General features: G+C 36.1%; 7 protein-coding genes and 3 pseudogenes across 18 annotated transcripts; all 10 read right to left on the reverse strand.

The window, feature by feature from the left end:
• LOC127162749 (tripartite motif-containing protein 16-like) overlaps nucleotides 1-853 on the reverse strand; it is an 11,913-nt pseudogene extending 11,060 nt beyond the window's left edge.
• LOC127160364 (tripartite motif-containing protein 16-like) overlaps nucleotides 1-40,533 on the reverse strand; it is a 45,599-nt pseudogene extending 5,066 nt beyond the window's left edge.
• Nucleotides 3,627-26,709, reverse strand: LOC127160330 (E3 ubiquitin/ISG15 ligase TRIM25-like). 6 transcript variants are annotated; one of them, XM_051102995.1, is made up of 7 exons: nucleotides 18,060-18,110; nucleotides 6,328-6,943; nucleotides 6,099-6,194; nucleotides 5,755-5,988; nucleotides 5,521-5,671; nucleotides 5,342-5,401; nucleotides 3,627-5,013 (listed from the first exon to the last, which is right to left on the reverse strand). In XM_051102995.1, exons 2-7 carry the CDS (start codon nucleotides 6,937-6,939, stop codon nucleotides 4,469-4,471), a joined length of 1,698 nt encoding a protein of 565 aa, XP_050958952.1. In that variant the 5' UTR covers nucleotides 6,940-6,943; nucleotides 18,060-18,110; the 3' UTR covers nucleotides 3,627-4,468. The 6 variants fall into 6 exon arrangements, with proteins under 6 accessions (XP_050958952.1, XP_050958948.1, XP_050958943.1 ...); XM_051102991.1 differs by lacking the exon at nucleotides 18,060-18,110 and adding an exon at nucleotides 8,938-9,289; XM_051102986.1 differs by lacking the exon at nucleotides 18,060-18,110 and adding an exon at nucleotides 8,938-9,289 and having other exon boundaries at nucleotides 6,328-7,065.
• LOC127160374 (tripartite motif-containing protein 16-like) lies at nucleotides 27,470-31,310 on the reverse strand. Its single transcript, XM_051103022.1, has 7 exons — nucleotides 31,142-31,310; nucleotides 29,815-30,409; nucleotides 29,562-29,657; nucleotides 29,229-29,462; nucleotides 28,997-29,147; nucleotides 28,819-28,878; nucleotides 27,470-28,474 (listed from the first exon to the last, which is right to left on the reverse strand). Exons 2-7 carry the CDS (start codon nucleotides 30,403-30,405, stop codon nucleotides 27,933-27,935), a joined length of 1,674 nt encoding a protein of 557 aa, XP_050958979.1. The 5' UTR covers nucleotides 30,406-30,409; nucleotides 31,142-31,310; the 3' UTR covers nucleotides 27,470-27,932.
• Nucleotides 33,448-40,791, reverse strand: LOC127160303 (tripartite motif-containing protein 16-like). 4 transcript variants are annotated; one of them, XM_051102969.1, is made up of 8 exons: nucleotides 40,603-40,791; nucleotides 37,961-38,044; nucleotides 36,188-36,782; nucleotides 35,755-35,850; nucleotides 35,404-35,643; nucleotides 35,171-35,318; nucleotides 34,990-35,049; nucleotides 33,448-34,311 (listed from the first exon to the last, which is right to left on the reverse strand). In XM_051102969.1, exons 2-8 carry the CDS (start codon nucleotides 37,996-37,998, stop codon nucleotides 33,764-33,766), a joined length of 1,725 nt encoding a protein of 574 aa, XP_050958926.1. In that variant the 5' UTR covers nucleotides 37,999-38,044; nucleotides 40,603-40,791; the 3' UTR covers nucleotides 33,448-33,763. The 4 variants fall into 4 exon arrangements, with proteins under 4 accessions (XP_050958926.1, XP_050958928.1, XP_050958929.1 ...); XM_051102971.1 differs by having other exon boundaries at nucleotides 37,961-38,062; XM_051102972.1 differs by lacking the exon at nucleotides 37,961-38,044 and having other exon boundaries at nucleotides 40,603-40,790.
• Nucleotides 40,792-41,829: 1,038 nt separating this feature from the next.
• Nucleotides 41,830-44,817, reverse strand: LOC127162750 (tripartite motif-containing protein 16-like; annotated as a pseudogene).
• A 1,142-nt stretch (nucleotides 44,818-45,959) lies between these two features.
• On the reverse strand, nucleotides 45,960-52,240 carry slc25a38a (solute carrier family 25 member 38a). The gene is made up of 8 exons (XM_051106386.1): nucleotides 52,018-52,240; nucleotides 51,692-51,753; nucleotides 50,018-50,142; nucleotides 49,863-49,947; nucleotides 49,595-49,774; nucleotides 48,931-49,099; nucleotides 47,569-47,735; nucleotides 45,960-47,098 (listed from the first exon to the last, which is right to left on the reverse strand). The coding sequence occupies exons 2-8, from the start codon at nucleotides 51,704-51,706 to the stop codon at nucleotides 46,976-46,978; spliced, it is 864 nt and encodes a 287-aa protein (XP_050962343.1). The 5' UTR covers nucleotides 51,707-51,753; nucleotides 52,018-52,240; the 3' UTR covers nucleotides 45,960-46,975.
• Nucleotides 52,241-54,044: 1,804 nt separating this feature from the next.
• Nucleotides 54,045-103,193, reverse strand: LOC127163351 (myosin-9). 3 transcript variants are annotated; one of them, XM_051106543.1, is made up of 40 exons: nucleotides 102,993-103,193; nucleotides 87,763-88,094; nucleotides 85,138-85,294; nucleotides 82,718-82,745; nucleotides 82,534-82,627; nucleotides 81,733-81,753; nucleotides 79,176-79,268; nucleotides 79,025-79,088; nucleotides 78,671-78,769; nucleotides 78,399-78,542; nucleotides 78,218-78,313; nucleotides 76,948-77,219; nucleotides 76,686-76,859; nucleotides 75,299-75,472; nucleotides 75,098-75,212; nucleotides 73,068-73,255; nucleotides 69,515-69,636; nucleotides 69,291-69,360; nucleotides 69,048-69,208; nucleotides 67,774-67,882; nucleotides 67,560-67,691; nucleotides 67,115-67,459; nucleotides 66,907-67,030; nucleotides 65,578-65,749; nucleotides 65,266-65,478; nucleotides 64,075-64,219; nucleotides 63,774-63,980; nucleotides 63,194-63,298; nucleotides 62,955-63,107; nucleotides 61,701-61,949; nucleotides 61,236-61,448; nucleotides 60,940-61,152; nucleotides 59,671-59,832; nucleotides 59,425-59,553; nucleotides 59,255-59,343; nucleotides 57,984-58,107; nucleotides 57,689-57,897; nucleotides 57,127-57,235; nucleotides 56,864-57,036; nucleotides 54,045-55,419 (listed from the first exon to the last, which is right to left on the reverse strand). In XM_051106543.1, exons 2-40 carry the CDS (start codon nucleotides 88,087-88,089, stop codon nucleotides 55,311-55,313), a joined length of 5,883 nt encoding a protein of 1,960 aa, XP_050962500.1. In that variant the 5' UTR covers nucleotides 88,090-88,094; nucleotides 102,993-103,193; the 3' UTR covers nucleotides 54,045-55,310. The 3 variants fall into 3 exon arrangements, with proteins under 3 accessions (XP_050962500.1, XP_050962502.1, XP_050962503.1); XM_051106545.1 differs by lacking the exon at nucleotides 102,993-103,193 and adding an exon at nucleotides 102,757-102,895; XM_051106546.1 differs by lacking the exon at nucleotides 81,733-81,753.
• A 9,239-nt stretch (nucleotides 103,194-112,432) lies between these two features.
• On the reverse strand, nucleotides 112,433-118,425 carry txn2 (thioredoxin 2). Its single transcript, XM_051106702.1, has 4 exons — nucleotides 118,319-118,425; nucleotides 117,262-117,521; nucleotides 116,604-116,727; nucleotides 112,433-113,083 (listed from the first exon to the last, which is right to left on the reverse strand). The coding sequence occupies exons 1-4, from the start codon at nucleotides 118,358-118,360 to the stop codon at nucleotides 112,970-112,972; spliced, it is 540 nt and encodes a 179-aa protein (XP_050962659.1). The 5' UTR covers nucleotides 118,361-118,425; the 3' UTR covers nucleotides 112,433-112,969.
• Nucleotides 118,426-127,674: 9,249 nt separating this feature from the next.
• Nucleotides 127,675-132,865, reverse strand: LOC127157131 (nuclear factor 7, brain). Of its 2 annotated transcripts, XM_051100386.1 has the most exons (6): nucleotides 132,243-132,865; nucleotides 130,396-130,491; nucleotides 129,810-130,040; nucleotides 129,711-129,733; nucleotides 129,512-129,630; nucleotides 127,675-128,230 (listed from the first exon to the last, which is right to left on the reverse strand). In XM_051100386.1, the coding sequence occupies exons 1-6, from the start codon at nucleotides 132,633-132,635 to the stop codon at nucleotides 127,716-127,718; spliced, it is 1,377 nt and encodes a 458-aa protein (XP_050956343.1). In that variant the 5' UTR covers nucleotides 132,636-132,865; the 3' UTR covers nucleotides 127,675-127,715. The 2 variants fall into 2 exon arrangements, with proteins under 2 accessions (XP_050956343.1, XP_050956351.1); XM_051100394.1 differs by lacking the exon at nucleotides 129,810-130,040.
• Between the last annotated feature and the right edge of the window lie 11,314 nt (nucleotides 132,866-144,179).

A 144,179-nucleotide genomic window follows, 5' to 3' on the forward strand; every position in this document is an offset into this window, starting at 1 on the left:
GAAATTATCAATTTCTAATATTTTTAAGTATAATCACATTAAATACAAGTTCAGTTCCATTAAAAAATATTTTATTAGCCTACATGACACCCATGTCTGGTTCTTTTCTAAAAAGATGAGTTTATGATGTTTGTCGTTAATAGATTTTGCTGCTTTTAGCCTTACCCTGGAGTTGGTTTACTCTCTGCCTGTACTTACACGTGTAGTGCATTAGTTTGCATTAATGTTTTCGAAGCAGCCTGATTTTCCCATTTGATCAGTTGTTTGTTCATGATAATAGCATCTGCCTCATTTTCTGTAATGTTAACTTTCGTGTCATCTGCAGTGTCTCCCGAAGCAGCTTCAGTGGCAAGCTTACGAAAACACTGAAAAAGTGTAGTTTTCCTTCGTTTCGTATCTCCTGGTGAGTCATAATAGTTAATTTCAAGCTTGCACAAACTCAGTGCTGCGCAAGAGTTCGGCAATAGCACTGGTCGTCAACAAAAAAGGTTTTTTTTGTTTTGTTTTGGGTTTTTTTTTTTTTCGTTTTTTTTAAAGTTAGAGCTTCGCAACACAGTTTTATTAGTGACGAAATACGAAATATAGCTTAAACTACTGAAGACAAGCTGACAAAACAAGCATCCATAGTTAAGGGTACTTATGTTCTGTTCTAAGATCTTTAGCTTGTATTCTGTGTTTACTTTCGCTTTGTTGGATTCAGCAAATGATTTTAGTAATCTGATCTCACCTGTCCGAAGAAATCACCACAATCAGCGCCTTCTGTGACTTTTGTTTCTGTGAGTGCTTATTTTGTTTGACTCTTACTGGTTGACCGTCGATCGATCTGAAGGTAGGCTACTTGCGGCGTTTCCTAGCACTGCTGATTGTTAAATAGAGAAGTGGTATCAGACACGTTCTGCTTTCCGTAGTTGTGTGTGATTTCCACATACATTTCTTAATATAAGGTGCGTTCACGTCATAACGGAATTCCCGCAATTACGAGATTCCAACTTGTAAAAAGCGTTCACGTCCTCGAACTCGTACAACTTGTGAACTGGGAGTTTTCTGAGAGCTACGACTTGTACCAAATGACCGCTATACCACCTGACCAACGTAGGCTCTTCATATATATGAAGAGTTCAGATGCAAAACCAGCTAAATCCTTCTGACGTCTTTCTTTAAAAAATGCATTTTTATCAGGCTCAGTTGTATAGGTTTCTATGTACGTACGGGTACTTCTGATTGGGCTGAGGCTGGTATTTTAGGGAGTTTGAAGAAAAATTATGTGATGGACGTATGTGTGTCAGGAGCATTAACTCAGTATCATTATCTCATTTTTGACCGAGATGGCTTTTAGCTGGTTTTGCATCTGAATTATTCATATATATATATATATATATATATACAAAAATGGGCAAAAAATATATTTGCTATTTGGCCATTTTTTGTATATTTTTAAAAATATATCTTTAAAAATATATTTTAAAATCATTTAACAAAATATACCACAAAATATATTTTTGCCCTCAATATATTTCAGTCTAAGAAAATATATTCAGATGTAACATTTTAAGAAAATCTTTATTTGATGTTTAAAACATGTACATATAATTGATATCAATCAACCAGGGGACATATTTTAAATTACATATATGTTCCCCCAGCTTAGAATTCACTGCAATCCCCAAAGCTCCTCTGGACACATTGGGGAACCTCTTCTTCACTGCCACTGTAAAAGACAAAAAAAAAAAAAAAAAAAATATATATATATATATATATATATATATATATATCATTATCATATATATATATCATTTTTTTTTTTTAAGGGGTGGTTCACCTCACCACATATCCATATTTACACATAACACACACATCAGTAATCACAAATAGAAGCTCAATCATGCTTGCTTGGTGTATGAGGACCAATGGGGTTCATTCTTCATTATTACACATAATGTTTTAGCTTCTATAAAAACATGAAGTTTGTTCTTTCACATTAAGCAAGTATGGTTGAGCTTCTGTTTATGTTTGCTGATCAAAGTTTGTGTGTAGATAAAAGACTAAATTAAATCTGCTCATCATATAAAGTGTTTGAGTCTCTTCTGAATATTGGGACTAAACAGCTTGATGAATATTACTTGGTTTTATGATCTCTTTATGAACTTTTTGAAGCATCATTGTGGTAGCTGTGTAGACTGTCAATGGAGAGACAGAAATCTGTCAGATTTCATTAAAATACCTTCATTTGTGTTTCTAAGACAAATTAAATTCCTGCAGGTTTGGAATGAAATGAGGTTGAGTAAATGACATTTTTTTTTGAATTTCTGGCTGAACTGTCCCGTTCCATATCCCTAACTGAATTTTAGTGTTGTAAATGTTCCTTTCAACAACTCTACATCTGAATCCAATTACTTATCTCATATGTAGGGATGAACCAATACCACTTTTCCAGAACGAGTGTGATATTATTGTTTTTTGTACTTGCCGGTACTGCTACCTCAATTTTCACAGCATTTGTAATAAAAAAAATACTGGGAACAGAAACAAATAATAATAATAATTAATAATAATAATAATAATAACAATAATAATAATAATTATTATTATTATTATTATTATTATCATTATTATAAAAATATGAATCATGTTAGCTGGCTTCATTTAGCAAACAGATATTTCCTTCAGTTATTTATACACTTAATTATACCCATTAAAAAATACTCCACTCAGTGTGCTTTGCTTCTCAGCTTGTGCACATCAGCACATTGTGCACATACAGGCAGTTACATTAGTTACATAACATTAACATACATTAATCAGCTGTTGGCCTGCTATTGTATAAAAATGTGTCCATTAACATGAATGTCTGTCATTCTTATTATTGGAGTCATGATAAAAGATGGAGCAATACATGGTTGGTTTACAAACTGCAGTGATTTATAGGTACTGCAGTGATTTAGAAATAAGGTTCACTTAAAAGCATATAAGAAAACGAAAGTGTTCACACGGCTACATTTTCACATAAATTTTATATCAAATTTAGTTTGTCCTAAATGTACTTTATTTTTTTATTACATACAGTGGCAGCTTTAACAGACTGCATTCATACTAATGCACAGATCTATTTCGATATATCAGATGTTTTGTCCTGCTCTGAAAACATAACTGACTGTGTGAACATCAGTTTCTTAAAAAAAGTATTCGAAAATGCATTTAACCGCAGCCGCAATCGATCTTCAGGACAACAAACACAACGCGCACGTGAAAGTCTGTCGCGGCTTTCCTGTAGTACTGCATTAAAAACGGCATCGTTGAAAAATCGTTGAAGAGAGAATCGCGATGTATCGGAGAATCGATTTTTCCCCCCTATTTTGCTGATGCCCCAGTATATTTTCTTGGCAATTTAAAACTAACTGTATTTTTAAGCTGAATGTGTGCATGCCAATAACAAACTATGATAGACTATGAGATGAAGAACTTGATATTTGATCATGCAATTGTATGCATGTAAATGATACTACATTAGATGTAATATGAAACACATACATTTTCCATGTAATAAAAGTGTATAGCAAGTCAGCAAACTGAAGGTATTACAAATGATACACATTTAATGTTTGTTGTTTTTGAAGCATCAGGAAAAAAAAAAAAAAAAAAAAAAACCTCTGTTAACATCAAGTACAATTTCTTTTGAACAAAACAAATTACATTGAAAACTGTGTATATGAACATGCACAAGACAACGCTTTGTAAGAATAAGTTGTGAACCCTTCTACTAACCCTTACTAAATTCAAGGTTCACTTATTTTCTCTGGCCTGCACAGTGAATGATTATATACAGGGTTGCCAGGTTTTCACAGCAAAACCCACCTAATTGCTACTCAAAATTTGCCCAATCGTGTTTGGCGGGGTAAAATACACATTTTTTTGGAGGAGTTCCCCTTATAAAATTCACATTTCAGGGGATAAATATTAGGTTTTCGTGTCGCTTAAACCCCTGAACATGAAAAACAACCCACGGCAACAGTGTTAAAGTAGCCCAATTCTGTGGACTTTACAACGCTGATTATATATTTAATAACAATGTTTTGTTAGTTTCAATTACATTGCATTTGTTCACAATTGTAAGTTAAATTCAGATCAAACCAAGTTTGCTCAAGTAAACAATACAGAAATCCAGAGTTGATAAAATTATTCATTACAATGTAATTATTTTAAAAAAGTTTGACAGTCAAACAGGAGTTATATCATATTTCAATAAACTTCACACATTTTTTTATATTTTCATGATTAAAAGTTCACTGGCATTCCTATGAAATCTTAGTCGTACTGATTCATAATGTTGTATAACAAAAAATATTTTTAGACCCTGTTTGATATAATTGGTTATGCAACACAGTCTCACTGTCTGTCTATCTAGTCAAACAGTGCATTGTAGTTGTGTTTCCGATTTTTTTTTTTTTAATAAGCCTATCTGATTTATCATTTAATTGGTCAGGCGACACAGTTTTACTGTTGAGTTACTATCAAATCCAAACATGGCATAGAGAGGCTGAGTGAATGTGGTCTGGACTTTGTGGATGAGACTTATTGTGTCAGAGATGCTATAGAAGGACAAAATGCCTGCGCTGTGATCCACATACACTCCTATTCTACTGGACACACAGGTTACAGGAAGGACGGTCTTGATGTTATTGTGCCAGAATGAGAAACAGAAAGGAGTGCAGTACAATCTCCAGGACTGATCATTACGTCCAGCTTCAATCTCAGCTGTCCGTCCCTTCCTCCTGATGCTTTTATATGCCACTGATATATCTACTCCTATTCTCCCTTCTCTGCTGCTCCACTCCACCTCCCAGTAACAGCGTCCAGTCACACTCTCTTTACACAACGCCTGCCACCAGTAATCAAATCTGTCTGGATGATCAGGATACTGCTGGAGTATGTTAGTGGCAGTGATTACTGTGTTTCCCTCAGACAGATGGAGCAAATTATTCACCGAGTTCAGATCCAGAGTCAACAGAAGGGAATCTAATGGAGAAAAATACACAATGTTTTATAATGAACGATAATGATAAATTTTGACTTTTTTTAGTGTGTCTCTCCAAAAAGTAAAATTATCAACAAAACCTCAATCAATTTCAACTTATGAAGCAGAATTCCATTTAAGGCTGCAGTAAATCTATGCTAAATACTGGGTTCAAAACTGGTATAAACTAATTCATCATGTAATTCATGAGTGTTTTCACTTATTTGTTGCAGCCTGTGTATTAAATACACAATAAAAGTCTTGAACTGAATTACACCATATCCTTAACCACTAGAATGGATTTTAGACTTGTGTGTTATAATAACTCACATTGTAGGAACTCCTTTCTGGTCTGACATTCAGGAGCCAGGATGACCTGGACAGTTTTCACTATGAACACACACACACAAAAAAACAAAAAAAAAAAAAAAAAAACAGAAGATTTTAACCTGCTGTTCATGTTTTTAATCAATGGTGCTTAACTCCTTTCTGATGATAAATTAATTTACCTCTTCCATTTAGGTTTTCTATAGTCTCTCTGGAGAGCTTCTGCAGATTATCTCTGAGTTGAGAGACTGATTTCACTACATCATCAAAAGACAAATGAGAACTGACAGTGAAGTCATCTGTAGATCCAGAGAAAGAAACAGACGACAAACTCTACAGACACAAAGACAAAAATAAACTCCCTGTAATCACAGAAGCTTGTTACAATTCTCAGTGATTGAGAAGATCTCTGTTACCTGGAGGAAATAAACATGATCCAGTCTTTTTGAAAGCTGCTCCAGTTCAATGTCTTTCCTCTTCAGCTCATTGATCTCCTTCTTCAGTTTCTCCAGTTGTTCTTCAGCTCGACTCACTGCAGCTCTTTCCTGATCTCTGATCAGCTGCTTCACCTCAGAGCGACGTTTCTCAAAGGAGTGGATGAGTTCAGTGAAGATCCTCTCACTGTCCTCCACTGCTGTCTGTGCAGAGCGCTGATAGACACACATCACAATCAGACAGACTTCAGTGAGACTGCAGGAAGGAAAATCAAAATTTAAACTTTTCTTCTTCCTAAACAAACTTTTCTTCTTCTTAAACTCACCTTATGAGTTTTCACAGCCTCTCTCAGCTTCTGAAGATCTTTCTCTTTCTGATTGATTATCTTCTGTAATTTTCTCTGTTTCTCCTCCAAATGTCTCTGCAGAAAGCACAACTATGATTAACTCAGCACTACCGTTCAAAAGTCTGGGATCAATAAGAATTTTTTTTTTTTTTTTTGCAGTTTTGAGTCTCTTCTTCTGTTGCTTATTAGATCTAATATGAAGCAGTACCTGTTTCTCTTTCCTTTCTGCTGCAGTTGATACAGTGTCATGATTTTTGTGTTTATCCACCAAACACAGCACACAGATACATTGCTGGTCAGTACGGCAGTAAATTTCCAGCTTTTTGTCATGTTGAGGGCAGATCATCTCCTGGAGTTGTTCAGTGGCATCCATCAGATTGTGTTTTTTAGCTCTGAAGAGATTCTCATGCTGTTCAAGGTGATTTTGGCAGTAAGAAATTCGACACTCCAGACACGATTTCACTGCTTTCTGTTTAATTTCAGTACAGGAGTCGCACTGAACATCTCCAGATCCAGTGTGAAGAGAAACAGGAGCATCAGTGGAAGTAGCAGGAGGAGAAGCTTGGAGTCTCATCTTCTTCAGTTTCTCCACCATTTCAGCAAATACCACATTTTTACCTAAAACTGGCCTTGGACTAAAGGTCTGTCTGCACTGAGGACAGCTGTAGATTCCCTTACAATCCTCCTGATCCCAGCAACCTGAGATGCAGCTCATACAGTAACTGTGTCCACAGGGAATCGTCACTGGATCCTTCAGGAGATCCAAACACACTGGACAGCTGAACTGATCCTCAGCCCATGAAATACTGGATTCTGCCATTTCACTGTATACAGTGTATACACAGACAGAGAGATGATATGCACTGCAGCTCAACAGAGTTGAGTTCCTTCAGTGCCGGCCTGTAGGTTTGTGGGGCCCTAGGCAAGATAACGAAAATGGGCCCCACTACTGAAAAAAAAAAAAAAAAAAAAAAAAAACGGTCACAGAAATTTGAAGATAAAGCAAATGAAATTATATATATATATATATATATATATATATCATTTGCTTTATCTTAAAATATACATAGGCCTTAATATTCATAAATGATAAAAAAAAAATGCAGGCTATTAAGCTTGTTTTTAAATATTGACTGATGATCACATGGAAAAAAAAAAAAACTTTATTGCATTACACTGCCCGGGAATTCCAAAATCTAAACCGTAAAGGAGTAAAGAAAGGTTTTCAGACTTTATTTACCAAAAATGATAAAGAACACTGAGTTTGTTGTGCCTGTGTGTAGGGCTGCAAAATTTGGCCAAAATGTTTTTTTATCAATATGACTAATTCTGATTATTGTTATTACTAACTAAAAACATTAAACAAAACAATAATTACTGTTAATCATCATCAATACATTTTACAGAAAACTGCAGCATGACTTGTTAACATACAGGAGGCTGAACTATAAATGTTTAGAAAGGTATAAGAATTTATTATAAAATTATGATTTAAAATCTTTGACAATAAAAAAAAAAAAAAAAAAAAAAAAAAAAAAAAAAAAAAAACAGAAAGAGAGGAAAAACACTCCTACACTGGAGAAAAAAATTAGAAGTATTATTATTCATATTGTTACCCAAAATAAGGTGTTAATATGTGTAATTCATGTAATAGAATGTTTAATTCATACAGGAAATTTATAATATGGACCCCTAATCTGCATATAGACGGATCAGCGGACACATGCGGCTTTCAAATGCTCCCGTTCTGCTTATGTGTGAGCGCTCGGTACCTCGAACCCGGTACCTTTTGACAACCCTACCCTTTCGCGTAGCTGAATAAAACTCAGATAGAAACATTTTAACTCATGAAACACGGAGACATATTTGTACAATTGTGAGTAAATGGATTATCTCTGTTCTTCGAGAGCCATATCGGGCATTTTATATGAATATGCAATGCAATGCAATCACTTTATAGAATACTGTATAAAATAAGGATTTTGCCTCATTCTGTGATGTGAAACGTCAGATCAAAAAAAAAGGAAGTTATACACTCGACTTTTTGTTTAAATGAATTTGGAGCAAAATCATGTCATTAAAATGTTCTCAATAGACAACAGGTTTGTAAACAGACCCAAACAACATGCAAAATCCATGCACGCGTTCTACGGAGGTAAATTTGAACGCACAGACTAATTTTTTTTTTTTTTTTTTTTCATACGTTCGACACATATGCCACACTGTACAGCACTGGTTCGCGTTACCTTAGTTATGTAAGGTGGCTGCAGCTTTAAGTTGCGCTGCACACACCGATCGGTGGATGACATTAAAGTACCGCAAGAGCAATTTGAAAGCATGCAGAGCCGTCTGCACTCTATAGTTGTTGCGGAACTTTGATTTTAAAAACGGATCTTTCTGCGCAGCGCCGCTTCACATCAAACACACCTAAAAATCCAGTTGACAACCTGTATCGCCTATTGGATGGGCCGGCACTGCTGTACAGTGCAACAATGACAAAAAACAACAACAACAAAAAAAAAAAAAAAAAAAAAAAACAAAGGAAAAAAAAAACAAAGTCCATTTAACTTGATGCTTACACTTGTAGTGCATTAGTTTGTTTCGTCGAAAGCAGGATGATTTGTGATGGAAAAGGGCACTTTAGACAAGTTTAGAAAACAAACTAACAAATTATATTTCCTATATTATAAATCAAGCAGGTATATGTTTAGGCCTACTTTCGTTTTGTCGGGTTCAGAACGCGATAACAAAACACACAAAACAGCGATGAAACTCCTAAAAACCTAAAGAACAAAATACCATCACATTAAAAACTTACCTGTGAATTTACACGCGACCCCAGTCAGACTCTGAACTCGTCAGAAATAACCACAATAAGCGCCTGCTGTGTCTTTTATAGAGAAAATCTCCACAATCAGTGTGTTCGACTTTTGTTTCTATTGGTGTTTACAGTGTTTTTATTGTCACTCTTTAGTTGAAGGATCGACAAATGATCTGCCGATCGATCTTAAGGTATTTACGGCATTTTCAAGCGTTGCTGGAAAGCAAATAGAGGCGTGGAGTCTGACACGTTTCACTTTCCGGAGAGTCACCTGATCTATGAAAGTCACATGTCTTGTCCAGATACCCAGGCCCTGTCCAAAATGAAATGCATCTTCATGCGCGCTTGCGGTCTTATGGACTTACAATGGCCGCTGCTTGCGCGTGTCTGTTAATTTCACGAGAACTTAGGGAAGGGGTTAGCAAGTTTGGCATCGGGCCAAAAAATTTTGTCCACTAGATGGCGGGCCAGAACATAGTAAAAGGATACTTTAAGAAATTAATTGAAGAAAGATGCCACTAGAATTGCCGGTGACAGACTGTTACGGTGTCTTTTGTAACTGGTAGTGAGACTCCATGGAATATCATGTAGTTAAATGTAATACCTTTTTAAGACCTTTTTAAGACTCTTTCCATACATTTTAAGACCTCATGGCCACTTCAAGTTTTAACTGGTTACATAGGCAACACTTCTAAACAGTCAGTTTGTGATAACTCCTTTAGTGCAACATTGGTAAAATCTAAATATTGAGTGACTGACTATCTTTGTCATGCAAAACACTGTTGGTTTGCAATTTTAACATATGTTTGCTAAAATGTATTTTCAAGATCTGAGGTAAACTATCTCTTGTTGCTTTCAGTATGGCTATAAATGACATGCAAAATATTCAAACTCACATTAGACAATCACATTAGCATTGAATTAAGCACATAATCAGTACCGGAGATTATAACTGTCATAGTTATAGTTGTTGTAGTATGTTGTTGTTCCAGCCGAGACTTTGCACAAATAGAAACCGTTTGTGTCGCCGTCGTGGCTAGTTAGGACAAAACTGTAGTTTTCCACCAAAATAAAATATTTTTTTTTCGTTCCAAAAAGTACAAGGGTTTCTCTTGCAAGTGCAGTGCAAAATATACATGTTATTGTACAAAAACTTTGAGTCTTTAAATATTGTATTTGGATTGTTCATACATCCAAGCACAAACACTGCAAGCTAAAGGTTGAGATTATTTTCATCTGTTTTATACAGCATGTTTCCAAAATAAAACTGCTGTTTTACCGTTTTTAGCATGTGTTAGTCTATCTGTTGATTGTAAAGCCATTGCTGCCAGTTCTACAGGTTTTTATCAATACACCCAAGCACAAATACTGCAAACTAAAGTTTAAGATTATTTTCATGTGTTTTATACCGGTGTTTTGACGTTGAAATCGCAGCTGGGGAGTGACGTAAAGGTCACATGAATTCCGATTATGACCATTTAGACTGCGGTCGCATTCCAAAACATCTGACCTGTAGCAGATTTAGTACCACTTATGTTACCTTGGATCACAAAACCAGTCTTTAATGGGTCATCGGATGCCCATTTTCCACAAGCTGATATGATTCTTTAGGGTCTTAATGAAAAGTCTATAATATACTTTGGTTTACTTTAGCCGCGTTTAGCTGCTAAACTTGCTAACTAGCACATTATTAGGAAAGGCGATCGCAAAGATTAAAAAAAAAAACCTTATACTCATGTCTGCTGTAAGTGAAGCTGGATCACGAATGATTCGCGCGAACATAGACGGATATATGTAGGTGCATTCCATCCAAGGTAATCCACTGCATCTTCAGTCGCTCACATGTCAGGAGCAGTAATGGGAATAACGGCGTTATAAATAAACGGTGTTACTAACGGCGTTATTTTTTCAGTAATGAGTAATCAAACGAATTACTGTTTCCTACGTTACAACGCCGGTACCATTGCTGCCAATAAAATACGGCGTTACTATCATTTATTATAACATTATTATAATTTTATTTTTCAGTTCATCTGAATGGATGCGCAGCGTACCTGTATTTGACGAGCTGTAAACTCTAGTGTGAAGGCACACGACTAACCGTCACTTTGTCTCACACACCCAAAGAAAGATACAGAGCGACAGAGTCTTATACCATGCAGAACTGACGCGCTACGTGTAAACAATATTCTTTGTTGTATTTTCCTCTCAAAACAACGGAGCTGCTTTGGAATATTTCAGCTTTTAAGAACTGCTGGTTTCTCCGGTAGAAGGCGGAACTAATGTGCAAACAGCAATCTCATTGGCTGGCGCTCACCTATTATCGTCCCTGTTTTGATTACAGCAAATCAGTTAGAGCGAACGCAGACAACATGATTAATATTCATGAACCCAGCAGCTCATTAAACCTTAGTGTGTTTAATATTGTTATTAATAGTAGAATTCGTGGTAGTAACAAGACGTTCATAGAAACACTAAATTACAAACAATATCACCACCAGTCCTAAGTTCAGTCAACATGACAAACATGCATTCATACATGGTTATTCTAATTACTAAAGTTCTAATGGCTAAAGTTGAATGCTAATTATCATTATAATATTATATCAGATATTTAATATTAGTCTGGTGAGTAAACTAAAAATGTAATTAATTTCATTAAAATTTCATTCATTTAACATATTTAATATTGGGGTCATCCAAGTTATTTAATAAGCAACACAATAGTTACTTTCCCTGGTAATTGGTTACTTTTATAATGATGTAACTCTGTTACTAACTCAGTTACTGTTTGTGAGAAGTAACTAGTAACTATAACTAATTACTTTTCAAAGTAACATTCCCAACACTGTTCACTACACCATTAAAATAGTGTAGATTAGTGTACAATGTTTTATATTTATTTTATAGTTATATTAAATTTGATTTTTTTTTTTTTTTTAAGCAACGCAATAGTTACTTTGCCTGGTAATTAGTTACTTTTATATTGATGTAACTCAGTTACTAACTCAGTTACTATTTGTGAGAAGTAACTAGTAACTATAACTAATTACTTTATTAAAAGGTACGTGCTCACCACTGGTCAGGAGTAAATGGCGACCACTATTGTACAAAATTCCCTGCCTCACGCATGCGCAAGTCGAACTTGTTCGGACTTGGCTGGTGCATGCGCAGAAAGTTTTCAGTGTTCGTCAGCATCCAGCATAGAAGAGCAACACGAAGCTTCCCTGGCTTGTGTATTCCTTTAAAGTGTTTTTCCCTTGTGTGGTATTGTTGTGCGTTAATAACTCCGTAAGTAACAATATTTCTTATCATTGTAGATGTGTTTCAGAGCGTGTCATAGCGTAATTCAGTTTATTTTACCTCAGGAAAATTATTACGTCAGTAACAATACAGTAGCCGTAATGCTCACGTATTTGACGAATAATTCAGTTGTTTGTAAATTAAGATGCTAATTCATTTGAATAAGAGCGTTGTTTGTCATGTGTGTTCATGTAAATACTTATTCGGGCTTTTATCGGCATATTAATGACTATTATAACGAGCACACGGGAGCGCTAAAACAGCGCACACACATAGTGTAATTTGACACCGCTAGCATGCGGCAGCAGCCCCGGTCTGTTTATTACAGCTGTATTCTGTGCTTATAGGTGAAAAAGCTCTTGTTTAGATTTGTTTCCTATTGCCTCAGACAATTATATAGTTTATATAGATTGTATTGTTCTATCTTTTTGCCTTTGTCATTGCATAATATTACATGTATATTTATCACGTTTATTTGTTCTCTGACAGAAACCACATTTTGTACACTTCCGCACAACTTAATAAACATAGAGATTGGACATGTTCACTCTGGAGTAGCTGCAGTTCTTTCTAACCAAAGAATTAGGCCAGCTGAGTTCCAACCACCCAACTGCGCACAGAATATCCCACAACTATGTTCATTATTACATCCAGCAACACAACACCCCAATCGCTCAATCTGAGATATTCTTGTCTAATTTACATCCCTGCTCTGGCATTGAAACAATGGAGGTCGGACTGTGACAGCTGATCTGAGGTAAGACGTTCATGTCAATCAACTATCGTGGGAGCGGCCTCTGACAGCGCACCGACAGGCATCTGAGAACGGCTCGATTTGAAAAAAAGGGGATTTTTTTTACAGATTAATTCAAAACCACTGCATGGATGTTTTATCATTATAGGGTAGATTTGTACATACACTGCCAACACACATTAATGTTCAAACAACATGTAAAAGTGAACTTTGCATCCGATGACCCCTTTAAGCAGCACGGGTAGCAATAGCCAAAAATACACTGTATAGGTCAAAATGATCGATTTTTTTTTATGCCAAAATCATTAGGATATTAAGTAAAGATCATGCTTGATGAAGACATTTTGTAAATTTACTACCGTAAATATATAAAAACTTAATTTGTGATTAGTAATATGCATTGCTAAGAACTTAATATGAACAACTTTAAAGAAGATTTTCTCAATATTTAGATTTTTTTGCAACCTCAGATTCCAGATTTTCAAATAGTTGTATCACAACCACATAAATGGAAATCTTTTTTATTCAGCTTTCGGATGATATATAAGTCTCAGTTTAAAAAAAAATGACACTTATGATTGGCTTTGTGGTCCAGGGTCACATATGGAAGTGGCACAAATCGGAATTGAAAAAATCAGATTTCATGTGGTTTGTTCTGTTTACACTGTCATGAGAAAAACAGATCTGTCACAAATGCATTATGTTATATTTTTAATAAATTTTTGATGTTTCTAAATGTTTGATGTTCTAGAATGTTTCTGAGATAAATCTGTGGATCTTAGTAAGTAATCACATAAAGAGCAAGACCAGAGGATGAACACAACCAAATAAATGTTATATTAAATATATGGTGATCGCGCTGTATGCATGTGAAATCGTTACATATGCAAAACATGGCAATTGCTTGTGTGTTATTAGTTTAGTTTAGTTTAGTTTAGTCACTTTATTGTCCACAAGAAATTTTTCTTTGGCAAATTAGTGTAGTCAGATTGTGTTTGTATACAACTGTAAGTTACATTAAGATCAAACCACATTTGATGAGTAATCCATGCAGAAATCATGCAGAGATTTTTTCAAAAGGTTCACAAATTTAATTTTGACACTGTATTTATTACAATTATTTTATCGGGAGATCTGAAAACTACACCAGAGTTGCAACCAATTTCAACATATTTTTTGACATTCATTATCAGCTTTCTTATAAGAAAATCTTATCTTATCTTATACACTACAGCTATTATTATATTCATTGATTAGAAGTTTTATTATTAGAATAATTATTAATAATCTATTATTAACAGCATTATTTCTGGTTAGAAATGTCCTATGATATCTTACTTGTACTGATTCGTCATTTGATGTGACAAAATAATCTATAAATTTAATTGGCCAGATGACACAGTTTCACCTTTGAGTTACTATCTAGTCCAAACACGGCATAGAGCGGCTGAGTGAATGTGGTCTGGACTCTGTGGAGGAGACTCATTTTGTCTGTGACACTGTAGAAGGACAAAATGCCTGCTCTGTGATCCACATACACTCCTATTCTACTGGAGATACGACTTACAGGAAGGACGTACTCTATGTTACTGTGCCAGAATGAGCAACAGAAAGGAGTGCAGTACAATCTCCAGGACTGATCATTACACCCAGCTACACTCTCAGGATTTTTGCCCTTTCTCCTGATGCTCTTATATGTCACTCCTATATCCACTCCTGATGGCTGTTTGATGCTCCACCCCACCTCCCAGTAACAGCGTCCAGTTACACTCTCTCTACACAACGCTTGCCACCAATGATTAAATCTGTCTGGATGGTAAGGATAATGTTGTTTTGTGTCAGCGACAGTAATCAATGTGTTTCCCTCAGACAGATGAAGGAAATAATTCACTGAGTTCAGATCCAGAGTCAACTGACGGGAATCTAATGGACATAAAAACAAAGTCAGGCATGAACTTTCATATTAATATGATACTTTAAATGGATTTATTGTCACTATATAATGATAATGCGGGGAAAGTTTAATGTATCTCTGACTGTTAAAATCAATGAAATGTCAGTCCATTTCAACCAATCAATTCTGATTATGGATGATTCAGATAAAAAAGCCTGATAATTGCCTCATCTTGCAAAATAAAAGCTATCAAAAACAAATGTAAATGTATGAATCTGAATGTTGATGTGCAAAGAGATATGAAAAGTTCAGATGCAAAACCAGCTAAATCCATTTGACATCTTTCTTAAAAAAATGCATTTTTATCAGGCTCAGATGTATAGGTTTGTATGTAAATACCGGTGCTTCTGATTGGGCTGAGGCTGGTATTTTAGCGAGTTTGAAGAAAAAGTATCTGATGGACATATGTGTTGAGAGCATTCACTCAATATCATTATCTCATTTTTGACCAAGATGGCTTTTAGCTGGTTTTGCATCTGAACTCTTCATATAAACTAAGCATTTGCCAGAAAATGTTGTATTGGTACCTTCTATGAACATAGTACTGTGTTTCTGCAATTTAGTTTTCCCATAAGCTAAAGGCTAAACCCTTTACAGTTACTTATGATTAAATAACATTACTTGTGTTAAGGGTCAAATATGGTTAACGTATATTTCACATCCATCAACAAATATTTTAATTGAAAATAAACAGATTTGTTCAAAATGATTGCAGTCCCTTTTTTAGGTGCACACATTTGCTCACTAATGTTAAATGTCTGTACTCACAAAACACTCTGGTTACTAATGTAAACTCAGTTTCCTGAGATAATAGGAATGAGCATTGTGTTTGCTAACGCTTACGAAGGAAACTCTCCAAGGCTTTGGTATTTCTCCAAAAACACATTGCTTGCTATTTCAGGGAACCAAGGTTATGTTAGTAACTGGAGTGTTCCCTTTTTGATACAGTTCACTTGCATTGTGTTCACTAATGCTTATGGAAACAAAATTCAATAGCTCAGAACAAAAAGCCATCCTGCAAGCACAGTCCTATGATGTCCATGGTGGGGGAGCCAAGAATAGTATGTGCTTTTATAAGGGCCGAATCAGTGATGCCCAGGCAATGAGGCTGGGGTCTATGGATAAAAACAGCCTGACCATCGTCAGGGGCACATGTTGGTTAGACAGATAAAAGACGTGCCTAAAGGGCAGGGATGTCCAAGTTATAAAACCTAACAAAGTTACCAATGGACACTTCACTGGATCATGCCCAGGAGGAGGCCATACCCCTGGTAGAGTGGGCCCTCACTCCAATGGGAGACTATAAGCCCACTGAGGCATAAGCCAGTGCTATAGCATCTACTTTCCACTGGGATCATCTCCTCTGAACCTCAAAAAGATCTGCTCTGATAGCAAAAACTGGCTATAGTGCTCTTCCTATATTCTAAAAGTCTGGAATGGGTAGAATGAGAGCACATCCTTCTCATCCTCTCAAGCAGGAAGACGTTTCGCATAGCCAGACCTACAGACTGACGACTGAAGCTCTGGGTACTTTGTCTGTTTTGAATGGCCAAAACCCGCCCAAGAGGCCATTTGACTGACAGGTAAAGCAACAAATCATGTTTCATTTTGTGGCATCATGTTTAGGGGCATGGAAATGTGAGCACAATAACAGGCCGGTGTGTAAAACTCTTGCACATATTTTAAGATTCTATGCCATGAAGTTTAAAATATTTCACATACTTTTAAAAATCCAGAGTTTAGTTGATACTGACAAGCTCTCACTGTCACAGTTGTAAACACAGCAGCTTTCTTCTTCACTAAGGGAGTTTGGCATCAAGGCATCTTTGTTTCCAGGCGGAACATTAAAGAACACGACACTTACGTCTCCCAGAAATCCTTATAATTTTCCAATCCAACTGTGCGTTTCCAGATAAGTGTGCCATATGCATCAGACGTTTAGACAACGTTCTGTGGGTGTGACGTCTGAGGCTGAGACTAAACAGGAAGAGCTAAAAACATAATAACTTGTGCTTTGAAAGAAGTAGAGAGAACCTTAAGATCATAGTCATGTCTTGGCTTGAGGATGACTTTGCAGTCATTAAGCCCAAACTCAAAGCATGCTCAATTAGAGTGCCTGCAAGACGTCCACTCACCAGCCAGCAGGATAATGGTCTTAAGCAACAGGGTCCGTAACCTCAGTCAACCGACTGTAATGGCTCAAATAGAGAACCTAGCAGGGCCTTGAGGGCCGTGGATAGATCCCAGGTTGGAAACAGTCTGCTGTTTCCCCTCAAGAGCTTCTTGACCAAGTCATTCTTCCCTATTCTTCCTGCCATGTATACTATGGACTGCTTGTCCAGCAGCACCTGTGAAAAGGAAATGGGAGCTGGAGAACTTGGTCAAGAAGTGGCACATAGCATTGACAAGCTTCCGATTCCCTGTTTCCTCAGTGCCGTCAATGAAGGTGAAGGTGACGGAAGCAGAACAGTGGATGCTGACTGAGTAGGAGGTAAGCCATGACTTTAGTGGAGTGGTGGAGGTCTCCTGGGCAAAAGTGAGTTGGGATCCTCCATGGGCCATGACCAATCCATGACATGAGACGCTGCTAATGAAATGGATTCATTCGCTTACCTGCAAGAAAGCTTTCTGCTACTGTAGCAAGGCAAGACTTATGCTTTCACAGTGAGAGCAGTCCGTCTCTGTGAGCACGGCTTCAGTGTGCACTCATTGTGAGGCAACAAAACACCACAGAAGTATGCTCAATTAGGGTGAAATTTGCTTTTAAGTCTGGCCACAGGGGACAAGCACTCTAGCGCCTTTTCACTGCAGAGGCTTTCCCAGTAACAGGGTTCTTTTTCACGGGCTGAAGGCCCTGCCCATTTTAGTGGACTGAAATGCCATTTATTCATGCAGCTACACAAAAGTGCAATGTGAGTGAACTGTATCAAAAGGGCACTTTGAATTTCTCAATAGTAATATGTATTTTTCAAATACTGTCAAGTGGAGTCACTGATGGAGGTTTTCAGCACACACATGCAACTAATTCATGATGAACGTACAAATAGTATAGAACAAAATCATGCCATTAATTCAGTGTAAAACAGACGTGTGTTTTCAGTTACTCACATCGTAGAAACTCCTTTCTGGTCTCATATTCAGGAGTGCCGATGACCTGGGCGGTTTTCACTACAGTACAAAAACACATCTGCAGTTTAATTCTCATCAAGAAACTAAATGCATCATTAATGACAATAAATTAGCATTTACCTCTTCTAGATATGTTTTCTATAGTCTCTCTGGAGAACTGCTCCAGTTCATCTCTTAGTTGAAACACAGATTTCCCTACAACATCCAAAGAGAGATCAGAACTGACAGTGAAGTCATCTGTAGATCCAGGGAGAGAGACAGACGCCAAACTCTACATACACAAAGAAAAAAGAAAAAAAATACACACACACAAACTCCCTATAATTATGAAAGCTTATTTAAGTCCTAAGAGTTTGAGAAATCATTGTTACCTGAAGGAAATGAACATGATCCTGTGTTTCTGTAAGATGCTTTAGCTCAGCACCTCTACACCTCACTTCATCGAGCTCCAGCTCTAGTTGCTTTAGTCGTCTTTCAACTCGATTCATTACAACTCTTTCCTGATCTTTAATCAGCTGCGTCACCTCAGAGCGTTGTTTTTCAATGGAGAGGATGAGTTCAGTAGAGATCCTCTCACTGTCCTCTATTGCTGTCTGTGCAAAGCTCTGTTATAGAACAGACATTAAAATCAGTTTATTAACAAGTATTGGTCCCTCATAGTGGGCTTCAGTGGGACAATAAATGGAAGCTCCAGCACTGGAAGAGTTTCTCAAACTTCTCCAAACTCACCTTATGAGATGCCACAACTTTTCTCAGATTTAGCTGCCTCTCCTGGATTATCTTCTGTCTTTTTATCAGTTTTTCCTCAAAATTTCTCTGCAAAAATATATATTTGAATAAGTTAAGGCAACCTATTATGCCAAAATATTGGTAAAATGCCCTATACGTTTAGGGATCAATACCAATGCTTTGTGCACAAATTCCAGCTCCAGACAAAGTAAGTATCACACATTTTTTTTTTCCAAATTGCCTTTCTGAAAATACTTCTTGCCACTTTGTAAAGCTACCATTGTCTCTGCCTGCTTTCACTGATGCTGCCTTCACATGCTACCAGAATGATTGTAAAAATGAATGTGGTAGTAAAAATTGCACATAAAAGCAAGGTAAAGTCGACCACTTGAAATTGACGAAGTGGGACTTATAAAGTTCGTGATTGCACGCAATGGCACCATAAGACCAGTTATTACTTTTTTTCGTGCCATGCTCCTTAATTGTGCAATTCATAAATGTGCATAGTACAACCAGATGACTGACTTTTAAATCGATTCCGGTTCAAACATATAAGGTTTTTGACATTTTCAGTGTTTGTCTTTTTTTGTTTTTACATGGTGTTGTGCCCATTTTTGCCCCCCTGCCAAATTATTACCCACCTCGCTACCTGATGGCCTAATCCTAACCCCCTCCCCCAAACGTAACCTTAAACTTCTACTACAAGTACTAAGGGGAGTAATGATGTGGAATTTGGCACAACAAATTGGCTCTTGAAGCTCTGCCTTCTTTTAAAGAGGGGGCCAGGAGAATTAACGTTGTGTCAATCACGTTTATACACAGCCTCCGAAACTTTTGTCCGTCATAAATAAAGTTCGGATCAGGTTTCGGATCATTTTCACATCCGTAGCAAGCATTTTGATAGGAAAGGATGACGAATACAAAAAAAAAAAAAAAAAACGCAACTCCCTCCACCTTACATCTCCAAACACAACATCTCCAAACACAACATTTTGGCTCATACCCTAATAAGCTAAAAAAAAAGGCTGTAAAAATTATCTGTGGAGTATTTTGAGCTAAAACACCACATACAGAGACATCAGAGACTTAGTTTATATCTTGTAAAGTGGGACATAATATGTCACTTGTACTAAATATTTCTAACACATTTCTGAAATAGTTGTGCTGCTTCATATTTTACTGTAAACTGCGATACATTTTATTTTTCAGAATTCTTTCCTAAAGATAAAATTCAAAGAACAGCATGTATTTGAAATATAAATATTTAGAGACATAAATGTGTTTACTGTCACTTCTGATCAATTTATTGCATCCATGCTGAATAAAACTATATTCCTATAAAAAAAACTGTTATTGTAATACATTATTAAAGTCCTTTATATTGTATTTTAGAGCAAATAATCAAGTACTGCACCTCAAAACACAAACAATTACATCTAGTTCCTTGATTAAGAAAAAATGAGGAGAGAAACAACAGTTCTCTTAAAGTCCAGTTGGGAAAAGTACCTGTTTCTCTGTCCTCGCTGCTGCAGCTGATACAGTGTCATGATTTTTGTGTTCATCCACCAAACACTGCATACAGATACAACACTCGTCGGTACGGCAGTAGATTTCCAGCAGTTTATCATGTTGAGGGCAGATCATCTCCCACAGTCGTCCAGTGGCATCCATCAGAGTGTGTTTTTGACCACTTAAAAGATTACCATGGTGTTCAAGGTGATTTTGACAATAAGAGATTCGACACTCCAGACACGATTTCACTGCTTTCTGTTTAATCCCAGTGCAGGAGTCGCACTGAACATCTCCAGATCCAGTGTGAAGAACTGCAGGAAAAGCAGCTTGAAGCCTCGCCTTATTCAGTTTCTCCACCATTTCAGCAAACACCACATTCTTATATAAAACTGGTCTTGGCATGAAGATTTTCCTGCACTGAGGGCAGCTGTAGAGTCCCCTCCAATCCTCCTGATCCCAGCAACCTGAGATGCATTCCTTACAATAACTGTGTCCACAGGGAATCGTCACTGGATCCTTCAGCAGATCCAAACACACTGGACATCTGAACTGATCCTCAGTCCAGGAAATACTGGCTTCTGCCATTTCACTGCATCAATGCACAGACAGAGACAATACCTAAGAAACGGGGTTTTCTGTAGGGAGTGACTTACTGTAACTATTATTCATTATTTGCATTATTGCATTTCTGTGAAGATGAATCTTTTCCAACACAAAGGAACACTGTTGAAAAATAATCAGCTTTGAAACAGCCAGATGCATTTTTACTAAGTTTTGTTTTGTTTTGTTTTGATTTTGTACAAGCAATAAATTAAAGTTTGTTTTGGAATGTGGTTGACATCTGAAAAGAAAGTAGAGTAGCTCACATGTTCCAGTAGTCTTATAAATGGTTTCATTGGATGCATGAGCATGGCCTGATGTTAATGTCCGGTCTGTTTGTTTATTGGTCTGGCTAGTGGCAAGTGGCTAGTAATATGGTGCCGACTAGAAACATTAAGTTAGGGTGATGAGTAGTTGTGAGATACAACCTGACCTCTGGAAAAAATGCCTTCTCAAAAATAAAAATGTTTTGGTTTTCTAAAGAAGAGGGGAGATGTTAAGCATGGATCACTGTTGTGCAAAGAGGGGCTTAGCAGCCAGGCAAGACATAGTTTTAACTAGCTAACTAATTTACACAAGAGGGACTGTTGTTATTCGTTCTTTGCAGAAGTCTACCGGGAGTTACGTTTGGGCCACAAAACCATGTATGCACAGTGATGTTTTTCATGTTGTTGTTGTTAAAACCATCTATAAAAATGCCAATGTGTTGTAATGCAGCTGTAACAGTGTTGCTGTAGATAAAGCACACAGTGTAGAGGAATTCTAACAAACAGTCTTTAACAACAAAGCGAACATAAATACACAAGTGATGGAAAGAGCAAATCCAATACAACAAAAGCACAGTACCAGACAAAGAACTGCAACATGAGAAACTTAAATACACTGTGATAAACTTGATGGCAAACAGTTGTGAGATAATTAATGAATCCTCATAGCAACTAAAGATAAAACAGGGACAGAGAACAAAGGAATCAGGAAACAAAAGTTAGGACATTAAAAGTCACTGAAAACAAGAACAAAACAGAGCATAACTTTTACAGCAGCACAGTGCGAGCCAATGCTTTCAACAGGCCAGGTGGGCCTAATAGTGGCAATTCATTTACAGTATTTTCTTTATTACATTGCATCAAATCTGTTTTTGAGCATGGTCTGCAGTGTTGAGCCTTATAACCAATCACCCACATTTCTGTTGAGCTTATGAATGCAATATCCAATCAGAGACGCTTACTGTAGAGAACTCTGGAGTTGTTCAGTGTGCACGCTCATTGACTGAGGTCTGATAAATATGCATTAGCAAATTCCCTCATTAGAATAAATAACAAATTGCCACTGCATGACATTGCAGCTTCAACCTTTAATGAGTTATATGATGTAAGGCCGTTAAAATTCCCCCAAAGTAAGAAATGAAAAATGCAAAGTAACTAGTAACTCGCTACTTGAGTAGATTTTTAATTGGATACTTTTTTTTTTTTACTCTTACTCAAGTAACTTAGGATTATTACTTTTACTCTCACTTGAACAAGTACTTATATAAGTACTTGCACTTTCACTTGACAACAGTTTTTGTACTTTACCCACCTCTGATAACATTTTATCATGATCAGGTGAGGAAAAGGGACAGTTGACTGATCTGTCCAACACACTGCTGGACACACTCCGTCCTCGTTTATCATTTGCAGGTTTTTTAAGCCTTGCCTATTTCAATATGCAAGCAATTTAACACAATTTAAGCACAAAATGCAGTGTCACCCAAAGCAGCAGAAGCTTCAGGGCAGGCATACGAAAGCACTGTAAAAGTGTAGTTTGAGTTTTCCTTTCGTTTCACACCTTCTTTGTGATTCCAGTGATTTAAATTCAATGTGCAAGGATGGCGCAATAGCACTGGTCATGAACAGAAACACAGGGTCAGTGCTTTGTAACACAGACTGTGTGAATTTATGAATAAACGTAAAGTTATGTTGTTACGTATACTTGCGATCTTTATAAGTGAGTATACGGAAATCCTTGCTCTTTCCTAGTGGGTATACGGCGTATACCTGCGTATCGCGTAGACTACACCACTGCGAAAAACCAAAACCAAAATTAAAGATTGTATTAGCCGTCAAGAAAAGAAAAGAAAAGAAAAGAAAAGAAAAGAAAAGAAAAGAAAAGAAAAGAAAAGAAAAGAAAAGAAAAGAAAAGAAACAAGAGAGAGACTGTGGGGAAGAAGTATTAAACAGATGAAAACATTTAACGAGGAGTTAATCTCTGACCTCTTTAAAATATACTTAATGATAAATAATGTTTATATTATTCTTTTTATGTGAATATTTTAATTCATACAAGGATGTTTAAGTTCTAATTATTGAAGCTTCTATAAAAATGCTTGATTGACTGACGTTTATTGAATGTTCAGCTTAATCCTTAATATCTGATGAGATGTAAATATAGGAAAATTAAACGAACTTCTGTTCTACAAATCTTTACACAAACAGCGAAAGCAACGTGAGATCTCAGCAGAAGTGCAGTTCATTATTTAAAATTAATAAGTAGCCTATTAATACTTAATAGCCTGTCAAACGAAACATTTTTGTGTTTAGTGTACAATATTCTAATAAATAATCAAACAAATTATAAAATGTGAATGTGAATTCATCTGTACCTGGAGAAAATCACCACAAACAGCGCGTTCCGCCACTTTGATTCCTGCGACCGGGTTTTTTATAAAAAAAATAGATCCGTCGATCCGAAGGTATTTGCGGCGTTGCCAATCGTTGAGAATAGCTCTCTGGAGAGGTTGTGAAGTCGGACACTTTCTGCTTCAATAACACTTTCTGCTTTCTGAGTCACTTGATCTACACTAAAATGAAAGTCACACAGTTCATATTCAAGCAAAACCAAAAGCCTGCCCTTCCAAATGTTGATCTAGAGTGACGTAAATATCATATGAATTCCGATATGACTTGACTGCGGTTAAAACGTCTGATTTAATACCACATATGGAAGTGGCACAAATCGGAATTAAAAAGATCAGATTCCACGTGGTTTGTGTTGTTCACACTATCGTGAAAAAAAGGTCTGACATCTGCATTGCTTTAGTATGCAGATATTTTTGGCGTGATCTACACGGTTTCTCCTTCCGCTATAATAATCCGCAATAATATGTCATATTGGTTAAAACGTGTTTTGTTTAACTGTTCAGTTGTATGTGGATGTTCCGTGGATTTCCAAGATCGGTCACTTTTTGCTTCCAATATGAGACCCCTGATCTACATTAAATTAAATTTGCACGATTCATTTTCACACAAGAAAACAAAAAGCCTGTACAGAGACTAGAGGATGAACACAAGCAAAGACATATTACATTAATGATGATCATGCTGTATCATTCTGTATGTGTAATCGTTACATATGCAAAACCTTTTTTTTTTTTTTTAAATCATATCTCGATGAGCTCAATAGTACATGGAACAACTGAAGCAAATATCAATTTAAAAATGCTTCAAGCATTTAAAATGCCAGGTGATCCAACTTGATTCATCTTCACTTTCTTGTGCGTAGTTTAGTCAGATTGTGTTTGTGTACAACTGTAAGTTAAAATAAGATCGGACCCTTTGATGAGTGCAGAAATCCATTTTCAAAGGGTCGACAAATGTATTCTTGCCACTGTATTTATTGCAATTATTTTATTGGGAGATCTGAACTACATCAGAGTTGCATCAAATTTCATCATATTTTTCAACGTTCATTATCAGCTCTCTTACACTACAGCCATTATTGTATTCATTTGATAATACATTTTATTATTAGAACAATTATCATTAAACTATTATAAAAAGCGGTGTTTCCGACTAGAAACGTCCCATGATATTTCACAAAATTTTCTCCTTCATTGTGTCTGTGACACTGTAGAAGGACAAAATCCCTGCACTGTGATCCACATACACTCCTATTCTACTGGAGACACTGACTACAGGAAGGATGGACTTTATGTCATTGTGCCAGAATAAGCAACAGAAAGGAGTGCAGTACAATTTCCAGGGCTGATCATTACACACTCTCATTATTATTGCCCTTCCTGCTGATGCTCTTATATGTCACTCCTATTTGCTGCTCCACTGCACCTCCCAATAACAGCATCCAATCACACTTTTTCTACACATATTTTTAATGAATGGTGCAGAACTCATTTATTATATATTTTCTATAGTCTCTCTGGAGAACCCTACACTACAGCATCCAAAGAGAGATCAGAACTGACAGTGAAGTCATCTGTAGATCCAGGGAGAGAGACCGACGACAAATTCTACAGACACAGACAAACCCCTGCCTTTAATTATGAAAGCTTGTTAAAATCTTCAGTGTTTGAGGAGATCTCTGTAACCTGAAAGAAATGTACATGAACCTTTGTTTCTGAAAGCTGCTTCAGCTCAGTGTCTCTACACCTCACTTCATTGAGCTCCAGCTCCAGTTGATTCAGTCGTCTTTGCATTACAGCTTTTTACTGATCTCTGATAAGCTGTCACCTCAGAGCGACGCATTTCTCAATGAAGCAGATGAGTTCTTAGAGTTTATGAATATTAGTAGGCCTATGTTTATTTTGTTTATGTTCTGTTTATTCTATTTAGTTTTAGTGTATACTTCATTTATATTTTATTTGTGTTTCATGTGTATCTATTAATTCAAGCTTACTTTTTTCTCCTATTTTTTTATAATTTGTTTAAATATTTTTACATGTTTGTTGAATGTGTTAATGCACATTCACACTTAAATACTGAAATTTTATGTGCTTTATCTAAATGCTCTAAATGCTTTCATTCATTTAGTGATGAAAAATATTGCATTTTAACATAATAATGTTAAACAGAACATTTATAAAGTTTTGTGTACTTCCGTTAGATATTCTAATAAACAGACACATTTTCTGCTTACCTTTGTTGGAGTCCGCAGTCAGAGTGAAAAACTAAAAACTTAAAGTGCCCCTATTATGGATTATAAAAGGTTCATATTTTGGTTTGGGGAGTCCCCAACAACAAGTCTGCATGCATGCAATGTCAAAAAAACACTTTTGCTGTCTTATAATATGCATTTCTTTTTACCTTATTTGCTCAACGACTCCCAAATGGTTCGTTAAAACGAATCATTTGTCCAAACCACTTTGCCTGACACTAATCTGCGGTGATTGGTCCGATGACCCAGTCTTTTGTGATTGGTTTAACTTTACTGCGTGCAGCGAATTCCAAACACGGAACGCCCATCAACTTTACTCTAGCCCACAACTCGGTGGTAAACAACAACACCCAAACAGCCATAGTGTATGCGTCAACCCAACGCAGAAACGTATTGATAAAGCACTGCAGCTTGTACACCAACGTATTGTTCTGTTCTTTATCAAAACTTAAAGTAATAACAACGACAAACATTAACTATTCATCAACACATTTCTAGACAACAGCAAGTGAACAGATACAGCTGTCAGCCGTGTAGTCAGAGACCTACGAGCTGCGCGGAGCGAACACAACACACACAACTAAATAAGTATTTTGCATGATACAGAGTAACATTACGTGAGAGCAACACGTTTTAAAGGATTACTCCACTTTCAGAATAAAAAAATCCTGATAATTTACTCACCCCCATGTCATCCAAGATGTTGCACGACATAACACAACTACATATGTTGAAGGATCGCTAAATACAACCATCAATTATTAATCACACTCACAGGTAGAGATTCAGAGGAGCAAGCCAGTCCAATTAAACTGGCCACTGATCCATCTTTTAAGAGCCAGTCTTTGGTGAATCCCGCATTGTACTTAGGATACAGCGTCTTCTCGACATGACGTAAACCACATGGAAATTTGACTGTGTTTGTGGGCGGGCAAGTTGTTCGCGACGTAGAACGTGGGCGGATATTATGCAAATGTGTTACTTCGTGACGTACAGCCGTAACAGAAAAAGATTCTAATTCCTGAGGACTCGTTCAAGCAATTGTGAACCGACTCTTTTTTTATATATATATATAGACAATAACTTTATGTATCGTGCACTGTTGGCTTCACAACCTTGTAGTTCATGTTCACATATAGCTACATGACACACTGCATGAAAGGTCATATTTGAAAAGGCATAATAGGAGCACTTTAAAATTAAAACATCATAAAAACTTGAATAACCTCTAAATAAAGAGCAATTTTTTGTTTGAGCCTTTGGTTGAATGAAGAACAAATGATCTATTGATCGATCTGAATCTGTGAATATCAATAAGAATGTTTAGAGAAAACAGACTATAAGATGAGGAACGTGATATACAGTAGTCAACATTTGAAGCGGATCAAAACTTTTCATCAAAGTTGGCCTAACATTAAAACAATACCTGTTCTTGTCTTAGGACAACTTTGATGAACTTTTTTGATCCACTTCAAATCTTGACTACTGTATGATCATGCCCTGTATGCAAATTATACTACATTAGATGTAATATGAATCACATATGCATACATTTGCTTTTCCATGTAATAAAAGTGTGTACTAAGTCAGCAGAACTGAAGGTGTTAAAAGTGGAACACATTTAATGTTTGTTGTTTTTGAACCATCAAAAAAAAAAAAAAAAAAAAAAAAAAAACACCTGTTAACATCAAGTACAATTTCTTTTGAACAAAACACCAAAAGTTAGAAAAAGGAAAATTACATTGAAACCCATGTGTATTACGAGCATGCAAAAGACAACCCTTTGTAAGAATACGTTTGCTGAACCCTTTGAAAATGTTTAGCTTTTGTTACTAAATTCAAAAGTTCAGTTATTTTCTCCACCCTTCACTGTGAATGATTATATATTTCATAAAAATATTTTGTTAGTTTCATTACATTGCGTTTACATTATTTAAAAAAACAAAAAACAAAAATGACAGTAAAACAGGAGTTAAGTCATATTTGTTCATTAGTGGCATTTCTGATTAGACAATAAAGCCCATGACATCTTACTGATTCATCATGTCGTATAACAAAAATAATTTTTAGACCCTGTTTGATTTAATTGGTTATGGGACACAGTTTTACCACTGTCTGTCTATCTAGTCCAAACATGACATAGAGCGGCTGACTGAATGTGGTCTGGACTCTGTGGATGAGACTCATTGTGTCTGAGACACTGTAGAAGGACAAAATCCCTGCGTTGTGATTCACATACACTCCTATTCTACTGGACACACGGGTTACAGGAAGGACTGTCTCAATGTTATTGTGCCAGAATGAGCAACAGTCTGGAGAGCAGAACAAACTCCAGGACTGATCATTACGTCCAGCTGCGCTGTCAGGACCATTTCCCTTCCGGCTGATGCTCTTATACGTCACTGCTACATCAACTCCTAACCTCCCATCACCACTCCACTCCACCTCCCAGTAACAGCATCCAGTCACACTCTCTCTACACAACACCTCGGCCCAAGAATCAAATCTGTCTGGATGATCAGGATAACACTGAAGTGTGCCAGGAACAGTCACCACTGTGTTTTCTTCAGACAGATGGAGCCAGTTAGACACTGTGTTTGCATTCACAGTCAACAGACAAGAATCTGATGGAGATAAATGCATTTTAACATGTATTATAACTTTTTAACAGGGTCTAAATGTTTCTCTAAATAGTAAAATCAGCAATAAAACCTCAAATCATTTTAACCTATGAAGTAAATTTTCATTGTAATGTGTGTCACTGATGTCACTGCACAGATGCAAATAATTACAGTAATAATTACATTTATGATTATTTTCATTATTGATTGTATTATTTATTTGTTGCAGCCCATGTATTTTAAACATGCAAAGTAAAAAGTTCATTCTCAAAATCATACCATTGATTTAGTGTATGAATTTTGTGAAATTTAGTGTAAATCTCTTGTGTGTTTTCATAGTAACTCACATTGTAGAAACTCTTCTCTGGTCTGATATTCAGAAGCACCAATGATCTGGATGGTTTTCACTATGGACATCAAAACACATGCATTTTCATTCTTGTGTCTAGAGAAATTAAATCTTCCACTGTTTATATATTTAACAAATGGCACTGAACTAATTTCTGAGAATAAATCAATATTTACCTGTTCCAGATATGTTGTCTATAGTCTCTCTGCAGAACTGCTGCAGTTTGTCTCTGAGTTGAGAGACTGACTTCACTACATTGTCAAAAGAGAGATGAGAACTGGCAGTGAAGCCGTCTGTAGATTCAGAGAAAGAGACAGGAGGCCAACTCTACAGACACAAACACAAACTCTCTGTTATTACAAAAGCTTGCTCTCTTCCCCATCCAGCATTTGAAAAGATCTCTGTTACCTGAAGGAAATTAACATGATCCTGTGTTTCTGAAAACTGCTTCAGCTCAATGTCTCTCCTCTTCAGCTCATCAATCTCCTGCTTCAGTTCCTCTAGTTGTGCTTCAGCTCGACTTACTGCAGCTCTTTCCTGATCTCTGATCAGCTGCTTCACCTCAGAGCGATGTTTCTCAATGGAGCGGATGAGTTCAGTGAAGATCCTCTCACTGTCCTCCACTGCTGTCTGTGCAGAGCGCTGGTAAACACACATCACAATCACAATGACTTCAGTGAGACTGTAAGAGCTCCAGCACTGGAGGAAAGTCAAAACTGAGATTTTTCTTCTTAAACTCACCTTATGAGTTTTCACAGCCTCTCTCAGCTGCTGAAGATCTTTCTCTTTCTGACTAATTATCTTTTGGAATTTTCTCTGTTTTTCCTCCAAATGTCTCTGCAAAAAAAAACAAAAAACAAAAAAAACACAATTATGATTAAATCAACACTACCACTCAAAAGTCTGGGATCAGTAAGATTTCATGTTTATTTATTTATTTTGCTGTTTTGAGTCTCTTCTTCTGCTGCTTATGAGATCCAGCATGAAGCAGTACCTGTTTCTCATTCCTTTCTGCTGCAGTTGATACAGTGTCATGATTTTTGTGTTCATCCACCAAACACAGCATACAGATACACTGCTGGTCAGTACGGCAGAAAATTTCCAGCATTTTATGATGTTGAGGGCAGATCATCTCCTGGAGTTGTTCAGTGGCATCCATCAGATTGTGGTTTTTACTGCTGAAGAGATTCTCATGCTGTTCAAGATGATTTTGACAGTACAAGCTTCGACACTCCAGACACGATTTCACTGCTTTCTGTTTGACTCCAGTGCAGGAGTCGCACTGAACATCTCCAGATCCAGTGTGCTGAACTACAGGAGCAGCAGACTGGAGTCTCGTCTTCTTCAGCTTCTCCACCATTTCAGCAAACACCACATTTTTACCTAAAACAGGTCTTGGTGTGAAGGTCTGTCTGCACTGAGGACAGCTGTAGATTTGCTTACAATCCTCCTCATCCCAGCAACATGAGATGCAGCTCATACAGTAACTGTGTCCACAGGGAATCGTCACTGGATCCTTCAGGAGATCCAAACACACTGGACAGCTGAACTGATCCTTAGCCAATGAGATGCTGGATTCTGCCATTTCACTGTATATGAACACAGACAGAGAGATGATATGCACTGCAGCTCGACAGTCGAGTACCTTCTAATATGAACATGCATGATGATTGCATCGAGCTCGATTTTCTGCACCGCGTGGATAGATAGATAGCATCCACCTCAGATAATGTTAACGTCCGTGTCATCTGCAGTGTCACCCGAAGCAGCTTCTGGTGCCGGCTTACGAAAACACTAAAAATGTGTAGTTTTTGTTTTCTTTGGTTTCATAATCTCCTGGTGATTCATATTAGTTCGTTTAAAGCTTGCACACACTCAGTGTTGCGCAAGCGTTGCGCAATAGCACTGGTCGTCAAAAAAAGCACGGCGTGATTTTCAAAAAGTTAGTGCTTCGCAACACTGACGGGGTGAATTTATGTATGAACGTATTAAAGCTCTGCCACAAAACGATGCTGTTACATATCCTCACGTTTTTTTTAAGTGCGCAGCTATACGAAAATCATTGATTTTTCCTAGTGGGTATACGGCCTGCGTATCACGTAAACTACACGTTGTTTCCTTCAACTTCTAATAATAAGCTCTAAGCAGAGCCTTGAATAGTTTTATTAGTGACGAAATAGCTTAAACTACTGAAGACAAGCTGACAAAGAAACATCCATAGTTCGGGGTACTTATTTTCTGTTCTAATATATTTAGCTTGGATTCAGTGATTGCTTTCGCTTTGTTGGATTCAGCAATTAATTGAAGTAATCTGATCTCACCTGTCTGAAGAAATCACCACAATCAGCGCCTTCTATGACTTTTTTTTCTTTGAGTGTTTATAGTGTATTTTGTTTGGCTCTTTAGTTGAATTACGGACAAATGATCTGTCGACCGATCTGAAGGTAGGCTTCTTGCTACATGCGATTATTAAATCGAGGCTGGAATCAGACACGTTTTGCTTTCGTAGAGTCACCAGATGGCCATGCCCTTTTTGGCGAGCTGAAATGTAATTTATCCATGCTCAACAGTTATCAAATCAGGTTTCAGTATTTCATGGAAACAGAGTTTCCCCCATAAGCATTGACAAATGCAATGTGAGTGAAATGTAAAAAAAAGGGAACTTTGATGTTACTGATGGAGTTTTTCAGCCAGTGTCACAGTGCACATATGCAACTACTTTAGTTTTGTAGCCCATGTATTTAACACACAAAGAGTTTGGAATAGAACCGTGCCATTAACTTCGTGTAAAACAGTCAAGCGCTCTCTAGACTGAACTTTAGAAGTGTATTTTCATAGTAACTCATGTCGTAGAAACTCCTTTCTAGTCTGATATTCAGGAGCACCAATGACTTGGATGGTTTTCACTACAGTACAAAAACACATTTGCACTTTAATTCACATCAAGAAACTCTCTCTCTCCTTCGGCTTGCTCTCTTTATCAGGGCGGAGTGATCCACACAGCCGATTTGGAACATGTTTTACGCCGGATGCCCTTCCTGCACATCAAGAAACTAAATTAAATTATTTATATCTTTAATAAATGGTGCAGAACTCATTTTTGAAAACAAATTAGTATTTATCTCTTTCAGATATATTTTCTATAGTCTCTCTGGAGAATTCCTGCAATTTATCTTTGAGTTGAGACACAGTTTTCACTACAGCATCTAAAGAGAGATCTCAACTGACAGTGAAGTCATCTGAAGACCCAGGGAGAGAGACAGACGCCAAACTCTACAGACACAGAGACCAAAAAAAAACCTCCCTTTAATTATGAAAGCTTGTTTAAGTCTTCAGTGTTTGAGAAGATCTCTGTTACCTGAAGGAAATATACATGATCCTGTGTTTCTGAAAGCTGCTTCAGCTCAGTGTCTCTACACCTCACTTCATCAAGTTCCAGATCCAGTCGTTTTTCAGCTCGATTCATTACAGCTTTTTCCTGATCTCTGATCAGCTGCGTCACCTCAGAGCGACGTTTCTCAATGGAGCGGATGAGTTCAGTGAAGATCCTCTCACTTTCCTCCACTGCTGTCTGTGCAGAGCGCTGATAAACACGTTACAATCAGCTCATTCACAAGTATTGTGTAAATGCATCTTTAAAGCGCTATAAATGATTCCAGCTGAAGAATAAGGGTCTTATAGCTAAACAATCAGTCATTTTCTAAGAAAAATTCTAAAATAAATTAATATTTATACACATTTTAACCACAAATGCTCATCTTGTCTAGGTCTGCGTTGCGCATGCATACTCTGTGCAGTCCGGTTCAATACAGTTTAGGGTATGTTGAAAAACTCCCAGCTCATTTTCTCCTCCATGTTCAAAATCATCCTACATCGCTGCAGAAGTAACTACCAAGTGTTTACAAAGTGAACGTGCAAAGAAGATCAAACACCCTTTACAAAAAAAGGTAAAACGGCGATGTAGGCTAATTTTGAAGTTAGAGGAGAAAATGAGATAAGAGTTTTTCGACATACCCTGTCTTGGACCGGAGTGCACCCAGAGTACATATGCACATCACAGAGCTAGATAAGACGAGCATTTGTGGTTAAAAAGTGTATAAATATTAATTTATTTAAGAAAATAACTAATTCTGCATGCGCTACAACAGCATGGTTTCATAGACACATGTGGATGTGCCAGCAGATCTGTGTTCTGTTGAAAACGTATGACCAGTTATAAAAAAGGGCAGTCGGACAGCTGAAATCTTGTATCAAGAGAGCCAAAGCAAAAATTTTGCTTGCAAAACTTGAACATTTAGCATCTTCAATTCCCACATGATTAAAATGTGTAATTAAAAGTAAAGTTGATGTGACACAGTGTTAAACATGCCTCTGGAGTGTACTGTTGCCATTAAAAACAAAATTTGTTTGCATTTACAAAATATACTTAAATTAGCCAATGAAAACATCAGATTTTTTCTTTGTACTTTAGTCAGTTAATCAAAAGTTGAAGAGAATGAACAAATAAAGCATCACAACTTTTCTGCAATTGGGGTTGTAGTTTAGTCCAATTGTGTCTCTACATTTGTACATTAAAAGCAGACCATATTTTAAAAGTATTCAGTGCAGAAATCTTTTTAACACTGTATATTTAAACATATATTTTATTGGGAGATTTAAAAGCTACTTATCTTCAAACAAGAATTACATCAAATTAACAAAAAAATCAAGTTCATACATTTTTCAACATCTATATTACAGCCATTATTATACTCATCAGATAAGAAGTTTTACTCTTAATATATTCATGATTTGTAAAAGTTAAGTAGTGGATATGACAAAATAATCAATAGAATCTCTGTATGTTTTATTCAGTCAAACAGCACAGTTTAATCATGTTGAGTCATTATAGTCCAATAATTACAAAAACAAAAAAATCCCCATGCCGTCTTATTGACACTGATTCAACTGCAACTGTTTAGGCGACACAGTTTCACCACTGAGTTCTCATATAGTCCAAACAATGCATAAAGAGGCTGAGTGAATGTGGTCTGGACTCTGTGGATGAGACTCATTCTGTCTGTGACACTGTAGAAGGACAAAATCCCTGCACTGTGATCCACATACACTCCTATTCTACTGGACACACGGGTTACAGGAAGGACGGTCTCGATGTTTTTATGCCAGAATGAGCAACAAAAAGGAGTGCAGTACAATCTCCAGGACTGATCGTTTCGTCCAGCGTCAATCTCAACTCCCCCTCCCTTCCTACTAATGCTCTTATATGCCACTGCTATGTCTACTCCCGATGTTCCTCTGCCAGCCCACTCCACCTCCCAGTAACAGCGTCCAGTCATACCCTCCCTACACAACGCCAGTGACCAACGGTCAAATCTGTCTGGATGATCAGGATAATACTGATATGTGCCATCGAGTGTGATCGCAGTGTTTTCCTCAGACAGATGGAGTAAGTAATTCACTGTGTTCAGATCCAAAGTCAGCAGGCAAGAATCTAATGGAGAAAAATGCAGAATAGTTTGTGACCTTATTACTACCATATTAGTTTGATCTGTTGTCTTTTTATGATAACGTACTGGATCACAAAGTTTAGGGTTAAAAGTTTAAGGTTCATTTAAAGAGAACCTTCAGAATCTGAAATCGGATTGGATTAATTAAGACCAGGGGTGCCCAACCCTGTTCCCGGAGATTTACCTTCCTGCAGAGTTTAGTTCCAACCCTAATCAAACACACCTGTCTGTAATTATCAAGTGCTCCTTCAAATCCTAATTAGTTGGTTCGGGTGTGTTTGATCAGGGTTGGAGCTGAACTCTGCAGGAAAGTAGAACTCCAGGAACAGGGTTGAGCACCCCTGATTAAGACTATTCATATTAATTCAAATTAGTTTAATGTATGATGTAAAATCTAAATTTCACATCCACCTACAAATATTGCATCAAACTAAATAGTTTTAGTCTAAATTACTGCACAATTTTTGCACCTTCATAAAAGTACTTTTTTTTTTTTAATTTTGAATTACATGAAATAATTGTGAATTTTACTATATGGACAAAAATAATGACACATCTCTAAAAGTATCTTCTTCTGCGTTCCACAGAAGAAAGTCTCGCACTAGACTGGATTTTAGACTTGTTTTAGACGTGTGTGTGTGTGTGTTTTTATAGTAACTTACATCGTAGGAACTCCTGTCTGGTCTGATATTCAGGAATGCCAATGACCTGGATGGTTTTCACTGTGGACATGAAACACATCTGCAGTTAATTCTCATCTAAAGAAAAATGTAAATAAACTACACCTATTTTTTATTATTAAATGAATGGTGTTGAACTCATGTCTGAAAAGAAATCATTTACCTCTTTCAGACAACTTTTCTATAGTCTCTCTGGAATACTGCTGCAGTTCATCTCTGAGTTGAGAGACTGATTTCACTACAGCATCAAAAGAATGATTACTGACAGTGTAGTTGTCTGTAGATCCAGAGGAAGAGACAGACTGCAAACTCTACAGACAAAGACAAAACACAAACTTCCTGTAAGTTGACAAGCTTGTTGAAATCCAAAGTCCTGTGTTTGAGAAGATCTGTTACCTGGAAAAAATGAACAATGTCATGATCATCTGTGTGTGAAAGCTGATTCAGCTCAGCATTTCTCCTCTTCAGTTCATCAATCTCCTTCTTTAGTTGCTCCAGTTGTTCTTCAGCTCGACTCACTGCAGCTCTTTCCTGATCTCTGATCAGCTGCGTCACCTCAGAGCGACATTTCTCAATGAAGCAGATGAGTTCAGTGAAGATCCTCTCACTCTCCTCCACTGCTGTCTGTGCAGAGTGCTGATAGACACACATCACAATCACACTGTGCCTTCAGTGAGACTATAAGAGCACCAGCACTAAAGAAAAGTCCAAACTAAGACTGAAACCTTTCTTCTTTTCCAAACTCACCTTATGAGACTCCACAGCCTCTCTCAACTCCTTAAGATCTTTCTCTTTCTGCTGGATTCTCTTTTGGATTTTTATCTGTGTCTTCTCCAAACATCTCTGCAGTTAAACATAAATGAGATTAAATAAATATTTTTGAACAAAGTCTCTGCTCAGCATTTATTTTTTATTTTTAAAATACACTAAAACCAGTAATATTTTTCGATAAAATACTACAATTTAAAATAACAGTTTTTTTTTATTTGAATATATTTCAAAACAAATTTCTTTGATGAACAAAAGTTTTAGTAGAACAGCATTTGAATTTTAAATCTTATAACAAGCATTCTGAATGTCTATACTGTTACTGTTGAGCCTTTGTTGAATAAAAATATTTATTTCTTTAAAAAAAAAAATTAATCATCAAAGTATCATGAGTTCCAGTATGGAGTAGTACCTGTTTCTCTTTTCTTGCTGCTGCAGTTGATACAGTGTCATGATTTTTGTGTTCGTCCACCAAACACAGCATACAGATACACTTCTGGTCGGTACGGCAGTAAATTTCCAGCAGTTTATTATGTCGTGGGCAAATCATCTCTTGCAGTCGTCCAGTAGTGTCCATCAGATTGTGTCCTTTACCTCTGAAGAGACTCTCATGCTGTTCAAGATGATTTTGGCAGTAAGAGATTCGACACTCCAGACACAATTTCACTGCTTTCTGTTTAATTCCAGTGCAGGAGTCGCACTGAACATCTCCAGATCCAGTGTGATGAACTGCAGGAGCAGCAGCTTGGAGTCTCATCATCTTCAGTTTCTCCACCATTTCAGCAAACACCACATTCTTACCCAAAACTGGCCTTGGTGTGAAGGTCTGTCTGCACTGAGGACAGCTGTAGATTCCCTTCTGATCATCCTGATCCCAGTAGTCTGAGATGCAGCTCATACAGTAACTGTGTCCACAGGGAATCGTCACTGGAGTCTTCAGCAGATCCAAACACACTGGACAGCTGAACTGATCCTCAGCCCATGAGATACTGGCTTCTGCCATTTCACTGTATGAACACACAGAGAGCCGTTAGTTTATGCATCGTTTTGGAATCTTTTAGTTTGGCTATTATGGTGAGATTATAGTGGGTCTTCAATTTTACAAACGAGTAGAAGATATAAATTTTATTTGTTAATGTCATGCTTTCAGTTATAGTAAATTGGTAGGGGAGCGCAGGGCACAACCTAACACTTTTTGAAATTCTCAGTTTGTGTATGTTTGTCATGTTTTGTTTTTTTTTTCATTTGTTTAGATAACATTTTAAGCTGTAACATGGTCATGTTACAATGTGCCCCTCACATGTTACATAGTTCAAACAATGTGCGCAAATAGATGAATCCCCTCCCTCCAAACACAGCTCTCATAGAACACGAGACACATAAACGAGCCAAAATGCTTTACATTTCTTGAAATAATAATTTCTCAACATTAAACATCAATTGTCAGATTGTAACGCAGTGTTACAACGTTCTCCATCAGTTCAACTGGAATATAAAACTGGTTCGTGTCTTCTGCTGACTTGCCAAGCATTAATAAACTATTTAAAAGTGATAAATAACAGATTGGCAATTAATAAGTAGCATATTTGTCTCATTTTAAATGAACACTGAAAACTGAGAGGAAAAATTTACTTCAGACAGAAATGAACTTTTACTATGGTAAAATAAAATATATTTAGTGATGTCTTCAAAAGGCTTTTGAATTTTGGCGCACTTTTGTCTCTGTATAGTGTTGCTATGGCAACCAGTAAATACCATAAATTTGGTTATGCTGCTGTGTGTGGAAATATTTAAACCACGTGTGTTACAATTAACCTCGTGTTAGTTTGTGCCCCCCACACCCCTATTACTTAAGTAAATTGGTATTATTGGTATTATTATGTATTGTATTATTGTATTAACTTTAAGCATTCCTAGATATAGCCACTTTATTTTCAGAAATGACTACATTCGTTAACCACACACCCCTTTTTAACAATTATATTTTGCAACGATTATCTTGCTTATTCAAAGTGAAAGGCGGAAATTTGCCCAAGTACTGCTCACTGCAGAGCCGAATGGCCTCCAGCTCCTCCTCTCTGGAGGTCCAGCTCCACCTCTGTGTGAACTAATGGTTGGAGTTAGGGTTAAGATAGGGTAAGGGGTAGGGTTAGGGTGTGGTTAGGTGTCTATCTCCACCCATTACCTCCAGCGAGGGAGAGCTGGAGCTCCAGCTCCTCCCATCTGGCTCTGCAGCGAGCACCCTCTCGAAATTTGGCCTCTGGCAGTTCTGGCCAACACAAAACAACTACAATATTCATGAGTCCAACAGCCTTGATAAGATCGATTTTGCGCCGAATCGCACAACAGAAATACAATTGACAAGACGTGAGCAAAAAAAAGAGAAGAGTTCCTATATTTTTGCAGATTACAATGTTGTTAAAGTGCTCCTATTATGCCTTTTCAAATATGACCTTTCATGCAGTGTGTCATGTAGCTGTATGTGAACTAGTGATGGGTAGTTCATGAATGAATCTTTAATGTGACTCAAAAAGAACGTGTCATCTTGGGGAGTGATTCGTTCAGTCGTGCATGTGCAACATGGTTCTGTACTGGAATTAGTTCACCTGTTTCGAGTACACGATAGACCAATCATAAAGGACTGCGCTATCTGACCAATCACAGCAGTGAGGGCTCACGGAAAGGAGGGGTTTAGAGCAGTGGTTCCCAAACTTTTTCTGCCGGGCCCCTCTTTTGCAGAATAAAAAAAAATTCAAGCCCCCCCAGCCCCTTCATTTACACATTAACATAAACACAATTTCAGAAGGAATTATTTGAAATGTAATAATTATTACAATTATTATAATTCAGTGTGTGAAAATTTACTGAAAAAAAAAAAAAAAACTAAACAAGGAACTAGTCACTTTTAGAGTAGACACATTAAAAGTAAAGCATGCAGCTTTACTATGTACTGGTTTTGTTTGTTTATTTGTTTTTTACTATGTAACAGCATTGATTGTTTTTTAAACAGATTTTCTCAATTTTCTCATATTTTTATCTGTTTGTTGTAGTCTGAAGTAGATTCATCATCTACCTCATCTACCATCTATCTACGTTTACCTGGCACTTGATGTCTTTTCAAAAACTTGTCCATGCTTAGATCAGAACTACTATGCGTCATTCATTCATAATTTTACTCGGCAAACTGCAGTTCTCATTTCTGATATCAATTGCACTGTCTAGTGGTCTGTTATTTTACGACAAAAACCGCTACAACTGACAACAGACAGCTGCAGCAGGTACTGCGAGTCGTCTTGAGGTAATAAAATATGATGAAATTCATATTTTGTGTTAAATTATTTACATGTGGCAAGTAGCCATATAATAAGCAAGATAATTTCACAGTGGGGTCTTGTATCACCCTAAAAACGTTTCTTTTTACATAAAAATCTAGAGATGTACCGAAATGAAAATTCTTGGCCGAAACTGAAACTGCTTTGTAATAATTATTTATTGTTTTATTAAATAATATAGTCATTTTGTAAGACTTTTTAATTTAACTCAGTAGTTCTAATGATAGTGAATAAAAAAATAATCACAAGCCAATAAAATAACCACGTTTACTGAAAGTAACAATAAAATTGGACAGAAAATATACGAATATTAAATCTCAATATATTATTTTTTATTCAGTTCTATGAAACGGAATTAGATATTAGATTAGAACTTTTTTGGACTAATTATCAAAATAATGTATATTCCTAAAAAGCTATTATTATCAGAGCATGTGAGCAGAGAATACCGTCACGAGAGGGTAGCGTCATTTTACCGGCGTTGTGCAGTACAGCAGTACTACAGCATGTTACAGCACAGTATGCGACGCTATTGCAGAAAGGAACACGACACATTGACATTTTCTGTCGTCGCGTTATTTGAGCGGACTTTGCTTTTCCGTTGAGCATAAGCGGTACACGAGTGGAGCATTCATATGGGCCGTGAGCAACTCGGAACGGAACGCACATTCATAGAGCGGAATATTGAGCGGTGCGCGCTGAATACTGCCGGGCGGTGCGGCAGATATTTTCGGCCGTTGTTTCTAAACAGAAACAATAAAGATCGGCCGACTGTACACTAGCATTGCCGCGCCCCCCCTTATCATAACTCCGCGCCCCCCCAGTTTGGAAACCACTGGTTTAGAGAGACTGATTCTTCGAACTGCTTCGCACGAGTCGTTTATGAATCATTTAGAAATGAGGTAAAATTCAATCTATTTTTGGAGAAAACTAAAGTGTTTTGATCTTGCATACATGTAAACTTGTTTCAGGAGACTCAACAATATTAGCAACCGTTAAAATGGCATATTAGGAGCACTTTAAACAGATGAAAACATTAAACGAGTATTTAATTTCAAACGTTCAGCTTCATAACTATATATGATATTGTTAAAACTAATTAATCATTCCTACGGCAAATAAATCTAGAGATAGTAAACGAATTTTCATTCTACATATCTTTACACAAACAGTACATGCGCGTGACGTCTCAGCATAAAATCAGCTCTTAATGCTACAATTAGTGAAAAATAACATGCATTATAACATAATACAGTCAAAGGAAACATCCAGAGTTTAGAATACTTACATTCTGGCCTATTCTAATAAACAAATTAGAATCTGTTTTTACTTTCGCTTTGTTCATTCAGAAAAATCGAAACTAATACGATTAAACAACCCTGGGCTACGCTAAAAACCAATAAAACAGCGCTAAGACTTAAATAAAACCTCAGTAAAGAACAAAATACAGTCAGCTGTGACCTCACAAGTGATTCCAGTCGGACTCTGAACTCACCTTTACTTGGAGAAAATCACCACATACAGTGTGTTCCCCGACTTTTTTTTTTTTTTTTTTTTTTTTTTTTTTTTTTTACTCTTTAGGCAAATGAAAAACACATGATCAGTCGATCTATATTTTTAGTCGCTGCTGATCTGAGAAAGGCCACGTCCTTTGAAGGTTATGACGTCGGACAAGTTCTGCTTCCCGTTGATTCAACTAATAAAAGTCACACTGGTCATATGTTTAAGCAAAACTAAAAGCTTGTGACTAGTTTTTTTTACTCAGCGATACCTCATGTTTTATATTATTATACCTGATATTTTCTAGCTGGCGATACTAAACAGCAGAATGTTGTTTTTCAGCTGAATGTGTGCACAAACAATAAAGAAAATGTAAATATATGGAGACGAGAAGCCAGATGCTGTATGCATGAAAATGATAAAATAAAAGATGTTATTTGAATCACATATAGACATTTGATTTTGCAATAAAGGTGTCAGCTAAAGGTATGAGAAAAAAAAAATTAAACGTTTAAATGGTTGTTAGAGCATCCAAAACCTTAACATGAAGTAGCCTATACAATAATACAATAAATACAATCAGAAGAAAACATTTTAAATGTGTACATATGTAACAAGCTTTCTTTTTCAACCACATATAGAGGAAACAGTAAACTAAAAACAATTTGGAAAAAAAAAAAAAAAATGCTGATGACCTGGAAGTAGCTGAAGCAGTAAGCTTTTCGAAACACATGAATCCTGTTGGTTGAGAAATGTCTTTATCTGAAGTCAGAGAAAACTATGCACACAATGTTCCAGAAACAGATATGAAACACAACGATTTCTTTTAACAAACAACTGATTTAGCCAAAGAGCAATGCTTGTGTGAATTGTCTGTATTATGAACAGGCAGGACATAGGCAGGAATAAGTTTGAAACCCTTATAATATTATAACATCTAGTTGTGATTTTTAATTGTTCTGTAGTGGTATTTTTGATTATAAAATAAGCATCATCATTATAACATCACCATCCTTTGATATAACAAAACAATCTGTTGAATGTCTGAATTGGTTTAACACTTTTACAGCTGTCTGTTTATCTAGTCCAAACACAGCATAGAGCGAATGTGGTCTGGACTCTGTGGATGAGACTCATTGTGTCTGAGACACCATAGAAGGACAAAATCCCTGCATTGTGATCCACATACACTCCTATTTTGTTGCTGGACACTGCAGAGAGTTCAGTCTGTGTTATTGTGCAAGAAAGAGCAATAGTCTGAAGTACAGTACAATCTCCAGGACTGATTGTTACATCCAGCTACACTCTCATTAGTATTTCCCTTCCTCTGGATACTCGTAAATGCCAGTAATATAAACGCCCCTGATTTCCCATCACTGTTGCTCCACTCCACTTCCCAACAGTGTCTAGTCACACTCTCTCTACACAACGCCTGCCACCAATAATTAAATCTGTCTGGACGTTCAGGATGTGGCTGATGTGTGTCAGCAGATGTGATCACTGTGTTTTCCTCAGACAGACGGAGCCAATAATTCACAGGGTTTGGATCCACAGTCAACCAAAAAGAATCTGATGGAGATAAACACAATTATTCATGACCTTCCATCATTAATACAACACCTATGGAGACACTTTTCAAAATAAAGAAAGTCCCTTTAAGAATTTGAAGTTCACTGTCAACTTGGCCCCTAAAAAATAAAAAAAAAACTTTTATTTTCTTAGTGGCCCAATGTGCTTTTTAATATTATACAGTGTCATCACCGATGCAGTGTTTAATTGTCACAGATGCAACTATAATGAAAATGATTATTTTCATTTATGTGTTGCAGCCCATGTATTTTACAATGTATTTGTCACTCAATGTAACTCACATTGTAGGAACTCCTCTCTGTTCCAAAATTCAGGAGCACGAATGACCTGGATGGCTTTTACTACAGACACAAAAAACTGCAGTTTAATTCTTAAAGTGAAAGAAATTTAAATAAAACTACAGCTTTAAACTACTTTAGATTTAAAGAATGAAACTGAACTCATTTTTCAGATGTATTTACTATTTACCTCTTCCAGATATCTTTTCTGTCTCCTCTTTGCAGAACTGCTGCAGTTTGTCTCTGAGTTGAGAAACAGATGTCACTACATCATCAAAAGAGAGATCAGAACTGACAGTGAAGCCTACTGAAGAGCCAGAAAGACACTGAGAGACCAACAGCAAACTTTACAAACACAAAGAAAAAACGCAAACTTTCTTCATAACAGAGGCTTGTTAAAGTCCTCAGTGTTTGGGGAGATCTCTGTTACCTGGAGGAAAACATGATCCTATGTTTCTGAAAGCTGCTTCAGCTCAGCATCTTTCCCTTTCAGTTCATCGATCTCCTTTATTAGTCTCTCCAGTTGTTCTTCAGCTAGACTCACTGCAGCTCTTTCCTGATCTCTGATCAGCTGCTTCACCTCAGAGCGACGTTTCTGAATTTAGCGAATGACTTCAGTGAAGATCCTCTCACTGTCCTCCACTGCTGTCTGTGCAGAGCGCTGTTACAGGACACATATTACAATCAGATCATTCTTCAGTTGGACCTTAAGAGCTCCAGCACTGAAGGAAAGTCCAAACTGCAACTCAAACATTTCTTACTCTCTACACTCACCTTATGAGACTCCACAGCCTCTCTCAACTGCTGAAGAACTTTCTCTCTGTGCTGGATTATCTTTTGTAATTTTGTTTGTTTTTCCTCCAAATGTCTCTGCAGAAAACAAAAAAATAGAATTATATGAATACTACCATTCAAAAGTCTGGGTTCAGAAAGCTTTTCTAATGTTTTTGAAAGTTTTCAGCACTGCCTTTATATTTTATTTTTGATTAAAAAAATAAATAAATAAATAAATTTAAAAAAGCATAACATTGTGAAATATAGCCTATACTGTCACTCATACTACCTGTAGGGAGCAGTATCTGTTTCTCTTTCCGTTCTGTTGCAGTTGATGCAGTGTCATGATTTTTGTGTTTGTCCACCAAACACAGCATACAACACTGTTGATCAGTAACGACAGTAAATCTCCAGCATTTTATCATGTTGAGGGCAGATCATCTCCTGCAGTTGTCCAGTGGCGTCCATCAGATTGTGTTTTAGACTGCACCCCATAAACACAATCAAGCCTAGAAAAAAAAACAAAAAAACAGTCAACCATCCCTTTAATGCACTTTGCGGGGGCAACCAGGGTTCTTGAACTCCACGTTGTACATTAAAATTGTTTAATGCACACCTAGCTATGCATTATCCCTTACAGCCTGCTAAATCACATGGGAGACTGACTGTTATACAATGCATTGACTCATCATATACAGTGAATTCACTGACTATATCAATATATGGAATCTCAAAGTGAAGGTTACAAAATGGTAAAAAAAAAAAAACACAAACAAGTACTGTGTGGAAGAATAATACACCCTGAATCAGCCAAATGCATTTTATTTTATTTTATTTTTTTATTAATTTATTTTTAATACTAGTGCAAGCACTGAACTTTTAGGACAATTCTCATAGTGATTCAGGAGAACAGAACTATGCATGTAATGCTCTATAAACATATAAACATTATTGTGTTTCTGTACAGTCAACTAGTTTTTTTATTTTGTTTTGTTTTGTTTTAACTCTTTAGTTCAGTGGTTCTCAATCCTGGTTCTGGGGGCTCGTTGCTCTGCACATTTTGCATGTCTCCCTTATTTAACGCACCTGATTGAGATCATCAGCTCGTTGGTTCAGTTCATGGATCTCTCTCCTAATGAGCTGATGATCTCAATCAGGTGTGTTAAATAAGGGAGACATGCAAAATGTGCAGAGCAACGAGCCCCCAGAACCAGGATTGAGAACCACTGCTTTAGTTGAATGGTCGATCTGAGAGTATTTGCAGTAAATGAATCATACAAGCAAAACCATTATCTTCTGTTATATATTTTTGGCAATACAATATAGATCATAATTCTATCAGATGATAATGGATACTATATGAGCTCAAAGGAAATAGTGAAAAAAATAAAATAAATAAACATATTCATACTAATAATCTGTAAGGTATAGTGTTAGAAAAGGCTCTTGTACTGTGTTTTCTCGCCGCTGGATGGCGCATGTGTTCAGTGTTGTGGTTTATGAGTCGCTGTACTGTGTTTTCTGTCCTCTACGCCAGATGGCGCTGCTGTGACGGACGGGTGGACCATATTAAGACACACGGGATGGATTGTCCATATTAAGACAAAGACCATATTAAGACAATGGCGAGACGCGGAGTGACTCCTCGGTTAAACGCTGTGTACATTCTGTCGCAACTTCTGTTTGCTGAGAGACATAATGTCCTAAATGACAGTGACATGAGCGTTTACACAGTGCACAAACATGTTTAAATGTTTTTAATTTATCTTTTAGGAAACGTTTATGTTATAGGGATTTATGCATAAACTCCAAAAACCTAAGTGAATGTGAAAATGAACTGGGAAATGAACTGTGTGTGTATGTGTATACTGTGTGTGCAACGTGTATGTGTGGGTTTGGTTTATATATTCTTGTATGTTTGCGCGCGCGCGTGTGTGTGTGTACTTGTTTTTGCTACATTAAAACCTGAAATTTTTGGCATTGTTAAAAAACTGTCAAATTTTAAAAATTGTCACAATGTTAAAAAATTATTAAAAATAGTAAATGATGTTTATCTGAAAATGTAACGATGCAAACATGTTTTCTCTAAGGGGTAGGTTTAGGGTTAGGGTTGGGTTAGGGGATAGACCTATCGTTTAGTCAGTATAAAAAATATAAAAGTCTATGGAAAGTCCCCACAATTCACAAAAACAAACGTGTGTGTGTGTGTGTGTGTGTTATCAATGAGGTTGCTACAGGTTAAAGTATAAATCAGTGATTTGATGTTCACAGGTAAATAAGGATGAAACTAGAGCACGATCATCACGTCTGAAATGTTCTGTTCCCTCTGAAAAAAAAAAAAAAACTAAACTAAAAATAATTAGCTGATAAAGAGTCGAGGCTTTCATAGACAACGGGACGTTCACTTATAAAACTATATACTGTTTCCGCAAAAGTGACTTCGTCACTGCAGTACTGTGATGAAAATAATAATAATAATTTAAAAATAAAATAGAATTAAAATAACAAAGAAATAACAGAAAGATCCTGAATTTTATAATAAAATGACATTAAAGATTCAGAACTTTGGAGGACACTCGATGACACAATTATGTTGGTAAAACCGTTTGAAGCTTACAAATAAAATTAAGTGAAAAAGGTCTTAAAACGTTCCGTCAGTTCATAAACAAAATATTCAAATAATATGAACACGAATGATTAAGAAACAACAGCAGTTTTTACATTATTTATTGTTTTGTCTATGTCGAAATATTGAACATGTCAAACACAGAAGCACATGTAAAGCATTACACATTTTCAGCACATCAAACGTAATCGCTGTTGTCTTGTAATGGTTTGTGTACTTTCCTTTGACTTGTTTGAAGGGTTTTGCGTAAGTGGCTGGAGGTCATCGCCCTTATGCTCCCGTCATTCAGAAAGTTCTCATTTCTGCGGATGACCCTCAAACAGGTCAGAACATACTGACAGACTGTAAAAACGTCTGTTTCTCGGATTTAGCGTAAAAAAAAGAAAAGAAAAGAAAAGAAAAGAAAAGAAAAGAAAAGAAAAGAAAAGAAAAAACAGATATAAAAATGGCGCGGCCATTTGTCTGGCTTCTGGTATCATCCGCTCCGTTTTTAGCTGTACAAAACAGCTCGTTTTGCTGCTTAATATTGCAAACTGGTGTGTCTTACCATATTATTTTAATGTATTATCTTAATTATGAACACAGTGGTTTGTAGTGCAAACGGTTTTACCATTAACTGCAGCACATTACCAGAAAACAGTTTACTTCCTCATTGAAAAACAAGGTGGATATTTTGCCCACAAAATTTTGCTAATGTGACTGCTTTGAATAAAATCTTATGCTTAAAAGTATGTAAATAACAAAAAGATTGTAAATGACTATCACCTCATAAAGCTCACACAGTATAAAAACTTTATTCTAACACAACAAAAGCATTGTTATTTACTCATAAGCAGACAAGAGAAGCCAAGAGGCCATATTAAAGTGCATTTTGAAGTTCGCATCTGTGTTTACAGCACGTTCATTGAGACTCAGAACAGTTTGTTGAACCGCCGATCATGGTCATTTAAACAAACAGCATTTACTCAGATTTTCTGCCCCACATGAACCTCATCACCAAGGATCTCGGGGTCAAACACTAAAACATCAGACAGGCCCGTAAGCCACTGGACGTCCCGTGTGAAGATCTCCTTCAGTACGTGATGCAGTTTTGATCGGTCTCAGGATTTGAGGCCCATCCGAGCCATCAGCTGCTCGTACACTGTCCACGCCATCGCCGCCATCATGGTTCTCCTGAGAGAGCGAGGAACAGCACCACGGAAAAAACCCACCAATCCGTGCTCCTGACATGAACAGACAGACAGGTCAACAGTGTTATCTTATTATTCATAAAAATAAATTAGTTTTATAAAACACATTGTAGAGGCCCAAACATAATTTTCAGACTTTTTGGAATCTGAAGAAATTACAGAATGTTTTAAACGTGAAATGTGTCATTTTTTCCCCAAAATTCGAATGGAACGGCCAACTGATTTTTGAATGTTCCAAAGGATGGTGGAAGAGTTTGTGAAAACCTGTTTGAAAACAGTCATCAGTTTCGTCTTTCTGTTTGGTGACGCTGCTGTTGCAGAAATTACATACTTCACTTTTAAATATGCTTTTACCCTTTTTCACTTAATATGGCAACATTATAAAACAAATAGTTTTGGGTCTGATCTGATTAGATGAGCTGCATTGCTTCTTGCTTTATTTAAATGTCAATCTGAAGCAGCAGAAAGGTGCAGCATGTTGGGAGAATCAGCGCATCTGTTACCTTATAAATGAATCGCACCACATCTGATGTCCTGCTGAAGATGTCTGGACTCACTTGAACGTGAGTTTTCACTACATCTGCTGGCTGAGTTACAAGGGAGGCCAGAACACCAGCCAGAACCCCGCAGCTGAAGTTTGCCAGTGGAGCGTAAGGCGACTGACTGATCTCTGAAAGAGAGAGAGTATATCAGTACAGTCTGTGGAAATGATCCATACGGCTGTTACACAATCCAGCGTCACTCCTACCTTCCCCTTATCTCTTATGAAGAAACATTTGTAGTTCAAGAGCTATATGCCTGCAGCCTCTTACCTCACTTAATATGGTGATGGAAAAAGATTTGGAGGAAAAGCTTTTTTTGTTTGCTTTTACAAACCTTTTGCATTCCTCAGAGAAACTGTGCGTTCAAGATTTTTGCATTTTTCCAAGAAATTTTATTTAAAAAAAAAAATGAAGTGTTCATCCAAATAACACAGTGTTTGATCATGAAACATTTGTGTTCCACTGAGAAACATTACATTCACTTGCAAGATTTTTGTGATCAACTGAGATATTTTGTTTTTGCTTGTAAAATTGTTGCTTTTCTCCAAAAAATATTTGTATTTCCTCAAAATATGTTTTGTTCGCAAAACTCCTGTGTTCCTTAGAGACACTTTGCATTCACTCTTACAGTTTTTGCGTTTCTCAGAGAAACGCAAAAATGTTCCCCCCAAAAATGTTGTGTGTGTGCTTACAAAACTCTTGTATTCTTCCAAGAAACTTAGCAAACTCTTATAAAACGTTTGCATTCCCCAAGATATGAAGTAAAGGGCTTTAAAAAAAAAAATCTCCCATGTCACTTTAGTATTGAAGCCCATAAAAATGTAAAAAATGTTATTGCAACTTTTTTATCTTGCAGTTCTTACTTTTTTCTCAGAATTGGATGATATAAACTCACAATTGCAAGAAATAAAAAGTAATTGCTTTATTTCTCGAAATTGCGAAAAATAAAGTCAGAACTGCAGGATACAAACTCGCAAAAAAGTCAGAATTTTGAGATAAAAACAATTCACAATTCTGACTTTTTTTTCTTGTAAATGCGAGTTTGTATCCTGCAATTCTGACTTCATTTCTCAGAATTGTGAGATATAAACACAAGTCCAGTGTTGAGGGGAAAAATCTCTGCAAGTTTATATCTCACAATTCAGACTTAATAACTTGCAATTGAAAATAATTAATATAAACTACCAATTCTGAAAAAAAAAGTCAGAATTGTAAGTTTATATCTCGCAATTCTGAGAACAAATGTTAGAATTATGAGATGTAAACTTGCAATTGCAAGAAACAAGTCAGAATTATGAGATTACAGCATATTCTTTCACAAACCTTGTGGCAGCGTGTATTTGGCCTGGCTGTAGATCATGACGTATATCCCAGAGAAAGGTGCGTCTCTAAGCAGTGTGGCTGTCAAACCTGAGAACAAAGCCTTCGGTCCCTCTGTCCGACACACACTCTGCAGCGCTCCTAACACACTGCTGTACTTATAACGGCCACTCTGAAACACACACACACGCCACGTTATAGGTCATACGGTGTGTACAGATATACACTACCATTAAAAAGTTCAGGTTTAGTAAAATGCTTTTGAAAGACGTCTCCTGTGCTCACCAAGGCAGCATTTCTTTGATGAAAAATTCAGTATAAATTGTAAAAAATTATTACATTTACATTTAAAAGTACTGTTTTCTGTTATAAAATATTGTAAATGTTCAGTGTCATAAGATCCTTCAGAAATCATTCTAATATGCTGATTTGCTGCTCAAGAAACATTTTTGATTATTATCAGTGTTAAAAACCATTGTGCTGTTTCATATTTTGTTGGAAAACATGATACATTTTATTTTTTAGGATGAATAGAAAGTTCAAAAGAACAGCATTTATGTTGTAACCAAGATAAAGCTGCTTTTGTAACATTATAAATGTCTTTACTGTCACTTTTGATCAATTCATTACATCCTTAATAAATAAAAGAATTTACATACACACACACCTCGAAGCGTGTTTTGATGACTGTGACAGGCAGCATGCAGACTCCCGCAACGCATCTTGCTCCAGCTCCCAGCAGTATGGCCTGTAAGGGCCCTGGGGCCCCATCAGCAAAAAAACGCTGCTTTAGAGTAAAATACGTGCTGAAGTAGATGCCGACTCCTGGAATACAGCGCACAAAGGACTGCGGAAACAAAAAAACAAAACAAAAATATAATCATACAAACGGAAACATAATAGAGGTTTCGTACCAAATCAGGTGTGATACTTACAGGCGAAACGCCTCTCCACAGTCCGAGGAGCTTCTCCGTCCGCAGGACACTTACAAACACCGTGACCATGCCGACCCGACCCGACCTGAGCACAGAAGATAGTTCATTTAATACTGATTCTCCCAGACTGGAGCTCATCTTGTATGTTAACTGACCCGGGTTGGACGCTGTTTTGTAGGGTCTGCAGACGAGTTTTCACCAGGTCCAGAGGCTGGAAGAGCAGCGTGGAGCACGTCCCACTCAGAGAGCCACACATGAATGCTTTCACAGCTGGATGAGCCTAAATCACACAAGAGAAAGGACGCACTGTTATGTGGAAACAACATTAGAGGATTTGCACTTACATCACGGTTTGATCAGTTACTCAGGTCGTAGCCATATTGGAGATACTCAAATGTAAACAGCGGCATGGATTGCACGGTTAATGTACTACTGAATACATTGCTAAGTTATGCTGTCTAAACCACTGAACTGTCCAAAACCTGTGAAAGCTGCTAAACCATACAGAGAAAGACTTAGTAACCAGGAAAGGGCGCAATATTTTGACAAACTAAAGTGAATAGGTGGTAAAGATACGTACAAGCAGTATTAATTAAGATATTAGCCTAATATTTCACCTTCCTGACCAGAAATGATAAGAACAAACACGAATGTTGTCAAGATTCTTGCTCTGGAAATCCTGGTTCAGTTTCGTTCAACAACAGACGCCTTTTGTTCCTTACACAGTTTTTGCACTCTTCTCCTTAATTTGTTGTAACTTTTAGCAGTCTATAGTACTCCAAATGTTTTTCCTAGTCCGACCGATTAGTACAGTCCAAAACAGCAGCAATAATTAGCAAAATATGCGAGTTTTATTCAGTTCAGTGGGATTGTTTACATTCAGTGCCGCCAATATGACCAATTGATAATGCGTCGTGAAAACACTCTATATATTTAACACTAAAGTTAGGCAAAAGCTGCTTTAATCACATCTATTTACACAACTTTATATTAAAAAAAAAAAAAAAAAAAAAAAAAAAAAACCTTTTTGATACTTAAAATAGAAATAAAATATAATAATGCATTGCTACAAAACGAGTTTTACTTAAGGTGTATTTTGGCCATCATATAAACACTGATAAATTATTTCATAACTTAATGATATGCATGTGATGTAATGCATGACTCAGCAGGGCTTCAGTTCGTCTGATGGACTTTACCTTAAGTTTCTCGTCCGCATCTACTGAGGATGTTATCTAATAGAGCCCCGCTTCACAAAGAACCAATCAGAATGCAGAAAAACAAAAGGCACGGCTAAAGCCCGTCCCCTCCAGAGGATTTACTTTTTTTTTAATAAGCTTGAGGTAAAAAACAAACAAACTCCTTGAAAAGAGCCCGCTCAGGTCTTCAACCACATATTCCCATAACTCTCTATGATTATACGCAATGAACATGTTAAACTGCGTGAGCTGAGACGCCATAAACCTCCTGCCTCTGTGACTTTGCACAGTCAGAGCTGCGGTAACAGTTGTCAGCAGTATCACTAACCAGATAACATGACTGATATGACATAGAAATGGATCAAGTTGATGTGACCGGATCAAAGCAGAGGTCGGAGTTCAGATGGAGATTGCAGAACAGACGAAATGATACGTTTTAAGTAATTTTTGGTCCACACCATTCAGTCATTCACAACTTTTGTCTTTTGCAATATTTGCATTACATTATATAGTGTGTATAATAAGAAACACATAATAAGAAACACAAGTTCAGAGTGTCAAAACGTTTGACTGTTAGTGTCCATAACAGGTTTGCAAAAAAACAATTAAAATACAAACGCATAGACTTACCAGTGAGAACTCCATGATGTTTGAGATGATTAGTAAGTTTGTTCTTCAGAGCAGCTCAGCTTCTGAAAACAGTAATCTGAGAATGAATAACTGACCGCATCTTTTCAATTTCGCACAGACTAACGTCACCTGACCGTGTTTCTCTCTTCACACACACAATAACAGTGTTTATTATTCTATCGGTGTGCACCGTTGCCTCTCAGTATGCGCGCGTTTCGCACGTGAAGCTCGTTCACGTGCTTTTGGGTTTAAAATAAAAACCAGAAATAGTAAGTATCAACTATATAGTCGTAAATAAACTGTTATTAAGAAACAGATAAACTCACCTCTTTTTACTCTATGACCCGCGGCGGGTGTTCATGAGGATCATTCCAGGCTACAAAATGGGGATTTCTGTAAATGTTGCTCCAAAAGTTAAAAATATTCACGTGATTAGGAATCTTAGAAATAAGAATAATAAAAGAAGAAGAATAACGAAGAGTATTAAAGTAAAAATGATGATCGATCCAGTAGAGCACTGCTGTCTGTCCTACTGTTTGCGCGGTCCACAGGTAGGAATAAAAAAAAAGGGGGCGGGGCCTAATGCAAGGTGCGTAGTGCACTGAATCTGATTGGCCAATAACCGGCGAGCCCTTGCAAGAATACTGACCATATGTAACAGTTTAGAAATAGCAAAATAGTCCTAAACCGATTATTCAGACACCAGATAGGCCTGTAATTTTTTTTATATTTTTAAATAAGTGTGTGCAGGACATTATAGTTTATGTAAGGATAGCAAAATAAAGTAAACTGTGACATATTATTCTCCCCAAAATTTCATACAACTTCATACAGTGGACTTACAATTGATTAAATAATAATAATAATAATAATAATAATAATAATTAATAAATACAAAAATAAATAAAATCTTGGACCAAAAATTATCCAGACACTTTGGTCTGACCATGTTTTGCTAAAGTTTTTATTTTCTTTCATTGCTAATACGACCTTTTTACACCACACACTGAACAAAATTAAGCATTGTTTGGTAACTGGTCAACAAAGTATTAATAGTTGTGTAAATATTAACAGTTGTCTCAATTTTTGGTTGACTGTAATCCATTACATACCTTTCTATCAAAGTTATCTGACATTCTCAAGATGAATTTGTTCTGACAGTTTAATTTTGAGTTCTTGTCATATTTTATTACCATTTTCTCAGCTATAGCAAATAAACTGATAATGTTAGAAATGTTGAAGGTATCTGAAGAGATCTTGGTTTGACTGTCAAACATTAGTTAGAATAAATAGCATTTATCTAAGAAAACAAAATACATAAAAGAGAATGGATAATGACATAACAACGCATATTATTTATCTCTCACACAATAAAATAATAAACTAGTAAAAAAATAATCTCAGTGGAACGTAATCTTAAACACACAAATTTAAATGGTGTTCCCTTCAGTGTAAAGCAGATAAATCTGCTCAGAACCAGTCTGGACCTCTTCAGCTCAGCAGTGAGGGGGTCAGTGTGCGCGCTCTCGTGGTAGAGCTCAGTAACGGTCAAATAAGATTGTACCATTTTATTAACATGAACATTACTTACTCTACAGGTACAGAGACTCTCCCAATTTCTTACTCAGCTAAAAAAAAATAAACAGTTTTTATCAGTAGATGTTAAAACTGCTATTAATTAGTATTTTATTTGCGTAAACGCGCAAGATTCACATATGTTGAGGAATGGTTTAATCTGCCTAGCAACACTGCAGTGACGCGCGGGAATTGTTCTGACTGACTAAATAATGAAAGAGAAAATGTATTTGGATCTTCAGAAAGATTATCAATTTGGGAAAAAACGAAGACCTTTGTCGGTGAAACCGGATGCTGAGCTAGGGAACAACAGTTAATAAGTCAGTTTGTTAGTATAGTCTAGATAATGTCTTTTATTTACTTCATGTTAAAAACTAATTACTTTGTAGGACTGAAATCTTTGGTAAATAGTTGAAAGCACCATGCTAAAACAATCACAGAATTTGTAATGGTTTTAGTTATGATGAGAATTGCATTGGTTTAAATGGAAACTGTTGGTCTCTACTGGTAATTAGTCGCCTTCTATTGGTGACTTATTAAAACCACTAAACCCTAATGGAATACAGGTATGTCCCAAAAACACAGTAGCGGAAACTATTTTAATGGTTAAAAGTTGATGGTTTGTAATGTTCGTAATTTGTAGTTGTATTTTTTTTTTTTTTTTTTGTTTTGTTTTTTTGGCCCAGACATGAATTTAGTTATTTGTGTTAACTGTAACTAATATTAGAAAACAAAGACAAAAAAAGACCACGATCAAGTCAAGAGCTCATACACTTGCTAAAGCGGTTTTGAAAAAGCCATTTTATTGCATCATTATACCAACGATTCATGACAAATCTCTCCAGATATCATTCAGGAGTTGCAGAGAGAGAGAGAACATAACACAACATCACAAAGTCATTATTGGGAGACGATGAGAATGAGAGAAAGAAATGCTCTATCTATCCATACATTATCAGTAATAGTAAATTTCTCTCACTTCCCAGCAGTGTGAGCGAAACAAGCAGAAACTGAGCACGAGCTTCGAGGAGGGGCATCGCGGGTTCAAATCCGTTCTCCTAAGTTCTTTCCGAAAATACAGATCGCAGAATAACCGAACATGACGTCACAGAGTATTAAACGTGATCAGAGGTAGCCATGGAAGTGTTCCATGTTTTTTTTTTAAACTCCCGCCAAACGATGGATTCCCGCTCCCGCGCTGCCGTGCTCAGCGTTTACAGTGTGTGCGTGAGAGAAACCGTCAACCCTCCACCTTTCATGCCCTGAACATTAATAAAGACACGTATACTGAAAAGAAAAGAGGAACAGAAAATATCCAAATAGTAGATTTAAGGCGATAGTGCATAGTGCCATGTCTAAATGAGTTCGTGCGGTGCCTACTCGATCTTTATTCCTTCAATCTGCTGCGACAGTGCGAAAAAACACCTCCATTTCATTGCTCGAAACAAACACCATTTCATGTGCATATACGGTGGCGTGACAATCTCTAATATTTTCGGTGCTGGTTTGATTTACTAAATGCCGTATTCGTGTGTAAAGCCCAAAAGCGTAACTGTATGATACTATCATCACAATCTTTTATTTACCAGCAGAGGTGCAAGAGAGCGAGCGCTATGTTCATCCTTATACCATTATAAAAACGTATGAATAAAATACAGTTTTGCAGAAAGCAATTTTTGCTTTGGTCCCCTTCAAATAAATTCTCTTCTTCACCATTTTTTAATCCTTTTACTTCAGTTAGAAAAATAGATCCGGAATTGGGACTACAATTGACGGAATGCGTTCTTACAAAAATATCATTCCGCTCTTTTTCTATTCTAGACAATGACATGAAAACACAAATTTGGTCCTCGGTGTCAGTGAAGCTGTCGTGTGTGATTGTCAGGAGAACCATTGTGTGTGTGCGATAACACTATGGCACTAAAATAAGAATAAACAAAAAACAAAAATCGACAAGATATCTCTGAGTTTTCGTGGACGTTGTCGTCCATGACTGTTGTGTATGTGTGTGTGTTTGCGAGGAAACGCTGCGATTCGGCTTCTTTCACTCGGGTTTGGGTTCGGCGGTTTCGGTCTTGGCCTCCGGGTCTTCGTCGCTCTCGATTCCCGAGCGGCTGACGATTCGGCGCATGGTGAAGGGCAGATCGCCGCGTCTGGACAAAAAAACAAAAAAAAAAACAACAACACATTTTAATGTCGGACATGCATTTAATCACATGTAAACAACATACTTTATTATTTCGATTAATCCGAATTTTAGAAAAACAGAAAAGACAAGTGTAGAGGAATGGATGAAACTATGAAATATAGAAAAATAGAATAATAAACTGATGGATTAACATATTTTGTAACCATGTAAATTAATAGTAGGAATTTCACAGTTTTAGCTTTTGAAAAAAAAAAAAAAAAAAAAACTCAGCACCCCCTCTAGGGGTCAAACACCCCCCTGTTTGGGAACCACTGAAATAAACAAAACAAAACTTACAAATACGCTCCTGCTAAAATTTTAGCTGTAATTTATTTCAGTTAACATTTACTTTACTGTAACAAAAATGCATTTTTATGGTTTTTAGTTGTAATACTTAAACTAATGAGAATTTTTGTATTATTACAGTTATTTTAGTACTTAAAGTTTAACTAAATGAAAGTGAGAAATTGTCTTAGCATCTAGCTGAACTTAATTTAATTTCAAATAATGAATTTTTTATTTCATTTTAGTATTTGAAAAAAAAAATTCTTGTTTGGACAGTTTGCATATTGTAAAGGACGTTTAATTAATATGATGCATATAATAAATTAAGAAACTATGCGAGTCAACCGTGTGTATGATTTAACATTAGAAATTACTTCTTATTTTTAATTTTCCAATTTTCAATTAAATTTTAGTGAAATATTTTCTTTTTTGTGTGTCTTTGTTATCTGTATTAGCTGTAGTTAGTTTAGTATGTTAAATTAAAGTAATCTTTTTTTATATCCATGTGGTTTTGATTACATTTTTAAGCTAAATTTCAGTTTTAGTAAATAGCTATTTTAGTAATTAAACTTCTAAATCTAATTCATTCTTCAAACTTGTCTTTACTTTTTTATTTCAGATTTAGTTTGTTGTTTTAGTACTTAAACTAAACAAAAATTACAAATGTGTATATATATAAAGGTTTTTGTTTTTACTTATTTTAGTACTTAAAGTTAAACTAAAAAAATGTAACTAAGAAATTGTCTTAGCATCTAGCTTAATTTCATTTCAAATAATGATTTTTTTAAATTATTTATTATTCATGCTTTTAGTTATTTTAGTACTTCAAGCTTATTTCAAAATGCAAATTAAAAATGTATATTTTATAATATCTATATAGTTATCATTAATTTTATTTAACCCTTTACTTATTTTAAAACTTAAAGTCAAACTAAACAAGAATAAGAAATGTTACCTCTGCATCTAGCTGACATTTTTTTAAGTAATGACAATTTATTTTTAAAAGGTTTTAGTTAACTTTAATAACACTGATGTGAATGTGCAATAATTCTGATGAAATGTAAAAATGAGTAAATGATAATCTCATTTCATCAGCTGAACTATTACGGTGTGTTTTCACGCACCTGAGTTTGCTCTTCAGGCTGTTGACCTCGCGGTTCATGGCGTCGGCAGATTCGGTGGCGTCCTCCAGCTCGCGCTGTAGTTTCCTGCGGTTGGCGTTTGCTCTCTGCGCCTCCTCCTCGGCCTCCTCCAGCTGCCGCTTCAGCTGCTTCATGCGGCTGTTCAGCTTCTCCGACTGCAGCCAATCACAAACAGCCGTTAACATCACCGATCAGTTACTTTGAGTTACAGCGCTGTGACTGACAGAGTTTGTAGTGAGCATCACCTGGTCTTTATACTGCTCCGTGTTGCGTCTCTCGTCGTCCACCTGCAGAATCACCTCCTTCAGCTTCTTCTCCGTACGACGCACCAGTTTCGACGCCTGCTGTCGCTCTCTGAACACAAACATCATGCGTTACTTTGAGCTTTTACATACGGTTACAAATACATGAATTATTGTGTACATTTTAATTTGTAAACCTAAATGTTTAAGTTCATGGTCATTTAATCTAAAAATTTATTATTTTTTTATTTTTATATTTTCTGAACAATATAATATATATGTATTTTAAGTAGAATAGACTATAAATGTCCAAATATGACTATATTTTTCTATGTAAAAAAAAAACTTTTTTTTTTATTTCCTCCTTTTGCAACTATATCGTGGTAAATAGAAAAAAAACTTGACCTAAATTGTGTAACTTAAAAGTAAATTTCATTTATTTAATTAATTATTTGTATATTTCTGAATAACAAAATGCACATATTGCAGGGTAAATGGTCTAAACGTGTCTACGTAAGCCTATATGTCTGTATGTCAATGTAAATGTGTTTGTATGTCACTGTACTTGGTCTCGATGTCGAGCTGCTCCTCCAGCTGGGCGATCTTGGCCTCCAGGGCGGCGATGGAGGCCTTGTATTTGCTCTTGACGGCTCCCTCCAGCTCGGTGAGTTTGAGCTTCAGCTCCTTGTTCTGGCGCTCCATCTGAGAGCGTGCTCCCTCCAGACGCTGGGAAGTGCTGCGCTCCGCCGTCAGCTCCACGTTTATCTGGTCCGTCTGTGGAGAAAATGGACAGAGAGACACTGGTGAGCGTCCTGTGGACGTCAGACGCCAGCGGCGGGACAGTCTAAAGCGCGACGCACCTGCAGCAGGGCTCTCTTGAGCCGGTCGTTCGTCAGCTCCGTGTTGTTCTGCTCCTCCTCCAGCTCCTCCTCCAGCTGAGCGATACGCGCCTCCAGGCGCCTTCTCTCCTCCGAGCCCAGAGCACTGTGCACACAAACGCAATGGATTATGAGCCATTTTACCAGCTTACATGGTTCGAATTATGTCAACCAGTAGAAATCTGTCAATTTCATAGTATTATTCTGAAACACTTATTTTCAAGTAAAGATCTTTTATTTTTTTTTGTTTTGTTTTTGTTGTAATACAATATAAAATAACATTTAAAAATTGTGAATTGTAAAAACTATTTAACAAAGTGTTTAATTACATTTTGTATTCATGTATTTTATTATAATATATATCTGTTTAAAAAAAAAAAAAAAAAAAAAAAAATCAGTAGTTGTAAATCATATATCCCTAAAACAAAATCCATAAATCAAATAGTAAAAATAAATAATAGCAAAATAACAATAGTAATAATAATAATAATAATAATAATAATATATAAACTAAATAAAATAAACTAATGCTAGAAATATATTATTTTAATTCTTTTTCAGTAGTTGTAAATCATATTTCCCTAATAAAAAAGTAAATAAACAACACCACGAATCCATGAATAAAATATTATAAATAAAGCAGGGGAAATAATATATCAATAAATTAAAAATAATAATTTTTAATGCATCTTTTACAACTGTTTTATTTTAATTTATATACCTTTGAGAAATCAAATGAAAAAAAGCCTTCAAAAAGTGGAAGAAAATGGTTCTTTAGTTTTATTTATTTATTATTATTATTATTATTATTATTATTATTATTAAGTATTTCTGAATTTTCTCATAATTTCTTTAAAAACCAAAAAGGTTTATTTTATTTTATTTTTTGGTCAGATAAAACAGCTTTCCATAAAATAATAAAATGGTAGCTTTTAGAGAAATCAAATAGAATAATCAATAACCTTAAAAAAACATATAATAAAATATTTTTTTCTTTTTTTTTTTTTTTTTAATTCTGAATTACATTAAAAACTAAAAAAAAAAAAAAAAAAATTGGTTGGATAAAACAACTTACAAAAAAAGGGGCAAGTAAAAATAGGTTTCTCCATTAATTTTTAATGTGTTTTATTGCAATTTGCTATCTATAAGACAAACTGAATATATTCTTAATATTTAATCTGTTTTGTTTTGCAGTATTTTAGCAATATTGTTTATTTTTCTAAAGGTTTGTAAATGACGTGATGCTTCCTCACCCTTTGGCGGCCTGGTTGTTGATCTCGTCCTGCAGCTCGTCTCTCTCCTGCTGCGCTTGTCTCTTCGCTCGCTCTGCGGCTGCCAGTTCCTGCATTCAGACGAACGTCAGACGATCATGTGAACCACAGCAGATTCAGGACTACGAGTACAAACAGAGAAACACACTGACCTCCTGCAGCTGGATCATCTCGGCCTCCATGCTCTTCACCTTCTTCTCGTTCTCTTTGCTCTGAGCCAGGATCTCCTCACGGGACAGACGCGTGTCCTCCAGCTCCCGCAGCAGGTCCTTCATCTGAGCCTGAAACACAAACGCGGTTTGTAAAGCTTATTTTAAGGGATGTTTTATAGCATAACATTCATTACTGCAGACAATATGCTCAACTTGTACAACAAGCTTATGGTGTAAAATACGAACCTGCACTTTCTTGAGCTGTTTAAGAGCCTCGTCGCGGTTCTTGTTGGCCTGGTCGATGGCGGCCTCCAGCTCCTTCAGGTCCAGCTCCATCTTCTTACGCGCCGCCATTGCCGCGGTGCGCTGCTTACGCTCGTCCTCCAGCTCCATCTCCATCTCACGCACCTGACAGCAAACACACGACAGGGTTACTCATTCACACTGACAACTGACAATAATCAACAACAAACTTGATAAATCAAGTCTAATTAAATGATTATATGCATGTTAAATGAACAGACATATAATATAATATAATATAAAAATATATTAAAAATAATAATAATGAACTGTAAATTTATGCTGCTGTATATATTATAAAATAATTACTTAATTGTTTATTTCTTTATTCTGATAATATTTTTTAGAAAAAAAAGCAAAAACTCTATATAAAACTCGCAATAATTTATTATAAAATTGGTAAAATTAGAGAAAAGTGTATTTAAAACATTTATTTTTTGAAAGATTTTTTAAATAATTTTTACTCACAATATATGATTTAAATAAATAAATAACATTAAATTTAAAAAAAAATAAACAGGAACATGTTTTATATATGATAATTGATTTATTGGTCATTTATTTCCTTGATTAATCAGATACATCTATACAATAAAAAAATATATATATATTTATATTTATATATTATAAATATATATTTTACTTATATTTTATATAAGTAAAAGAAAAAAAAAAAAAAAAAAAAAACCACAACAAAAACTTTTTCCCCTCACAATAATTTATTTAAAAGAAAAAACGTGGTAAAACTGGAGAAAAGTATATTTGAAAAAATAATATTTATTTTTTGAAAGATATTTCAATATCTAATAAAAAAATACAAATAAAATAACATTAAATAATAAAAAAAAAATTAATTAAAGATACAGAAATATTTTTTATATATGATAATTGATTTATTGGTCATTTATTTTCTTGATTAATCATATACATCTAAACAATATAAAATCATTAGATTTCATATAGAAAAAAAAAAACTAAAAACTCAATTTATTTATTTATTTTTAAAAAAGCTTGGTAAAACTAGAGAAATTACAAGAATGCATACTGAAAATGACCATGTCAGTTGTTTTTTTTTCTTACATTATAATCGATAATTATGCTTTATAATTGAGCTTGCTTTATGTATTTATATGCATTTTATTTAATCTGATTAACTGAGGAAATAATATGTCTCGGTTATAAAAACGCATTTGTCACGTGATGAGTTGTCACCTGTTTGAGCAGCTGTCTCTTCTTCTCCTCTCCCAGCTCATCTCGTCCCTGCAGGTCTCTCTCGTACTGCGCTTTCATGGCCTGCATGTTGACCTCCAGGCGCAGTTTGGCGTCTTCGGTGGCCTGAAGCTCGTCCTCCAGCTCCTCCAGCTGTGTCTTCATCTCCTCCAGCTGCTGCTCCATGGCACGCTTCGACTTCTCCAGATCGTGAACCTGAGACGGAAAAAGAATAAATGTCAGATTTCCACCGATTGACTGATAATCTGATGGTCTCTGATGACAGGAAAGCCTCTTACACTCTTGCCCACGTCGTCTTTAGAGGACACCAGGTCCTCCATTTCAGCACGGAGGAGTTTGTTGGTTCGGTCCAGCTCGTCTTTCAGGTCGGTGAGGGTCTCCAGCTCGCGGGCCAGGGCTAACACGCGTGTCTCTTTCTCACGGGCTTCGGCCTCGGCACGGTCGCGCTCCTCGGCGTAACGAGCAGAGATGGACTTCTCCTCAGCCAGCATCTGAAAACAGCAGCACGTCAAGAGTTGAGCAAAACTTTATAGTTATATTCAGATATCGTTTAAACTAAATGATAAATTATAAACGACATAAACATTTTAGTAAAAATAAAGAAATAAAGAAATATCTTTATATTTTCATTTTAGCTTATTTTGATGACTGTTTGGTCTTATTTGAAATCATTTTCCATCACTGTTTGGAAGTCACTATCCTAGTAATCAAACCCATCCCGATCACCGATTTTCAGCTCTCACCTGGTCGAACTTCTTCTGCTTCTTCTCCAGGTTGGAGACGATCTGTCTCAGATGGTCCTGGTCCACCACCATGTCGTCCAGCTCCTGCTGCAGGCGTGTCTTGGTCTTGTCCAGCTTGTCGTAGGCGGCGTTCCTCTCATCCAGACGCTGCGTCACGGCCTCCAGGTCGCGCTGGACGCGCTTCTTCGTCTCCTCGGTGCTCTCCAGAAAACTGGCCTCCTGCTCCATCTTCTTCTTCATGTCAGCCAGCTGCAGCAGAAGAGCAACACAAACATTTATCACACATACTGGTGCTACTCATTTGATTTACACAGTATGCACACTGAACTGGCAGCGTTTCTGCTTAATTTGGATTCAGTTTAAATCAAATTAAGTCTACTTATTTAACTTATTATTTGGCTGAACTGCCAAAAGCTGAGGTATTTTTACATTTTTACATCTGTTCTTACTAGAGATTCACTAATGATTCACTAATGAATCATTCAGACCACTTTGTGAACAATGTCACAAATTTACCGAAATGAAACGACTCAATTCATCATCGTTTTAATTATCGACATCGACTGATACGAAAATAACGGTGATATTCATCGACATCGACTGATACAGAAAAATTATCACAATAATTATCAACTGATATGGAAAAATTGTATTGCAATGAATATAGATATCGACTGACATGAAAGAAATTGTGATAATTATCGATATCGACTGATATGAAAAATATATTGTGCAAATTATCTATATCGATTGATATGAAAGAAATTATGATAATTATCTATATTGACTGATATGAACAAAATTATTGTGATAATTATTGATAATGACTGATACAAACGAAATATTGCGATAATTATCATTATTGACCGATACAAACAAAATATCGCAATAATTATTATCGTCTGACACAAATAAAATATTGTGATAATTATCAATAGCGTCTGATATGAACAAAATGATCGCGATAATTACCGATAATGACTGATACAAACAAAATATTGTGATAATTATCGTTATTGACGGATACAAACAAAATTGTAATAATTATCGCTATCGTCTGATACAAACAAAATACCGCGATAATAATCATTAGCGTCTGATATGAACAAAATGATTGCGATAATTACAGATAATGACTGATACAAACAAAATATTGTGATAATTATCGTTATTGTCTGATACGAACAAAATGATTGCGATAATTATCGATATCGACCAGTTTTATTTTCCCAGTTTTTTTGCATGCTTGTGTACCTGCGCCTGCATGGTGCTCATCTGTTTCTCCAGGTTCCTCTTGGCCTCCTCTTCCTCCTCCAGCTGCTCCTTCAGGCTGTTCTGCTCGTCCTCCAGCTGCCGCAGACGCGTGTTCAGTGACAGCTTCTGCCGTGTCTCCTCCTGCAGCACTTCCTGTGGAGATACGGTCAGCGTTCAGGGAGTGAGTGAGGTGTAGAGACCCGCAGACATCCCATAATTCCACAGTCCCTCATACGTACCTGCACGTCCTGCAGCTGCGACTCCACGGTCGAACAGTCCTTCGTTGCTTTGATGGACTTTCCTTCAGCCTCGCTCAGCAGAGCGTTGACGTTATCCAGCTCCGCCTGAGGAGAAACAGAAGCGCCGTCAGCGTTAACCTCATGCTATTGCTAACGATAACCCTTCGTCACAACGCACAAACGCCACAGGCAGTTGCTAGGGCATTGCTATGTGGTGACTAGGGGGTTGCTGAGTGATTACAAGGGTGTTTCTAGGCAGTTGCTGTGCATTACTATTTGGTTACTAGGCAGTTGCTTGAGGCTCTGCGTGTTTATATGGGTGTTGCTAGGGCATTGCTATTTGGCTGTTTGGCAGTTGCTCAGGTGTTCGGAGTAATAAGGGATATTGCTAAGTGGTTGGTATGGCGTTTTAGGCAATTGTGTGGTTGCTTAGGTATTGCCACTGTTGCCAGGCAGTTGCGAGTGATTACGAGGGTGTTGCTACGGCATTGCTATGTGGTTGCCAGGCAGTTGCTAAGGTGTTGCTATGTAGTTACTAGGGTGTATCGGTATCAGGTGATTGCACGTGTGTTTCTCTGACCTGCATCTTGGAGACTTTCTCAGCGAGTTCGAGGCGCTGTCTCTCGCTCTCGGCGTGTTTGACCTGCAGCTCCTGCACCTGTGTCTCGGCTTTCTTCCTGCGGTGCTCAGACTCTCCTTTGCCCTGCATGAGCGTCTGCAGCTCGATCTGCAGCTCGTTCCTCTCAGACTCCAGAGCCTGTTTGGTCTTTTCCACTGAGACCTTATTCTACAAACAGAGACATAGAGACTCAGAGTGAAGCTGCTTATCAAATGTCTGACACTCTTTTCGGTGTGTATGAGTGAATGAGAGCGTCTCGTACCCGTTTGACCTGCTCCAGCTGCTCGTTGAGCTCATCGAAGGCCTGACCATGTTTCTGTCTCATCTCTGCCACCACCTGCTCGTGAACTTTAGCCTCGTCCTCCAGAGTTTTCTTCAGCTGAGCCACTTCAGTTTCACGCTTCGTCCTGCAGAAGACAACAGGTGAAATATTTAGCCAATGGCTCTGCATGAGAAACGTCTCATATTACTGCTTTTGAAACATCCAGGTAAAAAACAAAAAAAAAAAAAAACAAACTCGGATGCCAGTAGAAACAGTTGCTTTTGAGAGTGTTTAAATCTTTATAAGAACTAGATAAAAAAAAATAAATAAATAAAAAAATAAAAATACTTCAAACCAGGACTTAAAAGTGGGCATTACATGTCTTGTACACCATCATCATCATTTTATAACAAATTATAAAAAATAAGAACTATAATGTAATTGTACTGTTAAATAAAATAATAATAAAATATAAAAATAATATCTAATAAAATACAAAATAATATTAAAATGTATTTTAAATGATACAAATTTAATGACAAAAAATAATTAATTATTTCCTTATTATTATAATTTTATTGTAAATAATGATAAAAATTAAGAATTGTAATACAACTGTTCTGGTACATAAAAAATGAATACTAAAAAAATAAGAAAATCTAATACTAAAATATAATACTAAAAATCTAACTACTTTTATATTATTATTATTATTATTATTATTATTATTATTATTTATTGCAGTTTTAACACTAATCATAAATAAAGAATTGTAATGAAACTGTACTGTTAAATAAAAAAAGAACATTGAATGTAATAAGAAACAAAATATAAAAGTAAAATATAATACTAAAACTAATTAATTATTATTTTAATATTCTATTATAATTTTAACAATAATACAATTGTACTGTTAAATAAAAAAAATAGTATCTAATAAAATAAAACATAATATCAAAATTACATTTGAATAATACAAATTTAATAGCACATGAATTATTTTCACATTATTATTTTATTGTTTACTTTTTACACTAATCATAAAAATTACGAATTGTAATGGAACTCTATTGTTAAATAAAAAAAAAAAAAGAATATTGAATACAATAAGAAACAAAACGTGAGCAACACACCTGAACTTCTGTACAGAGCTGAGCATGTGACTCTGAGTATGAGTGTGTGTGTTCGTACCTGAGCTCCTGCTGTGCGGCGGTGGAGTCGAGCGTATCCTCCAGCTCGGTCTTCAGCGCCTCCAGCTCTTCTCCTAGGTCTCGGCGGTGTTTCTCGGCTTTGGTACGAGCCGCTCTCTCTAGCTCCAGATCCTCCTGAAGTTCACTCAGCTGAGCCTCCAGCTCACGGATCTTCTTCTGTGCCATGTTCTTCTGAGCCGCTTCCTCCTCGATCCTGATAGGACAAACAGTCACTCATGAGCCAAATCTTTCATTCACACAGATCAGTGGTGTAGCGATACTCGACTGTGGTTGGATAAGGTGTGCATCTCACCTGGCGAGCGCCTCCTGAAGCTCCTCCTCTTTCTTGGCGAGTTGTGCGCGCAGTTCAGCGATCTGAGCCTGGAGCTCAGCGATCTGATCGTGAAGCTCCGTAGAGTCGCCTTCCAACTTCCTGCGGTTCTTCTCCAGCTCCTGACGCTGCTTCTCCTCGCGACGGAGACGGTCTGAGCAATGAAGAAATCGAATTTAGTGAGACTTTCTATATTTCTTGACGTCGACAACTAAATCCTTCCAGTGCCATTAAGTATTGAGTTATTCAGTGCCTGATTTCTTGCTAGCAACTGTCTAATTTGACTTGCTTTGAAAACTATTAATACACATTTATACACATCAAAACATCAAACCATTACACTCTCTGTGCTCCATATAGCGGTAAACTATATTTTAAATGATTAAAGAAAATGTGGCATTAGGTATATATTATGCTAGATTTTGCATATTTTAGATGAATTGCACACCATTTACCATGTTTTACATGAATTACATAATTATTTTATTTACATATTAAAGATTTATTTTGTTTCTTTTTTAGTATTATATGCTATATTTCACATTTTACATTTGTAAATATATTTACATTAAAATACTATGAGTAGTTTACAAAAGTTTTACCATATTTTACAAAAATAACACATTAAGAATTATTTAATTTTCATATTAAGACTTATTTTATTTATTTATATATTTTATCTATTATTTTTATTTTATAATTTTACTTTTAATCATGTATTTATTCATTAATATTATGTTATATTTCACATTATATGCACACACATATTACATTAACTATACACTATAAATAAATAGCATTATACGTAATATAGTATAAATATATAATATGTATATATTACACATTTTACATGCTTATGCAAATATATTTACACAACTACTATAGTTTATGAAAATGATATATTTACATTTTTAATTATTATGCTATATTTAATATTGATATTACAATTCATACATAATTCCACATATTACAAAGTCTATATATTTGGAATAAGTTGTTATGCTATTTTGCATATTCTACATTATTATGAATTGTATTTAGAATGCTACATTCATATTAATTATACATTATGAATAATACATGTTATTATCATGACATGAATATTACAATAAAATGCTATATTTGCCAATGACTATATACTATGAATGGCATATTTTGCTATATTTAACATTAATTATATATTATGCATATTATACTATTTTAGGATCCACTGCTTGGTTGTATTTCTCATTTGGATAACATGGAGTCAATAAATGTTTAATTTGGATTGCATTGACCTTATGATCTACAAGCATAACATTTTATGCTCACCCTCCAGGTCAGTGATCATAGCCTCATGTTTGTTTTTGAGTTTCTGCAGGCTCTTTGATTTCTCCTCCTCCTCGGCCAGGTTTGTGGTGAACTCTGCGATTCGTTCTTCCAGGAGTTTCTTCTCCTGCACAACCAGACGAGAGAACAGTGAGAAAAAAATGACCAGAATTTAAGCACAAACTCAAAACAATCGCATCCACAGACAGACCTTGGACAGTTTGTTGTTCTGGTCATCCAGCACCATCACGTCCTCTTCGGTTTTCTTGAGCTTGGCCTCCATCGTGACCTTCTCCAGCTGCAGCTTCTGCCGCGCCGCCTCCTCCTCGTCCAGCTGCTGCTCCAGGTCGGCGATGTTCTGCTGCATCTTCTTCTTCTCAGTCTGCAGGTGATTGGCTCGCTCCTCCTCCTCCTCCACACGGGCCTCCAGGTCATGCAGGATCTCCTCCAGCTCCTGCTTCTTGGCCACCAGGCGGTTCCTCATCTCGTCGGCCTCAGCGCACAGGTCCATCTCCGCCTGCAGCTGCTCCTGAAGAGCCATTTTCTCTGCGTTCAGCTGCAGAGAGGAACAATCACGACATTAATATTTCCACTGGAACTTACAGTCCTATAATCTTATTATATAATATATAAAAAAACAAGATGGAATGCATTACCTGCTGCTGTTTGACCTCCATCTCCTTCAGCTGCTGTTCAGCCACTATCTGCTTCTCCTTAACCTTGTTGAGCTCCTCGTCTTTGGCCTGCATTTCCTCTTCCTGTCGGCTCACCTGCAGCAGCGGCTTCACCTGAAACACACACACACGGCATCAGCACAGAGCACGCATCAAGAATAACAGCACATCTGATCATGTGTGTGTTTTTATGAACCTTAGTGAAGAGTCTCCACCACTGCCAGTTTCTCAGCTTCAGATACGCAGCGCAGTTCCTCTGGATCACTCTCATGGCCGTCAGCTGCTGCTGCCTCTTAGCGAACGCCCTGAACGACAAACACACATCGTTACACACCACAGGACAGCGATAACACTGATCTATGGATTATAGTTTATGTGTAGAGCTGTACTCTTTATTATATATGTTCTATATGCTAGCAATGATTTTAAAACTCCATAGTAACACCCTAGCAACCATCCAGTACACCCTAGAAACTGGCTAAGAATATCACAGCAACACCCTAGAAACCAAAAAACCCAATAAACAGGCTAATAACCACATAGCAATACCCTAGAAACTACACAGAACACCCAAGAAACTGGCTAAAAATAATATAGCAACACCCTAGCAAGCACTCAGAACACTGCCTAGTAACACCCTAGTAACCACCCAGAACACCATACCAACAGTGTAGCAACCACTCAATACACTGACTAGTAGGGATGCACCGAAACGTATCGGCCGAAATGCTTGCGCGTTTTGTCAGTAAAGCCGGTTCTGTAATCAGCGGTAAATGCCATCAGGTGCGTGATTTCACGTTGAGCCGTATATACTACACACAGCCGTTGTTCACTGACGAGCTGCGCAAATTCACACTGATAATGAACATGGATTTGCGCAGCTCGTCAGTGAACAACGGCTGTGTGTAGTATATACGGCTCAACGTGAAATCACGCACCTGATGGCATTTACCGCTGATTACAGAACCGGCTTTACTGACAAAACGCGCAAGCATTTCGGCCGATATGTTTCGGTGCATCCCTACTGACTAGCACTGTCCTAGTAACTACCTAGAACACCCGGGAAACTGGCTAAGAATAGCACAGCAACACCCTAATAACTACTAAACCCAATAAACTGGCTAAAAACAAGTATAGCAGCACCCTAGCAACCCCCCAACATGGTACATTGTACAAACTGTCTAAGAACCACAAAGCAATGACCTAACAACAGCAAACACTAAAAACTGGCTAGGAACAACATGGCAACACAGAAACTGGCTGAGAGCCATATAGTAATGTTCCTCCACCTGATACCAACTGGGTCTGACTAGAAATAACTCTACTACTCTACTAATAACTAAATTATTTAGTTATTGGATAGTGCTAAACATGTTGCGTTTTAAATGGTGAGTGAATGTTGTGTAAAATATGTGTTGATTTGACTTATTAGCTGTTGTTAAACTCGATTATACATGTTGTGAGACTCACTTGCGGGCGACGTATCCACGGCACCAGGCCTGGAAATTAATGATGACGTCGGTGATCTTCATATCACGCTCCTCTTCCAGGTGAGCCAGAACTCCAGCACGGAAAAACACTTTGCTCTGTCCGATCCGGTACAGGTTGGGATCCAGCTCCAGTGCTTTGATCTGACACACAGATGAACCTCAGTTTAGGAAGCTTAATAAAGTAACAACGGATGAGTTTATTTAACTGTAAAACCAGTCTCACCATCAGTACACAAGCCTGTTTGCCATCCATGAAGCCTTTGGGAATGGCGTTGGGTGTGAGGATTTCATACCTGAGCGAAAAAAACAAACCATCATTAACATCTGTGAAACACAATTAAATCTTGCACTCTGCATTCAATTAGTAAGAACTAACTGAAGTAGTTTCTGAAGAAGAATAATTGAGGAGCTAATTCAGAAAAACTAATTTATTGAGAAAATTGATACCTCTGTCTGAACTCCTGGAAGACGATGCGGTTGGGGAATCCCTGTCTGCAGATACGGATTCCCTCCAGCACACCGTTACACCGGAGCTGATCCAGAACCAGGTGAGGGTCCAACTTACCAGCCTGAGATGGACAGAGACACAAAATGCTAAAGCTTACAATGAATCCAGGACAAATTACACCTAAAGTATATTTCGGTTTTCTCAAGCACAGAGTTATCATTATAGTTATCTTTATAGTACCGTTCTTGGCGTGAATGTTGATCGAGGTTTTGTCATAGCCATCTTTATCGTTATCATTGCTGGTGTGAATGCTAATATAGTTACTGTCATATCTATCTTTATCATTATCGTTCTTGGAGTGGACGTTAATATAGTTATTGTCATAGCTATCTTTATTGTCATCGTTCTTGGTGTGGACATTAATATAGTTATTGTCATAGCGATCTTTATCGTTATCGTTCTTGGAGTGGACGTTAATATAGTTATTGTCATAGCGATCTTTATGGTTATCATTCTTGGTGTGGACGTTAATATAGTTACTGTCATAGCTATCTTTATTGTTATCGTTCTTGGTGTGGACGTTAATATAGTTATTAGTTATTGTCATAGCGATCTTTATCGTTATCGTTCTTGGTGTGAACGTTAATATAGTTATTGTTATAGCTATCTTTATTGTTATCGTTCTTGGTGTGGACGTTAATATAGTTATTAGTTATTGTCATAGCGATCTTTATCGTTATCGTTCTTGGTGTGAACGTTAATATAGTTATTGTTATAGCTATCTTTATTGTTATCGTTCTTGGTGTGGACGTTAATATAGTTATTGTCATAGCTATCTTTATCGTTATCGTTCTTGGTGTGGACGTTAATATAGTTATTGTCATAGCGATCTTTATCGTTATCGTTCTTGGTGTGGACGTTAATATAGTTATTGTCATAGCGATCTTTATCGTTATCGTTCTTGGAGTGGACGTTAATATAGTTATTGTCATAGCGATCTTTATGGTTATCATTCTTGGTGTGGACGTTAATATAGTTACTGTCATAGCTATCTTTATTGTTATCGTTCTTGGTGTGGACGTTAATATAGTTATTAGTTATTGTCATAGCTATCTTTATCGTTATCGTTCTTGGTGTGGACGTTAATATAGTTATTGTCATAGCGATCTTTATCGTTATCGTTCTTGGTGTGGACGTTAATATAGTTATTGTCATAGCGATCTTTATCGTTATCGTTCTTGGAGTGGAAGTTAATATAGTTATTGTCATAGCTATCTTTATTGTTATCGTTCTTGGTGTGGACGTTAATATAGTTACTGTCATATCTATCTTTATCATTATCGTTCTTGGAGTGGACGTTAATATAGTTATTGTCATAGCGATCTTTATGGTTATCATTCTTGGTGTGGACGTTAATATAGTTACTGTCATAGCTATCTTTATCGTTATCGTTCTTGGTGTGGACGTTAATATAGTTATTGTCATAGCGATCTTTATCGTTATCGTTCTTGGAGTGGACGTTAATATAGTTATTGTCATAGCGATCTTTATCGTTATCGTTCTTGGAGTGGACGTTAATATAGTTATTGTCATAGCGATCTTTATGGTTATCATTCTTGGTGTGGACGTTAATATAGTTACTGTCATAGCTATCTTTATTGTTATCGTTCTTGGTGTGGACGTTAATATATTTATTGTCATAGCTATCTTTATCGTTATCGTTCTTGGTGTGGACGTTAATATAGTTATTGTCATAGCGATCTTTATCGTTATCGTTCTTGGTGTGGACGTTAATATAGTTATTGTCATAGCGATCTTTATCGTTATCGTTCTTGGAGTGGACGTTAATATAGTTATTGTCATAGCGATCTTTATGGTTATCATTCTTGGTGTGGACGTTAATATAGTTACTGTCATAGCTATCTTTATTGTTATCGTTCTTGGTGTGGACGTTAATATAGTTATTAGTTATTGTCATAGCTATCTTTATCGTTATCGTTCTTGGTGTGGACGTTAATATAGTTATTGTCATAGCGATCTTTATCGTTATCGTTCTTGGTGTGGACGTTAATATAGTTATTGTCATAGCGATCTTTATCGTTATCGTTCTTGGAGTGGAAGTTAATATAGTTATTGTCATAGCTATCTTTATTGTTATCGTTCTTGGTGTGGACGTTAATATAGTTACTGTCATATCTATCTTTATCATTATCGTTCTTGGAGTGGACGTTAATATAGTTATTGTCATAGCGATCTTTATGGTTATCATTCTTGGTGTGGACGTTAATATAGTTACTGTCATAGCTATCTTTATTGTTATCGTTCTTGGTGTGGACATTAATATAGTTATTAGTTATTGTCATAGCGATCTTTATCGTTATCGTTCTTGGTGTGGACGTTAATATAGTTATTGTTATAGCTATCTTTATTGTTATCGTTCTTGGTGTGGACGTTAATATAGTTATTGTCATAGCGATCTTTATCGTTATCGTTCTTGGAGTGGACGTTAATATAGTTATTGTCATAGCGATCTTTATGGTTATCATTCTTGGTGTGGACGTTAATATAGTTACTGTCATAGCTATCTTTATTGTTATCGTTCTTGGTGTGGACGTTAATATAGTTATTAGTTATTGTCATAGCGATCTTTATCGTTATCGTTCTTGGTGTGGACGTTAATATAGTTATTGTTATAGCTATCTTTATTGTTATCGTTCTTGGTGTGGACGTTAATATAGTTATTGTCATAGCTATCTTTATCGTTATCGTTCTTGGTGTGGACGTTAATATAGTTATTGTCATAGCTATCTTTATCGTTATCGTTCTTGGTGTGGACGTTAATATAGTTATTGTCATAGCTATCTTTATCGTTATCGTTCTTGGTGTGGACGTTAATATAGTTATTGTCATAGCGATCTTTATCGTTATCGTTCTTGGTGTGGACGTTAATATAGTTATTGTCATAGCTATCTTTATTGTTATCGTTCTTGGTGTGAATGCTAATATAGTTACTGTCATATCTATCTTTATCGTTATCGTTCTTGGAGTGGACGTTAATATAGTTATTGTCATAGCGATCTTTATCGTTATCGTTCTTGGAGTGGACGTTAATATAGTTATTGTCATAGCTATCTTTATTGTTATCGTTCTTGGTGTGAATGCTAATATAGTTACTGTCATATCTATCTTTATCATTATCGTTCTTGGTGTGGACGTTAATATAGTTACTGTCATAGCTATCTTTATTGATATCGTTCTTGGTGTGGACATTAATATAGTTATTAGTTATTGTCATAGCGATCTTTATCGTTATCGTTCTTGGTGTGGACGTTAATATAGTTATTGTTATAGCTATCTTTATTGTTATCGTTCTTGGTGTGGACGTTAATATAGTTATTGTCATAGCTATCTTTATCGTTATCGTTCTTGGTGTGGACGTTAATATAGTTATTGTCATAGCGATCTTTATCGTTATCGTTCTTGGAGTGGACGTTAATATAGTTATTGTCATAGCTAGACATCATCTGTTCTTAAATGCTGAGCAGCTGGTACCTTTTTCTCGTGGTTGGGAATGATGCAGCGGACGAAGTTGGGGTTGGTGTTTCTGAGCGTGGCCATGAGCTTGGACAGCTGCTCCTTATAGAGCTGCCCAACCGTCCGGAACATTCCCTTACGGGTCTTAAATGCACCTGGCAGCTCCGACATGCCGGCCACCTTATCCAGACCCACGATACGGTCCACTGAGAGACAGACAGACATACAGAGAGACAGACAGTCACTACGCTGTAAGAGCTTCATCTCAGGCATGCAGTCTGGTCATGATGTGAAAACTACCCACAGTTCTGTGGGTCAAACACACGTCAGCACTGGTGACAAACCACAGACACACACGATGCTGGTGAAAAGTGGAGGGTAGGGACACACGGGAAAATGATCCAATCAATGCAGTGCAGGTGAGACGTACGTGTATGTGCATGTGCGTGTGTGTTTGTGTCGTCTTCATGTATGTGTCTGTGTGTATTCAAGGGTCCAAAATAAACACTCACCTCGTTCATGAAAACACAAGTTGAATTGAATGACACAGATTTAAGAACGATCACAAACAATTCATTCCGCTCGTGTTTCATGAATGAGGCTCAATGAGCACAAAATAAGAGTGAAATTCACTCTGGCCAGAAAGGAAGAAGACGGGAAAAGTCATTTAAATAAATTATTACCGTAACTCCAGTGATGTATGTTATGCGCTGTATTCACTATGCATCTTATTAATTGACTAAAATTTAAAAGCACTTAACTAAAACTATTATTAAAACTTTTGTTAACTTTTTGTTTAATTAAGGCTATATTATTTTATCATAAAAATAAAATAATTACTAGTTTAAAAACTAAATTAAACAAAACCAAACATTCTGAAATACTGAGATAACATTTTAGTTAAAGCACTAAAATGGAAATAATAATAAAAATAATAATAATAATAAAAATATACAAATATAAAAAAATAAAAATACAAAAAATAAAAAAAACAATTTAAACTTAAATAGTTAAATATATATAAAACTAAAATAAAATGACAAAAGCACATAAGAAAATGATCAAACATTAAATTCAAATTAAAACTAAAAAAATATATAAATAATACTATAATAACACTGATTTTAAATAATTTCTATCCACAAATATATGCAGTTTGAGTGCATGTTTTTCTATAAACGTATCATACATCTTAAATATCATATTATATTTGCTGCATTACACATATTTGCATATGTTTTTGTGGGACTGGCTAGTGTACAATGTTGAAAATATACCAGAAGTAACAGCTAAATGACTATTTAATATAATAAAAAAATATATATATTTTCACGGAGTAAAAATTAATGTTTCCTTTTCATATGCAGTGTCAGGTTTGGCTAAAGTGAATTTTGGACCCTATGAGCGTGTGTGTAACTGCATACTGTGGTCATGTTTCACTGGTGAGAACAGAACCAAACCCATGCAGTTTTATACCCATTTCTGCAGTACCACAGACCAACAGCAGGGGCGCCAAAGCACACTATATTACACAGAGAGGAGAGACAGCAGAAATATCAGAGATATATCTCAACACCTCAGAGAAACACAGTCACGCAGGACAGCTGATGGAGATGAAGGAGGAGAAGAACGTCACGGGAGAGAGAGAGAGAAAAACCAAAGATGTCACCTGGCTCTAAATGAAGGAAAGGAAAACGCTGATAGAAATAAGCTCTCTGACAGTTCTGGACCTCTGAGAGAGACAGACAGATGGGAGACGGTGTGTACAGAGGTCCAGGAGGACATAAAACAAGGGGCGGACGGATGGATGGATGGAGAGGGGTTAGAAACAGAGGACCAAACACCAGCAGAAGAGAACAAATCCTGTGAGTTTTTCCACCCATGTCGCATGAAAAAGGCGCCCAGAGTGTAAATACGTTAATCATTGTTTCCCTTTGTTGAGTTTAAAAGCCTCACGCCCTTGTGTCCTACACATTTCTTCATCATTTATAGTCTTCCTCCACAACCTATTCATTTAAGAGCTGATCCAATGTGATTTATCAACTCACCGTCCTTCCACAGCTCTGAAACAAACTTGTCAGTGGACTGATTGAGCAGAGTGGCCACATTATCGTTCAGCGGGTCCATGTTCTTCATCAGCCACTCGTCTGCCTTATAATCCACCTGAGAAAAACAATCACAAATGTTTAAAATTTCCAAATAATGGCATAAAAATCGCACATGGGTTTAGCTGAGGAGCACGCCATCACCTTTCCAGCGTAGTGGATGATGCAGAAATCTGCCTCGTCCTTCAGTTTCTTGGGTTTGTGGAATTTGGGGTGTGTCCCCTGCTCCTGCAGGACCTTCTCCACAAAGCTCTTGTCCGTGGCTTTGGGGAACCAACACTCCTCATCCAGCAGAGCCAGAATTCCTGGAGGACTCGCCTGAAAACACACAACACAGATTACAATCAATGTCTTCATCATCAGCAGAAGATCATAACCCAGGAAGATCTGGAAATTAAACTGAATTTAGTATTTTTTAAATTAATGGATCCAAAGTTCTTGTTTTCAAATTCTAAACATCAGGATCATCAGTAATACCTATACTATTTTTGACCATCTTGGTCCAGCTAATAACCATTTTTAACAAATCTGGAACAGGTAATGAGCATTTTACCCAGTTTGGACAGACTAATGACTATTTTTGTACACCTTGAATAGTACAAGCCATTTTAACCATATTTGACCAGCTAATGACCATTTATGACCATCTCAGCTAATAACCATAAAAACATGTTTGGACAAGCTAATGACCTTTTTTCACCAGTTTGTACAAGGTAATGGCAATTTTTGACCATCTTTTGGTCAAGCTAATAATCATTTTCAAAGGTTTTGGACCCGTTAATAACCATACTCAGGTCTGGACAAGAAAATGGCCATGTTTAACCAATTTAGACTAGCTAATAACCATTCTGGATCAGTTTAGATTAGCTAATGATCATTTTTGACCAGCTAGGATGAGCTAATGACCATTTTCAATCAGCTTGGGCCCACTAATGACAAATTTTGACCATCTTGGTCCTGCTAATAACCATTCTCAACTACACTGGACCAGCTAATGGCAATTTTTAACCAGCCTGGAGCAGCTAATGACAATTTTGACCTGCTAGATACCATGCAATCAAACCTACCTTTCTATCTACATCAAGAGAAGATTATGAAAACACTGAAATCAAACTGAATCTACTGACTCCACGTTCTTGATTTTCAATCTTAAAACTTCAAAATCTGCACACTTGGTAGATTTGTTTATAAACAATAACTGTCATTGGTTTACCTTCTCTACCTGCTATAATTAGTTTGTCTAAAATGATCCACCAGGTCAACCTTGGCCATACTGGCTGGTGGTCTAGCTAAATCAACCTTCTAAACCAACTTAGAGCAGCTTTGACCAACTAGAAGCCATGTAAATTTAACTACTGCCTCTCTATCTACATCAGCAGAAGATCATGAAGACATCATGGAAATCAAACCAGCTTTAGTATTTTTAAAATAATGGATCTCCAAGTTCTCGATTCCTAATCTTAAAAATGAAAACAGCTCTATTTAGGGTCATATGATCATTCTAGGAGTCTAGGAGTTTAGAGACACTAACGGGTTTCTCGATGAGGTCGATGCAAGGCTGCAGGTCGAGGCCGAAGTCGATGAAGCTCCATTCGATGCCCTCGCGCTGGTACTCCTCCTGCTCCAGGATGAACATGGTGTGGTTGAACAGCTGCTGGAGCTTCTCATTAGTGTAGTTAATGCACAACTGCTCAAACGAGTTCAGCTGCAGAAAAAACAGAGACACAGTTACAGCTAGGAATTGTGGGTAATCCCACTGTAAGCAACCACGTGGCTAAAGGATTCTCCTGTACCTCAAAGATCTCAAAGCCGGCGATGTCCAGGATGCCGATGAAGGAGGCGCCCTGACGTTTGGTTTTATCCAGAGCTTTGTTGATGCGCATCACCAGCCAGCGGAACATCCTCTCATACGTGGCTTTGGCCAGAGCCTCCACCGCAAACTCAGCCTGCTCCTGCGTCTGGGCCTTCTGCACATAGTCACGGCCCACTTTGATGCGAGGCGAGAGGATGGCACGTGTGAAATCGGTCACGTTCATGCCCATCAGATGGCACACCTTCTGGGCGGCTGGAGAAATCAAAGTCGTTTAGAAATAGTAACTGATAACAACACACACAAGTTGCTGGTTTACCTTCTCTAACCTTGGCCTCATCAGATGGCAGTCTAACTAATTAACCAAACAAACTAATATTTTTGACCAGTTGGACCAACTAATGATCATTTTTAAATGTGTTTGGACCAGTAAATTAAATAAATAAATAAATAAAAAACTGAACAGTTTGAATCAGCTAATGACTATGTTTGACTAGTTTGGACTAGTTAATGACAATTTGTTTGGCCAGCTTGTAGCAGTTTATGACCATTTATGACATTTTTGGACTAGCTAATAACCATTTTTGACCAGCTTGGACCAGCTAAAGCCAATTTTCAGCCAGCTTATAGCAATTAATGACAATTTTTGACTAGTTTGTGCAAGTTAATGACTATTTCTGATCAGTTGGATGAGCTAATGATAATTTTCGATGAGTTTGGACCAGCTAATAACCATTTTTGGCCAGCCTGGACAAGCTAAAAACCATTTCTGGCCAGCTTGGACCAGCTAATAACCGTTTTCTTACACCAGCTAATGACTATTCTTGACCAGCTGCACCAACAAATGACCATTTTAACCTGTTTGGACCAGCTAATGACTATTTTCAACAGCTAGCAGCAGTCAGTGACCAGTTTGGACCACCTAATGGCTATTTTTTAAACAGTTTAAGCCTGCTAATGACCATTTGTGACCAAATTAAACAGGCTAATGACCATTTTACATCAGCTAATTACCATTTTTGACCAGTTGGATCAGCTTGTGGTCAGTCTGAAAGAGCTAATGACCATTTTATTCAGCTTGGAACAGCTAATTTTCAACAAGCTTGGACCAGCCAATGATCACATTAACAAGTTTACACCAACTGTTAGAAACCATGTAAAGCCACCTGCTAACTTTATGGTGACAATATAGCTACAGATTAGCAGCACAAGGCCTGACAAAAGTGTTTGTGAAGTCATTAAGATGTGTTTACCTGTGTCATCAGGCATGGAGGCCTGGTCTGAGTGACGCTCCTTCTTGAAGGACATATTACCCAGCTGTAGCACAGATGAAATGACCCTCAACAGACCTGCAGGGGGCGACACACAATTAAAAACCTCAAACATGCTGCAGATAATATTGCCATGTTTGAAAACGGCGGTTTATATATTTACCAATATGTTCTTCCTCAGAGAAACCCATGATCCTCATGGCCTCCACGGTCTCCACATACATGTCTTTGTCCTGCTGTCCTGGGATCGTCACGTTTCCGTTGGACAGGAATCGGTACTTATTGTAGCTCTCCAGACAGAGTTCAGCTGATGAACAAAGAAGCTGATTGATTAATTTATATTCATTCATAAACATAAAAGCCTCACCCCACTATTCCACTAATATAGCAGCATCAAAACAGTTCTGATGTATGAAAGCAGCGAAAGATACTCACAGCGCAGTTTGTCTCCTGCACCAGTCAGCATGTAGTAGAACATGTGGAAGGTTCGTTCTTCTTTCGCTTGACGGATTGCGCGGGACTTTTCCAACAGGTCTGACGGTCCGAGTCAAGGACACACAACAGAACAGATGTACAAATATTTAAATGAAGGCTTTTAACAGCCTGGGTCTTAAGTCTCAAATTTTGCCTCATTAATTATTTCTGCTTTACATTTTTGCAATTAGCAGATGCTCTATGCTCGGTGTATAGGCATAGAAACAATAATTAACATAATGACCCAAATTTAACAATTTCAACTGAAAAAGCACATTTTTAAACTATGCCATATTAAGTAGCTCATAAAGATACAGGTTTCAATATTGGCTCCGACGATATAGCCATTAACATCAAAGTTGATTCTGATGAATTTGCCCTAAAACACAGAAAAGATGAAGGATAAGTAACACGTATTCACAGCCAGACTAATGTATGAAAAGTCTACTATAACAAGAAGTCTTACGAATCGAGAAGAATTGTCGTTCTTGACTGTCTTGGCATTGCCGAAGGCTTCAAGGATAGGATTGGCCTGCAGCAGCTGCTTCTCCAGCTCACCCTGCGCTCAAAAACACACCAACCCATGACTGAGATCGGTTCAAACAAATCACTGTGAAGAGCTGATCACATCTGGCTGTCAAAAGCAAAGCTTTTAAACACAATATCATAAGCTTTTTGTGCACAAAAGAGCAAATAAGCTGAAACAAACACACAAAGATAAGCATGTTCTGATCCCCAGTTCCGAAACACCACCAAAATGAGCGGCCCGTCACCTCTGAAAACATCAAACCAATGACTAAACTGCCCTTTTATTTGACACCCACCTCAAACAAACACAACACTCATTCATTTTAAAGGAATGTTTTCGATTAAACACGTCAGATCTATGCAGCCTCTTGAGCCAGGGTTATTATCATAAGTCATAACTATGATTATAAATACTAAAATAACTAAAACTAAATTAATTCATTAAAAAAAAAAAAAAAAACTATACAGGCATTAAAAACAATAATTAAATAACTAATAAACGTAATAAAATTACTAACATTTTAACTAAAATTAATCAAAAAAATACTAGCATATTAATGACACTAAAATAACACTGCCTCTCAAAATCACTTTAACTTATGGCTCAAGTGTGTATAAATGAATGGGAATCATGTTCTTAGCAAAACACTTAGAATAAAGCTTAAAAGGAAAAATGTGAATACATTCATTTTTCAGTTAAAAATGTCTACATACTCCAATGATAATTACACATTTTTTCTAGGTGGATGGACTTCTAGTGGGCGGAGTTTGATCCATCTCATTTACATTAGTTAAACCCCACCCACAGCAATGACATCACTGGAACATCCTCCGTCGTTGCACAAGCCTTTAACTCCTACTGACTGTCCCTTTAAGTTAAAATAAGCAGAATTATTCCCTCATCTGACAGAGAAATTATAATCATCTTGTTCAAATCATGTAATCATGTGTAGTTTCCCCGCTGCTCCTCTGTAAACCGTTTCACATGCTCTCTTGTAAAACGAGGCTCGTTAAACGCGCCAGAACATTCCAGCAGCGTGAGCTTCGTGCTCACTGACGTCATCGTTCCCGACGCGGGAGGCTTGCGCTGATTCCTTTAGGTGAGTGAACCAAAAGCAAAAATGCACACACACTCACACACATATATACATACATACATATACATTTAATTCAAACACCAGAGAACAAACCCGATTCCCCTGAACGCAGAAACACAGTACAGACAGATTCACCATAGTATTCAGACACATGAGACTGAGAGCCGGACATTAATATGATCACTAGGGCTTGAGTTGAAAATATCGATTCTTAAGTCTAAAGAATCTATATGTGCCGTTTCCGGTTGATGAGTGAACAAAACTTAATGAAACACTGTAAAGCACCTCCTATCCAATAAATTGCAATAAACTTTGTGCCTTATTACTTTTGATATGAAATGGGTCTTAGCTTTCAAATTCTGACGAAATTAAAATGGTAAATGCCGTTTTAACGCTCCTTGATGTGATGTGACGGTTAGCCGTAGCCTCCTCAGTTCAAATGAAATTCGAACTGTTCGAACAAAGTTTAAAACTCGCGCGCGTCAACCGATCACCTCTTCCTCTTTCTGCCGGTTCCTACAACGAAATAATTATGAATTTCAACTTACTGAAATAAATCATGCCTCATGTAATCGATCAGTCAGTGTTTAAACCGCCTGTAAACAATTTCAGGTCACATTTACCTCGGGAATGACATTCAGTGTCCATAAACGCGATAAATAGCCAGACATATTAACTCTGGAAAGTTTTGCGAAATATGTGAATATTACACATTCATTGTATTGTCCTATTCTTAAGTATTTAATATGTCTGAATAAATCCCTCACAAAAAGTTACGAAATGTATGTACTTGTTAAATGTTTATATTTAAACAACAAACCAAAGTAGAAATATAAGTATATCACAAAGTTATTATAATAAATATTTATTATGAAGGCATTAAAATGTTTGTTTACAAATCATTATACTGTACCTGATTGCCTGTATATCCAAATGAATTAACACTGAATCGGAAACTTGTGAATTGAATCAAATTGCGTCTCAATACCCAGCCTTAATGATCACATAAATCTCAATTTGCACAATTTATCTTGACAGGAAAAAAAAAAAAAAAATCTCAGGATCATGATCATGTTTAACCCCAATGCTAACTGCTTTAAAACTAAATGAACCCCTCAACCATTTGTTTTTGCATTTCAGCATTATTTTTTTTTTCAAAATCAAACACATTTACAGCCTGGTTTTCAAAATAATCTCGTTTTCTTTATGCAAACACGCTAATATTGATTTTGGGGTGAAATATGAACCGGTCTTTGTGAGATTGATCTGGTTCTCGGTGTCATGTGTCTGAATGGCTGTGCATTGGCTTCGGTTGTTCACCCAGCAGGGGACCGATAACGGTGAGACGTGAATGAGACGGAGAGAGACAGATGGGAGAGATGGAGAGATGTAACTCACATGTGACAGGAACGAGCTGCTCTGTTGGTATAAAGAAAAAAAAAAACACTCAAACCATCAACTTACTTACAGCCAAAGGCCTGATCCAGCGATCGGCCGATCATGACCGACAGAAACATCAGGAACAGATTTAGACATAATCCCACAGAATCACATAGTTTATTTCCACAAAACACTCACAGGTTTTACAAGTTTGTACAATGTTTCCATGAATTAGAGACAAACTTTTATCAAACCTGCACTAAGCTCAACCATTCAAGCCCAAAATCAATAACCAAAGTTATTGTAAGAAAATAATATTTTTTTAATTTATGAGAGATTATCATAATTTATCACTACAAATGAAAATTTGGTTGCTAAATCTGCAATCTTGTTAACAAATCAAACAGGCTTGCAGAACAACATTAAAAAAAAAAAAAAAAAAAAAAATGCAATGCAATGCTATATTTGGCTTGTAACATTACAATGGATTTCTGACATCCTTGAAATGTCTGGGTGGATTAAACTGGACTGGGCTGTTTGTGAACCGTATCCAGGCCTGCTGCAGGACTTACAGCTTCTCTAATGGATTACGATGTTTGTGAACTGCGTTAAAGTTCCTCCCAGCCCCCAAAAACAACCCGCATTCCTCCGGCTCGCCCTGATCTGATAAGACCATGTGAAACCAGATGAAAGCAGGGTGGAGAACGCAAGACAACTGGCTAAAGGCTAAATGAGGAAATGCGACCTTCAGTCTGCCACTGATTTACATGAAGATCATCTCAGAAACCAAAAGACCGAACAGTCTCATGAAGGACTAACCTGGTCTTTCTTGGTTTTGTGGGACGAGGCTACGTGGGCCAGATACTGGATGACTTTCTTGGTGTTTTCTGTCTTTCCAGCTCCAGATTCACCCCTGGACACACGTAAATACACAAACGTGAGAAATCAACACATCTTTAATAATCAAAACATAAAAGCACACATGCAGGATCATGTGACTCACGTGCAGAGAATCGATTGGTCCTCACGGTCTGTGGGAGGAGACAAAAATACGAAAATTAATAATATACACCGTGCAAATAAAATATCTCATATATTTGATTTCAGTCTTGATTTTTGTATTTTGAGTGAGCAGGATATTTTTTTTTAATTTTATGTACATTTGTGTTATATTTTATTGATTTTATGTATTTTGAGTGAGATTATTTGGCAAGAAAATAATTTAATATTTTACTTTACATATTTAAATGTTTTATACATTTAATGTTTTATTTTGATTTTATATACATTTATTTTATTTTTCATTCTTTTTATTTGAAAATCAGGATGTGTTGTGTGTTATATGTATTTTGAGTGTGATTATTTGGAGGGAAATAATTTTTTTTTTTTTTTTTGGACAACTTCTAATAGAAGTTGTTTCAGAAGCGGATAAAGTTTACAATACATTTACGAATATAAAAACAAACATTGATTCTTGAACTTGAACTTTTGACTCAAGCATGATGAGAGCATTTGATAAACTAAACAAGCTTAAGTTTGATCGATTCTTGAGCGTTTGCTGAACTTTTGACATGTTGGTTAGTTGGTTTTACCAACTGAGCAGCTATAAATTCCTCCAAGCGGAAAAGCGCACCACCCATTCGCTCTCAACAAACCCTTCTGTGCTTCTTAAGCAGGAAGAGCTCAAACCACAAAACAGGAAGTCAATATCTGGCTTCCTGTGACTGGAGAGGGAGTCGTCCTTCCACAAAACTGTAGTACGATAACGGTCCTTATACTAATTAACCGTTACATATAGAAAACAGTTATTTGAATTTGTAATAATATTTCACAATTTTTACTATATGTAAAGCAAATAAATGCAGTCTTGCAGAGCAAAGGAGATTTCTCAACTTTATTACTAGTGTTACAAGGCTTCATCACATCACTAACAATAAATCTGAACAATAAACATAAATTTCTTGGAAAATGTCCTAAAGTACTCCATCCAGAAAAATGTTCTCAAAACAACCCCCTAAGGACGATTAAACCCTGCTGCAGGAGAAACGGCTCTGATCATGTATGAACATGAGCTGCTGTCAGATTGTAATGAGCAGCGACTGAAGCACAGCGCAGGAATCGGGTCAGAGTCTCACTGCAGGAGGCCTGTGGAGGATTTGAGAGGCGTATTAAAGCCTGACGGGGGGGCGCCAGCAAATGAGGTCTCGCTGAACACAAATCAGCTGCGGACGGCGCCACGGGACAAACGCTGAATGAGAAAAATACGCACTTGTGGACCCTTATTGTGTTAGGAACTGTGCAACTTTTACAATCAAATCAAGATTTTGTTTATTCAAGATTTATTAGTATGAATAAAGTTGAACCCACACAACAAACTAATTTTTCATTCATTTTAAAAATAATTAATTTGTATATTTTATTAGTAAAGTTCTACGAGTAACATAGAATCACAATGGAAACCTGTTTCCGCCACTAAATATAGAATTAAAAAAAGGTGATTGCATTGTTTTATCTCACAATTCAGACTTTTTTTTTTCCTCGCAATTGCGTGATACAAACTCATGATTTTGACTTTTTCCTCAAGATTGTGAGATATAAACTCGCAGTTGCGACGTATAAAGTCACAATTTCAAGACATAAACTCACAATTCTGTTTTATTTTTTCGTAGAAATTGTGAGATATAAACCTGCAGTTGTGTGTTATAAAGTCAGAAGTGTGAGACTCTGACTTTATAACTCACCATTTCTAGGTGAGAAACGAATAATCTCTGAGTCAGAATCTTGAAATTTCGAATTTATATCACGCAATATCTTGCAATTCTGACTTTATAAAACTGCAAGTTTATGTCTCACAATTCTGAGAAAAAAAGTTGCAATGACCTTTTTTTTGTTTTAAAGGCATCCTGTTTTCATATTTGTTTATTGTTCTGACAGCAGAGAAAAGCTGATAAAATCTATTTACAGTTCAGTACATAAGTATGCATAATTAGTCTAAATTAATTATGTAATTATTTATGTTTTGTCTGTGCTGGAGTAATGAAATAACACTATTGTGTAACTGCTGAATTTCTTTCAGTTGCAGTTCAGTCAATTCCTCTTCCTGTCATTCAGACTCTGTATCCTGTGGAACAAGTGTGAAAGTGTGTGTGTACTTGTACAGCTATCTTTGTGAGGACCGGTTTGAGTTTTATACCAGATATAAAGGACAAAGAGAGTAAAGTGAGGACACTTTCTGAGACCTCTTTAAATGCCTATTTGAGTGTCAAGACTTGGTTTTAGTGATCAGGTTATAATTGGGTAAAGGTTAGGTTTAGCTGAGGCACTTAGTTCTGATGGGTAGGGTTAGGGTAAGGAGCTAGAGACTCCATTGTGTCAGTGAAAGTCCTCACAAAGATAGATGTACTGGGGTGTGTGTGTGTTTACCCTGCATCATGCTCCTGTAGGCCGTGTCTGTGATGGCGTAGATGTGTGGCGGCATCTCATGTCGTTTTTTGCCCTTGTACATCTCTACAATCTCCTCTGAGTAGATGGGCAGGTTCTTGTAAGGGTTGATGACCACACAGAACAAACCCGAATACGTCTGTGGAGAACAGAGACGGTCAGTCACAACTAGACCACAAACACTTTAACATGAACACTAGCATTCGAAATTTTTGGACTGTTCAGTTTTTTGGTTTTTGAAAGAAGTCCCTTCTGCTCATCAAGGCTGCATTTATTTGATCAAAAATACAGTAAAAATTGTGAAATAATTTTACAATTTTAAAGAACTGTTTTCTATGTGAATAAACAGTCAGATGTAATTCATTCCTGTGATCAAAGCTGAACCATTTCAGCATCATTACTCCAGTCTTCAGTGTCACATGATCCTTCAGAAATCATTCTAATATGCTGATTTGCTGCTTAAGGAACATTTTTGATTCTTATAAAAATTGAAAACAGTTCATTTTTAAAAGATTCTTTGATGAATAAATGGTTCAAAAGAACAGCATTTAGTTTAAATAGAAATCTTTGTAACATTACAAATGTGTTTACTGTCACTTTTGATCAATTTAATGCATCCTTGATGAATAAAAGTATTCAAACTGGAGGTTTGGGATGCAGTGAGGTTTACAATCTGGCCTGATTAGCACAAGTGAACTTTAGAACTGCACAAAACATCATTAACTTACTAAATATTTCGGATTTAGCAGAGTTCAGTTCTGAAAGCGCCGTTAAATGTCATTCACACAAACACTAAACACCATCATGGTAACACACATGAAACTGAAATAATGCCAAAAACATTAATTTAACAACATTAGATGTAACATACAACCCTAATTCACACAACTGATAAGAAAAACTAAGAAGAAATATTTATTTATAGTTATTTCAACAAAAAAAACATCAAATGTGAAATGTAACGCAGGGAATTTTGGGAATGTAAATTTACAGTTATTCACTGTAAATTATACGTTCTTTTTCACTTTCAAAAACGGTACACTACCGTAAAATTACACGTAATGTCCAAAACAGTTTTCACCAATATTTAGAAGGGAATTTACCGTTAATCAATTAATAGGTTTTACTGTAGCATTTTTACTGTTAAAAGCACTGTTATTTTTTACAGTGTAGTTACCGTGGTAAACGGGTTGAGCTATTCTCAAATGTCTTAATGAAGTTTCAGAAATACTGTATAACTTATTTTTTCTTTTCTGTTAATTTTCTGAAGAAAATGCAAGTTTCTCCCAGTGCAACGTTCGGACAACGCTTGACTGTTGCTATGCTGCTGCTAGGGTCATTGCTATGTGGTTGCCATGGTAACCATGGTACTCGTATTGGTTTTTTAAATCAGTTTGACCTGCGAGAGGATTCAGATCAAAGAATCGTAACTTAGACCGGATCAACCTAGCCTGACTTATCTTAACCAGATTAGATGAGCCTATCTATGTCTAGCAGGGACTCAGATCAGACAGATGTCTTTTCTCAGACACATTTCTGCTCCCCTCGTCTCATTCTCCATCTTTTTTCAACTCAATCCCCCCCGCCACATCATTTCCTGTCCCTGGGGAGCACATTGTTCTTACGGCTTCCTGTTTAGAGAAACGGCACTAAACAATTTCAGCGAGCAGGTCAGCGAGACCCTGCTATCGACATTCAAGGCTGTCGAATCTTGCAATATACCTCAAAAACAATACCTTTGACCCATAAAAAACATTGAATGAGAAAACAATCAAACTGATGTGACTGTGGGCTTGTGTGATTTCAGGTCCTAGTTGTTCTATATGACCCTACTGTATTATATTGCATACAAAAAGGCGTCTAAATGATCAATGTGATCAAAACTTTGTGGCTAAACCTATTGTTTACAACCTACTGTATGCCTTCTGCTGTCTAATAGTTTTTTTTTTGTTTTTTTTGTTTTTTTTTTTTAAATCAGTATTATTTAAAGTCTTTTTGCAGTCAAATATTGATTGATATTTATCAAGTAAACGTAAGAATATAACTTTAGCAATATTTCCAGATAAACACTTTCTGGACTGAAGCAGCTTGGCTTTACTTGATTCACCATTCATGTTTAAAAATCAGTGCATCTCAAATCTGATCATCAGGACCTTTTTGAGGATTGTTTGTTTACAGAAGCTTTACTCTCACTTTTCCTCAGTGGAGGGATAATCTTCACAACCCTCCAAAACATCTAGCATCTTTTGAGGAATGTTTATTTGTTCATCTCTCAATCATCATTGGAATGCACTGCATCATATGTTTGGATCATCAAAATCTCATCTTACTAAAACATATTATTGGAGATATAGAGAATATAAAAATTTTACAAAGATCTCATTGATTTACATTGCAAGCATCAAGATTTTTATCACTTTTTGGTCATGTAAATGTCAGCGTCTACGCCAAACTGCATTGCTCACTTTGTGTCTCTGAATAAAACTGAGCTATTTTTCCTTCATATTCTCACTGTATCAGACTATATGAGCTATAAAAGCCTGATATCTCAAGGTTAAAACTTTGCCACATGATCCTAAGGTGGTAACTGTGTTTTCTCAGACTTACGTATATGAGGCCGGAGTAGTATCGCTCCTTCAGGTTGTGCAGCACGGACGCCTCGTTCAGGCAGGTGAGCTCGGCCATGTCCTCCACCTTGCTGAACTTGGGCGGGTTCATCTTCTGGATGTCATCCTTGTTGACCCGCACTTTCTTCCCCGAGTCGGACAGCTCCACCACCACCTCATCGCCGTGCTCCTCCTTTATCGAGCCAGGCTCGAACCCCAGACGCTCCGACGGCACCCACACCAGCTTCTTGGTGGCCCAGTCGGCCTGCGCCAGCGGGTTGTTGACCAGGTTGCGGTCCACGTACAGGAACTTGTCGGCATCCGACATGGTTGCTGGGGGCGAGAGACAACAGAGCATGACGTTACGGGTCAGTGAAACGATTGTTTATGGACCATTCATGTACACTTTACAGAAGTGCACACATAAATAACAAGCGTGTTTAATAATGTACAGAGTGTTTATTTCAAACACTGACCAGCAGAATAAACAAGAAACGGCAAAAATTACATGATCCATCTGAAGAAGCCTTTTCAGTTTATTTTCTTAATAAATGCTGTTCTAGACTAAAACATGTTTATAATGTCTGAGAATTTTTTTCCCTCCAATTTTCTGTTAATGTAACTTAGGGTGGACCATTGCTATATATATATATATATATATATATATATATATATATATATATATATATATATATATATATATATATAATTAACAGCAGCTGAAAAGGATCTTCAAAAGATGCTAATAAATGAGAGCGAACAAGAAACAGACCTATGATAGAGCGCTTTTTTGCTTTTCTTATGCAAGTCCTTAGGAATGCTGGATCTGTATCGCACGTCCAAACAAATGTTAGGTCAGCAGCTCGTAAAACACAGATATTAGGAAGGTGAGCTCACGCTCCTGGCGGCCACATGAAATGACAGTGCTGGCTGTAATTACAGTCGCAACATCTCAGGCGCACACACTCATTGTGATAAACACTGTACGCGGGACGTTTTGTTTTAAATGCGGTCAGGCCAAACACATTGTTGATTATACCATTCAGAGATGTGTTTAGACAATGGCGCGCTTGTTTAAACTACGTGTCAGAGACCAGCGGATCTCCGGTGGGTCACAGGCCTGTTCAGATCACAGACAGAAGGAAAAAACAATGCTAAATGCAAATAAAACAACGCACTTAGCCAAATGTTCGTGAAGAGTTAGTATAATACAATAAATTAAACAGAAAACACTTCACATTACTTTTACATCTACTCATTTCAAATTTTATATTTATTCCATATCCGAAGTGAATACGACTTCTAAAAACAGAAGAAGTTTGAGTTAGAACAGGAAGGAAAAGAAGACCTAGTAAAACCAGAGAGAGGATTTAGTCAAGTACACATGGAGAAGATGAATTTTGGATATTTCAGAAACTTGGGAAGATAACTTTGGGGAGGAACAGTGAAAGTAAAGGTTCTGGGGAAAAAAAACAAGGCGCCTTTCAATATCCAAATGCAGTCTTTGAAAAAAAATGTTAATCTGTTTACATCAAAAGCCGTGCATCCCATCAAATTCTACAATATTTGAATGTATCACTCAGTCAGTGTTGGGGAATAATAATAAAAAACACGCAAGTTATATTTTTGGCGAATGTAAAGGAACTTTCACACCAAAAGTGAAATTGATAAGCCTCCGGTTTAAGTAACTTTGAAGTAAAAGTAACTTTAAAAAAGTATATAAGATGTAATGTGTTGCTTCACTAGATACTTGAAAAAGTAATCTGATTAATTACTTTTTATGGTAAGTAATGCATTGTGTTATGTGTGTTACTTTTTGTTTATTTTCTGGTGACTGTAAAGTCCCTTTGATAATTGATAAGTCTCAGGCTGAAGGAAGTGGCTCTTGTGTTAGTAAGTTAAAAAAGTAATAGAAAAAATAGTAACTTTAAAAAAGTAACTCAGATACTTCAAAAGTAATGTGTTACTTTACTAGTTACTTGAAAAAAATTTATCTGATTATGTAACTTGCATTACTTGTAATGTGTTGCCCCAACACTGACTACAATATTGCCTTACTCCATCAAAAAAGTAACAAATTGCGTTACTTAGTTACTTTATATGGAAGGTAATGAGTTATGTTAGTTTTGCGTTACTTTTTGTCTCATGAGCTGGGCTTGCTTATTTTTTTAATAACAAAAAATCCATACTTGTAATACATTACCCCAACACTGATTACAATATTGCATTACTCTATTAAAAAAATAATAAACTGCGTTACTTGTTACTTTTTATGGAAGGTAATGCGTTATGTTACTTGGCTTGCTTATTTCTTTTTTAATAACAAAAAACCCATACTTGTAATCGTTACCCCAATACTGCACTCAAATTAAATGAATCATGGACAGGCTGTGTGACGCCCTCATCCTCCAAAAACCGAAAAAAAAACAGAAGATAAATCTAAAAACAGATGGCTCAGTTTGTTTTCTGAGGTGAATTATTATCTGCTAAGAACATTAAACAATATTGGCGAGAGACTATGGGTGGTTTGGATCTCACGGTGTTGACGAAAAGCTCTTGGCGGGAAGGAACTCGTCAGGTGGGTGAACTCACACAGGTGTCAAGTTAGCGCAACTCAGCGCAGTCGCCCAGGGACAAAAACAATCACAGAGTTCAACTGAACCACAACACTGCAAGCCCAAACAGGCGCAAGATGGCCGCCAGCGGTTCCCACGCTCCACTGCATCTCAAAGTGCTAGAGCTACAAGAGAGGGAGGGACGCAACAGGTCTTACCAGATCAGATGAACACACACAACCATAAGTGACAACCAAACGCCTTCAACAGACATTCCAGAAAACACCTTCTGCGCTTAGCCTTTTTGCTAATTATATAGTGGGGAGAAACAAGAAAAATAAATAGGATCAAGCCTGGAAATTACTAAAAGTTTCCTAAACATGCTAGCATTGGTTGGCCAAACATATTAAGCATTAAGACATTTAGAACTTTCAGCACATTCCAGAAATGGAATCACAATTTTAAAATTCTCCAATATTTCCCAGTTGGACCAGAAGAAAAAAGGTTTTTCTGATAGCGGCACACGGTTTCCTGTGACTTCGTGGCGTTTCTCCGCGCCCGGGGAACTGGTTTGGGTGGTTAGTGATTTACAGCAGCACACTCCATTGAGTCTGTCGGGCCAATGAGTTATTTTAGTGCTTGAGTCTCTTCCACACCCTGAGCAAGAAACAGATTCTCACATGGGAGGACTTTGGCTGATCCAGATTTGAAAGAGGTGATGTGTTTGTAATGGCAGACGCTCTTATGTATTGAGCTGGTAGTTTAACAGCCGTGACCAGTGCTGATATCTAGAGAGCGGGTGACTAATATAAAGCCAGTTTATGACAACGCTAGAGAGAAAGTCAATCATATCAGTATGTACACTAAACTTTGGTCATTTTGAGATGATCTACATAAATGGCCAACACACCCTGGTCAATTAAGAATACATTTGACTGTAGATTTTGAAAAAAACATCTGTTTGGACTCAAAATGGCCAAACACTGGTTAGTTAATGGGAATGATTAATGTAGTATTACTGGCTAATCAGTGGCTCAATAGGCACCAGCGTTGGTGGAGTTTGCATGTGAAAAACTCTTGAGAAAACACATCTGCAATACCCCATTAGCGCCTAAATGGCAGACAGCTAGCGCCACGACCGCTGGGCTGTTCTCATGACCCCAAACAGCTGCACGCCATCAAACTACATGCATCTCCTGGGATGTCCGTTTTTAGTCGGGAGTTAAAAATTATACAATCACAAACGCAGGACTTAAAACTAAATGCCACAATTCCACAAAACGAACAGCAGGATGCACATTAGCTTCGCGGCTGAACCGAGAATGATGGGAAATGTAGTTTTAGCACTCATAAACCAGCATGGAGGAGTATTTTCTCGCAAAATGCTTTCCAACTAAACTGTGCGGTTGATATTTAAGCTAAAGACGTAATCTGCTTACGCTGTGATTTTGTAATGACAGACGTGAGTTTGCACATTTCATGTTTTCCACAATTACAACATGTGGTGTTGTTCATCTTGTAAATACGGTCATTAGTCCTTCTTGTGTGCTCGACCACCCATCGGCGCTCCAGTGTACAGTGTGTTTATCAGCTTTATCAAAGAGCGGTTGAGTTATTCCACCCGTTTCTTTCCCTATTCGATTCATTTCTGCTGTTCTTTTCCCCCATCCTTTTTTTCCAGAAATGGGCGAACAGTCCATCCGATAATTGCACCGCATGCAAAAACCACAAGCGCTTTCTCAATACTCTAATCATACTGTGCGCCTTCATCCAACTTTGTACATTTTATGCATTCATAAATATTTTTGTTGTCCTGACTACAAACAAAATGGACTTTACATACTTTATATTTGGATTTTTATGTGAAATTTTCATCTCATTTCTATTAATATTTAATGATATAAGCACATAAAAACTTATTTTACACAATACTTTGTCAATTTACTTCAAAATAGTTTTAAAATAGACACTGCATTGTCCATCGACAAGTGTTGCCAAATCTTTTCCGTGGAACTGGACTACTTTAACACTACCACGGGTTGTTTTTCATGTTCGCTGGTTGAAGCGACCATAATAACATGACCTTTAGCCCCAGGAATGCGAATTTTACCTGCCAAAAAACATGGATTTTACAACCCCAGAACGTGATTTTTACCAGTGGTCGAAATGCAATTGGGCTAGTTTTGAGTAGAAAGGGTTTTGCTGTGAAAACCTGGCAACCCTGGACTGTGGATTTCCACATGTCAAAATAACAAAGACGACTCCAAAAATGTATTTTTAATCAGATTTAATGTGGTTTTTGCTGTCCTGACTACAAATAAATGGACTCTACATGCTTTATATTTAGACTTTTGTATGAAATTTTCATCTTATTTTTATTCTACTGTATTATAAACTGTATTGTTTTAAAAATACTGGGATTAGATGGACTGTCACACACTTAGCTACTGGTGCATCACTGTCGGCTGTTGACAAACCCAACAGTTGATTATTATACAGCATAATTTAATGATACAAGCACATAGAAACTTATTTTACACAATACTTCATCAATTTACTTCAAAAAAGTTCTAAAATAGACACTGCGTTGTCCATCGACAATGATTACAAATGGCAACCCCAGACTGTAGATTTCCACATGTCAAAATAACGTAAAGACGACTCCAAAAATGTGTTTTTAATCAGATTTTTAATCAGTTTTTTGCTGTTCTGACTACAACTAAATAGACTTTATATTATATAAAGTTCATTTGTATCTGATCATGTTTTAATTAAATGCATTTTTTTTGTTGTTTACTAAAATTTTATTTAACCATAAATGGAATCCAGAAAAAAAGAAAGAATCTGACAACAAATTAAATGGAATTTGAGAAAAAAAATAAAACAGATTTCAAAGGGCCCTGCTGTTAAACAGTGGTGTTTTATCTAAAAAAATGGAAAACTAAATAAAGAAATAATCAGTTACTGTTGTTTCTTCTTTGTTGTATTAAAGCAGGCTGGTTAAATCCACATTTCTCATTCATAACGTGAAATGGCTAAAAACTCCCTTGTGAAATCACCGATTGTCTGATAAGGGCAGTAAAGAGGTGTAAAATGTGAGCACGAGGCTCATTCGTGAGGAGATGAGTTTGACACAGATGCGTCTGACACACTTGAGTCTCCTGGTGCTTGTGCGAGTCTAATTTTAAACGTCCGTCTCAAGACTTCCTTTGCCTACAGCGAACGCTCTTCAGGTCCAGCAGAACCAAAACCTTTTAGACTCTGATCTGAGAATGTGAGTCGATCAGACAAAAGCACATTTCAGGCAAAGATTTGCAAATTATTTGCTGGTTTTAAGAGCACTAGGATGTTTTGTGTTGAGAGAATATGATCATGACTGTACTAAACCCACACGTTGAGATGTTTTGTTAGTAACTCACTATTCTAGGTAATGTTTCACACCATCACAGCAAAATAATATACATACAGTGAGTCATTTAAATACCATGAATTAAAGCCATAACACACCAAATGCACCAAAGTCCAAACAAAAACAAATGTTAAATGGCAATGATCTCTGATATTTTTTTGCAATAATAATAACAATAATAAAAAAAATAAATAAATTATTATTTATTTATTTATTTATTTTAATCAAGAAGAAGAATAGTTTGCATTTAAAAAGATGTATCTAAAGCAACTTACAAATGAGGACAATAGAAAATATTTTATTATATTTTAAAAATATTTTATAATTTATGTATACATTTCTTAAGAATGTATTCACAATAATTGATTAATTTAAATAATGAATGTCAATTATTTTGATATACAATAATTAATTTAATTTACATTAAATTAATTCAATATATAATTAATGTGTTAACATTTGACTTATTATATGTTAATTTATTTACTATTAACATTTACAAATTTATAAATATTTACATTAATTTTTTTATTTAAATAATTAACTGTCATAATTTCAATCAATTATTTATAATTTAATTTATAATTAAATATGTTAATTTATCTATGACTAATGTGTAGTGATTTAAGAATACATTTACATTCATTTATTTAACTAAAATAATACAATGTAATTAACTGACCATTTATGTAATTTATAACTATATATAAATTTATCTATTAATAGGTATTTAATAGCACTAATAATATTAAAATAAATATAACAATGCATATAAACATCTCATTTAATTAAAATAATATAAATAATAATTAAATTAATTTTATAATATAAAATTAATCAATTTATAATTTTTTATAACTAAATATATGAATTTATCTATTAATATATATTTAATAGTAATACTACTAATACTACTACTACTACTAAAAACAAATATAATAACGCATTTATATGTTATTTAAATAAAATAATATGTTAATTAATTTCATGTATAATTCATTGATAGTTATCATTTAACTTATAATTAAATATGCAGTAGTCAACATTTGAAGTGGATCAATACCTTTCATCAAAGTTGTCCTAAAAACAAAACAATAACCGTTTTTGTCTTTGGACAACTTTTTTAACCCACTTCAAATGTTGACTACTGTATTAAATATACATATGTATCATATAAAAATATATATTACAAATAAATAAAATATTAAATTTTATTTTTAAATATTAAAATTTATTTGGAGGATTTGGAGGTTTAAGTGTGTCACAAAAATAACATCACAATGCAAAACATCTTAACAGCATACATATGTACATACATACATGCGTTTCTTTTCATTTCAGGCTGAAACATGACTCAGTTATTTGTTTCTAGCACCAAAGCACAGCTGCGTTTCTAAAATAAATCATGCAGTGAATATAAACAGGTTTGTTTGACATCAGACTGTACAAATCTCTTTCTGCATGCGATATGTCGTGATTAAATGTGCTTTACAGGGTACAGAGATGCAGAAGTGATGCAATCTAATCCAGACCACATTCAACTGAGGATCACTGCGTTCTGACTGAAGGTCTCTGAGGAAAAACAGGGGATTGTGGGAAATCTAGCAAACGCTCCAGATACCAGTTAAAGTGTAACAGAATGTTCTGCTTTCCCTATTTGGATGAAAGAGTGTGTGTGTTTCTGCTGATGACATCATAACACGACACAGAACCCTGCTGAACCCCCCCCAGCCAATCAGACGACAGCGGCTCGTATTTACATATTAAACAGGCACACCCGTTTGGCCCCGCCCTCATTTCCTTCCTGTGTGTGTCAGACAGAGAAACACAGACAGGTCAGCACTAAAGCCTCATTTTCAGTTTGTAACTCAGTCTGACTTCTTTTTTTTAATGGTTCCCGTCATTATAACTGTAACAGGTTCTTCTTGTCGCAAGTATATGACAGACAAGTTATGGATTTATGAGCGATGAGAGTGCCATAAATGTGAGTGGGTCATAAACTGTTTTTGTACCTGATTTTATGACTGTTTCACTGAAACCGTCTTTATTAATGAATATACTTTATCCTCAGATTTACCAACTGGCTTTCATTTGTGAATCATAACCAGAATTAATTTCTGTGTAATTGGTTTATAAATCCATTGTTGCGCAAAATGCTGAACTATATGTGAACTTGATGATTTATGTAAGAATGGTTTTATAACAATGAAACATTTATTTTGCTTGTGATTCACGAATGAAGCGCAGTAGTGCAGTCAAATGTTAGGATTCGCATCCTGAACCTAAAGACTTATGAGAAGAGGATGGTGTAAAATGAGAAAAGACATAAACAAATAAAGGAAATGACAACGAAGGAAAAATATTCGTGAGAGCCTGACACTGAATTCCTGCTTAAACGACCACTGATATATGATACTTCTATAAATAATAACAATATCAATATAATACATATAATACATAATACTTTATAGAGTTTCTTATTTACTACATAATATATATATATATATATATATATATATATATATATATATATATATATATATATTATGTAGTAACTAAGAAACTATTATGCATTATACTAATCATAAATAATCAAATAAATATTTTATACACACATTAATAAGAATTTACATTACTAAACATTTACATTGATTTGTTTTTAATATTAAAAATAATTAATTGAATAATTTATGATTAATAAATGAATACAATGAAATGTATATGTACAAATAAAATATTTTATTATATATAAATATTATATCTACACATAAAAATATAGATTATTAAAATATGTAATTAATATTAAATTAGTATATATAATTTACAATGAACATTTACATTTGTTTTTTAATATAAAAATACAATTTATTTAATAATTTCTAATAAATAAATTAACAAAATGAAATATGTAAAATAAAATATTTTATTATTTAGTCATTTAAATTTAATAAATGAATAAAATTAAATATGAAAACAAACTGTTTATTACACATCAATATTATATCTACATATAAAAACATATATTGTTAAAATATGTAATAAGTCATTTATCATTTAATTTATTAAAAAATACATTAAAATAAAAATTGATATTTATTTATTTAATAATAAAAATACTACATATCTTACATATTATGAGCAAATGCATTATTTTGATGTATATTATAATATATTTATTGTTGTATAAAATATTATACTATTATTATACAAATCATAAATAATCAAATAAATATTTTATATGTACATGAATAAGAATTTAAATCAATAAACATTTACATAAATAAAAATACAATTAATTTAGTCATGTATAATTAAATGGCAAAAATGAAATATGTAAAATAAAATATTATACATAAATATTATATCTACATATAAAAATATAGATTATAGAGAATATAGAGTTACTAATTTATCATTTAAATTTAATCTAACACAATGTATTAACATGTACTTAACATTTATTTATTTATTTATTTATTTATTTATCTAATTAATCTAATTACTAATAACAGTATTTTTCTATTTTAAATGAGTGGTTTTGGTCACACTGTTGGGTTTATTTAGCAGTAATGACTGTACATATATCTGTAGATCAGTTAAAAGCACCGTGTCCCTGCAGCAGATTTCATCAGAGTAATATCAGTTCATTTCTGACTGCTGTAAGTAAACATTTATGTGTTTTATCTGTAAATGGCCGTCGACTGGTTTTGCTTCTAATCTCACTCAGATTATCTGCGATAGATGAAGCCACACCCAATCAAATCAAAGCTCAAAGTCCAGCCATAAACGGACCCTGACCCGTCCCATCCCATCTGTCTCGACCCGCCCGTCCCACTGCAGAAGCTATTGATGAACCACAAGCACAGAAAACCACAATGATCCGTCTTCAGGAAACATCCATAACGGGGCTTTCCTGGCAAAGACAGATGATCTTATTTCTGAAACAGGAAGTGACATCATGTCTCTGGCACTGGGCCAATCAGCAAGAGGAATGAGTGTGCAGTGCATCATAATGCAGTCATGCAGCAAATCATGCGGTAAACGCAACGACGGACACGGATGGAGAAACATAGCAAACAATCAGGACGTGCCTCTTTATGTTTGCCTGGACGTGAGCTCTCGTTCCCTCACTTCCTGTCATTGTTCTGTTCTCCTGCTGCACAGGTGCACTGTGGGAAGGGCTGGTGAACAGGACAGAAAGCAAACCAAAAAAGGAGAAGGAGGATGAAGAGAAACGTTTTGGACACTCCTGTCCAATCACGTCCAAACGGCAGTGGAGTAAAACTGAGAAACGGGCCACCAAATGCTTGACTGCGTAAACACTTCCTGTTCATCTGATCCAAAGGGAAACAAGGATTTGGAACAAATGTACAAGAATGTGAACCTAAAGAGATATTTCACACAAAAATGATCCTTCTGCTATCATTTACATTCCAATCCTCTATTACTTTTTTCTTCTGTGGATCATAAAAGGAGTTGTTTTGAAGAATGATGAACATTTTGACATTGGACCCCATTGACTTCCATTGTAAAGACAAAAAAAAACACAGAGGCTTTTTTCAAAATATTTTATATATTTTAAAAAATATTGAGCACTATATATATTTATGTTAATTTATTGATTTATTATTTAAATAAAGTTATTTTATTAATTTACTTTTGATTTAAATTTTTTTTTTTTTACCTATTAATATTTATTAAATAATACTGAAATATAAGAAAACATATTTATAATAAATATAAACAATTATTATTAAAATAATATTTCAGATATTTCTAAAATTGCATAAACACAAATTTTAAAAATATATAATTAGCATATAATGAATAACCATAAAAACAGTAAACATATTTAACACATTACTAATTCTTCCAAATATTTGTAAATTATTTATTACAAAAAAAATGTTTGAATACATTTTATGTTGTGTTACACCCAAATCATTTATTAATAATAAATGTGCATTAATGCATTAATGTATGGTATATTCATTAATTTATTATTTAAATTACAAAACGCAATGAAAGTGATATTAACTAATATTTAATAAAAACTATATTAGTGCATGTAAAATATATATATATATATATATATATATATATATATATATATAAAATTTTACATATATATAATATATAATTTTACATACATATACACATACATATATATATATATATATATATATATATATATATATATATATATATTAGAAATATATATATATATATATATAAATTAGAAATATTATATATATATATATATATATAAAAAATACTTTTTTACTTTTTTTTTTAGGAATAAATATATAGATTTTTTTTATATATATATAATATTTTAGATGTTTTATATTTAGCAATATATATACTATATATACAATATATATGCTAATCAAGGTCTGAAGGGTTACTCACTTACTAGAAAGCAACAGACAGGTGAGTTTTAATTAGGGTTGGAGCTGAACTCTGCAGGGCTGTGGCTCTCCAGGACCGGAGTTCGCCACTCCTGTCTTAAATGATAAACAATCAACATTCTTCTGAATATTTTCTTTTGCATTCTGAGGAAAAAAGCAATTGACATGAGGGTGATAAAATGATCATTTAAGGCTGAACTCTCCCTTTAATGAGCGCCACATCCCATGAAGCATTGCGAATGATGTCACCACATAAAACAACAACAACAAAGCTCTTTTGACTTCCAGAGTCTGACTGCTGAAAACACAGAGAGAGACGCGATGAGATGAGAGCGAATCAGACGATTCACGCCAGAGGTCAGAGCACAGGTGAACGACATTATACAATCGCAGACGATCACGTCAACGTTAGTGCCATAATCAGACGTCACGCCCGAGCATGACCTCATTCGCAGGACATGCAGTGGCAAATCAATCCCCGCTTTACCCACAATGCCGCGGGGCTCTGGGCACATAAACAGCACCTGAAGCGTGATAAAGTGCTGCAGGTCCGCACCTGTCGATCTCGCCGCATTGTGCTGGTGGATTAACGTCAGTGGGCCCGCAGCCATTTTCCCTGCGCTCTTCCCACAGCCACTGAAAGAAACGTATGCCCTCAAAAAATGCACTCACTAAACATGCAAGTCCCTGGAAAGCGTGGCACAAGATTACGAAACAACTGCAAAAAAAAGCGTTACGAAAGACAGAAATGCAGTTCATCATAATTACTGTTACTAATAAATACAACTTTGCTGGTCTCATTTAACTTTTTAATTTATTTATTAATCATATTATTAATGATAACGAAACATTAATTGTGACACTGGATCACAAAACCAGTCATAGCACAGGTATATTTATAGCAATAGCCAACAATACATTTTATGGGTCAAAATTATTGATTTTTCTTTTATGCAAAAAAATTTTTGTAAAGATCATGTTCCATTAAAATATTTTGTACATTTCCTACCGTAAATATATCAAAACTTAATTTTTGATTAGTAATATGCATTGCTAAGAACTTAATTTGGACAACTTTAGAGGTGATTTTCTCCATATTTTGATTTTTTTTTTTTTTTTTTTTTCATATTCCAGATTTTAAAATTATTATGTATTCACCTTTTAAATGTTGTTTATATCTCAATTTCATTCTCAATTATATATTTAATATAATTCAATAATATTTATAATATGTATTTTTTAATAATATGCATGTATTAATAATAAAATATAATACAAATTTATAAATTTGACTCCTCTGTTTTAGAAATTCAATGTCAGTGAGTCATGCTGAATAATTTTATTATTTTATTAATTATTTTATTTAATACAAAAATATTTTTAGATTTATTATAATTGTATATGTATTATTATGCTTTTCTTATTACATAAATGCTGCCAATAAATTTCAAATATAATTTAAAATTTAATTAATTAATAAATGACTTCTTCAGTGGAACACAAGAACGTTTTTTTCATTGAAATGTCTCAGTGTTCATTATGTTCCATATTTTTGTTTATTTATCAATATATACCTAAATATCAGAGATCATTTCTACATTTGATCCAGTTTTAAATACTTGTTTATTGTTCACTGGTGTTTATTTATTATATTGCTGCTCTCACATTGTTTTATGTACACAGTTAAACTAAAACTATTGTTGTTTTTCAGGTTATAGTGCTCTACACTGCTCACTACATCTATAAAAAAAAATTTTTTTTTTACGCAGACATTTCTAGTAAATGTCACAAATAATTGCACAGAAATGGCAAATAACGTATAAAGTAAAAATTGAAAATTTAATGACTGAAATTGTATTTGTTTGGAAAACATGCTCTTCTTTGTTTCTTTGTTTTATTTACAACTATGGTTATTTTACATTTTTTTAACCAGTTTTATACCAAAATGTCCTTATTTTTAACAGTCTGATGAAATAACGGGTTGAAACTAGATGAAATTGCTTCCCAGATAATTCTGACTTTAGCTTTTTACTGCACATGGTGGAAAACATAATAAATTCAGGTAATTCGTGCATATGTGTTCAAGTCATGCCGGAAGTTCGTATGTTGGTAGGTTGTGATTTATGACATCAGATGCGTTCAAGTCCCTTTGGTCACTTTATTCTATTCTAAGTGTACAGTACTATCATGTTTTATACATGTGACTTAGCTAGTTTTATTGTAAATTAAAAACAAACAAAAAAAAAGCAGTTTTATACATTGCACCAAAATTACAACCAACTACATTCGTTGCATCCATTGTGTCCGCCATGTTTTCTCACTAACACGCCCCCAACTTGGAAACTCTGGGCTCTAAGAAATCTGTTTCCCAATCGTAATTACGACGTTGAGGCTACGTTCAACTGTGGTTAAGTAAATCTGATCTTTGTGGCACAACTTGGACGCACCAGTACTGTGCACAGGATAAATGCTGCAGAAATGCTAGCATTGCCAAACGTAAGCGGTGTGTTGGGATTAACAAACGAGAACCACTAAAACAAAACGCAGAATAAGACCAGCATGTGCTTTTATTGGGTCACAGCGTCCTAGACACACACTCGCTCGTGGAAAACCAGGTCACACACACACACAGGCCAGGTGTCTACTGCAGACGTCTAAGAAAGTGAAACTGGTTAGTCTACATTAACACCAGAAGTATTTGCTCCTTAGCACACCGTTAATAACTACAAAGAGCATGTAGACACAAGTATTTCACTGTAATGATGACCAAGACTGTCGTGCACACTCACATCGGTGTGAATCTGAGAGGTCACGTGGCTTAGACACCGATTTGCGTGTGATTTTGAACCACAACAAATCACAATCAAATCAGGCCGTGGCGCCGACATCTTCACGCGAGCTAACTGTCAATCACTCAACGGCTAACATCCTGTTCATTTTCCTGTCGTTGTGTAAATAATCAAGTTCTGAGCAAAAACGGTAAGCGCCTGAGATTTCTCAAAGCACGTTAAGCTCTTTTATAGAAGACTTTAATTTGTAGTACAGCACAAACTGATTTATTTGTAACACTGTAACGTTACTAGCTGCAACGTCGGCCACACACCAAGAAGCACGAGCTCGCGCAGCGCGCTCCCACGGACGACAGTGTGCGCGCTTTTCAAATATTAACTAGTGTAGGTTTATTACAGCCTCTGAGGAATGTTATACAATTATAAAAAGCGGTTATAGATGCACCGCCCGGATATAGAACCGTTTTATCTATTTGTCATCGTCACCAACTTGCAAGAACTCACTGAAAGTGTCAGTAACTACTTTTACATCTTTCCACGTTCATTTTTCTACTCAGGTAAGATCTCGCGGATTCAAGTTTGCCCTAAACCACGGGCGGAACCATGAACGCGCCGCTCGGCCCAGTTTCCAGCGAGCAATGACGTAATGAGCCCCGCGAAACGTCACTCGTCTGGAGACGCGTACATTGACATCATGCTGGCCTAGCACTGCATTCTACTCTGCGCAAATAACGATTTTTTGTGTCATCAATGCATTTCCGCGTGTCGCGGACCCCGTTGAGGCCCACGCGAGCCGGTGTTCCCTGAGCTCGAGCACTTCCTGAAACTCACCGCGTCCGTTCTCGCCGATCTGACGCGTCACAGTTTATTAGTTCCCCAGTTTGCACGCTACAACGATGAAGCGTTGCGATTTCTCTCGCAGAAGTTTGAAAGTGCAGCAAAATCAGGTCGCGTCAGGGAGTCCCACCCAGCGGCGCTCTGCGCGCTTCCTGCTTCTCCTCGCCGCGTCTGAATGGACCTGCGGAGTGAACGCAACAAATCGAACCGGTGCCGTGCGGCTGGTTTACCTGCTAATCAGATGCAGACGCTCGGAGTTCGGGTTGTGAGAAACTCCAGGGACTCAGTGTGGATCCGTGTCGCTGCGCTCCAAACTTCCCTTTTCAATCCACAGCAACTGCGCACAAGTTCGCTCCGTTCTTTCTTTTCTTTTTTTTTTTTTCCTCCTTTCTTCCTCTTCCCTCCCTCTTCTTCCACTCGGTAGTTGAACTCCGTCCTCCTGTAATGGTTCGGGGTGCGGTCCCGGCGGGGTGGAGTCTGCGCCGCGCGTCACCGCCCATCATCCCGCCCCTCCGCCAATCACAGCACGCTCAATCTACATTCCCAAGCGCCTCGGCCAATCATGAGCGTTGTGTGGGCGTGTCGAAGCGGCAAAGTTCTCCTCACAGGGTGAACTTGAAATAGTTGGGCCGCAGGGGCCCGTATGTGTGTTTAATGTCTGAGGTATGTGCGCGACTTTGTGCTTTTGTGACCATATAAGTCGCCGGACCGTGTTTACACACACATACACACACATAGAGGAATGTCTGGAATCAGGAAATTTCTTCACAAACACTTTCTTTTAATAAATAATGAGTGTCAGTGTTGACATGCATTCCACAATATGACAAGTTTATTTTACTATTTCCATTCAAATATTTATGTTTACATAGTTTATTTTACTACTTTAAAAGTTTGTTTTTAGTATAGTAACAGATCTATCTATCTATCTGTCTGTCTATCTATATCGGTAATTCTATCTTTTATTATTTATTGGTCTGTCTATCTATCTAATTATATATTTCATTATCTATCTGTCTATCTATCTATCTATCTATCTATCTATCTTTCTATCTATCTATCTGTCTATCTATCTATATATCTATCTATCTATCATACATAAGTACATTTATATCTTCATTCTCTTTCATTAAAATAAATTAATATTGAAACATTACAGATACATAGACAGACAGATAGATAGATAGATAGATAGATAGATAGATAGATAGATAGACAGATAGATAGATAGACAGATCAATAAGATCTGTCTGTCTGTCTATCTATCTATCTGTAATTTTTAAATATTAATTAATTTGTATTATATTTTATTGTTATATTGAGTCTAGAATATTTAAACTGCATAAACATCTTCCTGCTGTGAGCTGTAAACACAAACTGACACTCATTCAAAACATGAAAAATCAAGATAAAAACATGCAAACACGCAAAACCTGAACTTTATCTGCACATCTTACTGTAGAAGTACACAAATAAATGCACGTGGAGGCCTTGATCAGGTGTTTGCTCTGTTGTATAGCATCATTACGTTATTGTCATATTATTATTATTTTTTTATTATTTATGTATTCAATTCAAACTGAATATTAACTAATTGATTATTTCTCACATGTAAATTATTTTGGATTTAATAATAAGTACAAATGCAAATGTGACTGTGTGCTATAGATTGTAAACTATGAGCCAAGTACCGATCAAACACGTGTGAACGCGCGCACGCATGAATGATCGAATGCGGGAGGCTGGTGCGTCTCCAGGCTGCACGCTCGACTGAAGTATCCGAGGAATGCGGAATGATGATCCAGGGAAAACGACGGAAAGACCTGCCAGGAGTATTTTATCAGCGTGTGAGGAATGTTTATTGAAGCCTGCAGTCGCCCCGAATCACTGCGAACCCTCCGCTCGGGACGCGCTCGGCGATGTGTCGGAAAAATCAATACATCGCTCTCGGGCCGATTGGGCAACTACAGGAATTCCAAACGCAAAGTCAAAGGTCTCTGACTGAGCGATGCCAGATGCAGTGAGACAGACAGTGGGAGAGAGAGACAGATTACCAAATAAGGTCACTTCTGACCTCTCTCTCTCTCTCTCTCTCTCTCTCTCTTCTCCTCCTCCTCCCGTAGGTTTGACCCGCTCCGCTTCTGCTGTTGTGTGTGTGCCGCCCGGTTTGGGTGTGTCCCGGCCGCTGGGTGTGTTCCCATATAATGGCACACAAACAGACTTTCTCTGTGAGTGCCGTCGCTGCAGCGACCTCACCTTACATTACAGTGTTTGAGAACTTATCTGTGAGTTTAAACCACAATAAATTAATTATCCGTGCCAGAATTCTTTGCGCAACCCCAACGCGTTGGTTCCCATGCATGATTCTTTCTCATGAGTGATCTTCTGGCGCTGGCGTTTGTGTGTGTTTGTCCTTAAATGGCTCCAAACAAAACCTCGAAATAATTAAAAACATCAGCATCAACAAAAGAGCAAGAAAAGGCCGACGCATCCCGTCCTCCCTTCCCGCCTTCCTCCAATGAGCGCGCAGGAAGCGTGATAAGACGCTTGTTGACGCACTCCCTTCGGGAATGTTCATCAGAGGTTCCTTTTTCTTGTGAAATTTGCCCTCCTCACATCAGAAATACTCTCTGTGACACATCACAGACTGTTACAGAGAAAAAAACATCTGTGTGTGGCTGAGCAAGTATCACATTCAAAGCCTGTTTAAATGGCAAATACTGCATATGCAAATACAGATATTTACTGTAAACACCAGCTGGATTAGTGGTACTTAGAATTTCAGACACTTAGTCACATAGCTATTAGCTTTTACATAACCATATAATAAAGATTTATATACTCCTATTGTTTTATTTTTTACATAAAGTTAATTTAAAAATACCACAGACCAAACCCTAAATCAAATTGATTAAAACATACTTTAATTTATGTGTCGATTATTTGTATTAATGCTTTGTCATCAAATTATATTAAGAAATGTGTTTAATTTTACATTTATTTGCACATGTGAAAAATAATAATGAATGCAAAAATAAAAAATAAAATAAAAATGTATTTATGTATTTTAATAAATTTTACATATTTGCATGACTAAATAAATGTATTAAAAAATATATATATTTTAAAAAATGAAAACATTATTTGTACTTGTATTTTTTTACATATTTAAAAAATATTACTTTAAAATACTTTTGCACTCTCTCACAGTAGAGCGCTGCAAGAATTACATGTTTTTTGTAGGCCAAAACCTGAAAACTAGTTGTTTTAGAACGTCTGCTTTCACTGCCCTAAAGTCCACTTTCTACTTTTTACAAAGGGCTTTTGGTTAAATGCCTGAAACAGGTCTGTGGTTAACACTGGCTCAGCATATTTTCAATTTAAACCAGATAGTTTTCATATTAAAGTTTTTACTTGCCTTAAAAAAGGTGCTAGCAAGTGTCTAAATAGGACACAAACACACAAAACAGGTAAACTAATCTACTCTAGCAGTGTTGGGTAAAGTTACTTTTAAAAGTAATGCATTACAATGTTGCGTTACTCCATATAAAAAGGTAACTAATTGTGTCGCCTAGTTTGTGTAGCTTATCAAAAGTAATGCATTACGTTACTTTTACTCCTACGCCTCTTCACCTCACTCCAACAAGTTACAACAAAGTAACTTATTTGAAAAAAAGTAAAAGTAATGTGTTATTTTACTAGTTACTTGAAAAAGTAATCTGATTACATAACTGGTGGTACTTGTAATGCGACACTACTCACTAGTTGCTTTCACAGCCTGATTGTGTTTATAATCGCACTTCTGCAAACTATCCTAACTCAAACTTTCAGGGCAAATGTTTTTAAATAAGACTGAAAGATGAGGGAAGCTTAATGTTGATGATGCTGGAGTCACACAATCATGGTGTAGTTTGTTTATAGTCACATTTAGCATTTTACTTCTGTCGACTTTGTTTAGGCGTAAAAAAAAGTTTAAGAAGATTATCATGATAAAATGTGTAAGAATCAAAAACTCATTGGATTTTTGTTGAGGGAACCTGGGTGATGTTAACATCTACGTTAGTCTACAAAAACACATTGTCACTGACTGGCTATTGTTCATTTCTCCTTTCTCACTGGTGTGCAAACTTTAAGACTAGTCAGCCAGATTTGAAACTACAAGTGCAAGAGCAAATATCAAAGGCGACCAGCTCGAGTCATGTAGTGTCGGTTAGCTTCAAACAAACATCTGAAGACAACCGTCTTTCACAAACTATAGCTGAATAAATACACAAAGTGTTACGGTTAGCATCTGAGGTATGTAGCCTAGCGAGAACATTGCAAGTAAGCACTTTTTTTTTGCTTTAAAGTCAAAGAGCCTGAGAAAAAGTCATTAAACATGAGCAAGGGAAAAGTGACGGAGTGTGAAAGAAACGAGAGCGCAGGAATTCTGCAGCGGCGCTTCATCAGCGTGTCTCACTCGCGCTGTTTTTGCCTTATATGGTCACAGAGGACTGTGGTGAGAGAGAGAGAAAGAGAGAGAGTGGGAGAGGGAGAGGGAGAGAGAGAGAGAGAGAGAGGTGGAGGTGTGGTCTATTGTTTGAAAGCGGAAGAGGTGTAGAGTTTCTCTTCCGTCATTCTTTCACCTTCTGCCCGGTTGTTTTTGTCGCAGGTCTGAGTAACGCAACAATGCTCCATTCAGCAGCACATTTACCGCCAATCACTGCTGGATACTTTCCCAGTCATCCCGGTTCAGTGCAAATGGGTAGTTCTCTGACTTATTCAGTACTTTCTACTCGGACAAAAGCGTCAGGTTAATCAGAAGTCTTAGCTTTTTATTCGGAGACTTTGTCTAAGCTGCTCAGATATTTCTCATTTAGTTTCACTTTAAGTACTAAAATGATAAAATCTTTATAGACAACAAAAATTCTAAAAATGAAATTACAAAATAAAAAACTAATTCAAAATATCAAAGCAACAGTATATCAGGGATGCAAAAATAACAGTTTCTCTTTTGAAAGGAAGCTCTTGTGGCTGGTGTGAGGTGATGATATCATATGTGCGGTCAGGTAATGGCGGGTTGTGATTGGTAGCTGGAGTTCTGCTGGATGACATCATGCAGCAAGAAGAACCGCAGCGCAGATGTGTGAGGAACGCGGTGACGCGATGGCGTCATTACAGAAGCGAAATCTGGAAACATCAGTTACTTGTAAAACATCTGCTGTAATTATAGGTACACATGTCGCTTGCGAAAATCATATAACGGCTACTTTGAGAAAGATGTTATAATGAGACTCGACTTGTTTGAGGTTAACATGATGTTGATTTTTTTTTTTTTAAGTTGACAGCTTATAGCTGACATTTCACGAGTTTTGCAGTTCATCTTTAGTAAATATGTCTGGAGGAAATTTGAGTTGTGAAAGTTGCAAATCACACAGCACGAGGTCATTTGTCTCAAAAGAGCAAGACAACTGATGATATACCTGCAGCCGCTGACAGACCGTTAGCATCTTACGTAAAGCACACCTGGTGAACTGATCACTGCATCACTGCGCAGCTTTCTCCTTATGACTGCATGACAGACGGGTCGGTGAATGAGTCCCACAGTTGTTATTTAGGTTACTAATCCTTTAGTAAAAAAGAGCCTCGAGCTGAACTAAAACAAGATCCACCTCTCTAGAGCTTCACACGCGCTCCACAAACAGACCGAAAACCAGTGTTGGAATTGAGGGACGGTCCCGGACTTTCCATACGGGATAAATGACCCCGCTAAAAATAATCCTGGGGTCCCCTGGTGTTTTAATGAAAGTACATCACTAGAAACACAAAACTTTTATTTAATTATTGCGCAGAGACGACGCAACATTGTTAGTCATTTGTCACAGTTTTGTAGGTAATCACGCCGAAAACTCACTCAAGTGCGCCACACGCTGTTTTCTGAAGGAACGTACTGGGATTTTATAGTAGAACAGAAGTTGTGAAAGATTACATTTTCAAATAACTGCTTTCTATTTTAATATATGTTGAAATGTAATTTATTTATGTGATCAAAGATGATTTTTTTGCATCATTACTTTAGTCTCCACTGTCACGTGATTCTTCAGAAATCATTCTAATATGTGACCCTGGACCACAAAATCAGTGTCAGTTTTTTTAAATTGAGCTTTATACATCATCTGAAAGTTGAATAAATAAGCTTTCCATTGATTTATGGTTTGTTAGGATTGAACAATATTTGGCCAAGATACAACTATTTCAGTATATGGAATCTGAGGGTGCAAAAAAGTCAAAATATTGAGAAAATCATCTTTAAAGTTGTCCAAATTAAGTTCTTTGCAATGCATAATACTAATTCAAAATTAAGTTTTGAAATATTTACAGTAGGAAATTTACAAAATATCTTCATGGAACATGATCTTTTGGCATAAAAGAAAAATCGATCATTTTGACCCATACAATGTATTTTTGGCTATTGCTACAAATATACCCCAGCGACTTAAGACTGGTTTTGTGGTCCAGGGTCACATATGCCAATTTGCTGCAGTTTTACTATCATTATGACCTATTTAAGTTGTATTAATTATTTTAAAATTTTCTGCTTTCAATTTAATTTTGGTTAAAAGTTTAGTAATTTGGTTGTTTGTGATATTTTGATTATTTTTTAATATGTCTATATATTCTTGTTTTTATTTTATTTTATTTTATTTTTTAATTAAAACAAAATTTTTCACTTTAGTTTTAGTTAAACCAAATGGATTTTCCCAGCAACTAGTTGAAATAAAATAAGTTTAACTTTTTTTTCCAAGTAAGAAAAATTAATTGTTTTATGGTTTTAGTTAACTATAATAGTCCTGATCTCTTTTTATCAATTTAATGCATCCTTACTAGGGCTGCAAAACAATTAATCATGATTAATCGCATTCAAAATGAAAGTTTGTTTACATACTATACATACCCTCTCTCTCTCTCTCTATACACACATACGCATACATGTATACATTAATGTGTGTGTACTGTGTATGTTTATAATGTATATATAAATACACACATGTATGTATTTAAAGGGGTCATCGGATGCCCATTTTCCACAAGTTGATATGATTCTTTAGGGTCTTAATAAAAAGTCTCTAATATACTTTGATTAAAAATTCTCAATGGTTTTGTAAAACAACACCCTTTTTACCTTGTCAAAATGAGCTCTGCAAAAATCATCTCATTCTAAGGGGTTGTTCCTTTAAATGCAAATGAGCTCTGCTCGCCCCACCCCTCTCTTCTCTCTGTGGAAAGATGCTATTGTTTACGTTAGCTGCATGTAGCGGCATTTAGCTGCGTTTAGCCGCTAAACTTCCTAACTATAAGGCGATCGCAAAGATTCATAAAAAAACCCCTTATACTCACTTCTGCTGTAAGTGAAGCTGGATCATGAATGATTTGCGTGAACATAGACGGATATATGTAGATCAGGAGGCGCATTCCCTTCACAAACAAAGGTAATCCACTGCATCTCCAGTGGCTCAGATGTCGGGATGTAAATGACGACCACTATGTTCATTATTACATCCAGCAACACAACACTTCAGTCGCTCAATCGGAGATATTCTTGTCTAATTTACATTACTGCTCCAGCATTGAAACGAAGAGGGAGGACTGTGACAGCTGATTCGAGTTAAAACGCTCATGTCAATCAACTATTGTGGGAGTGGCCTCTGTGGGTGTGACGGCACACCGACAGGCATTTGAGAATGGCTCGATTTGAAAAAGGGGATATTATTTTTACAGATTAATTAAAAACCGCTGCATGGATTTTTATCATTATAGGGTAGATTTGTACATACACTGCCAACACACATTAATGTTCAAACAGCATGAAAAAGTGAACTTAGCATCCGATGACCCCTTTAAGAAAATTGTTACGTTTATATATTTAAATATTTATATATAATATTAATTATATGAATATAAATATATACATGTAAGTACATGTAAATATTTCTAAAATACATACTGCATGTGTGTGTATTTATATATACATAATAAATACACACTGTATACACACATACGTAAACAAAAGCTTTTTTTTTTTGGATGTGATTAAATGTGATTAATTGTTTGATAGCACTAATATCACAATTTTTATACTAGTATAATACAGGGTTTCTATAGATATGAGCAAGTGAAATTTAAGACTTTTAAAGACCTTTTTAATACCACCTTACATGAAATTTAAGACCTAAACCTGGATTGGAAATACACCTTATATTACATACACATGTAATATTTAATGTGTTCAATGTAAAAAGAAAACTAAACTTCATCGCTGTCATAAATTATATTTATTACTACAATATACAGTGAACTTTTCATAGCAGCAGATAATATTCCACACAAAATATGCTAAAAAAAAAGTACCACATCACTGAGATTTTTGGTGGTGTAAACAATTTATTCTGAAACAATATATATATATATATATATATATAATTTTTTATCAGTGTTCTATCAGCTTTTACATATTTTTACATCTTCATATTTTTACTTACCTTTATGAAGGCCTATTTTAACCTTTTAAATGCAAATTTAAAACAGCAATAAATAATGTTATGAGATGTATGTTTTAACTATATTTACAATTATTGGGGGGATAATATACATCTTTATTTTGCAATAACAACTGGCTGAATGTACATTTATCCCACTTATTACACAGCTGCTTGATAGATTATTAGATGTTTCGTGTTAAAATTATTAGACACGAAACACTGATCCGAGCTGAAATATTTGAACGCAAAGCTTCCATGAAGAAATCAGTTGCTAGCAAATGGCAAATTCAAACTAGACATTTTAGGGATACAGTGCAGTCATACCAGTTTTCTTACACAACATTTCACCTTTTTTTCCAGACTTTTTTTTTACTTATATTTTTGGGCTTTTTATGCCTTTTATTGTGATAGGACAGTAGAGAGATGACAGGAAAGAGCTGGGAGGAGAGAGGGGAGCGGGATCGGCAAAGGACCTCGAGACGGGAATCGAACTCAGGTCACCGTGAGCGCAGTTGCGCTATACATCATAACAAGATCATATCATAAATAACATCATAACAAGAAATAGTTTAATAGCTATGATACTGGGTTTGAAACCAAATGTTTGCATAGTTATGACAGAAAACACTAGCATCTAACAATGCATTGGAAAAACAATCTTAAAAAATTAAGTTTATGCATAAACCCAAATAGGAAATAAAACGGTTATCGAATAAGCATGTGTCCTATTCTGTGTCCTAAACTCCTGAAACATTGGTGTCTCATTTTAGAGCAGTCAATACAATTTAAAAGAAGTCAATTAAATCTGTAAGTGAGGGTGGGTGTGTGGAAAAATTCAGATGTAATCCCCTTTGTAATCACTGGCATTTTTCAAAAGTAACTGTAATTTAATTACATATTTTTTCTCAGTAACTGTAACTAATTACAATTACATTTATTTTGTAATTAAATTACGTAATTCCGTTACATGTCACTAGTTACTCCACAACACTGGTATTTATGTAAACTTTTATTCTGAATGCGATTAACCACAACTTATCATTTTGCTGCCCTAATCCACACTTAATAAAAATAGTTTTTACTGCACCAAAATTTGTATTTAAAACAAGACTATAAGACCAGAATATGAAACACAAGCCCACAGCTGTGAGTTAAATATAGTACAGTTGCTTTATTCATAATTTCATCTGACTAGTTGGTTATATTACAGTTTATATGAGTTGAAGTCTAAACAAAACCATCATTAATCCCATGCATCCTGCGCAAAATTCACAGTCAGATCCAAAAAAGAAAGAAAACCAACAGAAACAAACACACCCTGATCATCACACACGTTCACATTAGTAGGCATTCAGGTGTAAAACAGCAGAGCGAGAGGAAGCGCCCTCATGTGGACCAGATGAGGATCTGCGTCTGCCGTACCATCGATCCTTCAGTTCTCCTCCAAAGCAAAGTACAGCATTTACAGAACGTCCGAGAACACACTACTACATTTTTACCGTGGTAAAACACAATGCACTGCCACAAACCCTCTAAAAACACATAACAACATACACACAGTTAAGGAAAGCAGGAGAGATGGAGAAGCAAAGACATTCTGGTGCAGTTTGTCTGTGTCTGTAATTAAATGTAATAGAGTTTCCAGCGGGAGGTGGGCGGGGCTAGAGGTGGGGTGAGTGACAGCTACACTATCCAATCAGCTTCTCCACAAAAGAATCCAGCTGGTCTTCATCTTTGATCCCCACAAACTGGTCGATGACATCACCGCCACGCATAGCAATCACCGTGGGAACTGCTGACACCTACAGCAAATCAGGAACAATCAACATCCCATAATAATTTGCTGTCTGTTTATTTGGTGTCCCAGAATGTGCTAGTAATTGACAGTCAGTGACCATGAATATTTGACAGCTCAAAAGGGCTATTTTAGTATCACTGAGATGCTATTTTTATTAACAGAAAATATAAAAATAAACAAATTCAAGCTATGTTGTATTTAACTGTAGTTGTATTATTTTTTTTGTTTGTCACTTTATAAAAATATTTTGTCTATACAATTTAATTATTTTTTATTTCAGTTTTAGTAGTACATATTTTAATACTAGTTAAACTAAATAAAAATGAAAAATATATTGCCTTATCAGCTAGCTGAAATGAAACAAGTTTTTATATTTTACTTTATTTCAGTTAAAGTTTTTGATTTATCTCTAGTCAAAATTTGTTTCTTCATTTTCTGCTTCTTCTGGTTTTTGTTTTAGTGAACAATAATAACCCCGCTGATGAATGCTAATATTGACCAATCAGACAAGTATTTCAGAGAAATGATAATAGACAGTAGAGAAATGCATTGTATTTGCATGTATTTCTATTGTTTACATAAATGAGAACTTTACAATGTGAAAATACAATGTATTTATTTAGATTTTATTTAATTGTTTTCTTTGAGACATTGTTATTTTAGTAATATTTTAAATTAGTTTTGCTTTTATTTCATTTTAATTTTAGTTTTAGTAATTTTGTTATGTGATTTTGTCATTTGTTTATTTTTTTAGTAGTTTACAAGGTTTTTATTATTTTATTATTTTCAGTTTTAGTAATTTTAGGACCTCAAATTAAACAAAATGAAAGTATAAGATAAATTAAATTTTTATAAGTTTTTAGATTTGTGTTTTTTTTAATGGTTTTAGTTAGCAATAACAACCCTGCTAAAACATGCATAATGTCAACATTTTTATGGTGGTCACATTGTTAAAATTTAGTTCATAATCAGTTTTCACCTTATAGAAGTCCATTAACAAAATAAGTGAAGTATAAAGCTGAAAGTGTGATGTTAAGGGTGTTTTTCAAGATGCCCTGGAGTTTGAGTGATGATTCAAATGAATTAATTGGATGTGAAAATGAAAGTGATTCAGTTTGAGATTTAATAAGTTTTTCAACATTTACCACAGGTCTAAACCTATCATATACTTCAGCCTCGTTAATACTGAGGAGACTGATGTAAAAATGACTAATGGCTGATGTGTGTTTATGTTTGAAGGAGAAGTCCACTTCCAAAACAAAGATTAACATATAATGTAGTCACCCCCTTGTCATCCAAGATGTTCATGTCTTTCTTTCTTCAGTCGTAAAGAGTAAAAAAGACGAGCGTTTGGCATTAAAAAGTATATAAGTTGTATTCTTTTTATGAAAATAACAGATCGTTTCGCTAGATAAGACCCTTTTTCCACAGCTGAGATCATTTACAACCACATTTAGGATCGTTTGAAGGACTGAATAAACTGTATTTCGGAAGTTCAAAATCGGGGCACCACATCAGTCCATTATATGGAGAAAAATGCTGAAATGTTTTCCTCAAAAAACAGAATTTCTTCTCGACTGAAGGAAGAAAGACATAAACATCTTGGATGACAAGGGGGTGAGTAAATTATATGTGAATCTTTGTTTTCACTTCTCCTTTAAGAGGCAGTTCAGGTCTCGTACCAGATTTATTTAGGCATTATTTATACAAGTAAACTATTTATTCATATTTTAAATTTGCTTCTATTTTTTTTTTAGTTGACTTAATTTATAGTAATTTTATTTTGTGCTTTTGTTGTTTTTATTTAGTTTTTGTGCCTAGTTTAAATACTACTGTTTAGGTTTAATTCTTTTTTTATTTCAGTTTTAGTTTTAATTTATTTCCAGTTATTGTAGTGCATAAAACAAATTCAAATGACAAACACACACAACCAAATTCAGGTTTAACTTATTTCAGTTAATTTCCAAGGCAACATTTACCTCTTTTCTAATTTAATATATAAATACACTACCAGTCAAGAGTTACTGAACAGTAAGATTTGTAATGGTTTTTAAGTCTCGTCTGCTCACCAAGCCTGCATTTATTTGATCCAATGTACAGTAAAAACAGTACAATTATGGAATATTTTTACTATTTAAAATAACTGCTTTCTATTTGAATACATGTAAAAATGTAATTTATTCCTGTGATTTCAAATTATTATCTTATTATTATCAATGTTTAAAATTTGTTGCTGCTTAATATTTCTGTGGAACCAGTGATGCATTTCATTTTTCAGGATTATTTAATGAATAAAAAGTTGGAAAGAGACAAAAATCTTTTTTAGCATTACAAATGTCTTTACTCTCTCTTTTGATCAATTTAATGCATCCTTACTAGGGCTGCAAAACAATTAATCATGACTAATCACATTCAAAATGAAAGTTTGTTCACATACTATGTGTGTGTGTACTGTGTATATTTATATATAAACACACACATGTACATGTATACATTCAGAAAAACTGCTAGATTTATATATAAAATATTTCTATTAGTACTGTCAAACGATTAATCACGATTAATCACATCCAATAATTTTTTTTACAATAATGTTTTTTTACAAAATATATGTGTACTGTGTTCATTTATTATGTTTATATAAATACACACATATACATGCATATTTTAGGAAAAAATGGTTAGATTTATATATATTTATGCCGTCAAACAATTAGTCATGATTAATCACATTCAAAATAAAAGTACATATAAAAAAGTAAATATAAATACACACGTATATATTTAAGAAAAATGTTAAGTTTAAATTTTTTCAACATTTATATATAATATGAATTATAGAAATATAAATATATACATGCAAGTAGATTTCAAAGCTGAATTTTTAGCATCATTATTCCAGTCACATGATCATTCAGAAATCATTTTAATATTTTGATTTGCTTCTCAAAAAAAAAAAAAAAAACATTTTTTATTATTAATATTGTTGAAAACAGCTGAGTAGATTTTTTTCAGGTTTCTTTGATAAATAGAAAATTCAGAAAAATAGCATTTACTTGAAATAGAAATCGTTTGTTACATATAATTGTCTTTATCATCACTGTTGATCAATTTAAAGCATCCTTGCTAAATAAAAGGAAATAATAATAAATAATAATAAATGATAATAATAAATGTTTCTTGAACAACAATTCAGCACATCAGAATGATTTCTAAGGAATCATGTGACACTGAAGACTGGAGTAATGATGCTAAAAATTTAGCTTTTAATCAAAGGAATCAATTACATTTTAATATATATTCAAATAGAAAACAGTTATTTTAAATGGTAAAATATTTCAAAATTGTACTGTTTGCTGTACTTTGGATCAAATAAATACAGGCTTGGTGACCAGAAGAGACTTCTTTAAAAAAACATTACAAATCCTACTGTTCAAAAACTTTTGACTGGTAGTGTATATTTTATTTCAATTAACAAAATGTTATTATTAGTTTTAGCTAACGATCACAGCCCTGTGTCATACCCCGTACTCGATGGCGAGGTCTGTGTGTTCATCGATGTCGACTTTGGCCATGGCAACTCGACCCTTCTGTTTGGCGATGGCCTTTTCCAGCCGCGGGCCGAGGATTTTACAGGGGCCGCACCACCTACAACACAAACACACGGCAGAAATCAGCTGATTTCACTTTATACGCCATCACATATTACCAAATGAACATGACCCACTGAAGAATCACACAAAACTATAATCACACCACTGTGATCTCTGAGCCACAACAACGAGGCTCACAGAAACTGACGTGATCTCTGAATGAACACAAACCTGTCAGTGAGTTGTCAAACACACACAACGCTCTATAAATAACACAACACCTGTTCCACCTACTATTTTAAAGAAAAGTTTCAAAATAACGTCATGCGGTGTAACCATCCTGTACACATTAATCACGCTAAATATGTTTTTCAGTGTAAAACATCTTGATTTTTTATTTAAATATTATGAATTAGCACTGTTTTCGATGACGCAACACATTACATTTTACAATCTGAACACACACTGCCTTATTAAAATAAAGAAATGTTAAAAAATCTAGATATAGTGTACATTTAGATGCTTCAGATGAAACTGTGAGTGAATAACGATCACTGACTGTAATCAGCATGAGGTTTCATGTACGTACTGTGCATGGAAGTCGATGAGGACGGGCAGCTGGCTGTTGATGACTCTCTCGGTGAAGTCTTCGTGGTCCTGCACGTTAAACGACACGCTCCTGGAGGAGGACAGAGGGAGGCGGTGCGGGAGCGACCGCGAGAGGAACGGCTGCGATGTGTTCAGACAGGAAGAGAAGGACGAGGAGCACGAGATGACGCCGGCCGGCAGACGCTGCAAATCTCTGACAGAAACACCACAAACCCTCCGGACCAGGAGCCTGAAAGCCATCTGACACCACAGAGAGACAGACCATTATTATTAAACATCATCATCATATTAGACAACTCTGATAAAATTCGTTCAATGCTCATTTTAATCAACTTTTTAATTCTTGTTGTGTAACTGATGCAGTTTATTTATAATAAATCAGATCAAAATATACATATAAATACTTAATATGTTCTATATTATTTTTACTTACTAATATTTTATGTAATTATCATACACTAAGTTTTATTACTTTTTATATTTAAACTTTTTTTTTTTACTTACAGAAATTCTCTCTCTCTATAATATTAATATATATATGAAAACATTCTACAAATTGTTTTATAATAATCATACATTTATATTTTAATAATCTAATATGATTTTGCGGCACTACTTTTTTTTAAAAGCATACATAATCATACATAATCGCAATTCAGCGATGTTTTAAATATAATACTATTTTAAAAAGAAGCAAATATTATTAAAACACCATTCAATGTAAAATCCTGTCAGTGTTATGAAACACTGTTTCCTGTTTCAGACAGTCTGACAGACGCGGAGTCTTTATCCAGTCGTCGCTCATCATGTGCGCTTATGCTCGTGTCTGTAGTTTTTCACGTTTTATCAGCGGTTGTGTGTAAATCTGTGTGGTTTTTAACCTCCACGTGACTTTGAGCTTTGATGCTTCACGTATATATTTATAATAAATATAATGCGTTTATGAACGCGTATGTAACGCGTCGCATCGGATTATTTCAGCTTCGCTGTTGTTTTATATGTTTGTGATAGTTACGAGACATTAAATAAACTCTTACCGTGAGCTCTGGAGTCCTCTGGTCACACGGACACTGACGCATTTCCCCTCACGCGGAGCAGCTGATGCGTCACAACGACACTTCGCGGCGTGGAGATGAACTGCGACGACAACACCGCGGTTAACTACAATACAGCGTGATATATGCGAGACACAAGTTACACCTGCTGTAGTGCTGCTGTTAAAAATAAATAAATAAAAATAATAACGTAGTGGACACTGGTTGTAATGTTGGAAATTAAATTAAATTAAATTAAGTTAGTTTAAATTTATTTTAATTTAAAAAGTTAAGAATTTAAAAAGTGGGCACTGCACAGTTTAGAAATAAAATAAAGTAAAATAAAATAAAAAAAAATATATATTTTTTTCCATCTAATCTAATCGTCTCTATTTCCTCTACTCCGTTTCCTAATAAAATAGAATAAAATAAAATAGAATAAAATAAAATAAAATAAAAAAAAATATATATATTTTTTTTTTTTTTTTTAGATTAAATTAAATTTAAAAAGTAAAAAAAAAAAAAAAAAAAAAAAAAAAACTCAAGTGGGCACTGACTGCAGAGTTTGGAAATAAAATAAAATAAAATATAAAATAAAACAAAATAAAGTATCATAGTGGACACATATTGTTGTTGGAAATCAAATTAAATAAAATATAAAAAGTTAAAAAACATCAGGTGGACATTGACTGCAGTGTTTGGAAATAAAATAAAATAAAATAAAATAAAATAAAATAAAATAAAATAAAATAAAATAAAATATTCTTTTCCATCTAATCTGTTTCCTAATGGAATCAAAATAATAATAAAATAAATAATAAAATAAAATAAAATTATGATAAAAATAAGATAAAAATAAAATTAAATAGAAAAATAATAATGAAAATAAAATAAAATAAAATTTAAAATGTAAAACTGTAACTGCTCACTAAGTTTTGTAACTAAAAATAAAATAAAATAGTGGACACATATTGTAATGTTGGAAATTAAATTACATTAAATATAAAATGTTATAACAAAAACATCAAGTGGGCATTGACTCTAGTGTTTGAATATATATATATAACAAAATTGGAAAAAATAATACAATTAAAATAAATGAATGATATAATAAATAAAATAATATTTTAATGAATAATAAAATAGAATACACATCCAGTGGTCAGTCACTGTTCCATCCCCCCTCCCCTCTATTTGTCTCTATTTCCTACTCTGTTTCCTGACTAAGATCCTAATGTTGATGTCAGTCAGGAATCATGATGGACTTTAAATGTGTTGGTCAGAGCTTCTGTCCTGCCATCTGTCTCATAACTGACGGACAGACAGATCTAAAAAAAAAAAAAGGCGAGCTGCACGTATCCTGCTACTGAAGGGCACGACATGAAAGACGGACAGAGAGAGAGAGAGAGAGAGAGAGAGAGAGAGAGACTGAGAGAGATGCTGATTGGTCTTTCAGGGCTCCATGGCAACAGATGCTGAGTGTGTTTGATGCGACATGAAGCCGTCACACTGTAAGTGGCTCTTCATGTTGATCTGTGTGTAAATCTGACCTCTTCATCAGGTACATGTTTGTTTCTCATTCACTTTGTCAGTTTCTCTCTCTTCGTCTCAATCTTATCTCTTGCTGTGTCTCTCTGTTTTGTATTTCAGTGTGATTTATTCTTGTCATCATTCATGATGATGCTTCCGAAATAATTTAACTTTACTAGAAGAACATGCTAAAACCATGATTACCATATTTATATGGTATTGTTTTTACATGATACTTTACATGATCTTTACAGGATTAATATCATGGTCTATGTGCAAAAAACACTTAAGTACAATAGGATTTTGTTGGTGTTGTTGTTGTTGTTTATAATTGCAACTAAAAACCTAAGAAGTACTTTCCTTCTCTGTTAATCAGAAGCAGAAATGTATATTATAAATACGTCTAAACATATTCATCATTATTTACTGTGATAGTACTGTGTATATTTGTTTGAACTGATTAAACAGGAGTGACATCTGTATTAATCTGCAGTGTGAACGTGGCTTTTATTGAGTTGAAGACATTGATCTCTGCTGTTCCTCCTCCAGACCAACATGGACGAAAGTGCAAAAAGTTCTCCTGGATTTGGGATCATCGCCAAAGAAATCATCAAAACTAATGGCGATAACAGAAAGCGTCACACGGTTAACCTCCGTCCCGCTCCACTCTTTCGGACGGTGGGTCTGACGGGTCTGTCTGCTAGTTTACCGCCCCACCGTCGCCTGCGTTCGGTCCTAAACACGACCCGAAACACTTCAGGTCAGTCTGTTGATCGATCCGACCCGTTAACAGATCAAACTCACCGAAATTCAACCTTAAATGGACTCAAATGCATTCAGGACAAGCCACTGCCCAAAATTTTACATGCAAAACCTAAAAAAGATGAGATCACCATGAATCAACAGCTTCAAACGGTTGACATTCAGTGCTGGCATCACGGCAGGAGGCTAAATGCTACAGCGAGGACCCGCGGTAGAGACACAAAAATAAGGACTGAAAAGGAAGAGTATTTGTTTGAAGAAGTTTGGCGGGAACAGGCACCTAAAGTGATGAGAAAGAAAAATAAACACATAAAAATGAGACATGAAGAGGTGTCAGACCTCAGCCAGTGGATACAGAGTTTAGAAATAACAGACAGCAGGAGGAAACAAACCACAAAACAACACTGGAACCCCATGAGTGGGAAATGGGCGGGGTCTTTGTGTAAAGGGGCGGGGCAAACACAGAGGGACCGACGCCCACATTTCTTGCCGCCCATCACTCAAAGCGACTGCTTGCTTAACGTCCCTTTGCTGCTTCCAGACAATTCACCGCCTCCATCACCCTGCTCTCCATCAGACATCCTGTTTTTTCCTCTGTCTGTTCCTCACATCCAGCCTTTTCCTAGAGAGAAATGAGGAGACGCACCAGCTCAACCTGACTGACTCTGTCAATCACTACATACACTACCAGACAAAAGTTTGGACAAACCTTTTTGTTTTTATTATTATTATTATCATTATTATTTATTAGCATTAATTAAAAAGAAAGAAAGAAAAACAGAAAGTAAATAAATAATAAAATGATTTGTTTTGCAATGTATATCTGTAAACAAACTATTTAAAGGGAGTGTTCACACCGAAATGACAATTTTGTCATTATTTACTCACCTTCAAATGTAATTTGCGAAATAAACATAATTTATTCAGTTATAGCATTAAAATGTACTAATATAAGTCAGTTTTATTATAGATACACAAAACAAAAACGTAATCAAACAAATGTTAACTAAAATAAAATAAAATATAAAACAAATATAAAGAGCATTTTTATTTTAGCTAGTTGCCAGGGTAATGTTTCTTATTTTATTTAGTTTTGTGTGATTTACTAAAATAGCTACAACTAAAATAAATAAATAAATAAATAAAATAAAATGTAAAAAAGCTGCATAGACATATGTTAAGAAATACTAATATTGACAAAAACACAACAAAATTACTAAAACTTTAAGTGAAATTAAAATGAAAATAGGAATTATAAAAAAGCGTACAAATTATTAATAAAAATATAATACTTTGTCCATGATACTAATATAACATACAAAAATGTACGTTTGTGTTCACATTTATCTCAATATACAAGAACCTTCTCAACCAAAACTACATGAACTAAGCTAACTTGAGAATGATGAAAATAAAATGGAAGTAAATTCACCACATACACAAACATGTGAAGAAAGTACTATATATTGGATATTTTATTTTTAATATATATGATACAAGTTGTATCCATCTATCTATCTATCTATCTATCTATCTATCTATCTATCTATCAAAATATTTCTTCTTAAAAACAGTTTATTGGGTATTATATTATAAAGAGGCATATGTCATGATCAGCATTCCCTAAGAAGTTTTCATACAGTGCCAGCTATTGGTCCTTAAATAAGTGCTCTTAGTGGACCAAAGTTTAACTGCTAGTGGTTCAGTTTGCATTAGCTGTAGATGTTGTTATTACATCTATGGGACAAAAAGCATCTTTGTCTATTAATGGTGTTAGATCATGCTGATATTCTGCCAACAACACCATAAATCTCTATGAAAGGCTTCAACCATGGCATTAAAAAAACATACAACAAAAACAAACAAACAAACAAACAAAAACATTGTTTTTCTTTGGTCAGATATGATAACACAATTTACTTTAACCTTCACCATGTGTTTTAATTCAGTGCAACATATCACTTGATTGAATATTGTAGGGATGATGAAATTAATAAAAATATATTAACCACAAAAGAAATGCATGATTTTCCATGCATGAAGATCGTAGTTTTGAAATTCCCTGATGTTTCCTGATGACTGTAGGAACCCTGAAAGTATCTGGATATATTGTGAGTGAAGTGAAGTGACTTGATATTAACTTCACCTCAGCAGACAGTGATGGATCTTATAAAGTCATAATCAATCATTTTACAGTTTGATTAATCTCACTAAATTATTTTTAGGTGCGTTCACGCCATATCGAAATTCCCGTAATTACGAGATTCCAACTTGTAAAAAGCGTCTATGTCCTCGTAGAACTCATAATTACAACTTGTGAACTGGGAGTCTTCTGAGAGCTACGACTTGTACCACATGACCGCTGTACCACCTGACCAACGTGGGCTCTATTTAGGCACTGATAGTGTTGCCATAGAAAAGCATAATTTTGAGTCTGAGGATGTGAACAGCTCCGAGTAGAACGTCACAATTTGTCATCTCCAAATTACAATATGACGTGAACGCAGCATGTGTCTGTAGTGCTGGATATCAGTCATGTGATCAGCTGCAGCCCAATCACAGCCATACTGATATTCAGATCAACAGATCACTCTTACTCATGTGATATGAATTAAATATTGAAACATGATGAAAGCAGGAAGATCCAGAACTACAGCTGTAACCATCACTGACTACTGAACGGTAAGATCCTCAGAGAGGAAGAACAACAGAATGGCAAGAATGTGTGAATGTGAATGTGTGTAGATGTGTGTTAGTTACAGGAAGAGAATGACACCGTTCTTCTGTCATAGTCCAGATACACTCTCACACGCTCAAGATACTGTTTAACATGAAAACCAGACCCTAAAGACAGTCCATATTCATGATACCAGACATCACTTCTAAGGAAATCATGTCCCTTCCTTTGAAGCTGTTTGATGCTGTAGCTACTCCAATATTCCAGCATCGAACTCTGTTTAACCTCCACATCCCAGCAGTGTGTTCCTGAGTTAAAACCCTCTGAACCCAGAACACAAGAATAATAGTCAAATCTCTCTGGATTATCAGGGAGCAGTGCTTTTTTCATGCTGTTTCTCACACTGGTCAGATCATCAGACAGCACTAGTTGTGGATTTGCAGTGTTTGGATCCAGAATCACAGGAGCTGATGAGACACAATCAACAGGTGTTTTTATTCTGATGTTCATGTAATGATTCAAACATTTGTGTTCATCAGGAGAAACTGATATTTTAGAAAAGGTTAAATAAGAATCAACACTAAATGTCATATATGTAAGTATATTTACTGAGTAATCCAGTAATTTCAGTGTAAAAAAAAAAAAAAAAAAATACAAATAATAAAAGATGCTGCCAGCTTTGTAAAGTCATTTTTACACCACTCTAATTTATCTCCCAATCTCAGGAGAAAATTGTCATTGTCACCCCTCCCTACAAAATAGTGGATTACTCACTATACTTTTTTGGCATTTATCAATATATATGTTTGTCATTCTACAGAAAACAAAAATATTAACAAAATCAAAGATATGAGCCGGGGACTTCTCCAACTTGTCCATGCTTAGATCAGAACTACTATGCGTCATCCATGCATAATTTTACTCGGCAAATTGCAGTTCTCATTTCTGATATCAATTGCACCATCTAGTGGTCTGTTATTTTACGACAAAAACCGCTACAACTGACAACAGACAGCTGCAGCGGGTACTGCGAGTCGTGTTGAGGTAATAAAATATGATGAAATTAATATTTTGTGTTAAATTATTTACATATGTGGCAAGTAGCCGTATAATAACAAACATAATTTCACAGTGGAGTCTTGTATCACCCTGAAAATGTTTCTTTTTACATACAAATCTAGGGATGCACCGAAATGAAAATTCTTGGCTGAAACTGAAACTGCTTTGTAATAATTATTTATTATTTTATTAATTAATATAGTCATTTTGTAAGACTTCTTAATTTAACTCAATAATATTAATGATACTGAATAAAAAAGCCAATAAAGTTGGACAGAAAATATATGAATATTAAATCTCAATATATTATTAGTATTCAGTTCTATTAAAACAGAATATAACTTTTTTTTTTTACTTAATTTTCAAAATAATGTATAATCCTACAAAGCTATTATTATAAGAGCATGTGAGCAGAGCACACAGTCAAGTGTAAGCCCTTTGGGTCAGGCGAGGGGAGGGGCGATAATGGTAGCGCCAGTAGTAGCTTCCTCACGTCTCATTAAGGGGAAAAAGACAAACACCTGTGCCGTATTTCTAATGGAGGTGATAAAGGTATGAGGTTTGCTGTTGTTTGGGGGCTGGTTGTATGTGCGGGCTGCTGAGCTTCTTGCCGAGGCTACCGTGCCGGGACGTGTTCGAAGCGATTGGGAGGGATAGTTTTGGAGTTTCTCTAACTAAAGTTCGGCGGCCGCCGGTTATTTTCCCGAACGCTGTAATTCCCCACGTCCGGTAGCGGGTAAGAGGGCCAGCAGTCCATTATTTGTCTTTATGGTTATTAGCGTTTGTATCTAGTAAGTGTTTTCTTTGCCGGGGGAATCCTGGTTTAGTGTGAATGATTAATTATTACTGGTCCCCCGGCACTTGTATTTGTGTTTGTATTTGTGAATGTGTGTGTGTGTGTGTGTGTGTGTGCGCGCGCAGGGGGTATTAGGGCAGGTTATAATCATTCATGTGTTAATTTTCATACAGTTTTATATTGACGACGGCTAAGTAGTTAGCCAGAGTGGTTTTGGCATACATTGAGTGATTTCTTTGGTGTGTATAGATGTGACCCCCCAGGGGTCGCACTCCCCAGTTTGGGAACCACTGAACTAAGCTAACCTGAAAATGTCAATAAATAAATGTTCTTTCATGAAACTCTAGATGGCGCAGGCTGACGGGTTGTTAACATAACTGGTGATATTCACAGCCTTATACCACTTGGCAAAAGCTGATTGGTTCACATCGCGTATGCAGCCAGTTAGTTTGAACCTTTAGCTTTAAATGTCTGGTTGGCATTCACTTGAGCCTTTTGCAGCAGTGTGCTTTGAGTTCCTCTGAAACCCTCCACCTTCCCCAGCTCCACCTGTATAGATCTGCTATGGGTTATTTTGTATGCTATTGTGCAGCAGCAGTATGTCTTAAATACTCACAGCACTGGCAGTAGCAAGTTCCTGTACTTGCTTGCAGCAGCAATAATCTACAACTACAGCAATAACATAGCAGCAGCAATTCAGCAGCAGCATAGCAGATCTATTCCGCCAAGACCAAATACATTAACAGTGTCATATACATTACCATGATAAAATCTTCCAAGTGTTGTCATGGAAGAAATGAAAACAAAGAAAAATAAAATGAAAATAAATTCACCACATACACAAACATGTGAAGAACGTACTCTTTACTGGATTCTCTTCTTCTTCTTCTTCTTCTTCTTCTTCTTCTTTTTTCTTCTTTTTTTCTTTCTTTCTTTCTTTTTGGTTTAGCAAATATTTCTGCTTATAACATTTGAACCAACAACATCAACAGAATATTTTATTAGGTATTATATTGTAAAAAGGCATAAAATACTGGAACATGATGAAGCAGGAAGATCCAGACCTACAGCTGTAAAAAATACTGTGAATTTAATGGTAAAAGACTACAAAAATGCTACAGTAAAAAAACTGTTAAATGGTTAACAGTAAGTTCCCCTACTATATACGGTGAAAAACCGTATTGGACATTGGAAGTGGAAAAGAACATATAATCTACAGTGAATAACCATAAATTTCCTTGACATTCCCAGAATTCCCTGTGGTACTTTCCAAATGTGATGGTTTTTTTTTTTTTTTTTTTGTTTTTTGAAATAACTATGTTTCTTCATAGTTTTTTATTATCAGTTTTGTACATTAGGGTTGTAGGTTACATCTAATGTTGATAAATGAATGGTTATTGCATTATTTCAGTTTCATGTTTGTTACCATGATTTTTTTGTTACCATGTGTTTGTGTGAATGACACTGTGCACCTCCTACATATGTTAATATTTAAAAGCTCCTTGTGATGGGCTTTGGCTCATCCTGTGACTTTCTCATCACCACCTGCATTTGGTGGTTATCAGTGTATTACAAAGGTACAAAACAGATTTCAGTACTTCAATAGGTTGGTATATTAATATTATATCAGTTAATGACATTACGGTATTTAAATGTAAAATCTAAGTTAAAAGCGTAAAACCAAATACATTGCCACTTTATTTTTTTTACAGTAAAATTCCGGCAAACACAGCTGCCATTTTTTTTACCATAAATTTTATGGAATTTTTAGTAACACTTTACAATACGCATGCACAAATAGGCTTTAATTCATGCTTAATTAATGCAGAGATAATCACTAGTTAATGTATAATTCATGAAGAACTAAAACATTTATTAATGATTACTGCATCAGCAACTAATGAATATTCTATATGATTCATAGATAAAATAATCAATAAATTGTTATTAGTTAAATGTGTCATAATGTATTAATTCCCTAATAACTTATTTAAAATAATGATGTAAATTCATATGTTAATGCCACAGTGGTCAAAGCTATGTACTTCAACTTCTAGTTGTTGCAAATGTATCATTATACTGTGACTTTACTTGTTGAGGCACAGAACTATTAACTAATTGTTAGGTAATATGTCATTGTGGTCATGGATTTAGAATTAGTTAGTTAGTCATGTGCCTCAACAAGTAAAGTCATAACATAATGATATCTTTGCAAATCATTAGCTAATGATTAATTAAAGCAGACAACTGGAAAATGAAATGCGTGGCTTCAACCCATTGTGGTAATTAACACATGAATTTACACTATTAGTTAATAAAATAAGTTATTAGGTAATTAATACATTATGACACATCTAACTAATAACAATTTATTGATTACTTAATTTATGAATCATATAGAATGTTCATTAGTTGCTGATGAAGTAATTATTAATAAATGGTTTATTTTTTCATGAGTTATATATTAACTCATGATTACTTCTGCATTACTTAAGCATGGATTAATGCATATTTGTGCACCCGTATTGTAAAGTGTTACCGTTTTTTTTTTTTTTAACAGTGTACAGCTGTAACCATTACTGACTACTGAATGGTAAGATCCTCAGAGAGGAAGAACAATAGAAGAATGGAAAGACCGTGTCAGTGAAGGTGGTTGTGAATGTGTGTAGATGTGTGTTAGTTACAGGATCAGAGAATGACACCGTTCCTCTGTCATAGTCCAGATTCACTCTCACACGCTCAAGATACTGTTTAACCTGAAAACCAGAACAGGGTTGGCAAATTGGCATAAAGGCAAGTAGAGAATTCTTATACGACACACTCCAGACATCAGTGTTAAAACAATCAAGTCCCTTCCTTTGGTTTGACGCTGTGGTTACTCCAAGAGTCCAGTACTGACTCTCTTTAACCTCCACATCCCAGCAGTGTGTTCCTGAGGTAAAACCCTCTGAACCCAAAACACAAGAATGCCAGTCAAATCTCTCTGGATTATTAGGAACAGGTTGATTTATCTTGCTGTTTCTCACACTGGTCAGATCATCAGACATGACGAGACGTGGATTTGCAGTGTTTGGATCCAGAATCACAGGAGCTGATGAGACACAATCAACAGGTGCTTTTATTATGATGTTCATATAATGATCAAGAGTGAACCAAACACAGATGATTATGAATTCTGACACTCATCCTGTTGATCAAACACATCAGATATTTTTCCCCCGGATCACTGTCAGTGTTATTAGTTACACACTCATTTTAATTATCAGTGCTTAATGGCCTCAGATACAAACATTAAATGTGTGATGCAAATATTTGTGTCCATTAGGAGAAACTGATATTTTGGAAAAGTTTAAATAAGAATCAAACAATCAGAGCTGTTGAGATAAAAAACTGTAAAAATTCAGTGTATGAAACTCATCAGCAGCATCTGAGCAGTTCATTAAACTGAGTCTTGCTGTATGTTTGTGTTGAAATAGTTTGTTACTGTCTGTTTTGTTTGACTTAGTAATTAATAATATATTACTGTAATATTGTAAGATATTTAAATCTGTGTGGTGTGAGTAATTGAAGTAGATTCTTCTGGTAAACAAATCATCAGCTAAATATAAAAGCAAAACATAATGTTCTGGTCAAAAATAAACAAACATCTCCAGAAGGAAATATTTTCTTATAGAATAATCACAAATTTTGATTGTTGTTTGATTGCATTATACTCATGAGGTTTGCTTCTTTAATACAACAAATCTTTGTATTATTAAGTGGTACATTCTAAAAATATATCTTGTAATAAAACAGTATGATTTTTTAAAAACATTCTTTTTAAAAAGATGAATTCTTTTTTTTTTTTCCCTAAAAATAAATAAATAAATAAATAAATAATAGAAAGTAGTAACTTTTAGGATATAAAACATTTTTCTCAAGTTATACAAACTAAGAAGTAGAAGAAAAAAAAAAAAAAAGTTTTATTCTCAGTATTGTGAATCTGGCTGCAGTTCTCTGATGAACTTATGAAGTTAATAATTTCCTCATGAACTCTAGAGACTGCCAAAAGTTCCTCTAGTAACACCATCATTATGAAACGTCTTCAAGGAACTTAAACTATATATTGAAGTTCATTGACCACAATATTATATTTGAGTTTCATTCAGAAGAATTAAAAATGAAGCCTCAAGTTTCTTTTCAATCAATGATTCTATACAATGTTGAGTCTATTCTGGACTTGAGTAGATGAAGAAATGAAAAACATTTTCTAAAATTGTTCATTATATACCAGAACTAGTATGATCTTCATTCACCACCTGCTGAAATAATCTAGTGCTTCTGTGTGATGATAATCTGTATGTTTAACAGCACAGATGTTCTCTAGACTCACTGTTTTGGAAAATGTCCTGCATCCTCTTGGAGACTTTGACTGGCAGGTTGCCCAAGTAATGTGGCACACGAATCAAAGCTCCAGAAGGCGTCTGTGGATCCGGCTGTGAGATCTGGACTCTGGAAAACATTCAGGAGTCAGAACTGCAGTGGATTTGGATCAGAAGCAGAGACACCAGAGACACCAGCAGATCACTCACCTTTCCATTGAGACTGGAAACTTCTGCAGAACAAACACAATTGATCATCAACAACTCAATCAATCAATCAATCAATCAATCAATGATCTAAAATCAGACCTTTAGAAAGCAGATGCCATTGTCTTTCATCATCTCTTCCATGTCTTTGATTGTGTGTGAAAGAGCTGAGATGTGTCTGTTGATCTCCTCCAGCTTCTCCTTCATCATCTGCTTCTTCTGCTCTTCTTCCTCCCTTAGTGCAGTGATTGTAGCTTCTTCTTCATCTCTGAGAAACTGATGAAGCTTCTCAAACTGCTGTTTAATCTGATGCTCTGTGTGCTCAGCTTGAGACTGAAATCAAACCACATTGACTTTGTCAAAAAAGGAGAAACAACCCCCCCAAACAAACGAAAAAAAAAGCACACTATTTGAAAGCATACCAATTCTACATTAAGCAATTATGTATGTATGTATGTATGTTTTTCACAATAGAAAGATAGTACATTTTAAATGCATTTTCTAAGACTTAAAGACATAGAAGTAAATAACGGTATAAATGTACAATCATTATGTAATCTATTAATAAGCATGCATTTAAAATGCTGCCCAACATTTCTGTTTCAGTCAATAAAGAAACATTAAATTATGTCAAACAAACCAGTTCAGCTGCTTTAAATTTGTAAATGTCAGCATAATCAGTCCTCACCATGATGTGTTGAATTGTTTTCTCAAACTCTTCTTTCATGTTTTCATTGTGTTTACATTTATCTTGTAAGGACTTCAGTGCTGTATTGAGCTCCTCCTATAGTTTAAAATGAAAAAAAAAAAAAAAAAAAGAAAAAAATTTTGTAATGGGTTAGTGTATCTAATACAGTGCACAGCATACATGAATACACCCCCTCTGAATATATATAAAAGATGTATTTTCTTAGTGATCACTAATATAATTCATGTAAAGATGGCAAACTTGAAATGTATTAAACATACACTTAATAAAAACAACAAAATATATGCCAATATTTTCTGTAAAATAACTAAATTAGCGAATTTTGTTTAAATTAAGGATTGCAGAAATAGTACACCCTAGATTTAATTTAGCAAATGTGTAATATTCTAGTGCCTAGTACGTCCTCAAGAACTTTAAGTATACTGCTCTGACACTTCTTGGCACTGAATGTACAAGTTAATGACAAATTTTCACATCTGTCCTGTTTAACTTGTGGAGGACGACCTCCTTAAATGCCCTGGTCTTTAATGGGGAGTTTTGCTCAGCTCGTCTCTACAGAGTCCCCCACAGCTGCTCAAGAGTGTTAAGATTGAGTGAAATACAGGTCCACTGAAGGATTTTCACCTTGGGAGAATGAATATCTTCATTGTCATGCTGAAAAAATGCCCAATAATGCAGGGAATGAGGGGAGGGTAGCATCTTCAGTTTCAGTTTTTTGTATTACATCACACAGCGGTGTGTGAATTCATGACAGCATTGATAAAGCACAGCTCCCTCACACCTTTAGCACTCATACATTCCTATATAAGAGCTTTACTACCACTGAACATCACTGTGGGTACCAGGCACTTCTCACTGTACTCCTCCTCTAGCAACACCAGAAAAGTTTGGATGCTTTTGGATCCGAAATGATTGAGGTCTATATTTTTTAAATATGGGCCTTGGAAGGGGTTAAATGAGTTTATTGTGCCTTGGCTACAGTAGGTAATTGTGTAGGTAGTGGTGACAACAACCATGCATGTCACTTCTGTAGGCTGTGTCATATTCTGTGAGATAAAGTGTCACTCTTTTCATAGCTTTTGCCGGCTCTGAGACACTTTCTTGGTGTTTCTCCTACTCTTTTTCTAGCAAAAATTCACTCATTATTAAATGAACTTATTTCTTAGCACAAACAAGGGCAAACCGTTGGCAAACCTATTTTATTAATGAGAATAATGTGGAAGCGTCTATGTATATGCACAGCGCAATGCGATCTCTGACCTCTCTCTGTGTGAGTGTGTTTGTGCATGAGTGATGTGTGTGTTTGTGTGCATCAATTAAAGCAGCGCATTAATAGTGATTAAACTGACTTGGAACTACCTGTGCATTAAATGATTTTGTTGCATACCTCCCAGCCAATCAGAATCCAGTATTCAGACAGACCATGGAATAAAGCACTTTTAACTGTCAGGAAATTACTTGTCTTTGAAAATTAAAAAGTTTTATTTAGTATCTTTCAGGAGGGGCTACTCCTATTTTTGCAACACTACATTTGATCACTTTGATAAGAAAATCTTGTTTTGCTGAATAATTTTGACATTCTTCTTTGGTAATTGATCAAGCAGGCTTGTTGGAACATTATATCTCCAAAGAAACCTAACATGTCTTCTAAGTAAAGAGTAATTGCTGAATTCGTTAAGTTTTTTTTTTTTTGGGGGGGTGTACTCATTTATGCTGTGCAGTGTACATAGTATGAGCAACATGATAATGAGAAATTTCTACATTATGTTACACAATTTCTATTATAACTATATAAGTTTTTATCACCATATGTAAATCTGTCTTACCTTACGTGACTGAACAGCTTCACTGACGGGTCTGAATGTGTGATTGGCGTGTTTCTGTGAATCTCTGCACACTAAACACACAGGCTGTTTGTCCTCCAGACAGAAGAGTTTGAGTTTCTCACTGTGTAAGCTGCAGATCTCCTCAGATTGCCTCTTATTGCTCTCTTTCAATAATGACTCACACAAGTTTTTCAGCACAAGATTACATGGAGGGTAACGTTTTGAGGATCTTCTCCTGCAGACAGGACACTCCTGAGTTTCCTTGGTTCTCCAGAACTTTTGAAGACACTCTTTACAGAAACTGTGACTACATGATAAAACAACAGGATCCTTGAAGATTTCACAGCACACGGGACAAGAAAGCTCTTCTGCAGATACATTTAGTGAATCCATTTTCACTGTTTGAGCTCCAGTGATATTTACTTTCACTTTCTGAACGATGGTTTCAAAAATGAATCACCTTGAGAATCATGAAGATCTGCTGTCTGTTCAGAAACAAGCATCTCAGAAATCTTTTTTAAAATCATTCTTCACTGATCATTGTTTTTTTTTTTTTTTTTTTTTTTTTTCGAGAGAGAAGAGAGTCTGTTTGACAGAACGGAGAAACAACAACTCAATCTCTTCCTGGTTTGTGTTGTAGAAGGTGGAGTTTCTGATCATGTGGGTGTTTTAAAACAGGTGAAGGGATTTCTTCAAGTTTAATGCTATCAAAATGGATTCAATGTTAATTTACAGTGAAACCCAATGAAACAAAACTAGAAAAAGCTAAAAGTAGCTAATTTGTTGGTTTGTTTGACCAAAATGTTCCTTTAACCAATCTGGTATTGTTGTTATTATTATTACTGTGTAAATAAATAATGTACAGTTTACAAATACATTGAAAATGCTTAATTATATTTAAAGTTGTAAACACTATTAACTAAAGTTATTGATTGTAATTGTGATTTTAATTTCTTAGTGTCAGTTTGTTTGAAACAGGGTGAAATAAAAGTGCAGGATTTAACTGCAGCTGTCTTTCATTTACAAAAACCAAAACGTAGTACTCAGAATCTTAAGATCAGACAAAAAAAAAAAAAAGAACATAAAAATGACTAGGCTGAGAACAGACCAAAAATTGCACAAAAGAAAGGACTTTAATAATAATAATAAAAAAAGAAACAAAACACAGCTGACATCTTTCCTTCTTCTGTTCCTCCAGTTGTTTCCTAGAGAGAAAAGCGGTGAGACGCAGCAGCTCAATCTGACTGACTCTGTCTATCACTTATTTCACACCAGTCTTCATGTAATATACACTACCAGTCAAATGTTTAGACAAACCTTTTTGTTCTTCATTATTAACACATTTCAAAATAACACTAAAGTCATGAAAACTCTTAAATAACACAAATGATAGTCTGAAAATGATGCTGTGATGAAAATGTGAGACTAATGAAAACTTGCTTATATATGAGCTTATTCTTTGTCTTCACATGCTAGACATTCACCAATCAAACTTCATAAACACTATTGGAGGAACGTGTGATGAGCACTTCATGATGCTTTTCTAAAATAAAATAATTTAAAAAATGGTTAGTTTTATAATTTATAAATAGTCACAGATATACATTAAAATTAAACATATAAAATGTCACAATAAAATCATTACATTGTTAATAAAAATAAATAAAAACAATGCAGTGTAACTTGCAGAATTAAAAAAAAAAATATTCAATTACAACATTAAAAAGAGCTCATCTAAGTCAGAGTTATTATAGTTAAACTAAAACTGAAGTAAAAATGTTATCTGAAGTAAAACAAATGCTAATGGAAATAAAATCTAAAAATAATTAATAACATTTTTATTTTAGCTACCCTGTAAAAAACAATTTGTTGAGTCAAATTAAAATAATTTGTAACCTGGCTGCCTTAAAATTTTAAGTTTAGTCAACTCAAAAAAACGTTTATTAAACTTGAAATGTTAAATTATACTAAGTGACAACTTAGATATTTGAGTTGAATCAACTTAAAATTTTAAGGCAGCGGGGTTACTTACCCATCTGTTAAGTTTAGCAAACACAAATATCTAAGTTGTTACTTAGATAACATTTCAAGTTGACTAAACTTATTTTAGTTGACTGAACTTAACATTTTAAGGCAGCAGGGTAACAAATTATTTTAAGCTGACTCAACAAATTGTGTTTTTATTTTTTTACAGTGTAGTTGCCAAGGCAGTGTTTCTTGTTTTAATTGTGTAATTTGATTTACTAAAATAACTAAAAAAGCTATATAGACAATTCCAAAAAGCAAAACTACAAATATTGACAAAAACACAACAAAATTAAGAAAACATTAAATTGAAATTAAATGAAATATATATATATATATATTAAATTAAATTAAATTTTAAAAATTCCCCAAAATTTACCCAAGGGTATATGAATCCATGGTTTTCAGTAAATAAAAGATTTATATCATCTTTTGAGTCTCAAGATTGTTCTTTGTCTTGGTTACTATGCTTCTTTATCTTGTTTTCACAAAATTGCTAAAGTTGAACACTTCAGAAACAAGAAACACAAATTCAGATGTCACACTTTTCTTAAAGAAAAGACCCGGGGTTCACAATTTATAACGTCTCTTTCAGTCCTGTATATAAATTTGATATGAATCAGTAACACAGTCACAAATGTACGCATACTTTCACGTTGAAGAGTTCAGAATAATTACTCACCGTCAACAACCCTGCTGAAAAAAAACAGCTAAAACCAGCCTAAGCTGGTTGGCCGGTTTTAGCTGGTCAGCAGGCTGGTTTTAGAGGGGTTTTGGCCACTTCCAGGCTGGTCTTAGCTGGTCAGGCTGGGAGACCAGCTGGAACAACCAGCTAAAACTAGCCTGACTAGCCTGGCCAGTCTGGGACAACCAGCTAAAACCAGCTACTTCCAGCTTAAACCTGTTTTTTTTTCAGCAGGGGAGTCTCGAAAAGGAATTTACTTACATCCATCCGACGATAAAAAGACAATGTTGAAATCACTCACGGCACAAACTTCCTGCTTTCAGTCTCGATCAGTCCCTGGCACACATTGTCGATTTGTCGATCGAAGTCCAACGATGAAACCAGATGTGTCCAGTCCTGAACAAACTCAGCACGAGTCCACGACGAACTTCATCAATGCAGTCACTTTTCGCGAATGTAAATGTTTCTAGCAATCAAACGATCGCAAATTAAACAACAGAGAAAGGCAAAATACTTTAAGCAAACAAGCCAAATAAATCAAGGGTTGTTCCCTTACACTTTGGGCCTTGTCCTGTGGTATTCCATATGATAAAAGTACCACATACAATTTGTGTGGTAATTGTGTAGTATTGTGTTGTTTTTTGGGACATTTTACCATAGGATTTAGTTGTACAGTATGTGATATTTTTGCGGTAAGATGGTATTAATATCACATTTGTATAGTATTTACCACAGGACTTTGTTGTACAGTATGTAATATTCTTGTGGTACTGTGTGGTATTACTTTCACATTTCTATAGTACTTACCACAGGATTCTGTGTTGTAAAGCATGTAATATTACTGTAATATTCTTGTGTTATTATTATAATCATATTTCTGCAGTAATACTAGGAATTTCCTGTAATAAACCTGTGGCCCTTAATTGTTATTTTTTTGGAGTATTCTGTGGTATTCCTTTAACCTTTCAAGTGAGGGTACACTGTAAACCCTGATAAGCCTTAAAAACATGGAGTACAAGTAACTCAAAAAAACTTAAGTAATGACTTCTATTGAACAGACTGTTCGTAACCGCTTCCATTTAACACAGTGAAAATAAATATTATTTAAAATACGATAAATTAAATAAGTCTTTTTAACCTTTTAAAACAAAAGCTTTTTTGCCCTAAATTGCCCAGCCTCATCACTAACGACAGTCAAGTAAATGTGTTATATCAAAGCAAACCTGTAAAGGCAATGTGTACAAGGTTATCTGGCTTCAAACTGAAAAGGACAAGACAGCAGCAACAGTAAAATGACAAAATGCAAACATTTTACAAAACTATTTCTTTTTACAGGTTTACATTCAATAACTGCTGTTAGTGATAAGGCTGGGTGCATATATATAATGCCAAAAAATTAGAGCAGACAGTAATTGTGCAAACAAGTGTCAGAAGATGAGAATCCCTGATGTCAGCCGCGTTGTATTTTGGAGCGTTTAGCCAAGCCCAGGCCCGGTTCTACAGGGGTTCAAGCAAAAGCACCCTCACTTGAAGCCGTAATAATAGCATGCTGGAGGAAGAGATCTGTCAAACTATCCCCAGAACATCTTCAAGCTCTGGTTCATCAGACTCCTCCTGAATAAATAAGAGAAAGAGACAAACAGAAATTAATAACTGACTAACCAATATCAAGTCTAATATCATGTTTATTTATACATACTTATTGGACCAAAAAACAATACACAGAATCTTTTGACTTACAATTTACAACTAGACGGATGTACTGTTACTTCCACTACAGTCAAAAGCCTGGGTGTTATATTAGACAGCAACTTGTCTTTTGAAAATCATATTTCTCATGTTACAAAAACAGCATTCTTCCATCTTAGAAACATTGCCAAGCTGCGAAACATGTTACCTGTTTCTGATGCAGAAAAGCTAGTTCATGCATTCATGAACTCTAGACTGGACTATTGTAATGCACTACTAGGTGGTTGTCCTGCATCTTCAATAAACAAGCTACAGATAGTCCAAAATGCAGATGCTAGAGTCCTTACCAGGGCAAGAAAATATGATCATATTACCCCAATTTTAAAGTCTCTGCACTGGCTACCTATTAGGTTCTGCATCAGCTACAAAATAGCACTTCTTACCTATAAGGCACTTAACGGTTTAGCTCCTGCGTACCTAACTAGTCTTCTACCACGCTACAATCCATCACGCTCCCTAAGGTCACAAAACTCTGGACTGTTGGTAGTAGCTAGGATAGCAAAGTCCACTAAAGAGCTTTTTCACATTTGGCTCCCAAACTCTGGAACAGCCTTCCTGGTAACGTTCGGGGTTCAGACACACTCTCTCTGTTTAAATCTAGATTAAAGACACACCTTTTTAGCCAAGCATTCAAATAATGCATCTCATAAACTTTTCCTGCAGTTATCTGATCATCTGAGCATCTGATCAAATGTTCATTATTAATCTTTTAGCTCTGGTTTAACAAATCTTTCTTTTCTTAGTTTGAACAGCAGCTACGCTAATTATGTTCCTATTTGTTCTCTGTTTTTGCCATGGGATTGACATCCTGTGGTAACTAGGAATTTACAAGCTCCAGGATCCAGAACACTTAAGAAGAGATGATGCCAACCCCACAGAGGACTTCAGATGATACCAACCCTGAAAACATACAGCACTACCGAATTCTGCTACTAATTTATGGTGTTCTTTGTCTGTTTGATTACATCATTAATTGATCTTTACCACACATCTCTGCCATATGTACATCAAGCTACTACTACATATATTGTAAAAATGTCAATTTGGTGTAAAGTTGCTTTGCAATGATATGTATCGTGAAAAGCACTATACAAATAAATTTAAATTGAATTGAATTGAATACAGCGTGTTATTTACACAACAGGTTGTGTCAAAGTGTAACGCCCAGCCAGCAGAGGGAGCCCTCACCCTAGAACTGCCTGCACACTCCCTCTGCTGCTTCTACTGTCACTTCCTGTTTGGCAGTATTTAAAGACTGACCATGTGCTTCATAGGTTGCGAAGTATTGCCAGTTCAACCTGCCTTACCGAGCGTTTATATTTACTCTGTTGGATTACCTGTTGCTATCTTGCTTTGTTTATGGACTATTGAGTTTTCGGATTACCCCTATCGGATTGTTTGCTGTTTCTGGACTGACTTCACGGTATTCGACCCACTGCCTGCTTTATCTCTCTGCTGCTTGGATTACGTTTATGTTTTGTATGCTGTTGGACTGCTTTTCTGGTTATCGACCCTCTGCCTGTTTCCACGTTTATGTTTGCTGTCGTTTGCAATAAACTTCTGCAATTGGATTCAAACGCTGCCTCAGCATCCTTGTTACAGAATACTTTGCCTCCCATGAATCCAGCGGAAGTTGCAAGTACACGTCCAACCATGGACCCAGCAGATCGTCTCATCCATCTCCGACAAGGAAACCGTCCAATAGAGGACTACGTAACCGACTTCTGTGAACTGTGCTATCAGGTGAACTTCAATGACACATCTCTTAAAGATCTTTTCCGTTTTGGTTTATGTAAGGACATTTCATATTTAATGCCACGAAATACCCCACATTGGACTCTGGAAAGTTACCTAGATCTTGCACTCCGGTTAAGCGGCTCACCTTACACTGTTGGGATTGCGGACGAGGGACCCCGCAATCCCGCGGTAACCACCAAGCCACAGCCAGCTCAAGTCACATCCCCCGAGCCAAAGCCTGTTCACGTCATGCCTGCCAAGCCAAAGCCTGCTCAAGCCACGTTAACCAAGCCAAAGCCTGCTCACGCCATGCCTGCCGCTCCAGGGCCTGCTCACGCCATGCCTGCCGCTCCAGGGCCTGCTCACGCCATGCCTGCCGCTCCAGGGCCTGCTCACGCCATGCCTGCCGCTCCAGGGCCTGCTCACGCCATGCCTGCCGCTCCAGGGCCTGCTCACGCCATGCCTGCCGCTCCAGGGCCTGCTCACGCCATGCCTGCCGCTCCAGGGCCTGCTCACGCCATGCCTGCCGCTCCAGGGCCTGCTCACATCATGGCCGCCATCCCAGAGCCAGTCCACAAGATGGCCGCCATCCCAGAGCCAGTCCACAAGATGGCCGCCATCCCAGAGCCAGTCTACAAGATGGCCGCCATCCCCAAACCTGTTCACAAGATGGCCGCCATCCCAGAGCCAGTCCACAAGATGGCCGCCATCCCCAAACCTGTTCACAAGATGGTCGCTGTCTCCAAGTCACACCACATGATGGCACACATACTGGACTCACCCCTCATGGCTGTATGGGCAGCTAAAATGGCAGCTACCCCTGGTTCCAGTCAAGTTGCAGCTGTGTCAAGTCAATTCGCAGCTGCGTTTCCTGAGTCAAGTAAAGTCACAGCTGCCACCCCCGAGCCAAGCAAGATTACAGCTACTGTTCCTGTGCCAAGTCAAGCTGCAGGTGCTTCTTCAGAGTCAGGTCAAGTTGCAGCTGTGTCTCCTGTGTCAAGTCAAGCTACAGCTGCTGCTCCAAAGTCCAAGGCTTCCAAGTCAAGCAACAGAGTCAAGTCAAGCAAGGACACAGCTGTTCCCCATGAATCAAGCCAAGTCACAGCTGTTCTCCATGAGTCAAGCCAAGACACAGCTGTGGTTCTCCATGAGTCAAGCCAAGTCACAGCTGTTCCCCACGAGTCAAGTCACGTTACAGCTGTTGTTCCTGAGCCAAGCCATGTTGTTCCTGAGTCAAGCCATGTTGTTCCTGAGTCAAGCCATGTTGTTCCTGAGTCAAGCCATGTTGTTCCTGAGTCAAGTCACGTTGCAGCTGTGTTTCCCAAGTCAAGTTGCAGCTGCGTCCCCTGAGTCAAGTCAAGTTTTCAAGTCAAGTTACAGCTGCGTTTCCTGAGTCAAGTCAAGTTTCCGAATCCAGTCAGGTCACGGCTGTTGTTCCACAGTCAAGTCTAGCTGCAGCTGTTGTTCCAGCATCAAGTCACGTTAAAGCTGTGTTTCCTGTGTCAAGTCAGGTCAGAGCTGCTCTTCCGAAGTCCAGTCAAGTTACAGCTATTACTCCTGTGTCAAGTAAAGCTATAGCTGTAGCCCTCAAGTCTAGCAAAGTCACAGCCGTGGTTCCTGAGTCAAGCAAAGTCACAGTTGATCTTCATGAGCCAAGCCAAGTTACAGCAGATCTTCATGAGCCAAGTCAAGTTGCTGCTGTTATTCCCGAGCCAAGTCAAGCCACGGTTGACCTCCATGAACCAAGTCAAGTTGCTGCTGTCGTCCATGAGCCAAGTCAAGCCACGGTTGTTCTTCATGAGCCAAGTCAGGTTGCTGCTGTTGCTCCTGAGTCAAGTCCGGCCACGGCAGGCCTCCCTGAGTCAAGTCCGGCCACGGCAGGCCTCCCTAAGTCAAGGCAGGAAACTGTTGTCCTACCAAGACCTCACCAGGTCCCCTCTAACCTTCTCAAACCACCTCCCATATCAGCTGACCTCGCAGAGCCCACGCTCCCAAGCCACGCAGAGCCCACGCTCCCAAGCCACGCAGAGCCCACGCTCCCAAGCCACGCAGAGCCCACGCTCCCAAGCCACGCAGAGCCCACATTCACAAGCCACAAACCCATAACATCAGCACCCTCAAGGTCAACAGACACCCCATTATCTACTGTGCTGCCTGTAATGGCCGTAGCCATCTTCAGTGTGTGGGCTGCACACTGTGCTCCCGAGGCCTCGCCTGTCCACGAGTCTGCTCCCGAGGCCTCGCCTGTCCACGAGTCTGCTCCCGAGGCCTCGCCTGTCCACGAGTCTGCTCCCGAGGCCTCGCCTGTCCACGAGTCTACGCCAGAGGCCTCTTCTGTCAAAGAGTCTGTGCCAATGCCCCCAGAAGCAGCAGCTCCGGCTGCAGAATCTCCTAAAGGGGCGGCGTTTCCCCAAGGACTCTCTGCCTGTCCTGTCACGGCCAGGAAGGCCATTTATAACTTCCCTGCCACACCTGCTCAAGCATCTGCGCCCATGCCCCCAGAGGTGTCAGCGCAAGCTGTGGATCCTCCTATGGGGGCGGCGTTCCAGGATGAACTCTCTGCCCGCCAGGTCGCAATCAAGAAGACCCATATGAAACTCTCTGCCTGTTATGCCACGGCCAAGAAAATCATGCATGAACACACCGCTCTGCTTTGCATGTCATTAGTCCCACTGTGGATAGCTCTGCCTGCTCTGCCTACCCTGCAATGGCTCCCTGTTATGCCTGCTCTGCCTGCCTCGCCATGGCTCCTTGCTCTGCCTGCCTCGCCATGGCTCCTTGCTCTGCCTGCCCTGCCTGCCCTGCAATGGCTCCCTGTTATGCCTGCTCTGCCTGCCTCACCATGGCTTCCTACTCTGCCATTGCTCCACGGCCCAGGTCCTCCAAGGTTCCATTGTCTGCTATTGCTCCACGGCCCAGGACCTGCAAGGTTTCCCGGTCTGCCATTGCTCCACGGCCCAGGCCCTCCAGGGTTCCACTGTCTGCCACAGCTCCACGGCCCTGGTCCTCCAAGGTTACATTGTCTGCCACAGCTCCCCAGTCCAGGTCCTCCAGTGCTTCACTGTCTGCCACTGCTCCATGGCCCAGGTCCTCCAGTGCTTCACTGTCCGTCCCTGCTCCACGATCCAGGCCCACCTGCTCTACATGGACCTGGCCCTCCACCCCACCCCCTGTTTAGCCTCTGTTCCCCCACCCACCTGGACTGTTGTTGTTTTGAGCGCCAGGAGTCGCTCCTGGGGGGGGGGATTCTGTAACGCCCAGCCAGCAGAGAGAGCCCTCACCCTAGAACTGCCTGCACACTCCCTCTGCTGCGTCTACTGTCACTTCCTGTTTGGCAGTATTTAAAGACTGACCATGTGCTTCATAGGTTGCGAAGTATTGCCAGTTCAACCTGCCTTACCGAGCGTTTATATTTACTCTGTTGGATTACCTGTTGCTATCTTGCTTTGTTTATGGACTATTGAGTTTTCGGATTACCCTTATCGGATTGTTTGCTGTTTCTGGACTGACTTCACGGTATTCGACCCACTGCCTGCTTTATCTCTCTGCTGCTTGGATTACGTTTATGTTTTGTATGCTGTTGGACTGCTTTTCTGGTTATCGACCCTCTGCCTGTTTCCACGTTTATGTTTGCTGTCGTTTGCAATAAACTTCTGCAATTGGATTCAAACGCCGCCTCAGCATCCTTGTTACACAAAGCAACTTTAAAAACTATAACTTTACAGTTTTGAATAGGACAATAGTGTGTCAATAATGCAAAGGTTCCATGTTGCAGCAAAGTCAGATTGCAGAGGACTCATCTGGGTCTAAAAGCTGCATTTATTTGGTCAACAATAAATGTAAAAACAATAATAATGTGTAATACTATTACAATTTAACATAACAGTTTTCTATGCGAATATATTGTGAAATGTAATTTCTGTTATCAAAGCTGCATTTTCAGCATCATTACTCCAGGCTTCAGTGTCACATGGTCCTTCAGAAATCACTCTAATATGCCGGTTTAATGCTCAAGAAACATTTAATTATTATCAATATCTTATCATTATCAAACGTTAGAGCAAACATTTGTTTCAAATAAATGCTGTAATTTTTAAAAGAAATAATTTATCAAAAAATCCTGAAAAATAAAATGAAGTTCTTAACAATGCATATTACTAATCAAAAATTTAGTTTTGATAGATTTACAGTAGGAAATTTACAAAATATTTTAATGGAACATGATCTTTACTTAATTTCCTAATGATTTTTGGCATAAAATAAAAATCAATAATTTTGACCCATACTATGTATTTTTGGCTATTGCTACAAATAAACCCCAGCGACTTAAGACTGGTTTTGTGGTCCAGGGTCACATATGTAAATTATATTAATTAGTTGTCCTTTTAAGGTGGTAATCTGAAACCATTTAGCTGCACACATTTTCATAATCACTTGCAATTTACAGATTTTACAGCTGGAAGAGAGGTGTACACATGTTATAAGCATTTTATAAATGAGCCCAAGAAGGTAAAGTACTACAGTAGAATATTCCTGTGATAGTGTACAACAAAAAGTGCTGTAGTAATTGTAGCGGCACTGGTCTAAAGAAATGATAGCCACCCTTCATACTGATGTCTTTTGCTGTTTATTTGTCTCTCTTTCTTTTCTCTCTCTCTCTTTTCAGCAGACACCGTGAAAACTACAAGAAACAAAGCATACAATATTCAAAAATATGCAGTTCTCCGAGTCCTTTTTCACAGTCTCTTATTCTGTCCGCTGATATGCATATGAACGTGCGACATATCCAAATCCGATAACATCACTCTATACACATAACATCGTTCACATAAACTGATATAAAACAACATTATACACAAAATGCAACAGACTTGAACATGAATTTACTGTGTGCGCCCTCTTAGACCATGCAGATTAATAAGCTCTGTATCAGGCTGTGTAACACCTACGTTTCTCTTTGCCTCCATGTTAGTTTGACCCATAATGCAATGGTCCCGTGCTCCACTTAACATAAACGTGATCTGTTACGCTTCAATGGTGACTCTTTTTTAAAGAGACCTTGAACTTTAAACATTTGAAGGGTGCACATTCCTTGTTCATGACCTTAAATATTACTTTCATACACTTTGTAATGAAGTATTTTTAAACAATGAATAAACTTTAATTGATTTACATTTATAACAGAAACAAATGTGCACAAGTCTGTGAAAACATGTCTCTGACATTTACAGTAATCCTATCATAATTATCTCTGCTTCAATACTTTGGTATTACCATACAAAACCAAACAAAACAAAACAAACAAAAAAAAAAAAAAAAAAAAAAAAAAACAACAACAGAAAAAACACATATGCCATCTAATGGTAAATTCTTGTGATACTGTACAGCAGAAAAGTGCTATGGTAATCCTGTCATATTTAGCCTGTGTTAGTATTACCACAAAAGAACAACAGGAAAAACCACATATGACATTTAATGGTAAATTCTTGGGATACTGTACAACAGAAAGTGCTGTAGTAATCCTGTCATATTTAGCTATGCTCATTTGTTGTGTGGTAAATTTATGTTGTACTGTTGTAGTACCACAGTATTACCACTGGACATTTTTGTAAGGGTTATATTACAAAGAAAATACTCTGTCTCCAAAATGATGATGACACAGAACACAGCCTCTCCTCATCATGTGCGATGCTCCTCTCCCTTCTTCCTCGTGTAACTCACGTTATGACACAACCTTAAAG

Source organism: Labeo rohita, chromosome 3, assembly GCF_022985175.1.
Source record: "Labeo rohita strain BAU-BD-2019 chromosome 3, IGBB_LRoh.1.0, whole genome shotgun sequence".
In the NCBI taxonomy this organism is placed as follows: domain Eukaryota; kingdom Metazoa; phylum Chordata; class Actinopteri; order Cypriniformes; family Cyprinidae; genus Labeo; species Labeo rohita.

Excerpts from the sequence above, each read along its gene's own strand:
- LOC127163351 (XM_051106543.1), bottom strand. The coding sequence starts at position 88,089 with ATGTCGGATGCCGACAAGTTCCTGTACGTGGACCGCAACCTGGTCAAC. Across the intron at positions 67,692-67,773 it reads GGTGGAGACTCTTCACTAAG|GTGAAGCCGCTGCTGCAGGT; the intron begins GTTCATAAAAAC and ends TGTGTGTTTCAG. Across the intron at positions 67,460-67,559 it reads TGGAGGTCAAACAGCAGCAG|CTGAACGCAGAGAAAATGGC; the intron begins GTAATGCATTCC and ends TCCTCTCTGCAG.
- slc25a38a (XM_051106386.1), bottom strand. Across the intron at positions 49,948-50,017 it reads CAAAACAGCGTCCAACCCGG|GTCGGGTCGGGTCGGCATGG; the intron begins GTCAGTTAACAT and ends TTCTGTGCTCAG. Across the intron at positions 49,100-49,594 it reads TCATCAAAACACGCTTCGAG|AGTGGCCGTTATAAGTACAG; the intron begins GTGTGTGTGTAT and ends TGTGTGTTTCAG.
- LOC127160330 (XM_051102995.1), bottom strand. The coding sequence starts at position 6,939 with ATGGCAGAATCCAGTATTTCATGGGCTGAGGATCAGTTCAGCTGTCCA. Across the intron at positions 6,195-6,327 it reads CAGAAAGGAAAGAGAAACAG|AGACATTTGGAGGAGAAACA; the intron begins GTACTGCTTCAT and ends TGCTTTCTGCAG. Across the intron at positions 5,672-5,754 it reads ATCATGTTTATTTCCTCCAG|AGTTTGTCGTCTGTTTCTTT; the intron begins GTAACAGAGATC and ends TTGTGTCTGTAG.
- txn2 (XM_051106702.1), bottom strand. The coding sequence starts at position 118,360 with ATGCGTCAGTGTCCGTGTGACCAGAGGACTCCAGAGCTCACG. Across the intron at positions 117,522-118,318 it reads AGAGGACTCCAGAGCTCACG|ATGGCTTTCAGGCTCCTGGT; the intron begins GTAAGAGTTTAT and ends CTGTGGTGTCAG. Across the intron at positions 116,728-117,261 it reads CTCATCGACTTCCATGCACA|GTGGTGCGGCCCCTGTAAAA; the intron begins GTACGTACATGA and ends TTTGTGTTGTAG.
- LOC127160303 (XM_051102969.1), bottom strand. The coding sequence starts at position 37,998 with ATGGGAGGAGCTGGAGCTCCAGCTCTCCCTCGCTGGAG. Across the intron at positions 36,783-37,960 it reads CCAGCTCTCCCTCGCTGGAG|TGAAATGGCAGAAGCCAGTA; the intron begins GTAATGGGTGGA and ends GTGTTCATACAG. Across the intron at positions 35,851-36,187 it reads CAGCAAGAAAAGAGAAACAG|AGATGTTTGGAGAAGACACA; the intron begins GTACTACTCCAT and ends GTTTAACTGCAG.
- LOC127157131 (XM_051100386.1), bottom strand. The coding sequence starts at position 132,635 with ATGGATTCACTAAATGTATCTGCAGAAGAGCTTTCTTGTCCCGTGTGC. Across the intron at positions 130,492-132,242 it reads AAGCTGTTCAGTCACGTAAG|GAGGAGCTCAATACAGCACT; the intron begins GTAAGACAGATT and ends TTTAAACTATAG. Across the intron at positions 130,041-130,395 it reads AAACAATTCAACACATCATG|TCTCAAGCTGAGCACACAGA; the intron begins GTGAGGACTGAT and ends GTTTGATTTCAG.
- LOC127160374 (XM_051103022.1), bottom strand. The coding sequence starts at position 30,405 with ATGGCAGAATCCAGCATCTCATTGGCTAAGGATCAGTTCAGCTGTCCA. Across the intron at positions 29,463-29,561 it reads AGGCTGTGAAAACTCATAAG|CGCTCTGCACAGACAGCAGT; the intron begins GTGAGTTTAAGA and ends TGTGTTTACCAG. Across the intron at positions 29,148-29,228 it reads ATCATGTTAATTTCCTTCAG|AGTTGGCCTCCTGTCTCTTT; the intron begins GTAACAGAGATC and ends TTGTGTCTGTAG.